The sequence below is a fragment of the Rhea pennata genome, chromosome 28 (genome assembly GCF_028389875.1).
Source record: "Rhea pennata isolate bPtePen1 chromosome 28, bPtePen1.pri, whole genome shotgun sequence".
Taxonomy (NCBI): Eukaryota; Metazoa; Chordata; class Aves; order Rheiformes; family Rheidae; genus Rhea; species Rhea pennata.
The window spans coordinates 5231993-5368228 of NC_084690.1; the positions used below are offsets into that span (position 1 = coordinate 5231993).

Below are 136236 nucleotides of genomic sequence, written 5' to 3' on the forward strand. Positions count from 1 at the left end.
GCCTAACCACCCGTGTGCATGTGCGTTTCCTTCCAGATAGCGTCATTAAGTCCTGCTCCTACAAGTCCTTCTGCGACCAGGCGCGGCGCAGCAGCTCCGGCGGGGCCACCCTGCAATGCTGCTTCAGCGACGACTGCAACGGGCCGCAGCGGGGCCCGCGGAGCGCCGGCGGCGACGCGCCGCTGCCCCTGCCCAGCCTCCTCGCCCTGGCGCTGGCCGGCAACCTGCTGCTGCGCTCGCTGTGACGGGCGGCCGGCCGCATCGTGGCCCGCTAGCTGCCAGCTGCCGCAGCGTAGGGACGAGCGCGGCAAAATCCCGCTGCAGACGGCAGCCCGCTGGCTTGCCCGCGAGCTTCGTGCACTAGAGTCAGGGCCACTCTCTGCTAAAGCTTGGGAGAGGCCAAGCCACCCACAAGCCGAACAAGTGCTGCTGTTGAAAATCACATTATTTGCCGCTACTGCTTTTCATTTACAGAACCATAGCCTAGCGAGAGAACAGGCCCTGGCCAAGCTGGTCTGGCTCCCCAGGCCACCCTGCGTGCCACCTCGCTTCTGCCACGGGCAGCTCAGCGTCCTTGCCAGCTTCGCTGAGCATCCCCGAGCAGCGGGGGCCTGGGCACGACTCAGGGTGGCCGGGCCACCGCCCTGTCCCCAGCTAACTAACAGACCATGACAGATGTGCTTCCGGGCTGATTTGTGCTGACTAGAGGTTCACGTGTCAGCTGCAGGGAGTAGTTTCTTTCTTCCTGTAGCTGCAAAGATATGAGGCCTGGATAGACTATAAATATATTGGGTGTGAAATACTGTCTGGGTCTGTGCTGTGCATTTCTTTGCGTTTTTTGACCAGAGATTTCCACTTGTCCGCCCTTGCCTCCAGCAGCCGCCGTTCCCGCCGGAGCCTGAGAACCCGCCGCGCGGCACGGCCGGCACACTATGTGCCCCAGACAGGCAGCCCTGCCCTGGCGGTAGTCGCTAGAGAGATTAAACTTTCTGGTGACTAATTCATCCTCCGGCTATCACAGCATCTCCGGGAGATCTTGCTTTTCCTCTTTCCGGGCGCTTTCCCTTTGAGCCCTTGACGAAGGGGCGGGTGCTGCAGGTGGCTGCTGTTACAAGCTGCTCTACTGTGATTATATGTAGAAGTCCTCCTGCCGCTGCCAGCCCTCTTGGGCAGCTCCAGTGCGAGTCTGGGGGCTGGGCCTGGTGGACCATGTGCTCTGAAGGGAAGAGCAGCACCTGGCTGAGGTAAGGAGTAGCTGGGGGGGCTGCAGGGTGCTGGGCTGCCACATGGGGAGCTTGGCTGTGTGCTAAAACAAGGACAAATCTCCCAAACCTTGCTGAGAGCAGATGGCACCTGATGGGCACCACAGGATCCAGTGCTAGGCAGCAATCAGACCACCTTTCTGGTTGTTTTTGGTATATGATGCTAATGAATGTGAAAGCATCTGCACTGAGGCTGGCACTCTGTTTGCAGCAGTGGCTGATGCTGCCTGTCCAAGGAACCATCAGTAGGACATGGAGAGGGTCTTCTCCTCCTGTGATCAGCCCTGGCCAGCCAGCAACACTTTTAGGCTCCTTGGACTAGCAAGTCCCTGGGGAAAGTGAGTGCTGGGTGGGTCCTGCGAGCCCTGTGGCTTGCCGGAGACCAGGCTACAAGGGAAGCACTGACGTGGGGCCTGTTTGGTGGTGTGAGGCTGCTGGCATTCAAGTGAGCTCTGGTGGAGCTACAGTACTCCAGAGTACTCAGTGCTGTTTTGTTTTGCAATGGAGAAGGGTAGAAGTGTGTGAACAAGAACAAGGAGGAAAGAAAAGGGAAGAGTAAGGCAGGAGGGAGAAGGAAGGCTGGGAGCATGGAGAGGAGAGCAGGGATTTGACTGCAAGAAATGTGCTTCAGGACAAGACAGCAAAGTGCTGCCTGAGAGCTCTGCCACTGTTCTGCCAGCACAGCAATCTGCCAGGAGTTTCCCTTAGTCATAACACAAGAAAAAAGGGAACAGGTACTGAAACCAAAAAGGGCAAGTTCAAACAGAGAAAAGAAATAATTCTGCATACTTTGATGCAGCTGTGGAACTCACTGCTGCAGGATATTACAAACAATTTACTGGGTTTTGAAAAGAGAGTCAAAAAGTCCTGGAGAACATGCATATTGGGTCTTGTGAGAGTTAATACTAACACGGGTTGAAGAGGGACACTTCTGCTCCAGGGACAGACCACTGCTTCTAGAGTGAGGCACCCTTGAAAGCAGATTATTCTATGTCTATTGTGGGGCCTGCGCTCCTTCTCATGGAGCACAGAAAGGACATTTCCTGAGATGGACTTTGGGTGCTAGTAGGACCTCCAAAGGCCCTGGGGACATACATGCCCTGCTGGCTCCTCCTGCCCAAAGCCTGGCACCCCCTCACAGCCCATTTCCTGCTAATTCAGGGGCTGTTCACACCCCCAGGCAGGGTATAGCAACAAAATCTACTGGAAAAATATGGGAAGAGAACTAAAATGCTTTCCAAATAAAATTTAAGGAAGAGCTCCAGTGTGACTAGTTGCCGTGTGACTGTGCCCATAGAAAACAGAGCTGCTTCAGATCCAGGCTCTGGTGTAAGTCACAAGGTCTGCAAAAGATGCCCCAGTACAAAAATACTCTATGGAACAATTTAGTCTTTGCAAAATAGGCAGGCAGGGAAAAAAAAAAAAAAAAAAAAAGACAGCCAGCAGTTGGCAGGGGAAGTCTTGAGAGAGCTCCATCAAGAAATGCCATTTCCGTCCTGTATGTAGAAATACCAGAAAGAGAAATCCATCTGAAAGTGCCAGCTGCTGTGAAAACGGTGGTGTGAGCCTGCTCCGCAGAGCACAGTGGCGTGCGCCTGCTCAGAGACCGTCCCACCGTGCGGAGCCGGCGGGCAGGGAGCAGCCTCCAGAGGCAGCGAGCGCAGCAAGCGGCAGGGGGATGTGCACGGCGCTGGCCAGGGGGTTACGGGTGGGCTGAAACCCCTGTGCTGAAGCTCTGCACCTTATCTCTGTTGCATTATACTTGCATCTCTGAGTGTGCATGTGCTTCTCTGTACTTATTGCAACACTGAGATTATTTAGCATGGATGTAGATATGGTTTTAAGTGAGTAAGTACTGGAACAGGCTGATGGACTATCCATCTTTGAAAAATCTCCAAAGCTTTCCTGGACAAGCCCCTGAACTTCATCTCATGTAGAGATCAGCCCTGCTTTGAGGCAAGAAGGTTGCCCTTCAAACTTTTTTTAATGATTCTAAGTATAACCCTGTACAGTGGCCTTCATTTCCATAACTGGTGGTTTTTCACGCTTCAGGTTTTGGTTCCCTTCTTATAACACCTTCTAAAGCTAAAACTCTTATTTCCAGACAGTGAGTGCTGGGCAATTTTAAGCTCTGCCACTTCAGTATCTCCAGCTGGGCAAAGATGAACCTTAGGGTCTGTGTCCATCTGCGTATGGAGCGTTGGCATTACAGAGGATAAAATACTAGCAATCTTCAGGGATGATCCTTCCCATAAAGGGCATCTGAGGGGTTGTGCCAAAATCCTGCTCTTCATTGCACACAGCCAAATGTGCACCCAGGATAGTCATCCTGGGTGCATCAGCTCGCAATTACACATGGCCCTGTCAGCAGCTTTCTGGGAGCACTGGCAGCAGCTGATGTGGAGGGAGATCATCAGTTCTTCTCTCCTGATGTAATAAATGATGCATTTTGGGCTGCGGCTTCCAGGAGGGTGTGTGGCTGGGCTGTCCCCCACCAGGGAAATGCAGGCAAGGCTGAAACTGTGGTGGGAGTGGATGGGAGCGGGGCAGAAGCCCCAACGTGCAGCCGTGCAGCTCTGGCAGTGGTGAGCGGCCACAACCAAGACTGCACCAGTGCCCGTTGCAGTGAGGCACACCAAAAGTGCCCCTTCGGTGGAGACCGAGGGGGAAACAGCCCTGTGCAAGTCCAGTGCAAAGCCTCTGGAGAAAATAGAAAAATAGTGGGAAAACGCCACTTGCGTGGTATCTGTGCAAGTGGGATGCCCAGCACCCAGGACTGGTTTCGCCTGTGTTGGGAGAAAGTGTTTCAGGGCCAGATGCAGCTACAGCACTGGCAGGAGAGCAAACGGGGACTTCCCAAGGGCGCAGCTTGTCTGTCACTCCGGGGAGCCCCGGCTGTCCTCAGCAGCGCTGGTGAGAGACCCCGCGTCTCCTGCTCCCCAAAGCCACTCTGCATCCCTGCAGCAGAGCGCTTCCTGAGCAGCACTCTTGTGGGAACTGTGGCCTGTGCTGGGCTGCTCATCTCCACTCAACAACACACATCAGCACATGCTTAAAGGTCTAGCTAAACCAGGCCCTCCCTCTGTGCTTTATTAGGCTCTTTGCAATGTGTTAGAGGCTGCTCTTTGCTGTGACAACCTGTGGTTTCATCTGCTCCTGCGGTGGTAACGTGGGCCCGGAACGCAGTCACACAGAAATGAACACACGTGGTTTCAGTAACAGCATTTGGGCAATCTTCTGTAACATGGAAGGGGGAAAAGCGTTGTTCTAAAAATGACTCAGGCCATAGGAAATGCTCAGGATTGAGGCAATGTGTTTACTGAACAATATTTCATATAGCAAGCTCTGAACAGTATATAATTCCTCTAGAAAAACTTTTCAAATACATAGCACAGAATCTTCGAAATTAATTTTCTCTTAAAATGAAGAAAGGCAAGAAATCTGCAGGCACATCAGCCATAAGGTGCACAGAGCTGGAGAAGGGGGTTATTATTTAAATTGCATAGAAACAGACAAAGAAACCTAACAAACATTTCCAGACAGGGACTCTGCAAAACTGATTCTCAAGTGGGTGACAGGAACACCACCGAGTTTCTGTGGCTAATTCAGCCTGATATGAGTTGTGGGACTCAACAGGCCCAGCCAAACAAATAACCAAAGACTAACCGATGCAACCGCGTGCAGGATCGGTTGCCTTCTGCCTTTAAATAAGGGCAGATTCTCTTTGGGCACAAAGCACGACATTCACGGAGGCAGCAGTAACCCTGATACCTTATCACAAAGGGCAATAGTGACTCAAACTACTTTCAATGGTCTATTCACTCAAAACATCAATTATTCACTCCAAGCTTTACTTTTGCAGCTTTCCTGCGTGAGGAGGAACCACAGGTTTGCACTGCGTGATGTTGCAGCACGCAAATGAATGTTAATGTATTTCACTTCTCTCTCACCAGAGAAGTGCTTTGGTGGAAGGGTGTCTGCAGCGTTTTCAGGAACGCTGCTGTCGTGTGCATCTACCCTCTCATTTGCAGCTACTATATTATAAAGCAGAGTTTGCTATTCTCAACTCAGGGAGATGTGCTGGGGGCTTGCTGAATCTATTCGGTGCCTGTTCTTTCTCAGCAGAGAGCCACTATCAGTGCTTTGGTATTTTTGAAGGGTCCTGACTTTAGATCTTCCTCTCCAATTTCTTTCTCTGCTTGCAGTGAAATCTGAAAGTCTGTCTGCATGTATGTAAGCAAGCATTTGTGCAAGCAGAAATCCAGCTGCACCCTCAGACCAATGGGAAAACATGTAGCACTCTCAAACTTTCATTCAGTGGAAAGCTCATGAGCATAACTGAGTTAGCAGGATCTAGATCTAAACTAGTATGCAAAAATAGTGGTGATCTGTCTGAATCAGATGTAGACGGTAGGGAAGCTCACATTGAGATAAATGCTACTCTTAAATCTGCTTTCTCATCTTTGCTAATGACAGCTGTGCCTTTCCTTACATGGCACAAGAGGCCCATAAAACTAGGGAAAGGTTTTATCAAGTCATAATGATGTCCCTCAGGGTTTGGAAGCCCCGAGATGCTGCGTTTTTGTTAATTTGAGGGCTGAGAGCAGAATCCCTGAAGTGTGCCTACCCTTCAAAACTTCTCCTGATAAGAATTAATTTGCTTTTCTGAGCATCTGAATGAGAAGTGCTGGCTGGAGTCTTGTCTCTGGCCTGCGGCAGGACTTGGTCGGGGTCTCTGGCGTCAGGGGAGAGTGTTTTATGGGGCAGGAAGGCAGCTGCTCGCCCCTGGGCTGTGGGGCTGCTAGCTGGCAGGGGCCTGGGAAACTCTTCGCTGAAACTTCCCGGTCAAAGAGCAAAACCTGTTCGGAGAGCGCCCAGTTACTAAACGGCTTTGTACCGACGCGGGTCGCTTTCGCCAGGAAAGGTCCGAGCCCAGGCTCAAGCTCCGCGGTCGGAGCTCTCGGAGGCGCCTGCCCAAGCCGCGGGCGGGATGCTCGGGGCCGGGGCCGCCGCAGGTGCGCGGGGGCCGGCGGCTCCGTCCCGGGGCGGCTCCGCGGGCACCGGCGGCTCCGCGGGCACCGGCTCCGTCCCGGGGCGGCTCCCGCCGCCCCGCACTCACATCCGGGGCCGGGTTTGCTAATGGGAGACGTAATTAACCCGGAAAAAAGCGCCGGCGGAGCCAGGGGCACACCCCCTCCGCCGCCCGGCCCTCCTCCGCGGCGCGGTGCAGCGCCAGCGCCCGCCGCCGCCCAGCCGCTCCGCCGGGCCATGCGCGGGGGGCGCAGCCCAGGGACGTCGCGGGGTGAGTGGCCGCGGCGGGGGGTCCGGGCCCCGCTCCGGCGGCGCCCACGCGGGTGCGCGACGCGGAGCGCCGGGCGCGCTGCGGGGCCGCGGCCCGGCGGGGAGCGGCGCTCGGCGCTGCGCTCCGCGGGGCTGCTCCACGCGGGTCCCGCGGGATCCGGGGCTTTTCCCCGGGCCGGGCCGAGCCGAGCAGGGCCTCTCCTTGCCGTGTTGGAAGGGACAGGGGCGAGAGGGCAGCCGGTGATAGCCCCGGGGGCTCGGCCCTGAACGGGGGAAGCCGTGGTGGGTCGGGGCCGCCGGTGCCGGGGTGCGGCAGACGCTCCCGCCTCGGCTGCCGGGGGCAGCGGTGCCTCGCCGCCGGCGGAGCCCTCGCCGCCGCTAAGCCCTCCCACCTTAGCGCTTGCGACGAGGGGCAGCGTGGGCACGGGAAAGCCGGGGGTAGCGAGGGCCGTTCCTGCCGCGACGGCCCCTGTTTTGGGGCGCCCAGCACAATCCCTGGGGGGAGGCTTGTGCGTGCTGAATGCATCGGCCTCTGCCTTGGATCTGTGCCATAAGGGGCTGGTAGCAAATGTGCACGGAGGATTTGGGATCCTCGGTTCATTAGAGCTTGTTCCTCCAAAATAGTGCTGTTTTTATATGATGAGATGAGGAAATTTAACCTTGTTGCTCCCAGCCTGCCTTTCAACAGGTTAATTACTTCATTAAGTCTAGAATTAGCAGGAGTTAGTAGCTGAGCTCTTCCTACACCATCTCTGTCTCATGTGTCAGTCACCAGATAGACGTTGGTAGGGTGAGTTTTGGAAATTCCTTTGCAAGGCCAGGTAAAAGGAAGTAGTGCTGGTTATTCTTGGAGCTTGCAGTAACACTCCACAGTGCCAGGGATTCCCGACAGCTGCGTGGTGGAAGCTGCTGCTGCAGCTCTGGAGGCCCCCCCCCTCCCCAAAGTAGGAGCAGTCATCCTGCATCCCAAGCAGCACCAGGCATTGCGGGCTGGCAGACCCGTGGGCTGGAGCAGGAGGAGGTGTCATGATCGTCTGCAGGAGCAGCGGGCTGTGTTGCACAGTGTGGTGCCAAGGGGATGCCTCCAGCCGGCGCTGCTATGATTTTTTCAATATCAGGTGGGCACATTGTTTAGTCTTTGTGCTGCCAGATTTTCATGGATAATGCTCCTGTTGCTGCAGTTTTTCAGTTTTTCAGTGAGTGCCAGGAGCAGGATAGGAAAGGACATGGGCAGCTGCAGTAGTGCAGTGCAGAACTGCCGTTCGGGGTGAACTTCCTGGAAAGTCTGGCTGTGTAACTGCACGTACGGCTTTGAGCCAGCTGTAAACACATAAAGGGGTCTGAATATTATTTGGATGATGTCCTGCTCCCTCGATGTCCTGCTACTTTCTGGGAAGCTGTCTCATTTTGGGTGAAAGACCTACCTGTGTCTTGGAAGACAGGAGAGAGGGCGTTTGTCATCCTGTTTTGCTATAAACCCTCTTCGGTAGCTTAATTGCTCATGTCATCTCATTAACTGAACTAGAAGAGGTTTGTCTGTTCTTTTTGGCGGGACATTATGACTGTTTTCAGATCTGAAAATGCTGAGAAGACAGTCACTTCGGAGGCTAGAAAAGGGAAGCATCCTGGCAGCCGTGAGAACATCAGCCTCTGATGCGCTTTACTGCGAGATGACATAAATTCATGAATTGGCTCTAGTAGTGAGGTCCTAGGGGCCTAGTTCAGGGCAATGCCTGGGAAATTCTTTAGATTATTGTTGGACGGCAGATTAGCTTCCATGAATCAGATGAAGGCATCCCCCATAAATCGTAGCTTCGTGTGCTCAGTTCCATTATGATGTCTGTAATGTTTCCCAAATGGATGTAATCTGAAGTTAAAGTGCCTTTCTTATTGCTAGGCCTTCAGGGATTCATTAGCACTTCTAAATGATGATGATCTTCTGTGAGGTCCTCATTCTCTTCCTCAGTTTTAATCTTGTGTCCTTCCGATAGCAAAGACAAGCCTCAGTCTTGCACAAAAACTGTTGTGATTTTGAACGTAGCAAACTGCTGTATAAATAGTAAGCATTAATGCAAAAGTGAGCTTTTTCTGGCCCTCCTGGAGCTCCTGAGCAGGAGAACCAAATACTCTCGTGCTGATGGAGCTGGAGATGCTATTTTTATCCTCTTCTTGTGGAAGAGTGAAATTTTCAGTGGCTGCAAGGAGATAGACATTCGTGTCCTGTAGGTGAGGGGCTTTGGTGAGGCAGGGAGCCTGTCTGGGAGGAGATGGAGCTCCAGAGGTGCAGCCCTAGGGAAGATTGCCGCTTTTGTGCTGCTGGAGGAGTGCGGACTGTGGAGGAGCGCAGACTGGGAGGCAGGGCGTGGAGTGATTGTTATCTCTGGTGCCCAAGGACTTTTGCATATCCAAGTGCAATCAGAGGTCTGCTTGCGCAGAAGAGTTGAGCTGGTTTGAATACTTTTTTCGGTTGAGCCTGTATTAATTGAGGAAGGCAAGGGGGAATTAAGAAGTCACAGTCTGTCCTGTGGCCTCTGGCACAGCAGTGCAAGAGGAGCTGGGAGAACCCATCCCTGACTATCCCATAAAAGCCAGCCAGATGTCATACCACACCTCAGTCCCTTTCATAAGCACAGATCTCCCGACTTTTATTAGGAGAAGAGAAGGAGACAATTTCTGAAGCTTAGTCTGAACTTACTGGTTCAACTGAAATCACTTGGGAATCTGCTTAATCTGCACTTTTCCCCTCACCCCAAACAGTGAATAAAGTAAGCACCTCTTGTGCAAAGTGCCTGCATAACCTTTGCATCAGGGCAAATGTGCTATTTTAAAACAATCCCTCTTTCTGAAGTGATGATTTCCCTCTTAGCAAGGCCTTGACGCCCCCGTCCAAAATGCTGATGCTAAAACTCAGAGATCCCAACAGCGTAAGAGTCAGCTCACTCTGCCATCTCTACCTTTTCAGCTGCACCGCAGCTCTTGCATAACACCTGCCTCTCAGGGCCCCACTCCACTGCAGCTCTTGAGCTCAAAAATAGCATTTCCTCCTTTTCTGCATGAGATCTTTTATTTGCGTTGCCTCCTCTTGTGGCACCTGCGCAATTTGCCTCCTATTCCACCAGAGAAACCAAAGAGAGTCCAGCCTGTGTCCTTTCAGCAATCGCTGCCTTTGCCTGCCATGAGCCGTGGGAACGGGAGCTCCCTGCCTGGGTGAGGGACGTGCTCTGCCAGCCATGCGCGCGCGGGACTCAGGTGCTTCGTGCCCTGTATGGGGCTGGAGGTGATGGCAAGGCTATGGAGACCCCCTGCCAGGGCCGTCTCCATTGCACGAGGTATTCAAGGGCTCCCTGTTGCTTGCTGCCTGCTCCTCCACTCACCCTGCACCAGGTAGGCATGAGCCGCTGCCAAATTAAAGCAGCGGCAAAGTGCACCCACTCCTGCTGACTCAGAGGCCACCGCTGCTGCGGGCTGGCCAAGGACAAGGCTCGGGCTCCCCCGTGCCCGGCACCCATGGGGCTGCTGCCTCGCGGCCGGGCTCTGTGGTCGGGCGCTGTCTTTCTGCCCGCTGCGGGCTGTCCCGCTCCCGCGTGCGAGCTGCAGCAGGCTCTGGCAGGGCGCTGCTCCGTGCGGCCCTTCCCCGTGGAAGGGCTCCCGGTTCTGCAGAGGGAGGATTCCTGCTGCCCAGAGCCGGGTGTTGCAGCCCGGGTCTGCTCCTTCGCAGCCTGCCGTGGCGCGGAGGTGAGCTCTGCGGCTCGCCACGGGGGCAGCGCTGGCGCGTGGTGTGCCTGGAGCGCTCGGTGACATGGCTTTACCCCGCGGAGATTGGTCACTGTTTTCCCTGCTGACTCTGCATCCTGGCTGCACATATTTTCTGCTGGAGTTGCAGATTGTTTTCCATTTCCTGGGAGTGTGCTCGGACTCTCTCTAGTGCACAGGCCGTTCCAGGATTATTTTTTGTTGCGGTTCCCGGGCGCCGGGGGCCTCGTTTCCCATGTCAAACCCTGTCGCTTCTTTGTTCCATCTCGCTGGGCTGCCCTTGGTCCTGGGGCCACACTAAGCTGCTGAGTCCCCTGCAGGGAGGCTCAGTGAAGGCAAGCACCACTGTGACGGGGGCTTCGGGACGGGGGGCTGTCACTTGGCATTGGTCTGCAGCTGACCCATGAGGTCCAGGTGGCCGTGGCATGGGGACAGTCCTGGCAGGAGAGGGTGGGAGAGCTGACCCTGAGCCACGCAGGCCGGCGGTGGCCGCTCAGTGCTGCGCTGTGATTGAGTCCATCTGCAGCTCCCCAGTGCCCAAACTCCTGCAGTTCCTCAGCTGAGCTATTTTAGTCCTGCTCACGTCCTTGCTGTATTTACCCTCCTGCCGACTGCACCCAGGGCGTCACGCTGACACCCCCGTCTTGTCACACGAGCGTGCAGGGTGGCTCCTGTGCTTGCCTGGCAGCTCTCCCGCCGCGCGAATGCGTGGTGGCAGCAGTTTCAGTTTGCTTTTAGTGTGTTAAGCTGGGTGCGTTGGAGGCCTGGGGGAGGCAGCAGAAAGGCTGGATGGGCGTTGTGCGGGGAGCTCCTCGGGCTGCCGCGAGCCGAGCCGCTCGCGGCCGGGAGCAATGGGCACCGCGGGCAGGTGGGACGCGTTTGTGCAAACGCCTCGCGGTGCTGTGGGGCAGCCAGCTAACGTGCCCGTCTGGGTGGCTCTGGCAGGTTCTCTCTGCCGCCTCCCTCCCGTAGGAGCTGAGCATCTGAGCTGTTGCCCTGTTCCTTTTGGTGCAAATGAGTTGAAATGAATGTAAATGCAGGAGCTCAGGGCTTGGTGCCACCTGCCCTGGTGTGCTCAGGGGAAGCTCTGCCCTCTGCACACCACTAACTTTGCATGGTGGTGTAAGCGATGTAGCTTGCTGGGGGAGCTGGGGTGGCTGCAGGAGCAGAGCACCCACCTCTCCCCTGCGGCGTCCGTCTCTCTAGGGTGATGCGAGAAGGAGCCCGGCATGCCTTATCTGGACCGGCAGAACCGTATCTGCGGGTTTCTGGACATTGAAGAAAATGAGACCTGCGGCAAGTTTCTGCGGAGGTATTTCATCCTGGACACCCAGGCCAACTGCCTCCTGTGGTACATGGACAACCCTCAGGTAGGAGTCCAGAGTCCGCATCCTCGTTAAGCACCACCCGCGTTAAATTGCGTTCCCGCCTGCCGCTTGGTCCCTGGAGCTGCTCCTTACGGCAGCCCGGTGCGGCTGCAGCCACTTCGCATGTAATGATCTTTCTCCTAAGTTAACTTACAGACTTTACTGTCCCTGTGCTGCTCAGGCATTAATGTTTTCTCTAAACAGATGTCTTTATTTTGATAGACTATTGCATGAGGCCCTGGGTCTGATGTTTGACTTTGGCCTCCTGCTTGTGTTTGGCTGTTTTGGAGCCTCAGTTAAGACAGACAACAGTGACTGCGGTCCTGGGAAAGCGGGTTTCCCCATGCCTGGAACCGTGTCTCTCCTCCACGGAGCTGCCATTTGCAGCTGCTGGCGTTGTGGGGCTGCGAACTGTCTGCCGGGACTGCGCGTGGGTCGCGTTGGCTGGAGCAGCCTCTGGCTGCCCTTGCAGGGGTCGGGACCAACGTGGCCGCAGGGATGTTGGTCTGTGTCCAAGGGCTGGGTGCCAGCTGCTCCGATATGCTCGGGGGAAGCTCTGCCCCTTCGTGCACCTCAAATTTTGCAGTGCTTTAAGCAAAGCAGAAAAGAGCCAGCTGCTCTTTTACTGTTTTTAGAGAGTGGCCTGGGAGGGAGTGTGCTGGTCCTTGGGGACAGAGCTGTCTGTCACCTTGGTGCATATGCCCGCACAGCTGAACCAGAGGGAAATGCTTCTTTCGCTCAGTGTGAAGCGCAAGAGCAGGACCTTTCCCCCCCAACCTCTATTGCTCAGTCTCATGTTGTTTTCCAACACTGGGGTTGGATTTTCTGCTCCTGCAGCCTCATCCGAAGCCTGATGAAGCCTGTGGGAAAGTTTTGGGTCTCGTCCTGCGTGGGGTGAAGCTGCTGGCCCGAGACGTAGCAGCGGTGTTGTGCGTGGCTGCGTCTGGAAGCAGTCTGTTGCTCCCGAGCAGCAGGAGCTGGTTTCTGTGCAGGACTTTCTCCCGGAGGAAATGGGAATACAATGGGATCGCATCTGTTATCAGCATGCATGGCGTGTGGCACAAGTACTCCTGAACTTCCCCTCCACGTCTCTCTGGACTTTGAATCCAAAGAAAATAAACCTAGAATTCTTCCTCGCATGCGTTTGGCTGCGTGACAGTGTGCACAGCCCGGAGCCTGCAGGCCTCTTGAGCTGTGCATCACGTCCAGCAGTAGTCCAGGACGGTACCGGGCAGCGAGACCTGCTCATCGCTGCACTCAGCAGCAGTGTCGTCCTCGGTCTGCAGAAAGCCCTGCCTCATCCAAGGCCGCTTGCAGGCCTCCCGCTCCAGCTGCAGGCTTTATGCTGGGCAAGTGCTGGGCGTCATGCAAGCTGGTGCGTCTCTAACACATCCCTCGGGCCAGCTCAGTAGAGACGTTTGGGATGAGTCTCTGGGAGCCGCAGAAGGACGCAGTGTGGGAGGCTTCCTGCCGCGTAGGATGTCCCTCTGCCTCTCCATGGCCAAATCTGGCTGCGAGGAGTTCCAGCAGTGCAATCTTCGAGGTTCCTAGGGCTCTCCCAGCAGGAGTTCACACCATGCAGCCTCGGGGGAGCTGGCACGAGCACTGTGCCGATGTACAGTGTGCATCTCCCGTGCAGTTTGTGACTTAGCACAAAGACAGTGGTAACAAGAAATAGGAAACGTCATTCTAGAAAATATTTGTCATCATGGAAGTGCTGTCAGGCAGCAAATGTTCTTCTTCAAGGGAGAGCCAGAGGAGCGGAGTAGCCTGAGTCTGTGCCTGTTGCCCCTGACATCCCTGGGAGCTGCCCTAGTGCTTGTTTTCAAGCTTAAAGTAGTGAGAAGCAAAGGTGAGCTCCAGCAAGACCCTCCTGGGAATCCCCCTGAGAGCTGCTGGCAGCGCTGCAGCCCCGGGGCTGGGGAGACGCCCGACTTCTCGAGGCGGCGCGGGGCTGGCGGTCGCGGCCGGGCAGCGCGGCAGCTGCACGCCGTGCCGTGCCGTGCCGTGCCATGCTGTGCCGCCGGCCAGTGCCGTAACCCTTCGCGGTGGCGCCTGGCTCCCGGGCGAGACCGAGCACTCGCGCACAGAAAGGAAAGGGCCGGGGCGGGAGCGCGGCTGCGGCTCTTGCCGCTCGTCCCCCGTGGCTCCGCGGCCTCGTCTGCCTGCTCCCTGCCCTTGACCCCCGCGGCTCGTTGCGTGTTTTGCAGAACCTGGCTATCGGTGCGGGTGCCGTCGGATCTCTGCAGCTGACCTACATCTCCAAGGTAACGTCAGGGCGGGCGAAGGGAAAACGCGCGCTCTGCCGCCTTGTCCCCGCGCGCCGGCAGCTTCCCGGGAGAGGCGGCGCCGCGCCGGGAGCGGGGCTGAGCGGCGCTCGCCGTGCCTGCCAAATCGCGGCTCGTAGCTTATGCTCAGATGAAGCAACGCTGGGAGGTTCGGCCTTCCCCGTCCCAGAAGGAGCCTCGCTTATGAATTATATGCTTTAGTCAAAGCGAAAATTGCTGTAGGACAGCATCTGGTCACAAACTGCAGGACTGGGTTATGCCATGGCTTTAACTACCGACTGTAAATATGCCAGAAAAGTGGAGGTTTGCTTGAGAAAACATATTTAAAGCATTATAGACTGGCTTAGAAATAGGAAGCCTGTCAGAATAAATACTGCATGAATGCTGTGCTTGGAGCCTCAGGGAATATTATTCTTATATAAATGATTCCTACTCTTTAGGGAGAAACCGCTGCTATTTTCCTTCAATTTTCTTACTCGCTGAGAAGAGCGGCTGTGTTTGTCTGGCAGAAACCCCTATTTCCGAGGCCTTCAACAGCTCTGCGCTCTCGGCTGTGCAAAGCAGCGAGCGCCCGGGGGGCCCCGGCGGGCGGTGACAGCCGGCTGCTGCGCCGGGCGCTGCCGCGCACCCACCCTGCTCCGTCGCGATGCGCTTCCCGCGGCGCGGCTCGCCGCCGGGGATGCGCCGGGACCCGCGCGCACCCGGCCCGTGTTCGGGGAGCTCCGTCTGCCCCGCGCGCCGCCGCACCGTCTTCTCGCTCACTTTTTCCTGCTCCTTTGCAGGTCAGCGTCGCCACCCCCAAGCAGAAGCCCAAAACGCCGTTCTGCTTCGGTGAGTGAGGGGGAGCGGGGGCCGTCCTGGGGGCGCGAGCGGCGGGGCACCGCGGGGCTCGCGGAGGGCAGGGGGTCTCGGCACGGGGCTCGCGCCGCCCCGGCCCTGCGCGCGGCAGCACTCGCGGTCGCGGTGCTCGTGAACTCTCCCCCCCCCCCCCCATCCCATTGCAGTGTGCTGCCTTGTACGATGCTGAGCTTTTTTCTCCTTTTTATTTCCCACATAAGCTCTTGGGGCTGTCGGGCCTGAAAGGGGTGTTTTGTCTCAGGTTTCCCCCATGCCCCGAGTGGCCCACGGCCTGACTCACACTGCACAGGCTCCTTGCACGCACGAGCCCTGAACTCTGGTTTAAAGCTGCAGAAACGGCAACACAAGCTCATACTTGTCCCAGAGGGATGGTGTCGCCTTTGCAACACTTTACTGCAAGGGATGTAACCCAAGACAAGGAGCAGAGCATGCAGCGCGTTCCCACGCGCTGACTGGGCTTGCTTCCGGAGCGGCTTGGGCTCGTCCCACGCTGCAAAACCCCACGTACCTGCAAATGTGGGGCGCGCAGCAGCAAAACGCTCTGGTACTCCAGAGCCAAATGCCTCGGCGACAGGAGGCAAAGGCACAAGATGTGCCTGGTTTTCAACAGGATCTTTTGCAATTAAAAATATCTCCAGCTTTTCAGTGCAAAAGTCCTCCGGGAGTTCCTCTGCCCCATCTGGCTGGCGGCAGCGAGGCAGCGGGGTCAGGGGGCTGTGTCTCAGGAGACTCCCAGACCCCGCTCGGGCTTGCACTGGAGTTTCAGATGAGGGTTAAAATCCAAGTAAAGAAAGCGGCAGCAGCCCGCCAAACACTCGTGCGAGTGTGCAGCCCCAGCGTGCCGGCTGCTCTCCGGTCAGCCTCCCGTGCCCGGGGTTGAAGTTCGCTGCGTGGCCGTGGCCGGACCTGGTGCTGGGCCCTGGCGTGCCCGAGCACTGCCGCGAGCCGGCGTGGAGGCGAACACGGCCGGGTCCCAGCTCTGGGGCGAGGAGCCGGGAGGTGCTGTCTCCTTGCGTTTGTTTTAATAACGCTAAGCACTGCCTCTCTTTTATTTGATAGTTATCAATGCTTTATCTCAGCGCTATTTCTTACAAGCCAGCGATCAAAAAGACCTGCAGGACTGGGTGGAGGCTCTGAACCGCGCCAGTAAGATTACGGTAGGTTGCACTATGTGTGTCTCCGATGTCTCTGCGTCCTCCCGTGATGGGCTGTCAGATAAGCGTCTGGAAGGGCTGTGGGTCTTGTTCTTTCTCCGCTCTCCTCCTCCATCACCTTCCCCACCTGAGAAGCCTGCCAAGAAGTAGCGGTGGTGGCAAGGCTGACCCTGGAAATGTTTGGGCTGCAAGAGGTTTAGTGCAGCGTTTGCCATGCTGGCCCTGCCTCAAACACCTAGTCAGGCTCCCGGGATGATGTTCTCTGTTAAACCTGGGATTTTGCTTCCCAGCTGCAGACCAGGGAAGAAGCTGAAACGGAGCTCTCGGCTGGCTGCTGCCCAGTCTCCTCGTCCTTCTGGAGCCCACGCTGCTTCCTTTGCCGCTGCGTAAAGCAGCGGCGAGGCTGGGCTGCAGCTCCTGAAACCCCTTCCTTCCCCCCGTGCCCCGGGGACGGCCCCCCTGAGCAGCGATCTTGAGCAGATACCTCGTGTGGTTATGTGCTGTTCTGCAAGTGTGCAGGGACCGGGTGATTTTAATTTAAGAAAGAAACTCTCTAAGCAGAAGAGGCAGCCTGCAGGCAGTGAAGCCTTTCAGACCGTGGGGCCGGAAAGCTTTTTTGGCCATTTCCGAGGACTCAGGGCCGGAGAGCTAGGATCCTCCTGGTTTGGGTTTTCTTTGCTGCTCTTGGTGCGTCTCTGCCCTCCTTGTCCCAGCCACCGCACGGGACGGCAGCGGCACCCCGGGACGGCTGTGCTGGTGCTGACCCTGTCTGCACGTGCGCCGGTGCTGCTTTTCCCGTGCTGCTCCTGGCCGGGATCCGCGCCTCACCGCTTCCCCGCTGCTGCCGTCAAACAGCTTCTTTCTTGTGCTGCAGCCCCTTACCCCACGGCGCGGTGGGACTCGGCTGGCAAGCTCCCCTTGTTCACTGCCGTATTCGTGCAACCAGAAATCAATGGTCGCTGACCCAGTAACTGCGGTGTCTTTGCTCCTCAGCTGCCCGCTCCTCCCGCGCCGAGGGCTGCTGCGTGCCCGGTCTGGCGCGGTGGCAATAAAAGCAGTGTCCGTGCACCGAGTATCGAGCGCTCAGCTTGAGGAGGCGGGGTGGCGGGACTTCCCATTTAGGTGTTTAAGGCGCAGCTCTCTTCGTGGGCGCGGGACGTAAGGGTCCCTTGGAGAGCGTCGGGGAGCTGCCGGGTTCTGCGTGCTGGGCGTTAGCGGCACGGCAGCTGCCTTCCGCAGGTCTTTCCCGTCGCGGGACGCGAAGGGGGCCGAGGGCCCCTTCGAAGCGACGGGCGCTGTCGTCAGGTCGTGCGCCCAGCTGCTGCGCTGGGTCGGGCTTCGGGGGAGCTGCCTTCGGCCCCGAGTTACCGCCTCCCCGCAGCGCGCGGGCCGCCGGCCGCGAGACCCTCGTCTGCGCGTGGGGCGCTGCAGCCGCCCCCTCCCGCTGCAGCTTCCCGGTGTTCCCCGCTTGCGCCCGGATTTCCGTGGGCCGCCCTGCGCTGCAGCCCGGCTCCTGGCAGGCACGGGGGCCCCCGCGAGAGCCCCCCAGCTCCGTCGGCAGCGCTCCGCAGGGCTGCCGTGCCGCCCGCACCGCGCTGCCGGCTCTGGCACGGCCGTGCCGCAGCCCCGCGCCGGCGGAGCCCCTCCCTGCGCGGGGCAGGAAGGATGGGGCAGCGGTTAGGGTGCTGCTCCCGCCGCCGAGACATCCAGGTTCGCCTTCCGGTTCTCACAGCAACTTCTTCTCTCGCCCTGGCAAACCGCTCGTTCCTGCGTTTCCTGCCCGCCGGCGGGGGCTGCCCGGGACCCCGGCTGCCCGTGCCCGTGCCGTGCTCGCGCCGGTCCGCGGGGCAGGCAGCGCGGAGGCGGCCGCACTCCCCGTCCCCCCTCCCGCAGGTGCCCAAGGGCGGCAGCGTGCCGCCCGCTGCCGAGGTTGCCAAGCCGCCGGCGGTGGCCCAGGCGCAGGAGAAGAAGCCGCCGGTGGCCTACAAGACGGAGATCATCGGCGGAGTGGTGGTGCACACGCCCATCTCCATCAGCCAGGTGAGCGGCCGCGCGCCGTCCCGCTGCTCCCGGCCCTGCAGAACCCCGAGGGCGGCGGAAAGCGCCTGAGCTTGGGAATTCCTCCGAGTCCGCGGGCCGGCGGCAGGTTTTGGGAGCGCCGAGCGGGCTGGGCGCTGGCGTCGACGCGGCGCGGAGCCCGGCGCAGGGCAGGCTCCCACCGGCGCGCTCGCTCTCGGTTGCAGAACGGAGGGGAAGGAGCGGAGGGCGGCGGCGACCTGGCCGCCCACCCGCTGCTGCGGCGCTCGCAGAGCTACATCCCCGCCTCGGCCGCCAAGCCGCCCGCCGGGCCCCCCGTCCTCAAGAGCGGCTACTGCGTGAAGCAGGGCAACGTGGTGAGTGCGCGGCCGAGCCCCGCGGGCACTGGCCTCCCCGCGTCGCCGGGGCTGAACGAGGCTCCTCCTGGGCGCGGGAGCTGCAGCGACGTCCAGCTGAACGGTGGCTTTGGACAGGCCCCTTCCCAGGGAACGGGGTGCCCGGTGGGGGGGAGATGCTGGGGGGGTGATGCTGGGAGGGTTGCTCACAGCGATGCTGGGGGGAACCGGGACGCTCAGAGATGCCGTGGGTGGGAGGGGAGGGAAGGATGCCCACAGGGATGCCATGGGGAGGGCGGGGGGGGGAAGGACGCCCACAGGGATGCCTTGAGGTGGGGGGGACGCTCTCGGGGATGCCATGGCAGGGGCCGGGATGCTGGCAGGGATGCTCAGGACATCAGGCCACGAGAGCTTGTCCCTAGCATGGGGAGAGCGTCGGAGGCCAGCGCTCAAGGGTTTCCTCCTCTGTCTTCCAGAGGAAGAGCTGGAAGCGTCGATACTTCGTTCTCGATGAATTTTCCATCAGCTACTTCAAGTGCGAGCAGGTGAGCAGCCCTCCCCAGCTCCATCCCTCCCGGGATGGCTGCGCCCGGCTCCGCTCCCCAGCCGCCGCTGCAGGAGGAGGGAGGTCGCCCTTGGGCGCTAGCCCGAGTGCTGTGGCTGCCTGCACGCCCGGGGTCCGGCAGGACGAGCCACCGTCTCCCCCTCGCCTCCGCAGGACAAGGAGCCCTTGCGGTCGATCCTCCTGAAGGACGTGTGCAAGACCCACGAGTGCTTGGTCAAGTCTGGGTAACGCTTCGTCCCGCGTTTCCGTCGTGCTGCTGCGGGTGCCCCGGCACCGGGGCTGCTCGTGGGCCCCTTCCCGGTGCCCGGCCGCGGGGAGCGCGCAGCACCGCGGCGCGGGAGCACCAGGACGGGGCAAAACGCGCCGCCCTGCCTTGTTTCGGCTGCGTCCGGAGCTCTTCTCCCCTCGCTCCCCTCCCGATCGCAGATTTCCCTCCTCTCCTGGAAGCCCTCTCTCTCGGCTGCCACGATGGTTAGAGGGTCTTGGAGCAGTCGGCCCTTCTCTTCCCCCTGCCCCTCCTGCAATTCCTTCTCTGCAGTTCTTATTTCTCCTCTCTCCAAGCAACCTGCAAATACCTGCGTCCCTTCCTCCCCGCGAGCGTCCTGGCTGCAGGACGTTCTCTCCTGCGTTCTCCCTCGTGCTCATAGCCCTCTTCGTGGGTAGACGTGCTAGCACAGCCCTCATCTCCTTAGATTAAGGAATAAGCAGAGGCGCACAGCAAATAGCATCGCAGTACACAAGAGCGAAACAGCTGAACGTCTTAGAGGCGTTTTCCTTAAACTGACACGGGCGACTACGCCTGTGGTCTGGGGAACAATTTATTGCACCTAATGCTGGTAAAATCAAAGTAATTTAAAGACTTGCAATGAAAAGCAAACTAAGAAATCAAACTTCTTTAGCTAATGTAAGAACATAATTTATTAGTAAATCCAGGAATTATTTATAAATTATACTAAGTTCAAATTTTAAACCACCTATAAATGTGGATCCGGATTGTGGATGTGGGAGGAGGTGGTTGGTGTGGCTGCGGACTACAGAAGCCGAAATGCCTTTGTAGATAGAGGTAATGCTCTCCGAGGAGCTGGAGCCTTGTTCTTGAATCTTGATGAGACCCACGGGTTGCCCTGAGCAGTTTTCCTCAGCACAGCCTAGATGTGAACGTAAATCAGGAATTTTGGTATCTGTGGTGACTTCTGCGTGATGGCTCTTTCTCGCTGTTCCTAGCGACCTCCTAATGCGGGACAACCTCTTCGAGATTATAACCAGCTCCAGGACGTTCTACATCCAGGTAAGCCGGCCGAAGCGAGGCGCTTCGGAAGCGTCCCGGAGCGCGTCCCGCCCTGGGAGCGCCGCGTTCCCGGCGGTCGATTCCTTCCCAGAGCTGCCGCCCGGGGCCCTGCGGAGAGGCGGAGGCAGGTCCCACCGTGGCTGCGTGTTTTGCAGGCAGACAGCCCCGAGGACATGCACAGCTGGATCCGAGCAATCGCAGGGGCAGTCCAGGCCCTGAAAACCCGCCCCAGGGTAGGTCACACCCCTTCTGCTTCATATTTAGTGTTTATTGAAGATTATGCCAACTTGTATTTTTGTAGTGGCTTGTGTAAACACTCGGAGCTAGCCTGTTTCCAGGATGAGATCCTTACCGTCTCTGGGTTTGTTTACCAGTCACTTGAAAAGTTTCCTTAAAAAAGAGAGATTCAGTCCCGAAACCGGCCCTGGTCTGCTCCGCTCTCCGCAGCTTGAGCGGGAGACTGACTAATGGCAAAGGACAGTTTAATTCCGGTTTTTGGTTTGCTTCGTTTCCCCCCATTCCTGCCGAGCGTGCAAAGGGCGTAGCCCCAGTCCCCAGAGCTTTGCACGTTACTCGCCGCAGTTGCATGCGCAGGGAAACGGCAGCCCGCGCTCGTTCTGTGCGTGTCTCTGCAGGAAATCTCCTTCATGAGGTCCACGTCCATGATCAAGCCTGGAGGCTCCAGCCTGTCCAGCTCCTCAACCCCTTCCTTGTCCCAGCTGAGGCAGCCGGCGGAGGAGCGCAGGGTGCTTTGCAAAGCCCCCTCGACCTCGGCCTGGCAGCCGTGGACGCCCGTGCCGCGGCCGGAGGGCAAGCAGCCCGCGGCGGAGGAGATGCCTGGGCGGCTGAGGGACTCGGTGTTCCTGCCGGCCTTCGCGGAGCGCGACGATGCCGCCGCCGCGGTGCAGGGCAAGCGCGTGCGGCACAGATCCGAGCCCCAGCATCCGAAGGAGAAGCCGTTCGCCTTCGACCTGGACGACGACAGCATCCGGACCTCGGACGTGTAACGCGGCGCAGAGCCGCGCCGAGGCTCCTCTCCGGGACGCGGGGACGCCCGCCGGGCTGCGGCCGTGGCTCTCCGCGTTGGCTGGGCTGGAAAAGCTGGTCCCCTCGGTACTTCTGCTGACGTGCGTCCGCTCAGCGCTTTGGGCCAAATTTATCCCGTTGCCTTTACGGGGATGAAATTGGCCTGTTTCCTCCACTGCAGCTCTTCCTGGTGACACAAGATTCAGCCAGACCCGCTTGCTCCATGTCCCCGCTCTCCCAGCGGGAAGCGAGGGCTCATTTTCCGGCAGCCCCTCCGGCGTCGCGGCAAGCCTGACAGAGGCCGGCCGCGGGAGCGATCTGCAGCCGCGGGAGCTGTTTGGGTGTTGTGGAAAGCTGCTGCAGCGCAGGGTGACCTTGCACGCGTTTTGCGCCTCCGTCGTCGTCTCTTTACGAAGTGGGAAACGTCGGGGCCTGGCGGAGGTGCGTCCTGTTCTGCAAACGCGTAATTTCCGTGAGGAGGCGAACCTGGAGGAAACGGCAGGAGATCTCAGACGCACGAAGGGAGACCGAGGTGACCTTCCCCGTGCTTAGCGGCGGAGCACGCATCTGCCCTTGGTGCTGCTCGCCCTTCCCCGAACAGCCCCGCTACGGAGCCAGGGAGACGCCCGCCACGCTGCTGCGCTCGCCAGAAGAAAAAGCACGGCAGCTTAAACGTTGACATCTTCATTTCTAGGAGACCAGCTCTTTACGCTGCCTGACTAGTGGTATATTAACAAATCTGTTTGCTTTTAATTAATTCTTTTTGTATCTGTGGCCATTGTATCATGTTAAACTCTGGCAGACTGTGTTCGAGAGCCTAGGAAAAGTTTATTGGTACTTTTTAAATGTGAGTCAAGGTTAGGACCACTTCTTGGCAGACTGCAAGCGTAACAGTGACTACAGGTAACAGGACAATTCTCAGGTAAATTTTCAGTTTTGCACTGCATACATTTAGGCATCAAAAATATTACGTGCCTGAGCGGTGAAGTGCTTCTAATGAAAGGCAGTGAAAGCAGAGTATTTAAATGAAACTCGGAAGACTTGTCCAACCAACTTGCCTGTTGCCTGACGTGAAATGAGAATGAGCAGAACTCTTTTTAAGCAATGTGAACGTGTAATTTCCGTAAGCAAATAAGCTCGTATGCGAGGTGTGACGAGCAGTGCGGAGAAAATGCGCGTGCTCCCTGGGCGGAGAGGTGGTCTGAAATCTTGGCCCGTGAAAGGCGCGTGTGACGCCGGGGCGCGGGGAGGGACGGCTCCTTCCCAGCCCTCGCTCCCGGAGCGCTCGCCGCCGGAGCGCCGCGTCGAGCCCCTGCCGTCGCGCCGGCTGCTTCGCCCGTGTTTTGAGGGCTCTCGCTCTGGATCCTCCCCGGAGGGAAGGGTTGCGCCAACGCTTTGCCCCGCCGGACGGGGCGCGGGCTCCCCCGGGCTCCCCCGAAATGGGGGGCGCGTGCGGGGCTGCTGCCCGCCCACGCGGGAGGCAGCGCGCGCTCGGGCACGGCAGAGCCTTCGCCCGGAGCCGCGGCGGGCGCGAGCGGGGGCGGCCGGAGCAGCGGCTCTCCTCCTCCGCGGCGAGGCCGGAGGGGACGCGCCGGGGCTCCGCGGAAGCTGCCGTCTCCCCGCTGGGGCGCGCGGATGCGCTCCGTGTCCCGGGCCGGACGCGGGCGCGCTGTTCGCCGTCTCGGCTCTGTCCGGCCGATAAATCGGGGCGGCAGGCGTTGCCATTGCGCTGCGGGCTTACCAGCACGTGGAGCGGTCTAGAGTTAACACGGCCTCGCTTCGTGGTGCACTGGTTGTCCTTTTTTGTTATTACATGTTCTGACTCTGCAAAATCTGCTTAACGTGCTCCCCAGAAGCAAAAAGTCTGATTTGCTCCTGTGCTTTTCAGGTTTCCAGCTGTTTAACAACCGCGCTTCAGCCGAGTTCGGTCTCGGTCTGGGATTGAGCGGAGCTTTATCGCGGTTGAGCATTGATGAGGCCTGATGGATCTCATAACGAGATTAAAATCTCATCTTCCCGCTTCAGTCTCTTTTAGTTTCTGAAGGCCTGCTTATCCAGCCAAGCTCTGCTGGAAGTCTAGATAAAAGGATGTTGAAACGTGGCTCAGAGCTGTTATTAAACGGGATGGAAAGCCTGAATGGAGAGCTGCAGGGTCTTGGGTGCCGCCGGCTTTCTGCAAGCTGCCCGTCTCTGCGATGGGTAAGGTTTGGGCCTTCTCCTGAAAGTCACGCTTGGAGACGAGAGTCCGGAGAGGAATGCTACACTTTGCCGTGCTCTGCAGGCTTTCTTTCTCCCACCTCTTTGTGCCAGTCCTGTGTCAAACATGCTGCTGTTACAGAAACCATGTTTACGGCCAAGGCGTGACCTTGCAATGGAACGGAGTTTTGGGGTTGTTTTACATCCCTTGCCCATGGTCGTGTTTTCAAAGCCAAGCTAAGGTCGGGCACGTGTTGCTCTAGGGGAGAGAGGACCCTTCTTGGATGCTGTAGTGATGCCTGGAGAAAGTCGACAGTGACACGACTAGATTCAGCCTGAGCGCAGCTGCATTTCTTCTGAGTTCGAAGAAGCAGTTGTTATGTTGTCTGATTGCATTATTTTGCTTCCCCATGTTTCTGTTCCAGTTCATGGAGAAGCATGAAAGGTACACTTTATATAGCCTGTGTAATATAGTGAATAAGGCCTCCCAGATTCTTAACATAGAAGTGGCTTTGCGTGGAGATGTTGGAAAACGTTGAAACTATGGAAATGAGAGGGAATCAATGCAAATGGTACAGGGAGAATATTAATACTTGTTATTTAATTGTATAAAACTAGTTTTTGCTGTTCTTCTTTCTTTCCTTTTTGCTTTATTTGCACTAGTATTTGAAATCTTCTTGTTTTGGCTGAACTGCTATTTGGCTAGTAAAATGTTCTATTTCAAAAAACTTTTGATAATTTGGTATGACTATAAATGGTAGAGTTACAGCATTTAGTGATATCAATGCTCTGACCTCATTTTTGGAAAACATTAAGTACACAGAGACTATGTTTAATTTGTGCAAGGCTTCAAAAACATGAAATACTGAGTATTTTTGTTGCTTTGTAATTGCAAAGTTTCCTCAGGCCTGGGATGGTAAAGTTGGAGCCTGTTGCACAACTATAGTTAGTTATCCAGGTGGAGAAACTGCAATGGCTCCAGTGCTATTGCAACATTATTGTTTCTCTTTCCACCCTTCCTGCATCTTCAGGACAGCAAAAAGGGCTGAATGATAGCACGTGAGCATGAGATTAAAACAAACCCATTCAAAGTCAATCCATATTCCAAAACAATCCATAACACCCTTTTTCAGGCATTACGTGCACCCCTGCTGTCTCTCTTATGGAAGAGGATTTCTCTTCCCTCCCTCCCCAACGCCCAAGGACCGGACTGTAATGCTAGCAGTGAACAGCCAGGGCGCGAGGGAGCTTTGCAGCATTCTTCTAAGGAAATGTTAGCACTTGCGCTGTGTGTTTGCATCGCAGCAGTCCTGCCTGTGGATGAATGCATCACCCTGCTAGACACCCCTGGGCCGTGCATGGGCCCTTCTGAGAGTGATTTACTGTGAGTGTTCCCTGCTTTTGCAGACAGGTGAGCGTAGATTTAGGGTAACTTGTATGGAAATAAAGATGTGAGAAATGAGTTTGCTCTTTTATACAAAAACTCCCAAAACGGTTTCAGCCATTTCTATAGGTACTGGCTGTGTATTTTAAGTGCTCTTATGGACCAGGGTACCTCGCGGTGGGTGATGCTCCACCTAACTCTTGTGGTGTTGATTACCTGCATCCCGCTCTCTCGCATGTAGATGCTGGCTGCCGGGAGATGAAACTCCTTTTCTTCCCCTGTATCTTTAAATAAAGAAGGAAATCCTAGTAACTTTTCCAGACTGTCTGTTGGCATTATGTGTTTTGGGTCATGATTCCTCGGGGGCTGAACATCACCTTTGCTGGGGAGAACAGGACAGCGGCCACAGCAGAGCCTCCATGCCCCTGATGCTGAGAAACAGTAACTGTGCTCTCAAGAAATGGTGAAAAAAACCATACTATTTTTCAGGTGGGATCCAGAGGGGCCTGCTTTCAGGGCTGGCTTACAAGCAGCCTGGGTTTGTACTGCAAAGCATCGTTTTCACTGTCAAGAGTAGCACTGAGTTGTTAATACAGCCCTGCATGACTTTGCCTAACTGTAGCGGGAGTTTCTCTTCAGAAACTCCCGCTAATGAGGATCAAATTGTTCTTTTCTTTCCTCTTGTGAAGTCCCTCCTGCTTCCCTCTCCTCCCTTTCCCACTTTGTGTGACAAAATGAACTCCATGGGCTGGGCAGTTTGTTGCTGGCATGTGGAAAAGCACGTGAAGTAAATACTGCTCTTCTGCACAAAGGTAAGTCTTAAACGCAGAGTGGGAATGAGAGTCACTTTCATTAAAAATAGAAACATGGAAGTGACTATTTTTGAACCTGGTTTTTGAAAGCCTGGCAAGTAATCCCTCCTCCCCTCCTCTCCAGCTGTCTTGTAAGACTGGCTTTCAAGCTAAATTCCCCATTAAAGTGAATCAGAATTCCACTTAAAATGAGTGGGTACTCATTAAAAATGTGTACTGGACTGAAAACGTTAGAGATGATTCAGACTGCACACTGATGTATAATCACACCTGTAAAGGCAGCATGGTAAAGATTCTTCCCCAGCTATAAAGGGAAAGAATGGATAATATTTCTGGCAGGTGTTTGAGAGTTCATAAATAATTCTTGGTGTGTGTGTGTTAAACAGCAGAGAAAAGATGAATGTCAGGTGCCATGAACTTTAGTCCTACTGCATGATCAGGCAAGCTGTATTGTGAACAGGAGTGCATTACTATCACCTGGAGAGCATGAAGGGGTTATCAAAAGCCCTCCCTTAAAAACAGGCGATGCTGCTCGTATGGAATAAGGTGAGACTAAACTTGCTGCATCACAACTTGAAAATGTTTTGTGTGGTCTGAGCTGCCTGCTAGTTTACCCTGCATGTTTGTACCCAAGTGTATCGGGTGAGGGCTCACTGGCACATTGTGTACATACACGTAACTGAGTTTACCTTTCTTTGATGTCCTGATGTTGCACCCCCACAGCACCTATTTGCTGCCTCCTGTAGCTGGATTGGTTAGCTTTCAGAGAGCTCATCCTCAAAGATTGAAAGAAAGTTGTGATCTGAAGGAGCCCTGCAGTGTAAAGACAGCTCCTTCTTTCAGAGGTCAGTAGCTAAACACTAACCCCCCCAGACCTCAGAGGGCTTAGGATTTTTTTTTTTTTCAGCCTTGATTGTGCCACTTAGTTCCTGCCCCTGGAGCCTGTTGGCACCAGCGGGAGGGGTTGGGGTTTAGTGCCTACCCAGTCAGCCTCGCTGCTCTGGCTTGTCCCCAGCCTGCTCTGCCTGTGCTGCTCGTGACGATGGGCATTGGGAGCAGCACGCAGAGAGCTCGGCCCGAAGGTCTCAGGTGTGGAGTACACTCAGACGTCATCATCAATGTAAGAACAAACTCCAGACTTCCCCTGGGAGCTCAGGAACTGCAGGCAGCATGGAATTCTTTGGTCAGATTTAAGTGAGTTTCCTTGCCGCCCAAAGAGCGATGCCCCAGCAATTCCCAGGTTTGGGCTGAGAGATCCACTCTGTAATTAGCAATTGCCTCACGGGCGCCTCTCCTCTGTGTGTTCACGTCCATGCAGCAATCGGAGCATACCACACAGGGAAGTTGCATCCAGGAAGTGTCGAGTCTTGGCTGCTCTTGCTGTAGTTAAGATTCTGGAATAGAGGAGAACCAGCTACGCTGACCTAACAACAAGGAGAAGGTCTATGGCTTAGTTTGGAACTGCTGTGACACAAGTGGCTCCGCAGTAAGCTCAGACTTGTCCCCGCCTGTCACTGAGGGGTGCCATGGCTCACAAGCAAAGGATGGGGATCTGCTTTGTGCCCTTCTGATGGAGGAGTGTCATGCTCACCTCTTGTCCCTTGCCTCCTGCAAACCTCTCAGCACTCACTGTTTGGGAGTTTGTTTCTGAAGTGATCCAAGGAACTGCTGCAGCAAGGTAGGAATCTAAAAATAATGGCTCTGATATCAATCTCTACATGGGTAGTGCAGAGGTTTCTTCAAAGTGTCTTTTGCACTGTTTGGAAGGAAATACTATACAAAGATTCGCATCTCTGAATGCAGGGTGAATGCGCCTTGCATAAAGGCCACTGCAGCAGCTGTTGGAGCATTTCCAGTTGATTCACATTACCCTCATACCTTTACCACAAAAAAGACGCAGAATACTGTCAAAGACCGAGTAACTTAAATATGCACTCGTGAAAGCCTCATTTTGCTTTCTGGAATTAGACAAATTTCCTTTCTGCTTTCAATGGGAGCATTAGCTGAGTATGATTTTGTGCTTTCTGTTAGGGCAAGATCTATCATTTTAACAGGCAGCCAAACTGTAGGTGCAAAGCAAGTATGTTTCAAGTGTAACCTGCACTGTGTTAACAGTGCTGAGGTCAGAGAAGATACAGGAGAAGCAGAAAAACATCAAGTGTCCAGGTATCAAGGTGGCTGAATTCTGATTATTTTAAGCCAGAACAGAGAATTCTTTTGAAGCTTCAGCTTAGTTTTGAATTAAAAAATTGGAACGGAAGTTCTGATTCTGGTCTTGACAGATACTATGCACAGTGGTGGTGGGGAAATGACGATTACTTTTGCCTTTCTGAACACAAGAGCAGGAGGAAAGATATTAGACCAATACCCGAGAGTCTTCTTTCTCAGTTTAGTCAATGACCATCTCATATACGAAAAGAATTTGAGATCCTGCTGTTAGCTGGCAGCTGCTAGGCTTAGAACATGGAGCGATGTTAATGAAGATGGGCTTATGCATACAGAATTATTTTTTCTTTCTGACTTGCACCATTTTTTTTCCACAATGGGCTTTTCAGCCCAGTTATTCAACTGGTCTAAAGAATGTGGTAGTTTTATGAAGTAGGCTCTCCACACGCACTGCCCTGAGACCAAAACAAAGCTGCCAAATTCAGTTCGCTTGTGACCTAAATGGGATATAAATCCCATTCCCCAGAGAGGAGGAGTTGTTGCAAGAAACCACAAACCAAAACTAGAATGGGCACAATTCCATGACTATTTGAACCTCTCTGTAGTTCCACTGAAGACAGAAGTAGAAGTAATCCAGGCAGAAATTAGCCAAATGCAGACTGGAGGGTCTGGAATTTGCAAAACTCTGAAAATGGAAAGTTTGTTTGCTTTATTTTACGTCAAATGCTACTGGACTTTTACATATGTGGATTTCATGTCTGCTTCTGGGTCTTTGTGATTTACTTTAGCTTTCTTTTCCCATTTTTATTCAACTCAGTTTTCAAACTGCAACTGGTAGGACTTCCTCTTTTGTGTATCTGGCTGCTTGAAACTTCTACTCATTTCTGTAGTACGTGCATTGTATATTGTACTCTGAAACAATGCTTTGTGCAGAGGACTGACTAGCATGTGGCTGTACGAGATGTGGGATTAACTCTTCTCCAATTCTCCCCCCTTCCCAGCAATTTGATGGCTCCTGACCATTCCCTGCAGCTCATGAGTGGAACTAAGCCTTCCATCGCTAATGAGGCAAAGCTTTTATTTGGCACTTTTGTGCATTTGCCATCAATTAACTGGGGCAGAAGCTTATGAATCAGGACTAATCTTGTCACTGACATAAATATGTGCAATATCCCTAACTCCTCAGGTGCTGAGTTGATTTGCTTCATCTAAGAACATTACCAGAATCTGCAAATAAAGCTCTGTGATAGAATAACTGTAAAACACAAATGCGTGTCACTGAATGCTTCTGAGTTTTAAAGAACACAAATACCTAAGAGCAGCAAAAAAATATGCAGCCTGCTGCACAGGCATTATGATGAAATACCTTTTGAAAAGCAAATGTTATTTAAGCGAAGATCATCAAAATAGATTTCAAATGTAGCTAAGGCTTGCATGGTCAGGAATCTTGCAGTTCCTGAGGATCAACTTACAGTTACCATAACCTAGTTTAGACGGTTCAATTACAATTGTACACAGTAGGCCACTGTGAAACTGCCACACTGTGGCTGTAGAAAGTATTGGTTTTAGCTATGTAGAAGTGAAATATTTTTCCTCATCTATTATAAAAACTCTAGTTTCATTACAGTTCTGGTATGAGAGATGGTGATGTAATTATTGCCATTAATAGGAAAATGGTCACTTCCACTGAGGATACAAGTGAAACCATTAAAAAAGTAATGTCCTTTCAGTTGTGGTTTGCCAAGAAATGAAGATGCCTGCTTGACTGTAATTACAGATGAAATCAATGAAGAACCTCCTTTCATTAGAACTATTTTCCCTCAGCTAAGTTGGACTTAAGTTTAAAACTGAATATTTAACTTTCTAAATTTTTCACTACTAGAACAACAACAAGTTAACAGACCCTAATTATTGGAAAGCAGCAAATACAAACCTCAGGTCATACTTCTTCATAACTATCCAAAGAATGAAGTAACATGAGAAATGATAATGACTTGGAAAAATATTTCACCTCAAGCACATAGGTAGGAGAATAGCTGGTGTACAACAGTATCTAGCATTAACAGTAGCTGTCTTCTGTAGAGATTATGAATTTTACAAGGTATATTAGAGAGTATTAATTCCCTTCTGTGCCATTGAACATGTCTATTTTGCCTTTCACACTTTTAATGGCTACCTCTCAAATGGTAACTATCAAATGTCTAATCTCTGCTGTGGTCTGTTTTTGTCCACCAGCTCATGCCCTGTGACCTATTCCGCAGAGCCCGCATGTAGCTATAATACTACGCAAAATGCCCTTGGCTACGAAGGGAGGAGGACAGGAAGAAGAACAGGTAATCTTAATACAGCCAAGGTACAACTTTGGAATAGTTGCAATGTCCGCAGATAATGCTGTTAGAACACTACCATGCTGGGGAAGATAATAAACGGAAATTAGTGCTTCTTTCATGAAGCCTGAATCGCAGCTTTATTTGCTGCACTGTGCCAGCCTGGAAAGAACAGAAATTTATATTCTCCAGAAGGATGAAGTTTATACTAAGCAACCTAATTCAGCTTCCCAGCTTTCAACAAATAGTGAATATAATCTTAAGCAAACAACTTGGAAGTAGAGCTTATCGTTTTGCCACAGGCTCTGTAATATCTTTAAGTTACAGAACTTTATTTATTTATTTATTTTAAGCCTAGTAACACAAAGCCACAGCTTCCACCTCTAACTGCATCCTCATTTGGTTGTATGTACTCTAATGTTAAGAATAAGTCCAGTCATATGCTCAAACAATTACAGAAATGAAGTTCAGTAACAGCTCTCTTTCCACACTTTATTTTAAGATTTATTTGTGTTTGTAAGGCCTAATTTTTAAAGTATTACCTGCTGGAGGAGAAAAATTCCAGATTATTTTAAACAAGCAAGATGCACAGCGATGTTCAACATTTAAATTAAATCCAAGATACGCACAGAAGAGCTATCAGGAATACCTGCTCTGCAAATTAACTTACAGCTTTGTAAATGCATGTCTGTATATGGCAGAAACCTCCAAGAGAAGCCTGTTCCGATGCTACAGAGCAGATGCAGAAGTCTATCTCCAAGCCCGCAGAGATGCGGCTGGCTTCTTTGGGGATCAGCTCTCGGGAACTGCCTTCGCGCCTGTCAATAAACCGTGCACCAGTTGCTGCCATCGCTGGGCATCAGCCCGCCGGTGATGAGAAGAATCAGATCAACAAACCACCAGATGCCAAGTCCTCCGAGCGTCAGCAGCTTCCCCACGGCTGTCCCCGTGTGGCCCAGGCAGAACCGGTCCACGCCGAAGCAGCCCAGGAAGAAGGAGTAGAGCAAGGTGGTAATGAAGTAGTGTCCGGTGTACCTGCAGGCGAGGCGGCGGGCAGCGCGTCAGGCGGGGAGCCCGGCCCGGGCCCGGGGGCCGCCGCAGCGCGGCGCCCGCCGCCGGGGGGGGCTGCGCGCCCGCGGAGGCGGCTCCTACTTGATGCAGGGCCTGCTGCCGCGCAGGAAGCTCCGCGGCTCGGCGCACTCGATGCCGTCCAGCGCCCGGCACTGCACCCGCGTGTGCTCCACGTCGCCGTAGGCCTGGCCGCCGAGCTGCGGAGGCGGCGGCGCCGTGAGCCGCGCCGCGCCGCGGGGAGGGCCCGGCCCGGCCCGGCCCGCCGCGCCGCCGCCGCCTCACCTTCACGCAGCCGTGGCCCAGCTCCTGCTGCGCCGTGGCGTTGCCGCCGTGGTCCACGGGCTCCTCGCACTCCACGAACTCCTCGGGCCTGCGGCGGGGAGCGTCGCGGTGAGGGGGCGGCGGCGGCGCGGCCCCCCGGGCCCCCCCGGCCCCGCCGCCGCCCGGCCCCGCCGCCGCCCCGCTCACAGGTAGGCGCAGAGCACGAGCGGCGCCCGCGCGTCGCCGTAGGCCCAGGCGGGCGCCGCCGCCGCCTCGGTGCCGTTGTGGCCGTGGCTCCGCGCGCCGCCGCGCAGCAGCAGCAGGTTGCCGAGCAGCAGCGCGGCCTGCCCGCACAGCAGCGCGTAGCTCAGCCGCGCCGCCATCGCGCCCGCCTCCCTCCCTGCCCCGCGGCCAGCCAATGGGCGCGCCCGGCCTGCCGCGGCGGGGCGGGACGCAGCCGCCCGCAGCCAATGGGAGAGGAGCGGGGCGGGGAGCGGAGAAGCCGCGATGAAGACGCCAGGCGGAAGTGTGCGCGAAGCGCGGAGGCGATTGGCTGCTAGTCTGGCCCGCTAGCCAATGGGCGGGGGCGGGGCCATGGGGGCGGGCCGCGGCGCGGGGAGCGGCCTGCGCGCTGCGCGTGGCCCGGCCCGGCCCGGCCCGGCGCGGCGCCCCTCGGAGCCCCAGCGCCGGGGGGGAGGACGCGGGAAGGCCCGGCCCGGCCCGGCCCGGCGCGGCGCCCCTCGGAGCCCCAGCGCCGGGGGGGTGCGGGCGCGGGGAAGGCCCGGCGCGGCCCGGCGCCCCTCCGAGCCCCAGCGCTGGGGGAGAGGGCGCGGGAAGGCCCGGCCCGGCCCGGCCCGGCCCGGCCCGGCCCGGCCCGGCCCGGCGCCCCTCCTATCCCCAGCGCCGGGGGGGCGCGGGCGCGGCCCGGCCCTGGCGCGTTGTGCTCGGCTCCCTCCGCTGTGGCGGCCGCGCGAGGCGCCCTGGCGCGGGCGGCGCCTCGGGGCCGGGCGGCCGGTGCCGCGGCCCCCGCGGGAGGTGCGTTCCCGGGCGGCCGAGGGCCGGGGCGGCGAAGCGCCCTCTGCTCCGGGGGGCTCGCCGAGGTGCGGCTCCGGCAGCGTTTTGCGAAGACGCGGGATGCGCCTTGTCCGCGGCTTCCCGTTAACAGGAAGACAGGGAAGGGTCTCCGAGGGTGGCCTAGTGCATCGCCCTTCCTGGAGGCAAAACTAGTCCTGCTGGGGTGTGGCAGGGCCGGTTTAACCTTCAGAGGCAAACGGTGCGTGTTTCTTGTGATCAGATAACACCTTTTCTGTCCTAACTCCCGCTGCCCCTTGTACAACTAGTTGACATTGGGAAACCGCTTTGCCTAATCTTGGCCCCTTTTTGTGCTCAAAGGGATGTAGAGGTCTAAGCGGGTGCTTTTTGGATGGCGCCCAGTGATCAAGTGAAGAGGGTAGTCGACTTGGCTATATAAAGATAGAGGATTGGCGACTTGGATCCTACTACTGACTCCCTGAATCTGGAGAAGCTGCTGTCTCTTTTCCACTTGCTTCCTTAAGAAGAAGAGAAAACCAAAACAGAAATCCACAACAACCCTGATTTAATGGCCCCATAGTGTCCTGAGGTCATCAGATTGAAAATGCTAAGCACAATTTGAGACAGGTATGTAGCATTCATTAACTCCTGCTGGAGGTCAGGCAAAACATGCAATTTGATAAGAATGCATTTGGGAAATGGTGATTAACAGTACTTGTACCTGCCAATCAGCCAATTGAAATCAATGATGATTTCGGTGAAGCCCTGACTGCATCCAAAGTCCTTAATCTGGCATATATATCGTGTTTGTAAACAGACAGTGTGAAAATGGAATGGGGAGAGGATGTGGAAGCAGCAGGGTTAAGGCTGGAAGAAGATAACATACCTGATGTTGCTATATTTTTTTTAGTATATATTTAATTGGCTTAGTTTTGAGTCCTTATAGTCCTTCAGTCTGGCAAAGAGGTGTGTTCAGCTCTCACTGGAGGAGGACTGTAATGCCTAGCCCAATCATGAGGATTTCTGAGAAATTTCTTCTTGCTGATTCTACAGCTTTGTTACAGAACTGTGAGAAAAAAACTGACAAACAGTAGATATCTGTTTGGGGAATTAATTCCTTATCCTCTCCCCTCCCTGTTAGTTTGAGCACAGTATGACTCACTAAACCGCAGTCTTGCAGCGTGTATCTTGCAACCTCACAAAGTTTCAGTGAACTTCATGAGTACATGATTTATTCCTGATATATTGGACCATACTGCCCTTGTGTTATTTCATTGACCTGACTTCCTTTAGAAACCAGTCAAAAATATAAAGAATATGGAGGAGACTGGCAGTGACAAAAAACAAAACAAAACAAAACAAAACAAACCTATTTTCTTAAACTTTGTTTACTATGTCAGAGTAGATGTAAAGGCTCCTATTATTTACCGTTCATTACATCTCTGGTCTCGCAGTGTCCTCTTCACTGCATCCCATAGGATATGGGGCTGGCATCTTATGGTCCTACCATTTACTGCAGGCAAGAAGACTGAGTACCTGTTCTGTCAAAGGATGCTGGAATGCTTGTTTTTGGAAAACACCAAATTCCCCCTGCATTCTCCAGATGGTGTGTGAGGTCCTGCCCAATATCTACTGTAAATCCTTTGGCGTAAGTAGTTGTTGCATCTTTTTGTCTCACCAGCCCCATCATCTTCAGGAAGCCTGGCTATGAAATCACATGGATTACTCTTCTATTGCCAATTTCCTGTGGAAATTAGATGTCCAGTATGCCTATTTGGTTTCTACGTGTGTATATTTCTTAATGAGTCCACTTTGAGATATTTCCTGTTTCTGATTTTCATAGCTATTTAAGAGAGTATCAAACATATTTAAGTCTTCAAAGAGATGAAACATCCTGATTTTAATATCCAGTAATCTCCAGTGCTCTTGTATGTATTTTCTTGCTTGGTCTTATTCTAGTCATAAAGCCGGTGCTGAACACAACTAATTGCATGAGCAGCCTGTGCTTGCCTTTGAGGTTTCATTTGTGATTTAAGACATCATGATAGTTCCAGGATTTTGTTGATTTGTTTCACCTGGTTCTTTTCTAAGAATGTCTTCTGCCATATCTGAATGATAGCAGCTTATATGGATACATTTATATGGTAATTTCGAGTGTATTTCACCTGATTAATCAGATAAGCAATGCTGCAGAGTGTTTGCTTCCAAAATTGGCAGGTTCACATTTTACCCAAAATGTGTAGTCATAAGCTGTATCAGGTTTGCTGGCTTGTTTACAGTTTATTTTTAGAGTTTGGGGCTTTGAGACGTATTATCTTAAATCCCTTTTATTCCAAGGCTGAAACAGTGGTGGTAAGTGGCAGGAGAGGTAAAAGGAGCTGGATATGGCTCTTGCTAAATGTGAATCTCATGCCCCTCGGGCAGGAACTACTTACTCCTTGGATGATTCATGTTTATGCATTGTTTGTACACTGCACGATGATATTTGTGTTTGATCCATGGCATTAGCCTAATCCATGGGAAGCCTTATCCATGTTGGTTAACATCTAGCTTCCGGGAAGCGCTAGTACTACCTGTCTCAGAAGTTACATACAACTTTCATATGGATTGAAGATAAAACCCTATCCTACATAAAGAAATGCTATCCCACATAAAAGCTTTTTCTAACATCAGACAGGAATACCATCCTATGTATCACCTACAGTATTATGTAATTTAGTGTGTCTGCTTCCTGTATAGCTTCATGGCTTGCTCCATTAGGGCATGTTAAAAATGGCTCATAAGATGGAACTGTGTTTCTTCCTTCCAACAGAAAATGGAGGTTACTCAGTTGCTGGAGCCTGGGGGGAAACCTGAGTAGCAGGTCATCTTCCTATAGCTCCTGGAAAAAATAGATGCAGAGTTTTGGAATGCTGTGGGGCAAATGCCTATTTCCTCTTCAATTATTCACCAAAGTGATAGCAATAAAAGATTCTTAAATTTCCTCAGAAAATTGATGGGCAAGGAGAAGACTTGTGCCATTTGCTTAACCTACTACATGCTTATAAATGGCCTTTTCTGTAAAATGTGCATTCAAGAGCAATTTGTAAAACAATGTAGCTGTCAGTTAGACCCCTGCGAGTGTAAGTGAGAACTTGGGTGTATTTGGATATTTATTGCTAATAGCCCTCAAAGGGAGCTAATATTAGAGTTGTCTGTGGTTTGCATTTGTGCTGATTAGATGTATGTGGCCTTTGGCATAAGTCTGGCTCTTTATCTGCAGTGAGGTACTTTCACTGAATTGTTCTTGTTCGACATTATCAACCTATTAGGAAAAAGAATGTGCAGACGAAAGAAACAAAAAAAAACCCATCATGTACCACAATCAAAACCCTGAAATGTTATCAGTATCTGAAAAGTTGTCAGTAAAATTTGATTTTCTTTATGAAGGATCTCGTAACCTGCCTATCACTCTACCATGAGAGTGCTTTTCTATAACCTATTAAGTAACATGACTAATATGTCACATGTTGTTTATTTTGCCTGCTCTCAGAGGAAGACATAGTGCTCCATATACTGTTTTGGAAAGGTGTTCAATATGCTGCTATATGTTATTAGAGGCAGGTCAAAGCCCATGTATGACACTTAGAGCGGAAGGCAGTAAAGTTTTGGATGATCTTTCATTCCGGAAGGAGTTTATTTCTCTATTACTTATCTATATCCCATGATATTACATAGTGGAGTGTTAAAGTGAAGTTTTATCTCCAGATGTTTCCAGTTTATAAAGCAGTTTCTGAAGAAAAGGCTAGGAGGATATTTTTTTCTGTGATGATACCAATTCTTTTCAGCTTTTTTCTTTAGGACATTTGAATGGCAGGAATGGTAAAGCATCCTTTAATTTACGGTTGATTCTTTTTTTCCTCTGAAGTAATAGTAGCAAATCTTAAAGATAGATTTTTGCCAGTGTTTCTCGAGTGAGGATGTATTGCTCAGATATTTCTCCTCAGGTAATGGGGCTCTTGCTGAAGTGTGGTGTTTCTCCGTGTGGTTGCAGGAAGCCCTAGCTTAGCAACCATCACACAGAACTCTATTAAACTTCTCAGATGTGGTTAGGGATGTTTGACTGAAGTTCCTGCAGTGTTGCCACTGCTGTGGGTGGCGTGCTGCCACTCTTGTTGAAGTCCTACCTCTTCCACTGAAAACTGGCTCTTGTAAGCATGTGTGAGCATCTTCTGCCCTGGGAATCGCACAGCTTCTCCTAGGGATGTCCTTCAGTAAGTGTTTGCTTAGAACCCAAAGTTACTGCAGTGGTTCTTGGCATATACGAGTGCCGCCCTCAGATACGTGAGGGTTTTCAAGTAGCCGGCTGAAGGCTTCGTCCAGCATGTCTTTGAGAATCAGCGTGAAATACTGGCATCTCCTCCTGCAGGCTCCACGTTTGCTACGAACTGCCAGCAAACCGGGGCCGCGTCTCGCGCGCCCTGGCGTTGCGTGGCATTGTCTTTTTCCCGAGCCCTCCTGTTTTTTCTCCTTGCGTGATTTGCGAGGTGGTGGACAGAGCTGTTCTCGCCTTCCGACGCCGCCGCCTCTGCGAGCGCGGGCTGGAGGCCCGGAGCCTTTCGGGAGCGCGCTTCGCCCGCGGCCCTGCGGGAGCCTCGGCCCGCGCCGCAGCGCGGTGCCGCCGCCGGGGGTGCGGGGGGAAGCCGCGGCGGCGGGAGCGACGTGCGGGGCGGCCCGGCCCGGCCCGGCCCGGCCGGGGCGGTTCGGCGGCGGCCCCGCCCCGCGGCGGCGCAGGCTCCGGCTGCGGCTCCATAAGGCCGCGGCCGCCGAGCGACGCGGAGCTGGACCCGGAGCGCCATGGCCTGGGCGCGGGCGGCGGGCAGCTGCCCCCGCCGCCGGCCGCTCCTGCCCCCGCCGCTGCTGCCGCTGCTGCTGCTGCTGCTGCTGCTCGCGGCGCCGAGCCGGCCGCAGCGCCGCCCGGGTGAGTGCGGCCGCGCCGGGCCCGCGCCGCCCGGAGCCCCGCGCCTCGCCCGCTGCGGGGGCCCCGCGCCGCCCGGGCCCCCGGCAGCCGCTGCCCTGGCGCTCGCCAAGCGGGAGGGGGCCGTGGGCGGCGGCGCGGCCCGGGTCCTGCCCGGGAGGTTCTCCGCGGAAACCTCCCCGCGGGAAGGCGCGCTGCGCGGGGACCCGGGGGACAGCAGGCCTTCTGCCGTACAGGCCTGACATCCGAGGAAGGCATCTCGGACCGGAGAACCTGACCGGCCCTGGCAGAGATCCAGCTCCACCTGCGCTTGTTTGTAGGCACCCGGTGGATGCCATCCCTCTGCTTTCCAGCAGTTGCGCGGCGGGCTGGGCAGTGCTCTTCGTGCCGGTGCTCTTTCAGGCGTTCTTCTGTGTTGATTGCAACCTGCATAGTAGAAGCTGGGCCGAGGTGGGCAGATAACTCTGTACCGATACCCCAAAGTTTGGGGTGAGCATACGCTGTATTTCTGTATTGAGGTGATACATCACCCCACATTAATATTTCCACTGCATTTCAGAAGAGCATGTTCTGTGAAGAGACCTGCCTCTTCCCCCTCTCTTTTCAGGTAGCCTTACTCTTCATTCAGGGTATGGCAGGATACCCTGGCAGAAGCAGCCTCTCATCTGCTCTGAAGCAGCCAGGCTGCCAGACTGCTCTTCCTACAGGAAAATGGAGGTTGGCAAGAACTCATTAGTGATCTTACTGAGTTGTGTTTGGCAATGAATTGACACCATATTTTATTTATAGGCTTTTATGATGCTGACTTTGATGTTATATGTACACGATAGGCTGAAAGGTCTCATTTGTCATTGTTTTCTTTCTACAAAGAGATGTTACATAACGTGTTAAACTTGTGTGTTTATCATTAATGGAGAGATTTATAGTTAGGACTTGTTAATAATTATCAAGGAGTATTTTCTAACCCTGATGTTGATGCCTCGTGCTGAGAAAAAGTACTCTCGTCGTGGTTACCTCACCCTGAGTGATTGTGTGCTGTGAATTTCTGCCTTTCACTTGACTTATTGTTACTGGCAGTAGTAAACTGTGCTAGACAAAGGCTGAGTTGGAAGGTTCACTGTTGGCTGGTTGTGGGGATAGAACAGCATGTTGGAAACTGCTTTGCCAGAGCTCTGAGAAGCAGAGTCTTGAGTGATGCATCTTCTGGGAATTGGATCTTGTGCTTCAGATAGAATGGTCAATATTCTGAGGACTGGGATTTTAGTTCCTACCTAAGTGTGGGAGGAAATACAGGTTGATGTAGATGATAATGGCTGATGGGCAATGTTTCTCTCTATCTGTTGAAGTCTGTCTCAGCTAATAATGCCAAATCACTGATGAAAGATGATAAACCTTCTTTGTCTCAGATGTGAGCATGAACAGGAGGGGAGAAGCAAGTCACCTGCTTTAATTGTTCCAGACTCATCCAGCTTCTTGGTTTTGGAATGTAACTATTTTGGACACTCCCCAATAAATAGGCATGTGAGACGGAAACTGAGGTGTTACCGGAAAGGTCTAATTGAAAATTACTGAAAGAACATATATAATGATGCATAGCCTTGAGAGATGTGTATATGTTGTGATGTTTTTTTCCCTTCTATTTATGTCCGTAGGAGGGCTCAGGCTTTGACTATATAAATTCATGGAGGAACAATCTGCATCAATCTGACAGGGACTAGTTTTTTTTACTAGTTGGTTTCTTCTCTGATACTTGGTGTGTTGTATTCAAATCTGATGTTGTGCTTTACTAGCTTATAAAGGATTTTTTAAAACGTTTGAACACTTTAGTTTGAATTTGCTGGGGAGATGCAATGTTTGGTTAAGATAATTCTTTGTGCAGTTTGTGAAAAACACAACCCTGCCTCACCCATATTCTAATTTATCTGGGACAATCGTTCAACAGTGTAAAGAGAGGTTTTGTTATTTCCTCTCTGTGAAGAATAAAAGGAGGAAAGAAATTTCAATGTACCTTCTCGTAGTGCTCTATTGGGGGGGGGGGGGGGGGAAGGGGGGAAGGAAATTTGAAATGTGACCTTGTAGTTTTTGCCTGTCTCAATCATTTCTGAACATCTAAAACTTAAAAAAACCCCAGTTCACTTGCTCGACTCTACAGAGTTTTGTGATTAAACTTGTATTGCATGATTTCCTTTGATAACCAGATTTAAAGATTGTGATGCTTCCAGGAAAGAAACTTTCCCATAAACCTCCACCATGTGAAGTGGGTTGACATCTACACAACTGACTAGATCTGGAGGAAGTGAGTGGGATCTGTATGCAAGGAACTCCTCTTTAAAACAACACAGTCCATCCAGACTGTGGCTGTTCACAGATGAAAAGGTAGAGTCTACCACTGACCCTGGAAGAATGGTGTCCAGGGTGAGATTAATAAGCTTGCAGCAGAGGAGGATGGTGTGGCTTTGGTCTGTTTCTCCTTGTAAAATTACATTCAAAGATGAAAAGGATGTTCGTGATAATACCAGAGAATAAGAGTGATGGACCTTTTTGTGGGTCAGTTAGTGTCTTCCAGGCAAATTAGGATATGGCTTTAGAAAGGGAAGAAGGAATGGCAAGAGTCTAGACAGAAAACACTTATAGTGTAGGTCAGGATTCTAGCAAGAGGGAGGTAAACATATTCTAGCAACCATTGCTGTAGAAGAGCTCAGTTTCCTGTTTCAACCTCCTTGCCCTGAGTAAAGTACTAAGAGGAATTAGATTAAGATTTCTTGCCAATTTTAACATTAAAGCAGTATTCCTGGTGAATAATCAATCAAGTATGAATTTGCTTATTTTGCCATGATAGTTGATCACTTTTTCCTACCTTTCAAAAAGACACTATGACACAAGGAGGCCCACATGGTCTGAAGATTTAGAGCAAGGGACAGAGGAGATGGAAAGAAAAGTGACAGGAAGGAGCGTACTCTAGAAGGAGAGCTTGGCTGATGTTCCCAGGTGCTTTGGAGCTGCAGAACCACCATGAAAGTGCAAGGTACTGTTTAGTCCTTGAGGTATCAGAGGAACTGAAACTGATGGCTTCACAGGAAATGTTCCTACCTTTTGCAATAGATTTGTTAGTATGATGTTTTGGGTAAATCCCTAAATATTTTTTAGAAGGATTTATCTAATATTTACATAGTGGAAGTGAAGGACTTTCTCACTTCCAGAGTCTGCAGAGTAAATCTTACTGCTGCTGTCATCTTGGAAGAAAAGTCAGCTGCACTTAAACATGCTTTCTCTAGTATACAGTTGGTGGCAATATCCTTCAAAATATTTCTTCAATGTCCTTTATGATTTTGATAATAGAGTGGACAGAACGCTTGTTGAATTTTCAGATGATGCTCATCTGGTCAGAAAGGATGCAAGCACCTTAAAATAAGGATTACCAGTCCAATTAATGTGAACATGTGAGAGAAATATCTGACATAAAGATGTAGTTTTGAAAGGACATATGCAAAGTGCTTATACTACTAAGATGGATATCATTGTCTGCACAAATATGAGAGGGTGAAAATGAGATGCAGGAGTGCGTTGGCAGAAAAGGAAATGAGCGTTAGGGTAGGTTAAGCTGCATGTCAGTCAACCGTGCTGTCTGTTACAACAAAAATAAATTTGTGGAGATGCATAAACACGTGAAGCAGTCTTTCATGTAGCACATGAAGCTTGCTACTGGAGAGGCATCACTGGTATATTGTGTCCAGTTTTGGATTCTTCTTCAGTATAGATGTGATCTAACTGGAGAGTCCAGTAGAGCCTGATGTGAACAGTCAGAAGTCTAGAAAATATGATCCACAAGAAAATATTGGGAGAATGGGCTTTACTTAATTGAAGGAAAGGAGATGGGATATGACAACATACTTTGAGGATCTTGCAGCCAGAGAGAAAAGGGGAGTAAACTGTTCACCTCCTTTGTGGATTGGATAAAATCACAATGAGAGAAATCTGCTGGACATCAGGGAAACTCTTTATACAGTGAGGATAGCAGAGCAGTGGAATAGATTGCTTGTGAAGGCTGTGAAACTCTTATCAGTGAATATTTCAGCGCAGGTTAGGCAAACATTTGTTGGAGAAGCTTCAGGTGCAGCTGATCCTACCTTGGGATGGGTGGATGGACTGGACCAGTTCATAATGTCCTTCTAGTGAACAACGTTCTGCATAACTGTAAAATGACTGGTGCAGTTGACCTCATCTATTAATTGTAATCAATTAAAAATATAGTTAATTTAATGAGTCAATGTATTTAATACCTTAACAATGTGCATCTTTTGTTTAAAACATGCATGTAGCTAATAGAAAATTAAAACTCATTGCAGCTCACTGATATTTGCACAGTTGATTTAGCCTGAGCCTTTACATTTACAGTAAAATGGCCAGAAGTTGTTAGATTGGATGCAGTCACAGAATAAATTTGAAGAGAACATTAGCATTGCCTTCAGTGTGATACTATTTTTTTTTCCTGGTTTGATAGTAAACTTTTCACTCTCACTTAAGCATTCAGCAGAGTAAACTGAAGTAAGCGCACACCAGTATATGGTCACAGTGGATATCCTGTGTGTGTTTACATTCACTAATAGAAAGCTGTAAGTAAATTTGGGTAGTATCAGATAAATTTGTTTTGTATATTGTACAGAATGGGAGGCCCTTGTGATCCTGAAAGCAGTATGGGATCCAACAGACTCCTGGAAGGGTGCAGAGCAGAAATCGCACCTTGCAGACATTGCTGAAATTCCCAGTGCCCCGCTGCACCCTGCACTGCGGCGGGAGAGGTGGGTTTTCTGATGTTTGCCCCGCAGAATCCATTGCTCCTGTGGAGACAGGGTGGAGACAGCCTCAACTGCTGCACTGGTCGTGTGCCAGATGAGCTTGTTTTTATGAAATGATTTTGTTTTGTGGTGGAATGGGCAACAATCTAAACTTTTTTCCCTACTTTTTTTGTTTTGTTTTTTTGCTTACACTGAAGAGTTTATCGGTGACCTCACAATTAGTGATAATTGGGATGAACTGTTCTGTGTAGGCGGATGTAGCCGTATGCTGCGTTTTGTAACCGAGCCAATGAGCTGCAGGCGTGTCAAGGTGCGTAAACCTAAGAGCCACAGCTTGACTTTTGTGTCAAATATAGGTCGTATCCATAGGGGAGTAGGTACCCTAGCAGCTTACCTCAGTGTCTGAAAAACAGTAACAGCTATGACTTATTCTGATAGTTTTCAAGCTCCCACATGCTGTGGAACATACACAAAATTCTTCCTGTCAGTTCGGGATGGGGAGGGGAAGATGATTCATGTCTTCCTGGTTGCCTCTGATGCTTGGTAATTAAAGCAGTCTTTAATGAGATAAGATAAATATAGTGGATGCAGTTGCTTTCTTCTCCTTGGAAATGCACTCTCAACTGACATTGCATCCAAGAATGAATGGTAAGAGGCATATTCTCGGATGCTGTGGTGGGGAATATAGTGAAACTCAGCCAGCAATCTTAGCCAACGGCAGGAAGCAGCTGCCTACAAGTCCTGTAGGCTACTGTAGAATTTATTGCAAACTACTGTGTTGGAGATCCATACTTATCATATTATGGTATATATTTTTTTAAAAACGGGTATGAGGAAAAAGCTTAAAAAAAGAGCTTATTTGGGGAAAGCAGAATGTAAATGTCTTAAAACATCTTATATGCAAGACAGCTGAATATTCAAGTTTGCTTTTTCCTATCATTTCTGCTTTTCTTTCAGAAATAGTTTACATAAATGAAACCATTTTTACCTTATGTTAAAATACGTGGATGAGTGTTCACGGTGACCATCTTGACTGGAAGGTAGCAACTTAATACAGATTTGCTTGCAGAATCACATCTAATAATGCCTTCATAACATGCTGGAACGTAGCATTGAGCTAGAGGCAGTTTGCAGCTATTGTAGCAGTCTACCTTGTCCTTGCTACAATCTTGTCTTGTGCTAATTAGGTCAGGCTGAATGCATTTTTGTTCCCTGGGTGAGATAAAGTCTAACTGTGTTAGTCACAGGAAGGGCAGCGTATGCTAGATGGGACTGAAGATGGCCGATGTGTTGTGGGATTAAGGTCACACCTTTCAAGCTTTGTGTTCATCTCTAGAAAAAGTGTCAGTCCCACACAGCCAGCCCTTGACAGTAGGAGGAGGATTGACGCAGGATTATCTTTTGCCTATCTTCTCATTTCTGCTTTGTTTCATGAGACTTCCATTCGATTTGCATATAACAGGAGTCTGCCCTTTTAGAGGGTTGCTTATGATGAACAAAATGTTGCATGGGGCAGTCAGCATGGAAATAGAATCTTTTAAAAGTGAGAGTAAATGCACTGGAGATACCTGCTAGAATGAACACTTTTATTCTGGGGAATGCCAGTGATGGTGTGCTGCATTTTCAGAGTGCAGAGTTGTTTTGTTTCCTGAGGACAGTTCCACAAAACTTTACAAAATAGACAAAATAAGTGAGTTTGTGGCAATTTTATCCCTTTTAGGGCATGGGGGGAGAATAGAGGTTTTTGCGAGAAGAGGAAGAAAACTGAAAATTGAAAGGAAACCTATTTACATTAATCTCAAACCTTTACTGCAAACCTTGCTATTCTCTTTTTAGTTCAACTAATAACTAGAAAGCAAGATGATGTCTTCTTACACTTTATTTTAACTTATTCCAGTAGGAAGCACTTTGTTAGTCAATACAAACTCTTCCTCCTCTTCTAACAAATTTTACACAAAATAAAGGGAAGAAAAGCACATTGTACCTGAAATCAACTTCCAAACTGACAGTAGTGAAGTGAGGAACGGAGAGCACAAAACGGAGGGAGAAGTGTCAGAATGGTCTGGGTAGAAAATTATATTCTTATTGCTGTTTTTCTAACATGCAACTTCTTAGAATTATGCTATTCCCAGAAAATCCTCCCAATTATGTTAGCTTTGTGTGATGATTCATTCCTTTTGTCTTCTGTTTCCAAGTGTGCTTTTGGAAAGGCGCGCAGCTTTTTGAGTGCTGCAAAGATTAATCATGCCCTAATGTTCTTGTAGCATATGTTGTAAGGGTTTCTCCAGAAGTCTCTTGAAGTATCCTGTCCTCCACTTAAATAAAGGCACTTCTGGAATGGATTGGAAAAGTAACAAATGTAGAGCAGAAATTTGCAAGAGCTTAGGAGCGGATACGAACTAAAATGTGTGATTGGAAATGACAGATGTAGAGAAGTGATTTGCTAGAGCATATACTTTTGGTGGCTCACACCAGGGAAGGAAACAGCCCTTCCCTCTCCTATTTTCTTGCCAAGGAGGATTGAAACTCTGTACTTTCTCTAGCCTTTGCGCAGCAAGGCCATTTAGATGAAGATTTTTCTACCTTTTATACAATAATTACAATAATTAATGAAAATTCTGCTGCTGTATGTGTGTTATCCGTTTTCTTGAGAAACAGCTTAGCTCTGACTGCACTTCAGTTTACAAAAATGCTCTATTACAAGTAGATGCACTTTAATATCTCTGTGTTCTCTATAAGCAGGTGCACATGGACACTGTAATGTAAGAAAAATTGAAACCAATCTAGTTACTTTTGGTTCTTCATTGAGAATGTAATTTTTGAAAAGAGTGCAAAATGGTTACAATCATCACTTGCTGCTGTGGCAGTGTCAGTCCAAGGCCCATGTGTTGCTGTAAAGTAACTCTGTACTGTTGGTGTAAGACAGCTAGAAGTATTTGCAGGAGGACATGAGACCCTTCCCCCAACCCCAGATGTTTTTGCTAACTGTAAAATAAATAAAACAAGTCTGTCTTGATGTAAATATTTTTTCACACACTTCTTTGCATGCTACTTTTTTTTGTCATGTTCCATAGAGGAGGGCTGTATCCTCTGCAGAACTAAACCCACTGTAATCTATGTCTCAGACTGCTAAAGTATACCTGTCCAGATACAGCATGAGAAGGAGGAGATGAGGAAAAGACAGCTGCAGCAGTATGAGGATGTGAGTCTTGGTTCAGATGCATGAGTGTTTTACTGGTTTTCCTTAAATATTCTGCTTATATAGTGAGCTTGAGATACAGCAGAGGATAGCAAATGAAATGGAGCAATGTGTTTCAAAACTCTCTTGATATCACCAGTGTCACTTGAATGGTGCTGAGCATCCAAGGGTGCCTCGGATGCTGCCCCGTAGGTATGGGATTTGCGGTCTGCAAAGGTCTGAGTCTGCTGCAGCTGTTCGCTGCTCCCTGATCTGAGCAAGGAGATGCACTCGGTGCTCTCCTGCCTGAAGGCAGATCTTTCTAAAGCACTTGGAGGAGGAGGAAGTTTGTTCTTTAATCTGCAGCAGCTCTCTGCAAACGGGAGAATTCTGTTACCCAAGAGCTCTGTTAGAAAGCATAAAGAAGCAGGAATAGTTCTGTGTGCTAGTCTAACTTTGATAAAGCCCCCTCCCTCATAATTTGGGTGAATCTGCCTCTGTGGTGATCTCTACACACATTTTGACTTGAGCAATTAGACCTGCATATTTAATGGTGCAAGTCTTCATAGGAAGACTTCACTAGGGATCCAGTTCCTGCACCTAATGCCTAAACTGTGCTGCACAGGTGCAGCTTGCATCAGGCTCCCTGATGTCCTGTCTGTGAAGCAGTCCGTGATGCGTGTTCAGTAAGCCAAACCCGGAAAGGCTGGACTCGGTGCAACAGGCACAAGAGCTCTGGTAAACTTGTGAGGCAGGACTTGAGTCTCTGTTGTATGTTTCTGCTGTGCTCAGTGAAGAACAGCAGCAGAAAGGATGCTGTTCTGGTGTCTGAGATGAAAGCAGTCGTGTTTTTGAAGCGTTAATCTGAGGTCATGTTCTTGGGATAGCTGTGAAGTAGCACAGTGCTTTGTACTTGCAGTGCTGCAAAATATCTCCCTCCTCAAGTTCAGTAATGAGCATTCATATTCAGGTGACTTGCTCTTAGGCTGATCGGAGAAGTTGAGCAAGCATCTACAGAAGTTCAATTTTCAATGTAGTTTGCTGGCCTGAGGGGGAGATTTTTTGAAGGAACCTGTGACATTGAAAGATTGGTTGGAGATTCCAGCCCATTTCTGAAATGCTGGAGCAGGCCTCCAGAGGAGGGTTTGAGTGCATAATAATGCCTTAGCGTAACTTGCAAGGCCACAGCAGTGTTCTGAATTTCATTTTGTCTTTCTGTATGTTCAAAGTTACTGTTTTTAAAATGAATGTGATATCTCTGTCCCATTCTGAAAACTTAACGCCTTCTAAGATGCGTTTTTTTTTAAGAGTTAAATTGTTACAAGGAGTAGAGCGATTCCCTTCCCCCTATTTCCAGGTCTGAGAGCTAGCGCTCTTCTGATGAGCTCATTGATTCCATTGCCATGAGCTAGTAAAACTGTTGCTCTTAATCCTGTATGCAATCCCAGGACAACCAACCTCCCGCTTTCCAGGGGGAATAGCACTTGAACTAAGCACAGAGAGTGTCTGTGCACTGGAAATTTGATTTACATGTGCAATTTATTATTATTTAGCCAATCAATGTAAAACTGTTGCTTGCAAAAACTGATGTCCTGATTCTCATTAAGGAATCTTGGAGAATAGAGTTTTGCTTGTTTTTTGTTTAGTCAGAGAATCTTTGTTGCATATGCAACATAATTTATAAAGTTTTCTACTGCAAAAGGCTACTTTGTGTTGCATGCATTTGTTTCACCTCATTAGTTTTCATAAGGTTTTCTAGTGCTCTCTGAGAACATAATTAGCAGTACTGGCCTTTTGTCAGAGATTCTTGACTGTCATGTGCGGGGGTGAGGGCATGATGCTGAGTTCTGCTCAACTGGCTTTGTGCTTGGGTACTGTTAGGAAGAACGGCACTGCTGGAGCCTATGGGAGCTGGTCTAGAGAGTCTGCATAGCCAAGTGGGTGCTGTTCTGCAGCTTTGCAGCTCAGGACACCTGGCTTTGACACTGTCTTTCTGTGTGTCCTTGAACAAGTTCTCTTTGTGCTGACCTCCTTTGTTAAGTGCTCTGGTTTCTGCTGATGAAAGATGGTGTTGTATGAGATAGATATTTCTAAGAGACTAATTGGATTGCAGACCTTTTGATTTAAACATTCTGTTGAACTTGATGCCTTCTCTGCGATTTGCAGTGGCACTTCGTGAGGCAGTCTGAGTGTGTTTTGCTCAGAGGTTTGCTTTGTGGTCTTCTGTGTGCATGGGAGCTTTTGGCTCTTTCTCTTCAGAAGCACACCTTAAAAGAGATACAGCTCTTGAAACATGTGTTGTGCCTGGGCAGCATGGTGGTATGTTGCTTCTCATAAATAGAGTTTATAAGTATACTGTCTCTTGTTGATACTTGGACATATAACATTGTAGAAAGTGTTTAAAATAGTGTCCACCTGCCCTGCAAGATAGTAATCTTCTCAGTGTTGTCCTTCGTAGAGGAAGGAAGTGTTAATGCCGTTTCACAGGTGGAGAGCTGAGACTGAGAAACAGTATCTGGGGATATGTGAGCTAGCTTGTGTAGTGTCAAAGGGCTGCAGTGAGCTAATTTCCTTGACAGAGCTGTAAGCTTGCTCAGGGATCTGCTTGGTGCCAGGCTGTAGACCTATACTAGATGGCCCAATCTCAACAAGGATCTAGAATAAGTTGGAGACTTGAATTGCAATTTCCAGAATCTCAGACTGCTTCCTTCCTACGGAAGTAGCTTTCTCTAAAATTGTTTCCTTCTTTGTGTCTTATCCTTCTGTTTGTTGTGTTCCTTAAGACACTCTAATCTGATAGCCTTTCTCTTTTCTTTCTCTTTTCTAGGTTTCCAGCAGATTTCTCTGTTGTCTTCCTATGAAGTTATAATTCCGCAAAGGTTAGGAAGAGAACGACGAGAGGCCTCCAGTGTCTCCTCTGTACAGGTACTGGGCGTTCTTAGAAACACTTTCATTTAGCCATCTACTTATTAACAAGGCCCATCCAAAACTGACCTTAAATTCTCACAAACCACTGTCTGATTTGCCTAGCAGCAAGCAAGTATTTATTCATACAACAACAAAGAAAAAAGTGTAACATGTAGCACTGATTTTAGTACCGGTCTGGTAAATGCTTCCCTGCTCCAGGGGTTACAAGTTGCAGCAAGGGAATTTTTATGGTGGTTAAGCATTGGAACAAGTTTCAGAGAGGTGGTGGAATTGTTATTCTGGGAGATGCTCAGAGTTTGCTTGGAGAAGGTCTTCAGCAGCCTGGACTAACTGCAGCTAGCCCTGTTTTGAGCAGGGAGTTGGACTAGAGACCAGAGGTGTTTCCCAGCCTGAATTATTTTGATGTAGCCATGTAATTAAAGACTGCATACTTAAGGGCATTTGGATTAAACCAACTGTTGCTTTGGTCACAAGTCTTAAAAGCATTGGCAGAATTTAATATTAACAAGAATGTCTTGTAGTTTATTGCAGTTAAGGGTAGTATTCCTGCTGTAATATTTAATATAGTGATCAGGTAATTTGGCTTATTTATGGACCTTAGTTACAGTGTGCATCACTTATACGAGGCTGTGGAAGTACTGGCTCACTGTGTTCAGTAACAAAACTCTACTCTCCTTTTCGGGCTGTAAGCATTTTCTTTTATTCCACTGGAAGCCTTAGAAATACAGAATAAGGAAACCACAAAGCTATTTTGAAATAGTTTTCTTCATGTGACTTTTTACTGGCGCTACAGGAAAAGATGCCACATTCTTGAGATAGGGACAATTATAGATTTCAGGCTCACCCATACTTTGGTCTGGGGCAATCAGCAAGATTAACGAGGAAAGTTTGTTAGCTCCATCTGTGTGGACATGGCAGAGCGAGGTATTCATTTTGTCTGCTGGATGTCTGGGAACCAGAGTAAATTCTGAAGGCTAAGGTCAGGTTCTCATTTAGAAGTCTTCTCAGCACAGTAAAACTGGCTAGGAGTGCAACAAAAACCTGATCCCCTAACCAACATTGTGATGCCAGCAAGAATCATGGGAGAGGCAGCTCAGATCAACAGAGGAGTTTTACATCCCTCAAGGAGATGGTTTAAATTTTGTCAATATCAGCTGGATTTCCAGCACTTTGCTGCTACGGCTATATCTGCAAAGGTTAACAGTACAGACTAGTCCTGAGTTAACAGAAGGTGATAGTAGTGATCTGAATGTCATATTCATAGCCATGGAGTTTGCAGGGACTGTCTCATGCAAAATTTTAGTTGATTTTGAAGAATGTTCTCTTCGCTAACGTGGGTAAATTATAACTTTTTTTTTTATATATTCAGGACAAGGTATCATATGCTATTGAGATAGAGGGAAAAGAATACACAATTCATCTAGAAAAGAACAAGTAAGTGATGAATATATTACTAAATTTCATTTACTGTGTCAAAATATTAGTTCTGAATCTTGAGATTGGTTAACAGAGGTAGAGTTACATGCAGACTCTGTGAAATATGTGGAAAAAGACAGTGAAAGTAGATTTAGTCACGCAGGCTTGGCTATTGGCCAGAAATGTTGCTGAATTCCTACAACCCTGGTGATCCCCTTTCAGTAAAGGAAGCAGTAGTTTGCTCAAAAGGGATCTTGGGAATCATTGAAATGACTCTTTCCTTTCACATCTAAAAATAAACAAACTGAGCTATATTTCAAGTAAACATTTTTGCTTTCTCTTGGGTTTTGTTTATTGTTTTAATTTTTTTCCTATCTCAGTAGTGTCAAATGAGGAAGCTGACTTTATATTCAAGTCTTTAATATACATAACAGAGAGAATGTAGAGGTCATATTTTAATGTATTTTTAATCTTTTAAAGGATTTCTGGTAGCAACAGTAAGTTATCTATCTGGCAGTTTCTCTCTTACAGATGCCCTCCAAATAAACCAAAGAGACATAATTATTTAAAGGTATAAGCCCCTGGGGATCACTTTCTGCCACTCGCCAAGTCCCTGACCATCAGGAACGTGGGAATTAAGCCTCAGTGCATCAATGGATTTACCAGTATGGATTGGCAGTCTTAATCATGGGAGAGTTTCCCAATGTATTTTCTTCCAGAACCGTGGAAGAGAAGTCATGTAACAGACTGCTGCAATTTTCCATCTTCTGCATGAAACTCAGCACAGTTTGTTTTCTGTCACTTGTTTTATTTACCCTAGATGAGGTGGTGATTCATTTTCATTAACTGGCCTGCCATTCTAGTATCTTTGATTTTGCTGTAGGGAGATTATTCCTAATGAGTGCACCATTCCTCAGTTGAGTTTTTGTGTTTTTTTTTTTCTTTTGAATCTGTTCCTTAATTGCAGCTTGTGTAATTATGACAATTTAGGTGAAGATCTGTCATCTTACTGCCCTTACATTGTGTCATAGACATTTCATGATATTTCTGTTGTATTCCTTCTCCTCTTCCCCTTTCCTCACAGAGGATTGCTGCCAAAAGACTTCACAGTGTATACCTATAATAAGGAGGGGAAGTTGCAATCTGAAAAACCAGATGTCCAGGTAGGATTTCTTTCTTTTTATACTTTTACTGAAGACAACTTGAACATTGAGCATCTGTAATTTGATGGAGTCATGTTAACAAATTGATAGTTTATTTTCTACTTGTTGCAGTATTCTGGAAAGAACCTCTGATTTTGGATGTGAATCTAGCTTGTAGCTTTTCTCAGTTATCAAATACCTCGTTATCTGTCAGTGATGCTGTCTTGTCATAAAGTGGAGTGTTTGTGTACTTTTCTGGACACAAGTCCTGTTTCTTATGGAGAACAGTACACACAGAGCAGAACAGCTGTCTGGAGGTTGTCTAATGACTGAATATAGCATTTACTTTTACATACAGTAGTCTTTCAGACTGGTCCACAAGTTGAAATGAATGGTTAGTTGGTTGGTCTGTCCTTTCAAATTTGCAATACTGTGTTTTAGTGACTAAGAATTGTGGAGGGTAACAGACATCCATTAGCTCAGAAATTTGGGAGCTGCTAAAAGTAGATGTTATCAAGTTTGTAGAACCTTTGAGAGGGGGGAAAAAGCATTTCTCAGGAAACATCTTACCTATGCATCTCAGTTCCTGAGATGCTTGTCATCTGTGTAGCACTGGAATTGTTCTATTAAAAAACATTTGCAGCCCTCTTTTCCTGTATAAGCAGGCTGCTTTCTAGGTTGCCTTTGAAAATCCAATTGCTTATGTAGAATAAGAATAGTGTGATATGAAAAGTATGAGTGTGTTCCTGATATCTTCACTCTTCCTATGTATCAGCGTTGTTCCTTTGAAAGGGGACTGTTAGTCATGTATGATTCATAAGGTCTTATTTTAGCAAATGGAGCACTGAAGTCGACTGAGTATTTACTACTTAAGAAAAAGCAGCTGACTGAGTAAGAGTAAAAAGACTTTTTCAGCAAGAAGTCATGAAAGTCACAATGGCCCTTAAGGATTATTGTATGCCCTAAGTGCTTTGTGAGTTCGCTGCTGGAACAACAGGTGATGTACCTGACCCCTGCAGTAATGTTCAAAAATGTACTTGCTGGAGATATTTGCCTTGTACTAGCCACCTTTTCTAATTTTCAAAGTTTATTTATACAGAGGACAGAATGAAAGTATTCTATCTTCTCAGGGCTAGTCAGGGATAATAGTGTCCAACTGAAAAGTTTGGGCAACTCGGTGTCTGTAGATGAGGGTAGCAGATGTTGGTCTTTTTCTTGACAGAGAGAGGTTACATACAAATCAAATACATTCTCCAGAAATGTTTTCTAGAGGCTGAATGATGTGTTGGCTCAAATCAATAAGGAGAGGCTAGTCTTAAAATATTTGAGGCAGGGTGGAGGAAAGAATTTCAAAGTAGGATGGCTTAATTTCAAGTTAAGAAATCCAGTCTCTAGATAATGCTTCTGAGCCCTGCTTGCCTAGTATTATAACATGTTAGCAGTGCAAGCTCCGACTCCAGCTTTAGGATAAATATGTGAGTAGCATTTTAGACTGAAATCAATAATCAACCACTGGCCCTGTCAGATGTGAAGAGCATCTGCCTGTACAGTATAGGAGGCAGGAATCCAGTTTGAGTGCTAGACAACTGGCATCTTGATTAGCTTCTTTATATATAAATTCTTGTGGCACTGTGTGAGGAAACTCTTAGATGCACACATTAGGAAAGGAAATGCCATTACATTATGGTGCTGCTAGAGGCAAGTTTCAAGCTATAGACTGCAGATTAAGGGCATGGTGTAGTTTTAACTCTAAACATGTTATTCCGAGTTTTGTATTGTATTGTTGAGCTCTAACTGCTGCTGATCAGTAGCAGGCTGGGCAGTTACCAGGGTGTGCATATGTGCATGCTGTACGGGTGTAACACATCCTTATTTTCCCCTGTAGGATCACTGTCATTATCAGGGATATGTGGAGGGGATTCCGGATTCTGTTGTTGCTGTCAGCGCTTGCTCAGGGCTCAGGTAGCAGAACTCTTCTTTTGTATCACAGCTGTCATGTGATTTTTAGCAGCTCATTGAACCTGAAACAAAAATCCTGCTCTGTTTTTAACTATTGCTTATCCAGGCTGAAACTCATTGACTAGAGCCAAACCGCTATAGTCTATATCTTTGTTCAGTCTTTATTCAGTATCTTTTATTAATAAAGAGTTAACAGATATTTGCAGAATGATTTAATAAGTTGATTAATGCAATCTGACATCAGAGTCAGTTCTTCGTCACAGTTTTGTGACATCTGCCAGTCAGTTGTTCTTTGGCATAATTTTTGACTTATTTTCTAATTTGGCTAGAGAGCCACTACAAATAACTCATAACTAATACAAAAACCCAAACTGGAGCATATGTTACAAAATTGGTCATAAAACTTATACACTTCAAGTATGATTGGGAAACTTTTCTACTTTGGGGTAATTTCTGTATCATTTGGATCATATTTTGTTGCGTTGCCATGTCAGACACCACAGTAGCGATATTAATTGCAGTGAAGCATTTTTGCTTAAGGCCTATGATTTAATTTCTCAGACATTGTGAAGACTCTTGTGAAAATGTTTAATATGCTGTATTTGTGAAGGTCCTTTGCAATGAAAGGCTGTTTTCAGGCTTAGTGAAGCGTATTGTTTTGTAAGGACTGAGGTATAGATATGCCTTTAGTTATTAAAGAATAACTTCCTCTGTTTTACCATAAAAAGCTGTGTAACTATCCTTTGTGTTTAATATAAGAATTTCTCATGCGCTACCATATTAGGGGGTTGGTGACAACAGAGAACATCAGCTATGGGATTGAGCCCATGGATTCTTCTTCTGATTCCAAACATATTATATACCGATTGGATAATGTGAAGAGAGAGCCTGTGATGTGTGGAGTAACCACTGAAGGCCATGAAAGGGAGCACACAGAGGAAAATCAGTATCCCAGTATGACTCAGTTGCTGCGTGTAAGTGCTCCACCGTTTTTTTCCACGCTGCCCCCTATAATGGGTTTTTTGAGTGTTCAGCTAATAATATAGAAGCAGCTTAACAGATTTCCTGGGGCTTAACACATACCTAAAGGTTTCTGATTCAGAGGGTTTTCTACTCTGCTAAAAAAAGCTCAGTAGGTATATCCTGCCTCAACAATATGGTTGCAATTTCTTTCGGCTTCCACACACAGCAATGCCAGTTCAGTGGCCGGTTAGGTTGTTCATTGGCAGAGCTTGGGCGGGGGGGGAGTTGCAAGGGCAGGAATGCTACTCTTTTTTGCACAGGCTTATTAATAAAGTATTGCAGCAGAAGCCAGCAGAATATTGTGCAGTGTATTCTGTTCTCTTAACCATCAGAATAACATTTTGCTTTGAAGATGTCCCTTGCTGTTGATGTTTGTCTGTTAGTACCTTTCTGCTCTTTATAGAAGTGTATGCTGTCTTTCTGAAGAAACTTGTGTAGAAATCAAAAAGATACTTTGCTTATAAAGCACTGAAAGTCCTTGTATAGCTCAATTTTAGCATAAAACACTTGCAGAGGAAATAGCTGTTGCTTTGTTTATGCTCCTTGGGTTTGGCTTGTTTTTGTCTTGGCACAGTGTGCTTGGATGTGCCTCTTTAACCACTAGTGGTATCAACTGAAATATGATGATGCAATGATGAATTTAGTTTGCACTTTAATAAACTTGAGATTGTCTAAAATTCTTTCTTCCTCAGAGAAAAAGAGCTGTCCTACATCAAACAAGATATGTGGAGCTGTTCATAGTTGTGGATAAAGAAAAGGTAGGGGCCATGTCTCTTTCCTTTCCCTTTTCCCCAGGAGATCACTTGAAAAGCCCTTCAGTCTTCATTACTACTGAATGGATTATTGAAAGACGGTGGCACTAACCTAGGATATGCAGATATGCTAAGCTATAACTGATAATACGTGTCCTGTATAAAGAGTGAACTGTCAGGCATTCAGAGTTTCTATCAGCAAAGATTCTAATAATGCAAAGGAAACACATGGCAAAAACTTTCTTTCCCATTTTCTCTTGAATACAGCTGAATGTCAGCAACAAAGGTGCTGTTTTCTTGATTAGCATCTTCTAGGCTGGGTTCAAGTTCTTGTCTTCTAAGACTGGCAAGAATGTTTTTTGTGCCATTTGTCTTAAAATATTCTTTTCTCTTTTTTAAGGCTTGTCTGTTGTCTCTTCATGATCAAGTTTCTTTTTCTTGCAGTTCGAAGATTTTGGGAAGAGTGAAACAGAAGTAAGAGAACACATGGTGCAACTGGCAAACTTCCTTGACAGTGTAAGTTAAAGCTACACTGAGCGGAAGTGGGAATGATGCTGTACGCAGTAGACCTTCAGCTCTGTTTCCTTTTGTAAACTTCCACCTTGGAGTCTGTTCTGTTAGCACTTTGATCAGAATGAAATAAAGCCTTTTATAAAGCTAGGAGCTAAACTTGTTCCTTTAGCAATGATTTCGAACTGAGACAGAACTGAGAGTTTCACTTGAGCCATATCTTATCATTGTGCTGAAGGCAGTGCCAGAACCGCAGGTACTTATAAAGTGATGGCAGTATTTATTGACTATAGATTATGGTGAATGCATCATTAGGAAAGCTTTTTCTACCCTTAAATTAATCCACAATTATCATACTTAAAGCAGGAATCAGTTTGGAGAATCCTTATAACCTGTGTTACATACAGTGTCAGGACAAATTATTGCAATAGTTGTGTATGCATAAAGGTTACAGGAAGAACTGTCCTTCAGGTTGACTGTTTCAGAAGATACCATTCGTCAGGACTGAGGCTCCCTTTTTAGGTATCTCCCCTTAAATAAGGTGGCCAGTGTGGCATTTAAGCATTGATCCCATAGCCAGTGAAAGTATAACTTGCAGGGAAAACACGTGCTGTTGATTGGAATTGTATACCAAACAGAAAAATTAGATCCTGTCAATGTGATACACAACATAAGACCATTTATTCTTATATCACAGTCTTCAGGAATATTTCTCTCTTTCCGCTCTCTCCCCTCCCCCCCAACAGATGTACATCATGCTGAATATCCGCATTGTACTCGTTGGTCTAGAGATCTGGAAGCATGAAAACATAATTAGCACAGATGGAGGTGCTGGTGATGTGCTGGCAAACTTTGTACAGTGGCGAGAGAAGAATCTAGTTATGCGTCGAAGACATGACAGTGCCCAGTTTGTTCTGTGAGTTGCAGTTCTTTCCTTTTGACTTCTAAGAAGTATATTTTATTCCTATTTGCTTAGCTGCATTCTAGTATCAAAAGCAACAGTTGTAATTCAGCAGAGAATCCAATGTAATCTGAGGTGTTTTATGTACTTGTGGAAAATGTTCCAAGTCGAACAATTTTTAAGAACATTCTTCTGATCCTTGAATTTGATGTCTGCCCCCTCTGATGGATACATCACTAAATAACAAATCTTTGTCTTGTCCTGTATGTCATGCAACTTTATATTTTGTATTGTATAAAGCTCACATCTGAGTAATTCAGATAAATTTTTGTCAGGTCGTATGTTGCTTTGTCTTGTAATCTAGGGCTTCTTCACTTGAAAATGAGCATAGATCTGGTGCTGAGCATTGCAGTTTAATGGAGCAGAAGTTGTTTCTGCAGTTGATGTCCAGAAGCTAGTTACAAGGTTTGAGATTTGACATGTGGCATTAATCTGTCTTTCCCTACTTCCTTAAACTAGCATAGAACTTCCCGAACTGTCATCTCTGCTCCACTTCCAGGATGCATGTCTCCTGTGCACTTCCTCCTCCTAAAGATAATGCTATACTTAGGAAGTCACTACCCGAAGTATGAGAAAAGCCAAAGGTGAGAGCGTTCTCTCACAGGGACAAAAGCCCAACCTGCCCTTGTGCGAAGCAGAAACTCACCTTCCTGCAGGAGTATAACAGGAGCTCTTCCTCCTCTGAGGCAGAACAGCAGCTGATGCCAGTGTCTGGTGTTTCAAGACAGTGGCTCCTTCTGAGGTCAAAACGTAATAGAAACTGCTGCCCTGTACAGGGAGAACAATCCAGGCTTCTTACTGAGTCCATAGGTCTTGCCCATGCAGAACCTCGTCGCTGTTGCTTTGAGCAACTCGGCAGGCAGCTTTCATAATGTCTAGGAAGTGTGCTCCAAGCATGTTTCAAGAATCTGAAAAAATGTTCATTATATTTCTACTCTTTTATACAATGTAAAATGTGATATGTTGTGCTGTTGCACTTAGGCTTTGATACAGGGGCTGTGTAGAAACAAAGTAGGAGTAATGTATAGAATGTCTACAAGGAAAGAAGTCTGTGGAGTTTGGTAATAGTAAAAAGGCAGCTAATCCCTAACTTAAAGTAAGTGGTTTCAAGGAAGAAGAATTTAGCTTTGTATATTTACGGGGAAGATGTGGAAAAAGGTTGACTTTTTCTCTATAAACACTTGTCTTAATTTAAAAGAAAAAGAAAAGCCATAAATAAAAAGATAAAGCTGAACTTATACAGAGAAACGTGCGGAATGAACAGTAGCACTCATAGCAGTGCTTCTCTTTTTTAGTGTTTAAAAACTGGAAACATTATTTTGTGCCACACAAGCACTAGCGATGCACTGAGTGGCTTTATGGATGTACCGTGCAGTTTAAAGTCTCGTGTATTGCTGTACAGTTAGGATGAATGATTTTTCCTCTCTTTCTCTCAATGTACTTTAGGAAGAAGGGGTTTGGTGGAACAGCTGGAATGGCCTACGTTGGAACAGTGTGCTCCAAGAGCCATGCAGGAGGGATTAATGTGGTAAGATATCATTACTGATCCTGTGACTGTAAACAAAATTAAAATATTGCACTCTGGAAGTCTTCCCAGAAAAGCAGAATCTCTAATAGCACAGCTCAGGTGGCTTAATGGTGGAATACATTGTGGTCTCCTGACAATTTTTGGCAACACCATGAAATAATCTGGTTCATGACTTTTTTTTTTAACATCTCCTGCATCCTCTCCTCAGCATGCAGCACTCGTGAGGAAATGGTAGGATTTCTCTTCTGAGATATTAAGCACTCCTGCCTTAGGGGTATGTGAGAGCTATGTACTCATCTGAAATCTGTCCTCAAGTGTCTGCTTGACCTACACATGTTAGGAACTCCTAGAAGAGTGTTGGCTGACTGCCCTCTTATGTGAAATTACAGGGCGTTAATGAACTGAATTGTTGATTTCAGATAACTGGCAGTCACAACAATCTTGTTTTCTTGAATGAGTGACAGAAGTATTAGGATTGGAATTTGCATGTTTAAGAAAGGAGGTTTGGGCTGGTGTGAAGAATTCTAGTTTTTGTGCTAATGTTGCAGCTGCTGCTACCTCCTCACACAGAACAGGGTCAGGTGTGTTTGCTGTCACCAGTGTAAACAGAAAGACTGTACAATAGTAACAGCTCCAGTAGATTGCTCTGAATCCAGTGGCAGTGATGGATGCTGTGTGTCTTTCTATATAGCACATGTTTCTAGGAGTCGCACAGTGACTTTGTAGCAGTGAGAGCATTCTTATTTCTTGAAGATATGCGAATGGAGAGATTGCTAGTAGTAAGTAATAAGTAGTAGACTCTTTCTCCATATTAGCTGCCCACTATTTTGTTTGTTTGTTTTAATCCTGTGTAGTTTGGAAGAATCAGTATACAAATGTTTGCATCAATTGTTGCTCATGAACTTGGACATAACCTCGGAATGAACCATGATGATGAAAGAGTCTGTCACTGTGGAGCAAGCAGTTGTATTATGAGCTCTGGAGCATCGTAAGTAACTTTGACAAAAGTGAAAGCGTATCCAGAAGGTCAAAATCCCCCACATATATACTTATTTTAAAAGTCACCTTCATCTTGAAAGTATCCTTGCAAACAGTTATGGAATGCTTACCATAGGCTCATGACGAAAGCAAATGTTAACCTTGCTTTACAAACTGAGGAAATGCTTGTGGCTTGACTTGGTGTAAAGATATGCTAATGTTCTCTCCAGAGGATCTAGAAACTTCAGCAGTTGCAGTGCAGAAGACTTTGAGAAGCTAACTCTCAACAAAGGTGGAAGCTGCCTGCTGAATGTTCCAAAGCCTGATGAAACCTATAGTGTCCCGTTCTGTGGGAACAAGCTGGTAGATGCTGGTGAGGAGTGTGACTGCGGTTCACCAAAGGTTAGTGGGTTGCTTTTTACAAATGGGGTTGGATAACCTTGTATGCTTCTCGCTGGAGAGAGAGAGAGAGAGAGACCTGTGCATTAATGAGGGAGTGATTTCTTGACACTCACAGCACTTTCCATTCACAGGAATGCGAGAGTGATCCTTGCTGTGAGCCTGGCACTTGCAGGCTCCGATCAGGTGCTGCATGTGCTTATGGTGACTGCTGTAGAAACTGCCAGGTAAGAGACTCCAAAAATATTACTTGAAAGTGTTATTTGGTGGTTGAAGGAAGGAGAGCATTGGCCTAGCAAGCACATCTGGGTGAGGAGCAGTACATGCCTGCTCTGGGAATTGCCATGCACATATACGGCACCCACAAAAGGCTTCAGCTCAATGCTCATTCTGTTGGGGTCTACTGTGGATTGGGTGCAGACTGTTCGCTGTTATAAGGTTTGTGTTTTCTGATGCATTTCCCTCCTCCTATCTCTCTTAGTTCCTTCCTGGAGGGACAGAGTGCCGGGCAAGTAACAATGAGTGTGACCTTCCCGAGTACTGCAACGGAACTTCCCAGTTCTGCCAGCCTGACTTCACCGTTCAGAACGGTCACCCGTGCCACAATGAGGAAGCCTATTGTTACAACGGTGTTTGCCAGTACTATGATGCACAATGTCAGGATATCTTTGGCTCAAGTAAGGAAGACCATGGTATTACAATGTTTCAAGGAGACATATCTAAAACACTGTGTTTATTTAATATTTATTTAGCTTTTCTCCTGTAACAAACATCAGCTGGCTTTGGCAAAAGATTTAAAATGGTGGAATTTATGGTTTTGCCTTCACACGGTCTTCCTTTGTTACATTTAGTGGTTGTGCTGATGATTTAAGTACTAACTTTCTTGCACTGAGCATTCCTATTAGAAAGGGACTTCCAAATTACAGAGCTGCAAGGAAGTCGTGAAGACTTGTCAAACAGTATAATTGACTTGTGTGTTAAGAGACTATTTTCTGTCTCTTCTTGCTTAGAACCTTCTAATATTGACATTTTCCCTCGTTTTATCTTTTTGGTCAAGCTCTACAGCTATCTGTGCTGCAAGGAAAAAAGCTGGAAGTGTGGCCAGGATAACTGGGCTTGGGAAGGGAGATGTGGTGATGATATGAGATGCTTCTATCTCTTCTAAATTCAGTTCCTCTCTGTCTGTGGGTTGGACTGTTGTTTTCAGAAGCAAAAGCTGCCCCCAACATTTGTTTTGCTGAAGTGAATTCCAAGGGTGACAGATTTGGCAATTGTGGTTTCCACGGCCATGACTACAAGAAGTGTTCCAGCTGGTAAGTTCAGCTTGATGCATCAAGAAGTTCCTAAATGTATCATTCAGAATTTTAAGAATCCTTACTCAAGTGCTACAGTATTCCTTGGAACATTATAGCAAGTGTACTGGGGAGAGACACATTATTTCATAATCTGTCCTCATTTACAACATATATGTCATTCAGATCCAAAGTGAGATGACTTAGAAAAAAATCTGTTATAACCTAAGAAATAGTTACTAGCAATTAACTCAAAACCCTCACACTTATGCATTTGTAAGCTTCATTTGCTTTATATAAAGTTAGATTTTATATATGTATATAATCTAACTTTATCTTGCAAGTAATAGTTGAAGTGGGTATAAATGTTCAGACAGTTTTTCTGTAGCTGGGTTTGAAGCTTTTGTGCTTGTGCTGCAGTTCCTATGCATGCAGTGTTCTGTTGTGTCAGGACGTCTATGCAGCATGTATTCAGGGAGGGTTTGTTCTTGATATCCCATCGTTGTTTCTTTTTATCCCAAGGTCTACAGAGTGTCAAATGGTTTTGTTTTCTTTAATGTGTAAAGATCACAGAAGCATTCAGAAAGAAGGGCTAAATCCATGTTCTTGCAGTACTGAAATGATGACCAGCTTTATTTTATTTGTCAAGTTACTTAGATTTTACTTTCAAGTAATGTCTATAATCTTCCAGTAGGAAGAAAAGATTGTATCAAGTGTGTAATAGCCTCTCTGAATAAATTCAAATGTTTTTATGCTGTTCACATGTTGGTGTTGCAGGAATGCCATGTGTGGGAAGCTACAATGTGAAAATGTGAAAACAATGCCTGTTTTTGGAATTAAACCTGCCATTATCCAAACTCCTATCAGAGGCACCACATGCTGGGGTGTGGATTTCCAGCTAGGCTCTGATGTCCCTGATCCAGGAATGGTGAATGAAGGCACGAAATGTGATGCTGGAAAGGTAATTACCAACTGATCAATAGTGACTTCTTCAAGTAATATTTTGCATGTGAATATGATTTTCAGCTATGTTGTTTCACGAACATGTATGACCATTAACTTTTTGATGTGTATAGTTAATGCAAAACTCAGCAGTTCTGTTGGTTCCACACACTGCATAGCACTGCAGTGTGTGTGCAAATAAAAGTCTGAAGCCTTTCATTTACAGAAGAACCAAAAGAAATAAGAATGTAAGAGTAAGATGTGTGTTTCTCTTAATTTCCCTAGATCTGTAGGCACTTCCAGTGTGTGAGCGCGTCTGTTTTGAACTATGACTGTGATGTAGAAAGAAAATGTCATGGACATGGGGTAAGCAATGCAGGAGCTTCCTTTCCTACTGATATTTCACTTAGAATGTTAATTCTGTAAATATGATACAATTTTGGCAATATTTCCACATGTTAAGCAATGTCCTTTTCTGTGAGATCTTTGTTGTAAGAACACTAGATTTCTAGAGCCTATGACTGTGAAATTTATAAATTAGCTTTTTTACATCAAAGGTCGGAGTATGAGCCAGTTGCACTTTAATTGTGCTCTATTGGTAGTGTTTAAATAATAATCTCTTTTGCAGCTATGAAGCCTGTTGCCCTTTTCTGCTTAAGGACTGTAACTAATGTGAAATAAAATAATTGTGACTAGGTATACCAGTGATAAAGAATCTGTAGGGTTATTGAGGATAGCTTTTGCTATAATAAGCTGCTTTTTAGTCCTGTTAATGAGAAAACTACGTTTAAGAATCGGTAAAGAGTAGACCAAAATTAGACAAATTGAGCAAGTTTTAAAATGATGAATAGTAACTTAGCTTTTCTGCCTTGTTTAACTTTGGTAAAACTATCTTTATAAAATGGCTCTGGACAAGACAGCCTATAACATTATTTTTAAAAAAAAATCAGTGAAAGCTCTAAAATAATATATTTTTCCAGAAAGGAGGAATTTCTGATTTTAGTGTAGCTAATGTAATTTGACACACTGCATCTTAAAATAATAATAATAATAAAAAAAATAAATAAAAAAAACATGCTTCTTTAGCAATAGGGATAAATAATCTTTGGAAGCTCATCCAGAACAATGCTGTAGTTACTCAATCACATGAATTCTTGTGGAGAGAGACAGTTTAGCCCACCCAAGGGCTACTTATTTAGATTTGACATGGGAGTTGGTGATTAAAGGTCACCAGTCTGACTGATACGGAAGGGAGAGAACAGTCATAGCTACTGTGGTCTGTTTTAAAAACTAAGAAAACTTAAGTTAATACATTTTCAGATATACACTTGCAAAATGAATGTGGATTTGACTATTCAAATGCATATTGCAGTGAGTTTTCACAACAGCATCTAAAATTCCAGCAACTTTGTCATTGCATGTGTAATGGTAATTCCAAGAAATGCTGTAGCCTTTGAAGAAGACACCTTATGATGTTTTTTTATTCTCGCTACTTCTAGTCAAAAGATGTTTTCTATGGAAATGTGCAGTAATGTGTGGTTTGTTCCCATATTTTTGTTGTTTAAATCTAGGTGTGCAATAACAACAGGAACTGTCACTGTGAAGCAGGCTGGGCCCCTCCTTACTGTGATACAAAAGGTTACGGAGGAAGTCTTGACAGTGGACCTCCTTATAATGGCAAGTAGCATTAAGGCAGCTCCAGAGCTGTGGGCCTCTCTTGCTAAACATGGTGCTGGACTGAGTGCAATTACCTTGAAGCAGCTAAATTCTGGTGGCAGAAGGTGGCAATTAGATTTTCACCAGGTTTCATTGGCAAACAATTCTAGTTAAGGTTTTGGGCTCAAAGTATTGCACACTCCTTCCTTCTGGGATGCTGGAGACCTGATCAAAATTAGCTGTTTCTGTTGCCTTCAGGTGACTTCTGCCACCTTGGACCAAAATCTTTTTGGAGTTCTTTGTGTCCAAGCTGGAAATTGGACCCCTTTCCAATTTTAGACCCAAACAGAACATGAAATTTGGCTGAGGATGTATGCTTATCTGCATATGGAGATGCTGCTTCGTGCAAAGGTGGCAGAAGTGAGAAGTTGTCCTATTTTAGTATCTGTAGTGCATGTGCACCTGCAGTACGGGCAAGACTAACATCTGGCTGAGGAGGGCTAGGGTAACACAGAGCATGTTGAGAACTCATTATTTTATTAACGTTTATTATTTGAGTGCAGTGTTCTTCGTTAGGTAGAAAATGCAAATATATTCCATTCTCCAAACATCTTAAGGTATAGGAGAGAGGCACGCAATAAGGAAATGGGGAGATACAGAGGTTCGTGACGCTATATTGCTGGTGGAGTCTTGGTTTGTTATTTTGTATGGAGGGAAGAGATGGACTGAGGATGGAATTCTGTGAGGTTTTTTTGTAATTTCTCCCTAGGAGTGGCACTTAGGTCAGTGTCTCACGTGGCAAGAAGACATATCTAAATCCAAATATGAAGAGTGGGGGAATGGTGCCAGGGCGATGGGAGCACAGCTCATGCACATGAGAGAGAGCAGACTGAAAGAGACTGTGAGGCCTGCTTTTCTCGCTGTCAGATTGAAGGAGGATGAAATAGGAAGCAATACCCAAGCTATAAACTAGAGCAAACTTATAAACATTGGAGCAAAATAAATAATGCCCTTTTGAAGGTGTATGAAGAAGAGAATGATTAGTCCCTTCTGTGACCTGGAAGAGTGATCCTGAAGACTCTTCTTGATAAGATAGTATGTGTTTAGGGGAGAAGGTAGATACTATGTTCATGCAGTAACCAGCTGGAGAATCATATTGGAGCATAGGCAAATGCTTCAAACCATCAGACAAACAAAGGGAAAAGCTTTTTTGTACTGCTTCTGGTGGAGAAAGCTGCTGTATCTGGAAAGTGCAGAGACATCCAAGTTCTTGGCCTACAGCAAACTGGTAGGAAATGATGGAGATTTAGGATCAGAAGGAAAGGGAGGGAGGAAGCTCTGTTTTCCTTTTGGTTGGGTTTATAAGATTTTCAGTGTTGCAGTGGAAGAAGTAAGGTATTGATCTAATAATGCAATATGCTGTCGTAGCCTGAGATACCATGGAATGTGGAGGCCTTTCATCTTTGACAAGACAATTCCTGTGAAAGGATCAACCCCAAAGAATGCATTTGGGCATGTATATTGCAGTCTGAATAGATTCTTTAGTTTTTCTGCTATGAAGAATGTAAAATAATTGTAGAATCAATCCTGCTGAAAATACCCACTGCTACCCTGAGTTGAGTGATGGTAACACCATTTAATACTATCTTTTTTTTCCTTCTCTCTCCTTCTGTCCCCATCTGACAAAGACACTTCACTGAGAAATGGGCTGCTGGTGTTCTTTTTCCTGATCCTCCCACTCCTTGTAGCTGCTGCTCTGGCATTTGCGAAGAGGGACAAGCTGAAGCGATGGTTTAGAAGATTGATGTCACGCTGTCATTCGTGAGTATATTCCTCTCTCTACCTTCTTTTCTGCCCTTTTGAGGTAGTCCACAGACAGTTCTTTACACAAGCCAGCTGCAAAGTGTGGAGGTGTATTTTAGTCCCAAGACAATAAGCAAATATCTCTGAATCAAGTGAAGCATGTAGCTTGTCTGGGTAATGACACACAAAAAAATGTTTTTTATATGCAGGGTTCAGAGAACTTTCTTTTTACCTTTATATTTGTTGCCATGCGTTGGTGATGGGTTTTATATTTTTTGGGTCCAATCTTCGGTATAAAGTGACAAAATAAAGCTGATACAGCCCTGAACAGAAAAAGGATTATGTTGTTCCTTTGATATGCAGCGTGTATTATCCTCCTGAGATATGGTGTTTGCTAAAATAGTCTTCTAAATCCATCTAGAAAATAAGTATTTGGATTCATAGCCTGCTTAGTCATGCTAAAAAGATAATGTGCTCACAGTCCGTTTTGATTTAATTTCAGGTCATTTCAGTCACCACCTACTAGAACAGAAGCTGAACCCAGAGATTACCAACCTAGGGGCTTTTCACATGGCATGCCTTATGGTTCAAGAAGTGTGCCCATGGTAGGAATGATCTGCTTTTCACTACTTCATTTGTTCTCAGTCTCTAAAGTAATAAATGAAGATGCGTAGTTTTTGCACTAATAAAAGTTTCAAAGCCACTTACTTTGCTTTCACTTCTGTGAATTTTTTTTTCCTTTGCTAAGAAGGAAAGAGCAAACTTATTTCCTAAGAGGAGAAAAAACCCTCAGTTCTCCACTATTAAGTACTGTACTCCCCTCTTTGGGCTGCAGTTGGTTTGGTGAGCAGTTCACCTGCTTTCTAACCCCTGTACCAGAACACTGGAAGTTCCTGTACCAGAACACTGGAAGTTCCTGTACTACCTGAGAAAATGGGCACTTAACTAGAGAAGCAGGCATTATTTCAATTCCTTAAGTGCAAATTTATGAATGTTCTCACTGTGTTTTTTTCTTAGGATATGGAACCAAACACATTTCCTGTGCCATCTTACCCACTTAACCAGCATCCTCAGCAGGCTTACCACCAGTCTTACTACCCATCTCCACATTACCAGGCACCACAGCCACAGATGCTGCCTTCAAGGTTTGTTGAGTTATTGCAGATAACTTACTTGTAATTGTTTTGATGTATATAGATTGCCATTGCCTTCATCTTTATAAGTAATAGAGTATTTCATCATACAATATATGCAAGCAGGGCTGATCTTGTGTCGAAAGGGTATTTTTTCCTTCATTTAATACTTCGGAACTAAAAATGCCATTTCCTGTCATGGCTACGTTTTGATTAAACAAGTTTCAGAATGCTGTTCGGGGGCCAGATTAGTGCTGCCTCTGCAGGTGAATGAGGTGCCTCTCAAAACGTGCAGCTTTAAAAGAAATCCCTGCCACCATACTCCAAAATAATTCTCTCATATCTCTGATTTTGAACATTATTGTCAATTCCAGGGTTATTTTGCATTAACTACTTGCCTTAAACAGCCAGTTTTCCTTTTTTTTATTTTATTTCTGAATTGTATTTCTAAAATCTTAATGCCTATGCCTTAAGATATACGTGCTTATCCAAGAAGTATAAGGTGTATCAACAGATACTATGTTACAATAGTTCATGTTGATGGGAAATTTGTGGGGATCTTTAAATTGCTTTGGGAAGAGTTATGTGTAACTGAAAAACAGTGGGATTCTCTGAGGACTTCAGGCAATGGAAAGCAGAGTCTGGATGCGGGATGTGAGAGATGAGTCTTCATTGTGGCAGCTGAAATCACTAGAAATGGTGTACATGGAAAGGGGGAAGTCTGAGTGGCTTTAGGGAGTGCTATGCAAAGAGGGAGCAGTTTCCAGACGTATTGGATGTAGTCATCTGGACTCATGATGGCTTCTCTGTCCCTCTTGTAGGCCTCCTCTTCCGCAACAGAAATGTGTACCTCAGAGACCTCCTCCACCAGAGCAAAAATGTTTACCTCAGGGACAGTATTTTCCTTCTCGACCTGCACCTTTGCCTCCCAAATAGCTTTGGCTTCTTTGGGGCCTTCACATGAGCTGACCTGTTCACTGAAACAAAGCTGAAATTGTATTTATCCGTCTTGCATTGAGTGGCCCATGGTAATCCCAGAAAGGCTTCCTTCTGCAGCCTTGGATAAGGCAAATGAGATATTGAAACAAGGAATGTAAAACTTTAAACTAAATACCTCTACCAAAGCTACAGGAACTGAACACATCCAACCCGTTGTTAGATCTGTCCGAGCATTGTGGCTTTGTAAACTGCAGTAGGGCTGTCCAGCTGGAAGTGGATCAGTCTGCATTTAAATAATCTTTAAAGTACAGCACTTGGGAGTTACTTTTGATTTCCCCATTTCTGCAATGAGCCCTAATAATGAAACTGTCCGATTTGTTGTCGTCTTTCTAAATGTACAGTGGAGAACTGAAGTAATACATGCCATTGTTGAAACAAGAAAATTTGGCCAATTTATTTAAACTTACTTTGTGTGGACTGGAAAGTTTTACCCATTTAAACATAAATGGCACAACTGAAATAAAGGTATCTGTACTTTTTCAGAGGAAGATAAATATATTGTAAACATGTTTATGCATGTGTATATGTTTGTTGATGTGTAATAACGCACTCAAATTCTTACTTTCATGCTGACTGACACTAAGTTGTACTATATGGATGTGAAGTTTAATGGTTTTAAATTAGTAATTATAAGTTGCTAAATGAGAAACCTGTACTAATTTCCACTAACATCACAAATGGGCAATAAAAATAAAGGTACGAAAAAATGTGGCCGTATTTTGGTTTAAAAAGTGGCATACCCTTTGATTTTAATTTGAGTTTAAAGACTATGAATAATGGTTCCTGCAAAGCAAAAAAATACATGTTTCCTTAGACCACCTGAGCTTCTATGAGCACTTTAATTAGAAACTTGTTGATTAATACAAACTTTTCACCTAATCTTTGAATCTTTTTAGTGTCAGTCAGGATGTTTACATAGGCTAACTTATATTAGATTGGACTGCCATCAGTTTCTGTACCACTGACTAAATCAGGTTTAAATGTTTTTTTTCGGAAAATGAGTGTTTTAGTATTTGGTGTGCTGGCTGAGGAGAGAGCTAGAACAATGTTCCCTGTACTGTAGATAGAAAGAGGATGACGGTGGTCAGGAGCAGAAGCCTGTTACACAAACTTGCTGAAAGTGAAAAAAGTATTGAAAGAAGGCTTAGCTTTTTCACGTTGTGCTAGCCACTGAATACAAACTCACTCTGTAAATTCCCTCATAGTGTTGCCAAAAAAGGTTCCTGTGTATATATACCTTATATGTGTGTGTGTGTGTATACATATATATATATATATGCACACATATACATATATAGTGTTTGCATTTGCAGTAATAAAATACTTGAACTTCTGTTATTTCCCATAAAGTTAGACTAAGATTTATAACACTTAAAATACCTGAAACTTCACCTGAAATATTACAAGATTTGTATGTGGGAGTCTCTTCCGTTTGTTCCAAGATAATCACTTAGTTTTTATTGTATTCTACTCAGTTTGAGCTGTCTGTAGCTACTTAGCTTTGCAATTTAATGAGGCAGATGTCTGTTCATGTCTCTCCAAGCAGTTCATGACATGAATGGCTGAGATCGGAGGGTGGGGAGGAGTGAAGGGAATCCAAGAGAAAGATGTACTTAACTGTATTTATGTGTGAATTAAAACTGTGCTGGAAATGGTGCCTTCTCATAGATAAGAATTTTTATACTTGGAGCATGCATGTTAGCAATATTTGCAGGGCAGCGGTCTAATGGTCTAAGGCAATGAACATGCAGTTTTTAGAACTGATTTTATGGAAAGGAAATAGCTCAAATTTTAAATGTGTTGATTATTGAAGATAACTACTGATTTTTTTTTTTTAAGTGTACGTTTATCCTTGCCACCTGACTAGATTTGAACAAATTGGAAGCTTTTTGTGTGTGTCTGATACTTGTTTAAAAACTTTGCACTCTAGCCAAATGTACGTCCGCCTGTTTTCTGTAAGCTTCCCCGGACTAAAAGCCCCGCGCCGCTTTTGTAACCTTGGCGTCGTGACGAAAGGGCTTTTCACCGAACCCGTTTGTAAGAAATAAACGAGCAATAAAGAGGCCGGTTTTGTACAAAGGCGCCCTGGTCGGCTGGTGCTTGGCGGGCGGGGCGCGGCGGGGCCGTTAGCGGCCGCGCGGGGCCGCGAACCGGCGGCGGCGGCGGCGATGGGGCCGCGCCGGGCGCTGCTGGCGGCGCTGCTGGCGGCGCTGCGTGAGTAGGAGCCGCGCTGCGAGCGGAGCCCGCGCCGCTGCCGCCGCGGCGCCGGGTCGCCCCGCAGCCTGCCGCGGGGGCCGCCCGCGTCCCGCGCCGGCGCTCCCGGCGCGCCGGGCGCCTGCAGGGCGCCGACCCAGCGGGTGACGGCGTTGCACGGTTCTCTTTCCTGTTCCCAGGTTCCCAGGTGCTTTCGCAGATCACAGTTCCGCAGAGGTTGCCCTCAAACACCACCGGAGATGCGGTACTTCAGTAATCAAATGATTTCACGCGTGTATTTGTCGATGGGAGTGGGGGTACACGTGCAGTTTTAGGAAGCCCTGTGCTGCCTAGCGCGGGAGGCGGGGGGAGGCGGGGGGCACATGCAGGCACCTTTGCAGGAGGTGTCAGACCTGCGCCGTCGGTACAGCCGACCCTCTGCCTTTCCCTTGCAGAGGCCCTAGTAGTTGCTTGCGGAGTTGTTGTAATTTTCCCGCGCGTGTGGTGCCTTGCCCGGCGAGCGTGCTTCTGTGACGATGGTGTTCCTAATTGTCCCTTTTTTGCTTCTCCGCGTGCACTAGGACACAGTGTCCTACGTCATCACGATAGAGGGGAGGCCGTATACCGTCCACCTGAAGCGGCAGTGAGTGCGGCCTTGTTTCTCCTGCTCTGCCCACCGTCGTGCTGTTGTCGACCGGCGCAGCCGCTGGGCGGTCTGGTCTTGCCGGCGGCCTCCGTGGCCGGGGCTGGTGTCTGGTTGCGGGGGGCGATTTCAGCCTGCAGGTGTTCGAGCTGGCCTGCTCCCCCGAGCTGTTTGCAGCCGCTGCAGCGGCCGGGAACGTGCGCTGCTGGCGGGCACCTCTGGCTTGTGTGTGTGTGTGCTTGGGGGGTGTTTGTGCCTGTGCCCTGATGTGCCCGTCAGCATTTTTCTGATCTGCTAGATGCCCGACTGCTGTCTGGGTGACAGGGCAGGTTGCTGGATGTGTAAGCTTGAAAAGCTTTGTGTAAGAAATGCTATTTTCAGTGTTTCACAGTCTATTTTATTTTTTAGTCTCTTTTTGTCTGATGACTTGAGGATTTACACATACAATGAGAAGGGATATTTGGACTCTGATTCCTCCCATGTGAAGGTAAGCTGGGATTACTTTGGGTGTTTTTGCATCCTAGGTGTTCCAGAGTAGTACTGCTGTTCAGTATAAGCAGTCGAGCCGTCTGGGCGACTGGTTGCAGAAGTGCACTTAAGGCTGAATAAGGGATTGCTTTTCCTTTGTTTTGATTTAGGATGATTGCTACTACCGTGGGTACATTGAAGGCTTCCCAAACTCAGCAGTGACTCTCAGTACCTGCTCCGGGCTCAGGTAACAGAGTCGCGCCGTCTCCCTTCCAGTGGTGCACGTTGGTGCGTGCGCAGCTGCGGCCTCCGTTGCGAAGCAGCCAGCGGTTGCCCGCCAGCAGCATTCAGCGTGCCGCAGCCTCTGCTCTGAACGTCCCCGGTGGTGGAGCGCAGCCTCCCGGAGAGCACCGCGCGCTGGTGGCAGTCGCCGTTCCTGCTCAGGGCGGCCACTGTCCTCGGGTCTCGCACAGGGAGGGACCCCGGGCAGGGTGTCTGTGCGCTGCGGCTGCGGCAGCAGGTGCCACCTGCATCATTTACCTTTGCAGAGGCCTGCTGCAGTTTGAGAACGTGAGCTATGGGATTGAGCCTCTAATTTATTCACCTGCGTTTGAGCACTTTGTTTATCAGATGAGTAATGAGAACACAGCGGGTTTCCTCTTTGCAAATGTCCACACTGACGGAGGGAAAGACAAGTTGACAGCAGAGGACATGATTTTAAAGATCAGAGATCATGAAGTGAGTACTTGCTTCCTTAAGTGGAGGCCTTGTGAGCATCTGCTGTGGGAGGCTGTAGTTCTGCAGGAAGCTTTGTCCGTTGTGAGCTCCAGGAGGACGGAGATGAGAGGTGGGCTTTTAAGAGCACAAGCAACTGTAATAAGTGTTGCAGGACTATTTTGTGTGTCCCAGTGCCCACTGAGAGGTGTTTCTGAGAGCTGCCTGCTTTGTTGTTTGAGTTGTAAACGTGGCAGTCCTCCTCCTCCTCCTAACTTTCAAAGAGTCGGGCAGCAGTGTTCGGTGTGCTTGGGGCAGTTGTTCTTGTGACTGTCGGAGGGCCCTATTTTTCCTCTTAGCAAGGAGTAAATGTTGTTACTGAAAGACTTGTGATGTGCCTTATGTTCTGATATAGGCCTTTCACATTCTGCTCTGAAAACAAAATGAGGAGATAATGATGCTTTGTGGAGATTTTGTGTCTTGTAATTATCAGAAAATCTAGCATGAGTTTTAAAATTATGCTAGTCTGAAGGCATCTTGTAGGCATCGTTTGAATGGGAATTTTTTGTTTAGCAGACCTCAGGAATAATATGACCAGAATGCAGAAATAAATAGGAACAAATACTATTTTTTTTCCAGCAAGTATCACCTGCAGCAAAGTCTCCCAGATATGTAGAAGTGTATGTCATTTTGGACAAGGCTTTGGTAAGTCACTGCCCATTATTTTCCTTATTTTTTCTTTACTTCTGAAAGCACTAAAAATGGTGCCTTTTTCTTGTTTTTATATATATGTGATTTCACATTTGAAAATGTGTTTGTATTGTGGATGTTAAAGGAAGGAGAGAATGAAAATGAGTAGCCCACATTTACATGAGTAGATTTTGGCAATCATTTCAATGTTGTCTTCATCATTATAAACAACTTCCCATTTTCATGTCATCTTGTGTTATTTTTCAGTACGACTATATGGGCTCAGACAGGAATGTTGTAACACAGAGGATAATCCAGGTTTTTGGTTTTGTCAACAGCGTAAGTTTTACTGTCTGCTTTGCTTTGTAGTAAAATGTGTTTTTTCATGTGAGTAATGGTCACTTGTTTCCTAGTGGCTTTCAATTTTAGGAGGAGGTTATTTGAACCAATCTTGGCTCTTGATGTTCTGGTTTATGTCTAGGCATCCTAGCTTCTCTGCAGCCTGGTCTAGCTAGACTTGATAAGATGGGCTAGGGATTTAATGCCAGTGGCCTAATATGAAGGTATCTCTTAACAATTGGCAATTGTACACTTTTTAAAGGCTGTAATGGAAATAGTAATATGGTCCATGCTAGTTATGCTTGGCCAGTTATGGTCAGTCTTGAACTACTCAAATGTCAGAGAAAGTACTGTTTAGTAGAATGGGATAGGAATTTGCAGGATGCAGGATGCTGGCAGCTGCCCACTGATGTCAGCTTTGAATGACTGTCTTTGCAGTGCGATTGTACCAGCACAGGGGAGTAAGCTGTCTGCCTTTATAGCTTGTAAAGTGTGTCCTGGGGAGTTTTTTTTGTAGAGCTGCAAATCTGCTATAAATTCACATCCATGCTTACTTGGTAGTAGTGCTTCATGTGGATATACTAAACCATTGACGAAAGTGAGCGTTTTGCCTTAGGATATCCCATGTCCAAGCTTTTTGAAGCTTTCTAGATTGTTTCCTTTTCAGTGCTACAGATCTTATCTCATGTAGCAGCTATATAAATAACTGCTTCCCATTCAGTGAGTTTTAATTAACTTCTCTTCCTGTTCCTCCCCTTCACACCCTCAGGCACACACCTTTAAAAACTATCCTGGTATTGTTATGATGCTTACTTAATCATATAGGTATTTGTGTATACACTGATAGTTTATTTATGAAAAAAACCAAAATCTTCTTATAAAGTTACTAGGCTTTGCTCCTTGTTCCTCTTGGAATATTTTATATAATTCTGGTTTTCTTCCTTCTGTTTTGTCATACAGTGACTGCCCATTGATATGTTCTTTTTTTTTTCCTCCTAACTTTGTTATGTTTTCAGATGTTTAATCCTCTTAATGTAACGATTGTGCTGTCCTCCCTGGAGTTCTGGATAGATGAAAATAAAATTCCAACAACAGGGGAAGCAGATGATATTCTACAGCAATTTTTACAGTGGAAGCAGTCGTACCTTGTTCTGCGGCCATATGACATAGCTTATTTATTTGTGTAAGATAAAAATTTCCTTGGTAATTAAAACTACTTGGTAGTTAAATGGACATAAGTTGAACAACAAAAATTCCAATGAAAAATCAATTCTGTGTTTTAGTTATAGGGCTCGACCAACATACGTAGGCGCCACGATCCCAGGGCAGGCATGTCAGCGAGAGACTGCTGGCGGAGTGGCCGTGGTACGGCGTCGTGCGGCCGTGTGCACGTGGGGAGGCGGAAGGGGAGCGAGCGGGGCCGCGGGACGCACCGTTCCTGGGGCGCTGGCAGCGGGAGCCTGGGGCAGGGGCAGCCCAGAGTGGCGTTCAGCGCCGCTGTCTGCGCGAGGAAGGCGATGGTGCGACAAGGCTCTGCTCTCTCTTCCCTCCAGTACCAGAAGGCTGTGACCCTGGAGTCATTTTCCATCATCCTGGCGCAGCTGCTGGGGCTGAGCCTGGGAATGACCTATGACAGGTCCAGAGACTGCTGGTGTCCCGGCTCCGTTTGTATAATGAACGCTAATGCACTGTAAGTTTTCCAAGTTCTCTATCTGTCTGCGACGTTGCCTTTTACTGTAGGAACTCTGGTTGCCAGGTGCAGATGAGACATCTTGGAAGGGACACACTAGTGGGGTTTGAGGTGTTATCATCCATGTCAGCAATGTTGATTCTGTATGCAACGGATAGAGCCCTGTTTGAACAGTTCTGTACCTTCCAGCAAAGAGCTGAAGTGTACGCAATGCCATATTCATGTTGCAGGGATCACAGTATTGTGTGCTTTGATCAGAGATGTGTTTGGCAGCATCTCTCGTACAAGCAGAGACTGGGAGAGCTGGGACTGTTCAGCCTGGAGAAGAGAAGGCTCCAGGGGATCTTATCCATGCATATAAGTATCTGAAGGAAGTGTGTAAGGAAGATAGGGCCAGACTCTTCTCAGCAGTGCCCAGTGACAGAATGAAGCAATGGGCACGAACTGAAACACAGGGAATTCCACTGGAAAGCGCAAAACACTTCTTTACTGTGAGGGTGTTTGAACACTGGCACAGGTTGCCCACAGAGGTTCTGAAGTCTCCATCCTTGGAGGTATTTAAAACCCAACCGAGCAACCTGCTCTAGGTGACCCTGCTTGAGCAGAAGGGTTGGACGGGGTGATTTCCAGAGATCCCTTCCCACCTCACCTATTTTGTGAAATGTCATTCCACTGCAAAAATTAAAATAACTCAAAATAATAGAATGTATTTATTAAGACTTCATATTTGAAATTCTGACAATTTCAGGTCTTTGTCCTTCCTGCTGTAGGAAGGAAGAAGAGTAATTAAATTAGTGATTCCTCTTGAAAAATGAAATCTATCTCTCTGGAAGCATGATATGTCTTTATTTTTTTCAATGTCTATTAATAATACATTTGTAAATCTAGTTTTACAAGTGAGCTGAAAGACACCCAGGAGAACATTTAACCTGCCTTGTGACATTTTAAAAAGTTCTTGAACTGTGTAGATGTTTTAAGAAAACAAACAGTGTATATGTGTTAGAATATAAGCAAGCATAGATAATTAATTTATTTTAGCCATTTCAGTGGGGTAAAAGCCTTTAGTAACTGCAGCATTGGAGACTTTGAAAACTTTCTGAAGCAAAACAGAGGAGACTGCCTTTTCAATAGACCCCATTTGAGTAGACCGTCGTACAGGAGAGCTGCAGTCTGTGGCAATGGTGTTGTGGAACATGGAGAGCAGTGTGACTGTGGGTCAGTAGAGGTTAGTACTACAATAATTATGGCTAAATATGTAAAATCATACTCTTCTGACATTTAGAATATTGAACTCTTGAGGACGCAACTGGAGTATGAGCCAGATCAAGAGGATTTTATGTCTGTTTTTAAATTGTTCCTATGCCAGCATCAATCTGATTGCAGCTTTGTCCTCTACCTTCTCATAGATGTTGCCTGAGTTTTATATTATGGGAATAAGAAAGGAAAGGAGAACCTTTGGAAGTGGATAGCTCTAGGGGCAGGAAAATCTAGAATAACGTGTTTCTATAATGTGTCCTCAGGATTGTCTGACAGATAAATGCTGTACTACAGATTGTCAGTTTAAGCCTGGAGTGAAATGTTCCTCTGGATTATGTTGTGATAGCTGTCAGGTAAGGCATGTTTTTATAATTATCATAAGATCATTATTAATTTTTGGAGAAATACTACATTCTCATATTTAAGGATAGAGACAACTTTTTGTTGGGGTATGCAAGCAGTCACTCTTAAAGGACTAGTAAAAGGGGTCTGGTGATCTCCATGTTAGGTAAGGGAAGCTGAAGCACAGGAAAACTCAGCATTATGTGCAGGTTCTTGGAAGTCTGTTGGAGGGCTGGATAGAATGAGAGTGGTTCTTGGGGTAGGGCTTTGCAGCTCAAGTCTCTAAAATCGCAGGAAGGAAAATTCCCAGGGAAAGACCGTGAATGTCACCCTGGTGTGCATGTGGTGACTGGAGAGCTGAGGACCTAAGAGATGGTCTGCAGGTATTGGGATGCATCTCCAACAGCATCAGGAGGACCTGTATGGGGCTTGAGAGGGGACCACGCTGGGGTGGTGTGTTTGACGGGTACGTAAGGGCCAAGAGAAGAGTACTGGCAGGCATGTGGATGTAAGGAGTGGTAAGCGGTGTGTGTGAGGTGCAGCAGCTCTGCCGTTCTGTAGCACTGGCACAGCTGGATGTTCCCTCTGTGTAATCACGCGAGGCTTTGAAAGTTGTGCTGTTAAAGCATTACGGGCCGTCCGTTGCCTTGACAGACCACAGATCTCTCATCTGTACCTCTTTCACCAGTTTAAACAGAAGAACACCAAGTGCCGGCCCCCTGCTGATGTGCAGTGTGATCTCGCAGAGTACTGCAACGGGACCTCTGCGTCCTGTCCTCCAGACTATTATATTCAGGACGGGTATAGATGTGAGCACGGCACTGGTTACTGCTACAAAGGACGCTGCCGGTCTCCTGACCTGCAGTGCCAGAGAATCTATGGGAAAGGTAACAGAGGCAATTCTGTTTTCATTGGTACTACAACCCAGTTTCAGGAGATGTTACAGTAAAACAATACTTAGCTTGTGTCCTAAATCTCTAGATCTCAAGAGTCAGGTTAGCTTCATTCTCTCTTTTTAATCCAGTTTCTGTGCTAATGAGGTTTTGTAGTTAGTCTGTTAACTAATTTCTGACGCTTCTCCAATAAGCCTGAACCCGATTTCAAGCACCTGTTGAATCAGGAGGGAGATTTTTAGGGATTGCACTTGAATGTTAGATGAATAACCAGGTGCAATGCGCCATACAAGGCGGAGGAAGACTTGTGCCTTGTATTCCTGCTTCTTGTTGCATGAGTTAGGGGGCAGGAAGGAAAGTGGAGGATATAGAGGTTTATTTGGGACAAGCTGTGTGGCAATGCCTCTAATCACAAGGAGAGAAGGAGGGGTGGAGTGGAGCATCAGGAAAATGCAGGACACAGTTTTAAAAAAGCATTTCAAGCTGAATTTTGAATCTACTTAATATGCTCTTGAGTGGCACGCAGCTTCCTCAATTTTTCAGAAATAACAAGAAAAACAAAAAAAACCCCACAAATGTAGTATTTGTGAGCTAACTTAACCAGTGAGCTAATATTTTATTTACTAGTCCTATATTTCTGGAGTTCAAGACTGTTGAGTCTTTGGGGTTGGCAATCCTGAGATGGGTGTTATGTTTCCTCTTATCATTGAACCGTATCTATGTTCTACTGTGAACAGGATGCAAATTTAGAAAAGTTACTAGATGCCATAATATATACTTTGCATTCCTTTAAATTATAATCAGTGTTACTGCTAAACTTGCAGGTTCAAAAAATGCTCCTGTGGTATGCTATGAGGAGGTCAATAGTCAACGGGATAGATTTGGACACTGTGGTTTGAATCCCCGGCAAACCTATAGAGTCTGTACTTGGAGGTATGTTTTAGGGAAATGACAGTCACTGTTCTGAAAATGCTTATTTAATTTTAATTTTACACAAAAGGAAAATATTTAGACTCTATATTTGGTAGCAATATTCATGAAGCAATAATTAGATAGTTACATATGTGCTCTCCTTGTTAGTTTTATAGCACCTCTCCTTATACCACAGATCATGTGTCTTACATTCCCAGACCTGCTTATTTTTTCTTATCATGCAGCACCCTGTGTTTTTATCGTGCTGTTTAATTTTTCTAGTGTTTTGTCATATACCACATAAATGTGTGTGTGTGTGTGTGTGTGTGTAGATAGATAAAACTTACATCCTTTGCAAATCAATTTTATAGGAATCTCAGATGTGGAAAGTTAGTCTGCACGTATCCGTATCGTGTTCCACTTGCAACTACTATTGCTGCTGTTATTTATGCTCAAGTACGAGAACATTTATGTGTATCTTTGGATTATGTGAATGTATCTGCAAGGCTGAGTCCTCTTCTAGCTGAACCAGGTACAAAGTGTGGTTCTGGAAAGGTAAGAATAACATTTTATAACCATCTAAAATGTCAGATACAAATTTTAAATTTTAACTAGGTTTTAGAAATATTTACTCCTTTGCAGTATAGTGTAAGAGTACTCAGTATTTATGAACACTTCTACAATAGATAGTATCATTACATAGAATTTTCGGCATGGTATAAGCATTACACCTAATGTAACCCCAGCACAATAAATGTATCTTTTTATAAGCACTGGGAGATTTTTCAAAAAAAATTGTATTTTCATTCCTTTTTAGGACATGTGGTTGATCTGCTGAGTATTCAGAAGGTACAGCAATGCTGAACTGGAGTTGTTCTGTTTTGTTGTTGTTGTTTATTTAGGTTTGTATAAACAACACTTGCCATCCACATTCGGTCCTGGGATATGATTGCAACAGTGAAGTAAAATGTCATGGACACGGAGTAAGTAACACTAACATATTGCTAATATTGCTGAAGAAGGCAGGTACTTTTGTCATAAAGACTTACTGTGAATTGCATACATTTTAGGCTGATGCTCGCTATGCAAAATCATGCCATTGTGAGCTACTACAGGGAATAAAACCATTTAAAGTATTGGTCCCAAAAACAATACCAGAATTAGAATACGAGATTTTTATTCCTAAGGCTGAGAAGTTGTTGATTGGTTTATTTGGACTAGGAAGGGGGGGAAAGAAAAGAAAAGAAATTGAAGGAAGGTAGGACTGCAGGCAACATAGTTAGTGTAGACAGAAAATGGTAAGTTGCTGTAAAGAGCAAGGGGAGACATTATAATGTAATGTATAGAAAAGAAGACAAGATCTACAGATTTCTACTTTGCTGTCTGGAGTATGTATAACCTTGTAAGTTTTTCCTGTTTTCTGTTTATCAAACAGAAATGCACACTGGTTTCACAGCAGGCTTATGCTTTATGCTTGCTCAGTATCTTAAGACTGTTAGAGGCTGTACTTTATAGTTTGTTTCTTCTCTGATCTGCTTTCTAAATTGCCAGACTGCTGATTAGTGCATGCAGCTTTGTCCTAACTTGTATCAGTGAATGACTGATGCCTGTCTGGACAGAAGAGGAGGGTCAGCAGGAAAGCTCTAATCCTAATGAAACCTTAATAATCCTTATATATTGCATAAAATGAATGGCAATGTGGAAACCTTTACCATTTACCCCTGGACTTTTTAGGTGTGTAATAATAAAAAAAATTGCCACTGTGATCCTGGCTGGAAACCTCCAGACTGCAGTGTTGAGGGATCTTCTTTAGGAGGCAGTGTTGACAGCGGGCTCCAGATGACGGATGTTGGTTAGTACCCAGAGCAGATGTGGTAAAGCAAACACCAGTGTCTCTCCGACACGCACACAGGGCTTTCTGTGACTGAGGAAGTGATGGTTGCAACTGCCTGAGGTAACTTCAGTGAAGGATACGCAGAAATTTGGGATGTGTGTGATCATGAACTATGACTATGAATTATATGACCAGATTTTGAAGTATTGTAATGTATGTGACAGTCATTATCTGTCATTGCGGGAGGGTGTTTAGGAGCTGCTAATGCCCAGGGCGTCACGCTGCGTGGTGGTGGAGCGGGATGAGGTTGCCGTCTGGCAGGCACAGCAGGCTTTGCTGGCGGTTTCAGGTGTAGCGTACAGGAGCAGTGGAGGCCACCAGCTTTGGGATCGCTGGTGCAGATGGGCGCGTGGGCAGACAAGTGGTCTCAGCTCTGCATTCCTCCTTGCCAGGCTTCTCCTTGCGACGAGCCCTGGAGGACACCGCGCAGACCTGGCTGCTGCTGGGCTTCTCCCTCCTCCTGCCCACCCTTGCCGGGGGCACCATCCTCGTCCTCAAGTGGAAGGAGCTCGGCCGACTCTGCAGGCTGGAGCGGCTGCCTGCGGATGGGTAAGTTGGCTGCGTCCTAGGAAATTCATCGAACCCTTCCTTGCTGGACCTGGCAGGCCACAGACCCCTTTCCATGGAGAGGTGAGGGGTGTCTGGGAGGATGGAGGAGCCTGGGGTGGGGCTGAGGTGATTCCCGAGACGAGGGCTGAAGCGATCCCTAGGGCTGAAGTGATCCCCAAGGTGGGGCTGAGGCGATCCCCGGGGCTGAGGGATCGCTGTGGTGATCCCCAGGGCTGAGATGATCCCCAAGGCTGTGGTGATCCGCGGGGCTGAAGGATCACTGTGGTGGTCCCTGGGGCTGAGGTGATCCCCGGGGCTGAGGGATCACTGTGGTGATCTCCAAGGTTGTGGTGATCCCCAGGGCTGAGGGATCGCTGAGGTGATCCCCAAGGCTGAAGTGATCCCCAGGGCTGAGGGATTGCTGTGGTGATCCCCGGGGCTGAGGGATTGCTGTGGTGATCTCCAAGGTTGTGGTGATCCCCAGGGCTGAGGGATCGCTGAGGTGATCCCTGGGACTGAGGTGATCCCCGGAGCTGAAGGATCAGTGTGGTGATCCCCGGGGCTGAGGGATCGCTGTGGTGATCTCCAAGGTTGTGGTGATCCTCGGGGCTGAGGGATCGCTGAGGTGATCCCCGGGGCTGAGGGATCGCTGTGGTGATTCCCGGGGCTGAGGGATCTCTGTGGTGATCTCCAAGGTTGTGGTGATCCCCAGGGCTGAGGGATCGCTGAGGTGATCCCCAAGGCTGAGGTGATTCCCGGGTCTGAGGGATCACTGAGGTGATTCCTGGGGCTGAGGGATCGCTGTGGTGATCCCCGGGGCTGAAGGATCGCTGTGGTGATCTCCAAGGTTGTGGTGATCCCCGGGGCTGAGGGATCGCTGAGGTGATCCCCGGGGCTGAGATGATCCCCAAGGCTGAGGTGATTCCCGGGGCTGAGAGATCGCTGAGGTGATCCCCAGGGCTGAGGGATTGCTGTGGTGATCCCCAAGGCTGAGGTGATTCCCGGGGCTGAGGGATCGCTGTGGTGATCCCCGGGGCTGAGGCCGTCTCTGAGGTGGGGGCTGAGGCGATGCCCTGGCCGGGCCGCCCGGCTCACGGCGCCGCCCTGTCCCTCCTGCCGCAGCTCCGCCGCCGAGGAGGGCAGCGCCGCTACCGAGGAGTCGGGGCCGGAGACGGAGCTGGAGATGGAGACGGGGCCGGGGCCGGAGCCGGAGCTGGAGCCGGGACCGGGGCCGGGGCCGGGCGGGCGCCGCGGGCAATAAAGGCGTTGGGCGGAGCCGCGCGTCCGCGCCTCTGCGGGCGGCGGGGCCGTTAGCGGCGGGCGGCGGGGGCCGCGCCATGGGGCCGCGCCTGGCGCTGCTGGCGGCGCTGCTGGCCGCGCCGCGTGAGTGACAGCGGGGGCGGCCGCGGGGCCCCCCCTGCCCCACGGCGACCCCACGGCCCGCGGACACCCCCCTGCCCAGCGAGATCCCCCTGCCCCACGGCGACCCCCTGCCCAGGGAGACCCCCCCCCGCCCCACGGCCCAGGGAAGACCCTCTGCCCAGTGGTGACCCCTGCCCGAGGAGAGCCCCTCCGTGCCCCACAGCTACCCCCGTCCTGGAGAGAGACCCCCCACCTCTGCCCCACAGCGAATCCCTTCCCCAGGGAGAGCTCCCTTCTTCACCCCATGGTGACCCCTTTCCTGGGGAGAGCCCGCCTGCTCCTCTGCCCCACAGCGACTCTCTTCCTGGGGAGACCCCCCTCCTGCCCCAGAGCGACCCCCTTCCCAGGGAGAGCCTGCCCTGAGCCCCACAGTGACCCCCTTCCCGGGGAGAGTCCCCTGTGCCCCACGCTGACCCCTGCCCGCAGGAGAGATGCCTCTGCCCCACACAGACCCCCAACAGGGAGATCCCCCACCCCACACCAACCCCCTTCCTGGGGAGAGCCCTCAGCACCCCACACTGATCCACCCTCAGGGAGAGTCCCCTGTGCCCCGCGCCAGCCCCCCACCCTGGGGGCATCCCTCTGCACCGCAGCCTGCCCTGCCCCCCGCCGATGCCCCATTGCTCCGCGACGCCGGCCGGGCGCCCCAGGCCGTCCGCGGGCGCGGGGGGCCGCTGCGCTGTCGGGGCGCTCGCTCGCCCGCTCCGGCCTGGCCCCTGCCCCGGAGAGGCGGCCGGGCGCTCGCGGCTGCGCACCCCAAGCGCGGCCCTCGCCCCGCTCGGCCGGCTGCGCGCCCCGCTGCCCCGGCCCCCGCGGCCGCCCCGGGCCTCCCGCGGACCGGGACCCGCCGGCGGCTTGCGCGCGTGCCAAGCGGGGCGGGCGGCCGGGTGCTGGGAGCGCTGGCTGCGCGTGTGTCCTCCAGCCTCGCGCCCCGATCCTGACCGTCTGCTTGCTCGCATCTCCTGCAGCCCAACTTGGCAGCACTTCCCCGCTTTTCTTTCTCCTTGAGATTTCTTCCCCAGCAGTGGGGACAGCTGCTACTGCTCCCAGCCTCTATTTTGCTGTGATATTTTTCGAGAGCAAAGTAGCTGATGATGACTCCAGTGAAGGCCAGCCGAGGCCTGAGATGAGATTTCCTAATTTGGGTACCTGTCTATTGCAAAACTAACTTTGGGCCAGGAGGGAGTTGTTCCTCTTGGTTCCTTGGCAGAGATACTTGATGACTATTTTGTTCTCCAGCTGTTGTACATAATTCATTAGGAGGAATCTGTTGGAAGGTTTTTTGCTTGTTAGTTTGTTCTATTTAACAAATACTCTGCTATTAGGGTTTCAGGGACTTTGGCCATTGCTAAAGCGCTTTATCTCTTCTGGCGCATTATGGTTGTTGGGTTTTGTTGGCTGCCTGCTAAAAGCGTGAAGTCACGTGACAACTATTTTGTGGATTGCAATGCATATGGGATGAAGCGGATATGCTGTGACTCCTTCTGAAGTAGACATTTATTGTATGGTTGCCAGTGAGTGTGGGTGACTGGCCTCTCTGAGTCCTACTTCTGTTCCTCGTGCAAATTGGGTTGCCTTAGCTGGATCTTGCTCTCATGCTGGCATCATACAGTATTTGTTTTCCTGGGTTGGTGGTGATACTGTTCTGTGATTTTAACTAAGAAGCAATCTCTTTCCCTAGGTTCACAAGTATTTTTGCACATCACAATTCCACAGAGGTTACTATCAAATAAAACTGGAGAGACGGTACTTAAGTAATTAAGTTTTTGCATGTATGTGTGTGTGCGTGAGTGGCTTTACCTGTACAGGAGTACAATCCGCAACAGTTAATGTATGACAGGTAGAGGAACAGTTTTAGGAAGCCCTGTGCTGCCTAGCGCGGGAGGCGGGGGGAGGCGGGGGGCACATGCAGGCACCTTTGCAGGAGGTGTCAGACCTGCGCCGTCGGTACAGCCGACCCTCTGCCTTTCCCTTGCAGAGGCCCTAGTAGTTGCTTGCGGAGTTGTTGTAATTTTCCCGCGCGTGTGGTGCCTTGCCCGGCGAGCGTGCTTCTGTGACGATGGTGTTCCTAATTGTCCCTTTTTTGCTTCTCCGCGTGCACTAGGACACAGTGTCCTACGTCATCACGATAGAGGGGAGGCCGTATACCGTCCACCTGAAGCGGCAGTGAGTGCGGCCTTGTTTCTCCTGCTCTGCCCACCGTCGTGCTGTTGTCGACCGGCGCAGCCGCTGGGCGGTCTGGTCTTGCCGGCGGCCTCCGTGGCCGGGGCTGGTGTCTGGTTGCGGGGGGCGATTTCAGCCTGCAGGTGTTCGAGCTGGCCTGCTCCCCCGAGCTGTTTGCAGCCGCTGCAGCGGCCGGGAACGTGCGCTGCTGGCGGGCACCTCTGGCTTGTGTGTGTGTGTGCTTGGGGGGTGTTTGTGCCTGTGCCCTGATGTGCCCGTCAGCATTTTTCTGATCTGCTAGATGCCTGACTGCCATCTGGGTGACAGGGCAGGTTGTAGGACCTCATTCAAGCTAGAGAAACTTAGGATAAGTGCATTTCAGAGTGTTCTCAGAGCATTTTACTACCTTTCATTTCTAGGCTCTTTTTATCTGATGATTTCAGGATTTACACATACAATGAGAAGGGAACTTTGCACTCTGATATGCCCCATATCAAGGTAATCTTGGCTTTGTTTGTTTTTATGTGCCTTAGTTGTTTCAGGTATACCTGTTATTCAGTATTTTGAGAGATGTCACTAGTTATTCCAGTGGGCCAGTTCTTCCTTTCTTTCTCCACATTTTTGCTTCCTAGACAAGGCAAGAGGTACTGCAGAAACATATACAGCTTGCCTTGAAAATGCACGGATAGAATCACCTTTCTGAAAGCTTTAATATTGTAGTGAATTGCTTAGTCACTCAGTTCAAAGACTAAGCCTGAGCATAGCTAGAGTTCTTCGCCTCCTGAGTGGCCATGAAAGGAGAAATCATCCCAGAGCAGTGCTGCTCAGGAGAAGACAGGGCGGGAGTTTTCTGTCGTAAGCACTCCATATCTTCACTAAAGGATTTATGCTTAATTACTAGAGTGAAAGACAGATTCTCAAGAAAATCTTCATTGTTCTGTCATCTGAGTGCACTTAAGGCTGAATAAGGGATTGCTTTTCCTTTGTTTTGATTTAGGATGATTGCTACTACCATGGGTACATTGAAGGCTTCCCAAACTCAGCAGTGACTCTCAGTACCTGCTCCGGGCTCAGGTAACAGTCGCCCCGTCTCCCTTCCAGTGGTGCACGTTGGTGCGTGCGCAGCTGCGGCCTCCGTTGCGAAGCAGCCAGCGGTTGCCCGCCAGCAGCATTCAGCGTGCCGCAGCCTCTGCTCTGAACGTCCCCGGTGGTGGAGCGCAGCCTCCCGGAGAGCACCGCGCGCTGGTGGCAGTCGCCGTTCCTGCTCTGGGCGGCCACTGTCCTCGGGTCTCGCACAGGGAGGGACCCCGGGCAGGGTGTCTGTGCGCTGCGGCTGCGGCAGCAGGTGCCACCTGCGTCATTTACCTTTGCAGAGGCCTGCTGCAGTTTGAGAACGTGAGCTATGGGATTGAGCCTCGGGTTTATTCACCTGCGTTTGAGCACTTTGTTTATCAGATGAGTAATGAGAACACAGCGGGTTTCCTCTTTGCAAATGTCCACGCTGACAGAGGGAAGGACAACATGACAGCAGAGGATATAGCTCATAATTTGCCCAGAAAACAAGTGAGTACTTGCTTCCTTTCAAAGTAGAAGTTGAGGCCTTGTGAGCATCTGCTGTGGGAGGCTGTAGTTCTGCAGGAAGCTTTGTCCGTTGTGAGCTCCAGGAGGACGGAGATGAGAGGTGGGCTTTTAAGAGCACAAGCAACTGTAATAAGTGTTGCAGGACTATTTTGTGTGTCCCAGTGCCCACTGAGAGGTGTTTCTGAGAGCTGCCTGCTTTGTTGTTTGAGTTGTAAACGTGGCAGTCCTCCTCCTCCTCCTAACTTTCAAAGAGTCGGGCAGCAGTGCGCAGTGTGCTTGGGGCAGTTGTTCTTGTGACTGTCAGAGGGCCCTATTTTTCCTCTTAGCAAGGAGTAAATGTTGTTACTGAAAGACTTGTGATGTGCCTTATGTTCTGATATAGGCCTTTCACATTCTGCTCTGAAAACAAAATGAGGAGATAATGATGCTTTGTGGAGATTTTGAGTCTCCTTGCTTGCCAGAAAAATTATCATTTCTTACATTCCATGACTGAAATGGGGAAAGGAATAATTAATAGTTAAGACCTTTTTTTTTGCAGTTGTTGTCAAGCCTCCCCAGACATATGGAACTGTATGTAGTTTTGGAAAAGACTTTGGTAAGTTTGTGTGAGACAATTTCTGTGTTGTATTGTTTTCTTTGGTTTTAAGAGTACTGGTATAAACCTTTGTCATGGTCTTCTAGCGATCTGTATCTTGTGGCCATGCATCATTTCATCAGAGCCAATTTTGAGAAGCAGTTATGTTAGGGATTCTGAAGGAACACACAAAGAGCTAGCCCTTGTAGAAATTCCTGCTATTTGAATATCATGCCATGAGCCTGGGCTGCTCCATTATAGCAAATAATTTAGATATAATCTCTTGTTACTTTTCAGTACAAGCACATGGGTTCTGACAACAATATTGTGACAAAGAAGGTAGTTCAAATCATCAGCTTTCTCAGCAATGTAAGTTCCTTCCACTTTTTTGTGTGTTGAAATGGAAAACTTGGATGTCTTACTGTAGCCTTCTAAAGGCTAGATATTGATAGGATTTGCCTGATTTTTAAGAACACTTTTTGAGAAGCATTAATTGTGCTTCCTGGAAATATTTGATCTTAGCTTTTTAGCTTTTGACCCTTTGGTTTAGTTTGCCTATAGCTCCGAGTGGCCCTAAGGGCTTATCTAGCCTGGTTTAGGAGGTGTGGAGAAATGAGGATTTCACTGTTTATTGTGCCACACAAATGCATGTTCACAATCAGTGTTTCTTTCAAAAAAGTTAGCACCTGTTTTTAAAATCTTTTCAATGATATATTGCCTTTTAATGTAATGCTCCACTCACTGGCCCATGTGCAGGATTCTATCAACACGTTTCGTCAATGTGTCTGTGTTAGGGGCAAGAATTTTTTTTGCCTGTGTACGTAGCATATTATATTTGCATAAGTATTTGATTTTAAATTACAGTAGATACAGTATCTCGTCCTGTCAACGCAAAAAACACAGACATGGACAATTTTGTGTGTTCTGTATGTTTAATTGTTTAATATCTTTATTCATGCAGAGCTTGATTTTTGATTTATAAGATCCTGCTTACTGAACTGCTGCATTTTGCTCTTTTAAAAACATCATTTCTTTTTCTTTCAGTTTTATTTTTTCTACACTTTTTTCATCCTACTCATATGTACAGATAGATCAATTGTCAACTGCTCCTATTTTTCTAAAATACATCAGCTGCTAACAAAACTAAAAATTTAAACATCGTTTCAAATGTAGCATATCTGAGCAGCCATTCCTTCTGTTAAATTTTCAGATGTTTAATTCCCTTAATCTAACAATTGTGCTGTCCTCAGTGGAGTTCTGGACAAATAAGAATAAAATTCTGACAACAGGGGAAGGAGAAGAAGTGCTACAGCGATTTTTAGAGTGGAAACAGGCAAACCTTTTTCTGCGGCCATATGATATGCCTTATTTATTTCTGTAAGATTAAAGGTTTTGTATTATTTAAGAGCAAATAGTAACAACCTGTAGAGTACATGTACTTTCAATTAATAGACTTTGCTATGACTAAAATGACTGTTGTAAAAATTAAGTTAAAAATGCAATGAGATAATTGCAAACACCACGCTAGAATTTTCTAAGCTTGGTAGTTACCTGTTCTGTCTGGCCTGTGGGCTGGCAATGAGGAAAGCAGGCTTCATGGCTTCGACGGCTGGTGAAACACTTGTGTTTTAGTTACAGGGCTCGACCAACATACGTAGGCGCCACAATCCCAGGGCAGGCATGCCAGCAAGAGACTGCTGGCGGAGTGGCCGTGGTACGGTGTCGTGCGGCCGCGTGCACGTGGGGAGGCAGAAGGGGAGCGAGCGGGGCCGCGGGACGCACCGTTTCTGGGGTGCTGGCACTCGCCCACAGTCGGGTTGGGAGGGGAGTGTGGACTGCAGGACCGGGTGCCACACCAGCCCTAGAAGTGATGCCCCGGCCGAGTGCTGTCCCTGCCTGCGCTGTCCTCGCGGCCACGCACCTCCAACGCGGCCGACCGCGGGCCAGCATGGGCGTCTAGAGGTGCAGGCAGCGGGAGCCTGGGGCAGGGGCAGCCCAGAGCGGCGTTCAGCGCCGCTGTCTGCGCGAGGAAGGCGATGGTGCGACAAGGCTCTGCTCTCTCTTCCCTCCAGTACCAGAAGGCTGTGACCCTGGAGTCATTTTCCATCATCCTGGCGCAGCTGCTGGGGCTGAGCCTGGGAATGACCTATGACAAGTCCAGAGACTGCCGGTGTCCCGGCTCCGTTTGTATAATGAATGCTAATGCACTGTAAGTTTTCCAAGTTCTCTATCTGTCTGTGATGTTGCCTTTTACTGTAGGAACTCTACTTGCCAGGTATAGATGTGTTAGAACATAAACAAGTACAATTTAATAATAATAATTCATTTTAGACGTTTCAGTGGGGTAAAAGCCTTTAGTACCTGCAGCATTCGAGACTTCGAAAAGTTTCTCAAGCGAAATAGAGACTGCCCTTTCAGTAGATCCCATGTGAGTGAACCATCCTACAGGAAAACTCCAGTCTGTGGCAATGGCGTTGTGGAACGAGGAGAGCAGTGTGACTGTGGGTCAGTAGAGGTTAGTACCATGCTTTGCTTAAATAATAAGAGATTGTGCTTTCTTCTGTTTCAAGGAATTGCCCTTTGAGAGTGAATAGAAGCTGGAAGTTGTGTTCACAACTGTTGGTCTGTTGGTTTTTACAGCGTTCCGGTAGTAACACAAAGATTTGCAGCTTTACTCATCTTCCTTTGAATCCTCCAGAGTATGCCATGTATTAGGAGGAGCAGGGATAGAGCAAATGGTGGTCCTATAAATGAGGAAATCTAAAGCAAATGATTTTTGTTCCATTTCCAGGCATGTGCAAAGGACAAATGCTGTACTCCCCAGTGTAAGTTCAAACCAGGAATGAAGTGTTCCTCCGGATTATGCTGCGAAAATTGTCAGGTGAGATGTGTTCATAATTGCGAGAAGTTACGGTTATTTTTAAATTTTGGAGAAATAGTAATCTTCTATAGTAAGACTAATAAATTAACTTTCTGCTTTTCTTTGTACGGTCAGCTCTGAAAAGCTTAGTAATATTTGTGCTGTCTATTGTCTTTAGACAAATGAGCACTTTCCCAAACATATAATAATTTGAACAGGGTAGCTTTCATGGTATATGCTTGTAATTTTTCCCCAGAATGCCTGACTTGGAGAGTCTTATTCAACTAGTGTTATGTATAGAATTTAATTGGGAAAGTTGAAAGATGAAAGACTATGGTTAAAATGATTTACTAATGTTTGAAGGGCAGGTCATATGAAATGGGTCAGAACCAGGAACAGAGCTAAATGCCAGCCTGGAGAGTTCAATTTCTGCCTCAAAGATATGAAACATTGATAAAGACCAGCAGAAGGGAGTCTGATAGTCATCATGTTATGGGTGAAAAGCTGAGGCATGGAAAGACTCAGTGTTGTGTGCAGATTCACACAGGAAGTCTGACTGAGGACTGGTCAGATCTCCTGATTGCCAGGGCAGCCCTGTCATCATGGAGCTACTGTTCCTCTTTGTAGCCTTGGTTCTGCTACTGCAGGAGAACCTCACACCAGCGCTTGGTGAGCCCTTCCTTTCTTCAGACCTTGCTGAAGACCTGATTGGTGTAAAGCTCAGCAGGCTGAGGCATTAGGGAAATGTACCATTCTACTCTTGCTACTCTTGCTACTGTTTGCAGTTTCACTGCTCTTTACCTACTGGTACAGAGAAAGTTCCTCAGCATTTGCTTGCTCAGCCTGCAGCTATTGGGAGGAGCTGTGGAGAGGAGAAAGAGGATACAATCAGAGCAGTTCCTGGGGTAGGGCTTTCCAGCTCAAGTCCCTGAAATCCCAGGGAGAAAAATCCCAGGGAAAGATTGTGAACGTCACCCCAATGTGCATACGGTAACCTGAGAGCTGAGGAGGGACAGTCTGCAGGTACTGGGGATGCGTCTCCAACAGCATCTGGAGAGACTGCACAGGGCTTGAAAGGGGACCACGCTGGGATGGTGTGTGTGTGTGTGTGACGGGTACATAAGGGGTGAGCAGTGGGCGCGAGGTGCAGTGGCTCTGCCGTTCTGTAGCACTGGCACAGCTGGATGTTCCCTCTGTGTAATCACGCGAGGCTTTGGAAAGTTGTGCTGTTAAAGCATCACAGGCCGTCCGTTCGCCTTGACAGACCACAGATCTCTCATCTGTACCTCTTTCACCAGTTTAAACAGAAGAACACCAAATGCCGGGCCCTCTCTGATGTGCAGTGTGATCTCGCAGAGTACTGCAATGGGACCTCTGCGTCCTGTCCTCCAGACTATTATATTCAGGATGGGCATGAATGTGAGCATGGCACTGGTTACTGCTACAAAGGACGCTGCCAGTCTCCTGACCTGCAGTGCCAGAGACTCTATGGGAAAGGTAACAGAAACAATTTTGTTTTTATTGATACTAATGTCTAGTTCCGGTACATTTTTTAATAATAGTATGCTTGGTGTCATTGCTATGTACTTCTCAGTCTCTATCACTCCATCCATGAAACTCCCCAAGAAATCTGTACTGAGTTTCAGCTGGCTTTGAAAGGAGTAGTGTCGGGGCAGAAGACGACATCTGAGTGTGGTGGACAGCCACCTGCTCTTTTGCATGAAATGCAGAGAAGGAGAATGTAGGAAGTAGGTAGTGTAGAGAAAGACAGAGGAGACTAAATGACAGATTTCCTGTACTTGGGGAGAGTGGAAAGGAATTGGCTGTCAGGAAGAGGAATTAGGCTTACATGAGGATTTCAGGCTGAATTTTGACACACAATCTGTCTTACATAACTTGCTGCCTTCTCAGAGCTGAGAATGAGCCAGAAAAATATCCAGATATTGTTGTAGAAGGTCTTTTGGACTTTTAAGGTAATTCCATTTGTCCATGAGGCCCATCTCACAATTTGAGTGTAAGCAACTAGAGATGGAGTAGGAATGCAGGCTAAGTATTACTCTGACAAAGATCAGAATTTATAAATGTTAAAGGCAACAGAAGTATGTCATTCTGTATTACCTTCTGGTATAATCAATATTGTTACTAAACTTCCAGGTGCAAAAAATGCTCCTTTGGCGTGTTATGAAGAAGTCAACAGTCAACAAGATAGATTTGGACACTGTGGAAATCACCCGAAAGATGGGTATCAGGCCTGTTCTTGGCTGTATGTTTCAAGGAATGGAAAGCATTTTACTGGGAATACATATTTAATGTGTGCTTACCTTTACTGAAGATGCAAATATTTAGAATTTGATGGGAGGTTTCCTTCTCTATAGGGTTTTCTTTTGCAGGACTGCATTTTCTTCCTGCATTAGCCTTAGCCATTCTTAGAGAAATTATTTTAATAAATTGGTCTTTCCCCCGAAGCAGATAATGCTGGTGTGATGAGGAATAGGTTCTATGTAAGGGACATTCAGTGTTTCCCACTGGGCATGACAAATACGAGAAGCCTCACACGCTTGCTCTTCTTCCTGATGAGCGCACACTTCTTACAGTCTGATGAATATGGAAGGTGCTGGAGGCTGTTGATAGAATACATGAGAAGCAATTTCATGAAACACCTGACAGTAATCATTTAATGTCCTTTTAGAACAGCTTCTTTCCTATCAAGGATCCAGCTCTCTGGAAACATAATTTGCTTGTGATTTTTTTTCTTATTCAAATCTCCCTTCCCAAGTTGTGTGTTTCAACTTCTCCAGCATTCTGATCAATCAGATGCTGTGCCCACACTTCTAATCTATTGTGCCAATCGATTCTTTTAGGAATCTAGGATGTGGAAAGTTAATATGTACATATCCGAATCGTATTCCATTCACGCAAATTAAAGGCGCCGTGATTTATGCTCAAGTGCAAGAACATTTGTGTGTGTCTTTTGATTATATGCGCGGACCCACAGTGCCAGATCCTCTTCTGGTTAAAGAAGGCACAAAATGTGATTCAGGAAAGGTAAGAAATATTTCCCAAGCACTTGAAAGCGGCATATATTTAAATATACCACAAGTGTAACAGTTCTAGAAATAGTTGTCATTTGGCAGTGTAGTTTAAAGGTATCCTGTACTTACGTTTTTGTTAATTATTACCTGTGCTTATTTACTTATTGAGCATTCTTTAGACCTAGGATTCTGTTTAAGAGTCATGGCTAGTGTGATAAAGAATGATGAAAAAGCACTCAGATGGATATTTTTCCTTTGGGATTTTTAGGTTTGTCTGAATGGCACTTGCCATCCACATTCAGTCTTGAAGTATGATTGCAATCCACAGAAAAAATGCTTCGGACACGGAGTAAGTAACAATAATGTCACTGATACAGTGCTACTGTTTTGACTAATATTGCTGAAGAAGATAGAGAGTGTTTTTTCCAGTTTCCACTGTGACTTGTCTGTGAATTGGTCAGAAAGTTGTTCTAGGCTGATACTTGATCTCCAAAATTGTCATGCAATAATGAGTTATGGTGGGAGAAATTAAGTAATACTACCTAATTTACTTTCAGTCCTAAGACCAAAAATAAATGAGATAAAGGAGTGTGGATTATTTGCTTGTCTAGATTAGCAGAAAGCTGAAAAAGGATATCTAAAAAGGATGGAACTGCATATAACTGAACTAATGTTGGAAATAATGAGCATAGTTGTGGAAGATGAGAGGCAGCATGGGGTATAGCAGACTGGGAACACAGAAAGTTCAATCAGTTGTCACAAACATCAGCGTTGAGTAGTGCTTGCAGCCTGGTTTTAACTGCAGCTGTGGGAGTCTGTATAAGAGGGAAGGGGGTGGGTAGGAAAACAATAATCCTAGTGATGACTTACTAGTAGTCCTCATGTTTTTATAAACTGTGAATGTTTTGTTTCCATCCTGATATTTGCAGGTGTGTAATAATAAGAAGGTTTGCCATTGTTTTCCGGGCTGGAAACCTCCAAACTGCAAGGTTCAAGGATCTCCTTCGGGCGGCAGCATCAGCAGTGGGCCACGGATGCTGGATGCTGGTGAGTACCCCAAGCTGGGGCTTTGGATCCCTGATGCTTTTACTGGGTACAACAGCAGCTCCCACCATCCTGGAAACAGCCTCACAGAAAAATCTCACAACTAAGAAGGCTGCCCTTGCCTTTGCCTTGAGCTGTGTATTTGTTTTTTTCCCTAGATCTTATCTCAAAAAGCTCCTCCAACGACACACTGAAAACCTGGCTACTGCTCAGCTTCTGTCTCTTCCTCCCTATTGTTGTTGGTGGGACTGTCCTGATCCTGAAGTGGAAGCAGCTGAACAGATTCTGTGAGAGGAAGGGATTGCAAACTAACGGGTAAATTAATTTTACTTCCTAGTGTAAATCCTTCTTTCTGAGTCTGGGAGATGGTCAGGGATTTCTGGGAGCAGTGAATTCCCGAACAAGCTCATGTGAATGGGATTTACATACTGGGAGCAGCAGGGAATGCAGCACTTTGGAAACAATGTGGTTTGTAAACAGTGGGAACTGTTGTGGCTCATCAAAGGAGGAGACTAACCAACAATAGACTTGCAGAATATACAAATGTAGCAGAAGCAAAACTAACAAAGTGGATTTCATGACAGCAAGCTTGATGTCTGTAAGAACAAGCTAGAGGAAGTTGGTTTTCCACTTGCTAATTTCTGGGAAAAGCAAACTTTAGAAGGGCAAAAGGAGGATACAGGAAAAGCCACAGGTCTCAGTAAAGATACAGAAAGCTGGAAGGCAATACAATCTGTCCAAACGTGGAGGAAAAGAGCATGTGGGAGACAGCGTGGGGTTGCTGAAAGAACGAAGGGAAAGCATGAGTTTAGCATACAGGTTTGGAAAGAATGCCTGCTGGGTAACGCCAGGACTCTTGAGGGTTCTTCTACCCTGCCAGAAATAGCATGTCTTTCTCTAAGCTGTGGGTGCAGAGATGTGCAGTACGATAGCCTGTGCACCATTTACTTGGAGAAGTGAAGTAATACAGAAACAGTACCACATGCTCCAAGAAGGGGACCTGCTGTTAGCTCTCCCCTGACTGTCCCCCGAAGTGCCTCCCTTGGCCAGATTCCTTGCTGTAAAAAAGCATGGTCAGGATGCATCACACTGCCCTCCTTCTGTCCCCATTTCCACACAACGCCGTGGGGCACAGGGTTTTGCTGTTGAGAAAGGAGAGTGTGTTTGCCTCTCCTCTGTGGTGCTTACTTGTGCACCATAGCATGGGGCATCCCTGATGGACCTTGCTCTTCCCAAAGAATTGGGCCTCTTGTCGGGCTTTCACATGTGTGCTGAGGAGCGTGTGCGCAGAGATGTCAGGGAAGCCGTGCAGCAGCTGGAAGAGAAGCGAGCGCTTTCTCTGGGACGGAGTCCATCCTCCACTGGGGGATATCTCACACCATGGGACTGGCCTGACTCTGGCACTAGCTATGAAATCATGCTCCTTCCACCTGCCTCTAACTCTCCTTCGTCCAACACTAGGTCAGAAGATGGCAGCCTGTCCAGCTACGAGAGGTGAGACCCCACGCTGAGACTCTCCCTGCCCTGGTAAAGGCAGGCTGGCTCAGAGCGGAGCTGTGCCGTGCGGTGCCGAGACGCGTTCGGTCGGGTTTTGCTGAGCCGTGCGGTCTGGCTGTGCTTACGCAGAGCCAAAGCCACGCTCGGTCAGGCTGCTCTGTGTTGAGCCAAGCCGTGCTGGGCTGGACCGAGCTGGGCTGTGCCGGCTCTGGCCGTGCCAGGCCAAGCTGCGATGTGCTGCCGTCCGGCCGTGCGGGCTGGGCAGAGTGGGGCCGGGCCGAGCCGGGCCGCCCGGCTCACGGCGCCGCCCTGTCCCTCCTGCCGCAGCTCCGCCGCCGAGGAGGGCAGCGCCGCTACCGAGGAGTCGGGGCCGGAGCCGGAGCCGGAGCCGGAGCCGGGGCCGGGGCCGGGGCCGGGGCCGGGGCCGGGCGGGCGCCGCGGGCAATAAAGGCGTTGGGCGGAGCCGCGCGTCCGCGCCTCTGCGGGCGGCGGGGCCGTTAGCGGCGGGCGGCGGGGGCCGCGCCGGCGGGGGCCGTCGCCGTTAGCGCGGGGACACCGGGGCACCCGGGGCACCGTTAACAGCGGGGACCCCCGTGGGCGGGGGACCGTCACCGTTAGTGCGGGGACCCCCGTGGGCACCGTCGCTGTTCGTGTGGGAGCCCCGTGGGCGGGGCACTGTGACCGTTCGCGCGGGGACCCCCCGGGGGCGCCGTCTGGCCGCAGGGACCGCCGGGGCGGGGGGCTGGCACCGTTGGCGCGGGGACACCGGGGCACCCGGGGCACCGTTGTCGTTAACAGCGGGGGCCCCCGTGGGTGAGGGACCATCGCCGTTCGTGTGGGGCTCCCCAGGGGCACCGTTGCCATTAGTGTGGGGACCCCCGTGGGCGGGGGACCGTCACCGTTAGTGCGGGGACACCCCTGGGGGACTGTCTAACATCGGGGACCCCCGTGGGCGGGGGACTGTCACCGTTAGTGCAGGGACACCTGTGGGCGGGGGACCATCGCCGTTGGTGTGGGGACCCCCCATGAGCACCATTGCCATTAGTGCGGGGACCCCCGTGGGCCGTTGGTGTGGGGACCCCCCACGGGCACCGTGACCGTTCGTGTGGGGCTCCCCGTGGGCACCGTCGCCGTTCGTGCGGGGACCCCCGTGGGCACCGTCGCCGTTCGTGCGGGGCTCCCCGTGGGCACCGTCGCTGTTCGTGCGGGCCCCGCGGGGCCGTCGGGCCATGCGGGCGGCGCTGCGGCCGCGGCTCTGGCTGTGGCTGCTGGCCGTGCAGGCGGCCGGGGCGGGGGCCGGGCTGCGCGGCCTGCCCCGCGGCGCGGCGGCGCGGCTCCCGGCGCACGTGGCGGTGCCGCGGCAGGTGGCGGCGCCCCGCGGCGCCCCGCAGGTAGGCCCGGCGCTCGGCGCTGCTCCCCGCTCCCCGCTGCGCCGGGCCGGCCGGGCCGCCGCTGACGCTGCTCTCCGTGCTCCCCGCGGCAGCGCGCCCGGGCCTACGTCGTCCCCATCGAGGGGACCCCCCGCACCATCCTCCTGCGGCAGCAGTAAGTGAGGCCTCGGTGGGGCAGGCCGGGAGGGGGCTGTGCGGCCCCTCACCTAATGGGGACGGGACGGGGACAGGGTCGAGCCCAGCTGCACGGGGCGCGGGGCGTGCGTAGCGTGAGGGCAGGCGCTGCCGTGCTTCGCAGTGCGTCGAAGGGTTCCTTCAGGCTCGCAGCTGCGTGACCCGGGGGCTGCCCTAGGGAAGGCTTCTGGGGGGCCGGGGAGGCAGGAGCTGCGGGGGACAGGGTGCGCATAGTGATCCCCGAGGGGCGCAGGAGGCTGGAGGAAGAGCGCAGAGTCATTGCTCTAGAAAAAAGAAGTGTAGCTGCCTCTTGCAGCATCCGCAACGTGCAGGGGTAACATCAGAATTCAAAGTTTGTCTCTTTTGTGGGTAGAGTGTTTTTGCCCAACGATCTCAGGATTTATACTGATGGCCGAGGGGGGATTGTGAAGTCCGAACTTGTGCGTATCAAGGTAATAACTGTTTACTGTCTGCTGTACCTTCATTAGTCAGAGAAAACAGGTGATTTAAGTAGTGCTTCTGAAAAACCGTACTTGTTAAAAACTAAGATTGGCTTCTGTTGGAATAGTCTACACACTTTGTATTCATCTCTGACACTTCACTAGCAGGAACTTTCTCAAGGGAACCAAAACTTGCCCTGAGAATTTCAGGTAACGAAAGCAGTAGTGTTCAAATGCAGAAGTGGTTGATACTGCTCTGCCTGGCTGACACTTGCAGCAGCGTGTCTGGGATGCTCTGCCTGTGAAAGCAGGCTTGTCTGCTCACTACCGGGCAGATGGGGCTCACGTTTCATGGATGCTTCCATCCAAGCAGTGATTCTCCCAATAGCAAGGCAAGTGTAGGAGGTGGTCATTTCTGGAGATGAGCTCGCCCAGGTCTGGAAATCGGCTGGGTTGGTATGCCAGCCTGTTCTGTGAGGGAAGACATTCAAACATGCCTAGTGCAGGGCCACACTGCCACAGCAACCAAGGCTGTTACCAGCCATTACACCATCGATCTTTGTCCTTTTCAGCGTGATTGCTTCTATGAAGGCTATGTGGAAGGTTTCCCGGGTTCCCTCGTGGCACTTAGCACCTGCTCTGGACTGAGGTAAATCTGTTGCTTGTGCGTGTGGGACAAGCATTAGCCGGAGTGCTGTGTGTTGACAGTGGTGGTTGTCCAAAGGCAGCGAAGGAGCTGTTGCTGCCGCTTTGTGCCTTTGTTTTGCAGTGGGATTCTGCAGCTAGCAAATGCCACCTATGGAATCGAGCCTCTGGACGCTGCACCAGGATATCAGCATCTCATTTATCCAATGAGGAATGAAAATATAGAGAATCAGCTTTTTGTAGAAAACAGCTCCCTTGCCCAGCCTCAGGAGATTTCACAGAAGCTGAATGCTGGAATGCGAGTGAGTTCAGCATGTAGCAGTTTTGCGTTTTGTTTTCTATGGAATCAGGCATCAGGTTTATGAGGAAGTGATGTGGACTTGGGAAATCCCTAGCCCAAGGATGCCTCACATTGTGAGGTTGCGTGTTGTTTCTGGACATTTGAATAAAGCTGCTAGTGTAGCACCTAGGGATATTCAGGACATCAGGTGTTTATGTGTTTAGGTGTTTAAGGGACTCTATGTGCTTTCTAATTATGTGGAAGAGACCTTCTTGAGAGAGGAGGGAAGGATATAGCCTTTGCTGGAACTTAGCAGGTGGTACAGAAACATCAGGATTGTAAAGTATTAGGAGAGCACTTGATGTGGCAGTCGGCTGGCGCACATTACTTCTGTGCAGCTAGTTTCCAGAGGTGGTGGTGGTAGAAAAGAGGGAATGCCTGTCTCTGTGGTCTGTTAGAAATTACCATCCTTTTTTGTGGGTCAGGGGCTTTGCCAGAATGTCAGTTGCTACAGATGTGGCCCGATTGCATGGTCAATTGTGTCACATTGTGATTATTGTATGGAAACATTTCTTATACGACCGTATGTCATATAGATGTAATTGGTTTTGAAGTGCGTAAATTGACAGTAGACCTAAGTGTCTCTTTTGCAGAGTTGCTATAAAGTGAAGAAGTTGTGCACTAATGTGTATGGAGGTTTTTTTGATTTATTGTTTTTTTTCCCCTGAAGAATAAGCACGCTGTCACTAGATCCCCTCGTTATCTGGAAGTGCATGCAATTTTGGACAAGGCTTTGGTGAGTCTTTTTGCACTCTCTATGGTAAATTGTTTTCTCTAGTAAAAATGTGTAACAGTGCAGTGGCTTCCGGCAACATTGATGCACAGGGCCTGACAGCCTCTGCGAAATGGCAACTAGCTCCCTTCCTCTTGGGTATGGGTAAGAATATGGCATAGCAGGGACCATAAACAGCACTCACAGAGAGTTCCCCTGCATGCTGAGCGATTCATCAGGACAGTGTTATGGGCCAAATGCTGTTGCCTCACAGTGATGTGCTCCTATGCTTGTTTCAGTATGACTACATGGGCGCAGACAAGGATGCTGTGACTGACAAGATAGTGCAGCTTTTCAGCTATGTGAACAGTGTAAGTTGCTTGTGGTTGTGTTCTGAATGTAGGTGCTGTGTTGTAGTGGTATGGATCAGGCCACCTAGGCAAAGCAAGCTGGAAGCTAAGGAGCAGCTGCATTCTCTGAACATTAATTCTGTCGTTGTGTTTCCAGATGTTCACTCACCTTAATCTCACAATAGTATTGACTTCCCTGGAGTTTTGGACGGAAAAGAATAAAATCCCTACCACAGGAGATGCTGAGGAGTTACTGCAGAGGTTTTTGCAGTGGAAGAATACGCATCGTGTCTTGCGGCTACAGGACATAACATACTTATTTGTGTAAGAGGAGCACAGCTCTATTAGACAGTGCGGGGATGAAAGGGACAGGAAGCTGTCGATGTAATGTACAGCAGCCTGTGTGTGACCCAGAGCTGGTTTTGTTCCGCAGTTACAGGGAGCAGCCCCGTTACGTGGGGGCATCTTCTGCGAGAAGGCTGTGCCTCAAGAACTATGCTGGAGGGGTTGCCTTGGTATGGTACCGTTGAACCTGTCTCTTTGAACCCATAACATACTCTGGGTTTAGGTGAAGTGTTGACTTTTGCCTAAAGAGGTAAGCCCCACACCTAACTTCACGACTAAGAACCCCCTGGCAGCAGAGGCAGTGCAGCCCTTCGTGGTAGTAACAGAGGGGGTGATTGCAAGATGGGCAGATGCAGAGTGACCTCTGCGCTGTACAACAGAGATAATGTGAGTGAGGAGTGCAGACGAGCCTGCCTCGTGTCATGTGCGGTCCCCTGCTCTGGGCCATGCCTGAGACTATTTGTGCAGGAACTCTGAAGTGTCGTGGCCTGCTGCGGTGTTTGCCCACAGCTCCCGCCGAGTGCCGTCACGGCTAGATCCTCTGCTCAGAGTTGTCCAAGCAGAGGTCGGGGTCAGAAGCAGTCACAGTTTCTCTAGTTTCTTCCCCCATGATGTGAAGAGCACAAATCCCGATATGGCAGGGCACGTGCTCTGTCCACCTGGCCTGTTTATTGCCAGCTAAGCTCCTGAGAGCCCTAAAGTAGAAAAGGAGAACTCTGTGTCTGGAGGTGACAGAAGTCTTAGGTCTGTCACTGTGCCATTGTAGTACCGAAGAGCTATGACGCTGGAGACATTTTCGGTGATCCTCGCACAGCTGCTAGGGCTGAGCCTGGGAATAGGCTATGACAATTCCAGGAGCTGCCACTGCGCGGGAGCCACCTGCCTAATGCAGAGCAATGCAGCGTAAGACTTTCTCCCCAACTCTTGCTGCCCATGTGGTTTGGTGAGGTGTAAGGCCCTGGGAGTGACATAGGGCCAGAAAGCATGTGCTTCTGCTGAGTGTTGTGTGTGGAAGTATAGAGTAACCATCACAGAAACGCTGCCTGCAAGTGGCAGAGCAGGTAAAAGTACAGAAGTGTGCAGAGACCAGCAGGTCCGGATAGTGGCCAGCTTCTGCTGGCGACCCCAGCAGAAAGCCTCTCCCTTTCTGGGGGCACAAGGGGACATGTAGTCCCCAAAATGCAGGTCGTTTTTACAGGAGTGGTTTTCTGTGACTTTCAGACGCTCGACTGGTACGAAAGCCTTCAGCAGCTGCAGCATAAGAGACTTTCAGCATTTTCTCACCACTGGAGAAGGGCAATGTCTTTGGAATAAGCCAATTATGGATATATCATATAAAGCTCCCGTGTGCGGCAATAAAGTGGTGGAGCCAGGAGAGGCTTGTGACTGTGGTTCAGCGGAGGTTAGTTGTCAAGCCTGGGCACAGAAAGAAATAATTAGGCTGTTGGTCTAAGGCGGTAGGAAATACTCAGGAGAGAGGTGTGAACTGCTCCAGTACTTACACAATGTGCGTGCAGGGCAGAGAGGGCCAGCCAGGGGCCTCGCGGCACCTTACTCAAGCGTGAGCGCTCTGCAGACGCTCAGCCGCAGGTGCAGTTGTGCGTGAGGTGGCCATCGAAGAGGACATCTATTTGCATTGCTCCTAATGGTGGATGGTGTGAGCTCGTAACAGTTTTAGCGGTAATGACCAGTTGCACCCTCCTTCCCACCTCAGGGAAACAAGCTGAAGGGAGCAGTCCACTTTGACACTGCTGATCTCATTTGGCAACGGGGTGCCTACATAAAATGGGTGAGCAGGTATGTGAGGAGGAACAGCGTGAGTACCCGCGATGGAAAAAGCAGGGGCACGCTTATGCAAAGCTTATGGTTTGCTGACAGTTCATAAGCCAATGCAGATTCCACAGAGAAAACAGGAGTTAGGAGCAGTACTCTGGGTGCCACAAGAGGGCTTCAGAGGAGTTTGCTGTGCATGGAGCTGGACGAGTGCTCTGTTGGTAGCTGCCTTTCTGTTCGTAGTGACAGCCTGGATGCAGCCTAGTGTGCACATCTGCAAGTGCTCTCTGCCTCCACGAGCCACTGCAGCCATCCAGGCGGTTCCCCTGTGGCCTTGTAACAAGGAGAACATCTTCCTCAAGTACTGTGCAGTTGTGAGGACTGACCAGGGTGCCTTGCCAGTGGAGCTGCTTTGTAGCTCCCTCACGTGCATGGGCAGTTGGTGGCAGCAGGAATGTCTTGGACATGGCTCCCCTCAGGAGGATGCTCATGATTTTGGTTGCTCCTGGGAAGAGTGGCAAAGCTGCCTCTGTTGTTATCTCCTCATCTGTGAAGGGATAGGTAGCTAATGTAAAGCTAAATCTGTTAGGTAATCTCTGCTGTTAACTTTAAGGAATGTCAGCATGATCAGTGCTGTACAGTTGGATGCAAAACTAAGAAAGGGGTCGAATGCCTGTCTGGACCATGCTGCTGGAGATGCCAGGTAAGCTGCAATTCGGGAACAGTCACCTTTCATTCCCTGAAAATGGTCCTCAGGCAGGCATCACTAGCGTGCAAACCTCTCTGGAAGAATGTACAAAATGGACTTGGTAGGTAAAATGGTGGCTGTCTTTCCACCCAAAAGTACCACTCTTATGAGAAGAGTCTGAGAGATTGTAGTAAACAAAGTTGCCTGAAGCACTATTGCCAACAAAGTACCTGTGTCTCAGGATGGTGTTTGTAGGGAGCAGAGATTTTGTGCTCTTTCCAAGTACTGTAAGTCAGATGGAGAGCAAGTAGACCCCTCCACAAACAAGGCTTGCAGCATTTTCCCCGTTTTGCCTTCCAACCTGGGTGACATGGGCTATACCAAGCCATTGGACTCCTTTCAGTGATGGTCTGCCATCTCACGAAAAAATGTGTGCCTGGCCCCGAAAGCGTCCAGAGCTGCCTGGAAAGGATCAAGCCACAGCTGAGGGCCGTGTGATGGCAGTGTGGTGGGAGGGGGACTTGTGGGCCTTTCAGACCGGAGGGCTGGGACGAAGGAGCAGAAAGCTGACCAAGAGCCTTGCGTCATGTCAGAGTATCTAGATACCAACTGGCCTCTGATGTGTAAGATTCCTGGGGGACTGCAACCGGAGGCATGGCTCCTAAGTGAGTGCACCTTTGGTCTTGCCAAGTAGCAGTAGTGTCAGAAGTGAGTGGAGACAATATTCTTCTCACTCAGGGAGATCCATTCTGCTTTTTGGAAGGTATCTACTCTAAACTGTGTATGGAAAGGCAGCCAGTGATAGCGTTTGTGAAGAGGTGGCAGATCTTTCTTCTGGTGGCTGATGTAATGCCTGAGAATATCAAACACCATGGTATATCTGAAATCTCTTTCCCCAAAGTTTGGATTTCAGCCAGCGGGGAATTCTATGGTGGAAACACCATAATTCAGCAGGTGTGAAGGTGAGACAGTTTGCTGAAGAGTATCAATGTCTTTGAGAAATTATTGACAAAAGAATCAAGGCTTTGTTAGGTGGTGCTCCTGATGCTGTGTAGCTGGTCGAAGGTAACAGGATGAGAGAAGTCACAGATCACATCCAAGTGTTATTCTTTTGGAGGGGTCAGTGTGGTTTGTGCTGAACTTGGAAACATTACTGGCGATTTTCCCTAAATCTAGGCTTATCTGGAAAGCCAGGACTTGCTTTTTGCCTAGTAACAAGTTTTAATCTTTTGCCTGTGCGTGTTGGTACTAAGCGTAGCTCCTCTTGTTCTCTCTTTCCCCTAGTTTCTGAAGAGAGGTACGTTATGCAGAACCAGCCCTGAGGATGAGTGCGAACTGAAAGAGTATTGCAACGGTACCTCTGGGCAGTGCACACCGAACTTCTGGGTCATGGACGGGCACCCCTGCAACAAGAGGAGCGCCTTTTGTTACAAAGGAGTTTGCCAGATGGCCGACAAGCAGTGTCAGAAGATCTTTGGGAAAGGTAGCAGTGACAAAGGGTCATGGGGGGATGAGCCTGGGGTGGGGAGGGTGCTTTTCGTGCACACTCAAGGTCTTGCATGAAATCACTGCCTTGGGATAGCCTGGTCGTGATGGAAGCCTGACCCATGCCTGTGCAAGAAGGAAAAGGAGGCGTGGAGGGAAGCAGGCGTTGTGAAGGCTGTCCGAAGAGGAGTGTGGATGGAAAGAGTGAGAGTGACAGAAAAGGGGAGGTGAAGAAGGCTGCCAGGGCCAAAAGAGTGACTGAGAGAGAGATAGTAGGGGGCATGTCGTGCAGCCTATAAGCAAGGTAGCATCTGCTGTGGCTTTGCAATCGGTGGCTCGTGGCAGTTCCTGTGCTGGTTTGCCAGGTCACAGTGGGGAAGGAGGGGGGCACGGCTCAGCGGTCGGTCCAAAGCGTCCTACAAAGACAGGTGAGGGTGACCAACAGCCGGCTCTCAGTACACGCGTTCTCACTTGGAACGCCTCCCAGAAACTGCTGGTCTGGGAGATGCACTGTGTCTGGGGCGAGATTTAGCACTTTTCAGTGGTGCCAACCCACAGCAACAGGACCACGCTGGTGGTCTGGTTTTGCTTAAGACCCTGTCACCAGGGTGCCAGGCACCTGGAATAATGTCTGATAAGGAGCGTACACCTCGCAAGCACAGGGTGAAATGTGCGTGCAATTGTTCATAGTGCAGGTGGTGTTGGGAGCACTGTGTAAAGGAAAGACCTGGATGTAGTACAAATGCCTGGCTTAGATGCACAGGTTGTGACTGCCTGGCAGTGCATGTCTCTCTGTCTGGCAAGGCAAAACCATGTCGAGGAGCATGGGGAGCAGATGGCCCTGTTTTCTCAGATGAGAATCCTAGCAATGTCCCAAAAAACCTCACAGTTGTGTTGGGGGAAGCCTGGATTTTTCTGAACTGCAGCGAAGCCTCTGTGCATGCTCCAGTGAGGTTGTGAAGGAAGCAGAATAATGTATAGGAGCAGTTTGTACTGAGCAGGGATGTGAAAGCTGTAATCTCCAGGTTCGCACACAGCCACGCTCCCAAAGGCTTGGGAGAGAACAGAGTGACTGGCTGAGGTGCCAGTGTCTCATGTGGCCCACGTCATTGCTCGCCATGCTTGCATGGAGAAACCTTGGACAGACCGTAAGTGACAACATGTGTTCACAGGTGCCAGAAATGGGCCCTTGGCCTGTTACGAAGAAATTAATGGTCAAAGGGACAGAATGGGACACTGTGGCTCCGATGGGAGTGGTTACCGGAGTTGCGCATGGAAGTAAGTCATGAAGGAGCAGTCTGCCACGGAGCAGGAAACTTTGTACAGAGTTTTGTAGCAGAGGTCTTTTCTGAACTGTGCTGCTTGGTTGAGGAGGAGCGAAGCGTGCTCTCCTGGTGGCAGAGGAGTGGGAACTGTTGATTCTCTGCTTGTGTGTGTTTGGCCCGGTGACGGCTGGGAGGGGAATGGAAGGTGACCATGCTGAGCTGTCCCAGGCAAGGGCTGTGAGGCAGACATGAGAGAGAGGCCTATAGGGGACCGAAGCATGAGCAGGAAATCCTCGTGTTGGGGAGCGTTTGTATGGCGGGCTGCTCTGAATGAGCTTGCTTGGTGTCAGCAAGTCATGAGGTGAGGCATGGGAAGGGCTCTGGGGAGGACCAGCGGCCTCAGGAATGGCCTCTTGATGCATTTCTAGGGATCTCCGATGTGGGAAGCTCATTTGTGAATATCCAGGTCATAAGCCATTTACTAAGGAGAAAGCAGCAGTCATTTATGCACGGGTGCAGAATTCGTTGTGTGTGACATTAGACTACATGAAGTCTCCCACGGAGAAGGACCCGATGCTGGTGAACGACGGCACTGTCTGCGATGACCACATGGTGAGCGCTCATCAGAAATGCCGGTGAGGGCTCTGCCATGGTTGTGGCGTGCGAGCCCTGAGGGCAGCCACATTTCCAATCGGCGCTCTTCTGAACGAGTGAGGATTGTCGTGTGGGTGGACTTGTCATCAGACAGGGACTGGATCAAAGCTTGCCACTCTGGGCTGGGCTCCCAGAAGCTCTGTGGCTCTCCAGAACAAGTTGGCGCTTATAACTATCTCACGCTGTCTGCTGATCAGGACTTGCCTGTGTTTGGGTTCCAGATCTGCATGAACCAGAAGTGTGTGCCTGCTACCGTCTTGAACTACAAGTGTGAAATAAAGACGAAATGCCACAATCGCGGCGTAAGTAATGATGCGTTGTGTTCCTGTTTGTGGACCATGGGAACTGCCCGAGCCCTCCCTCGCAAAAGCAGCATATCATGTCTGGAGAGAGAAGGTGGGGGAGGTGGGCACTTGGCAGGGGAAGTCCCGGTGTCTTTCCTGAGTCTGTGTTTGTAGTGGCTATAGAAAAAATCTCTTTATAAGTGTGGGAGAACTGGCAGGCCAGCAGGCTCAGCTTTCTGCCCCCGCAAATTAGAAAGCAGCTCGGTCTCTCTGGAGGCCAGGCCAAAATGCCAAAGACGGACAGAAGGCAATGCCCCCTCAGGGAGAGTATACCTGTCTGTGACTTTGACAGGGTGAAATCACCTTGGTCATAGCATCTCAGCATTTTCACTCACTCCCACTCTCCCATCATGGGAAGTGGCCGCGGGACTGGGTGGCCAAGGGCCCTGTCTACAAATAGGTCTTTGTGTCTGTGCATGCGAACCTCGGGCAAGTTGCATATCCAAAAGCTTTGCCTCACACTGCTTGCCATGATGTCTATGCCAAGCGATCAGAATATGTGCAAAGCTGGTGGTGACCTCTCATAGCTAACTGTTGTGCATTTCTCTGCCTGCCTGAAACTCAGGTATGCAATAACAAAGGGCACTGTCATTGCCATCCCGGTTGGAAGCCACCCACCTGCCAAGAGAAGGCAAGCACGATGGGAGGAAGCACCGAGAGCCTGTTCAGAGGTGGTAAGGAGCAAGGATGGCTACTGCTGTTGGTTCTTTTTCTATTGGGAAGAAGCTGCACTTTGCTTGGAGTGAAGGGAGGGAAAAGCAGTGTGTACTCTGGATTAGGTGTGGGTTAAAAATGCAAGTGCAAATCTTGGGGCCGTCAGTGTGACAGGATCCTGTAGCCAAGGAGTGGGCCTGCAGCAGCTGCAGGAGAGCCATGAGCACTCAAGTGTGTGTGTGTGTGTGTGTGTGTGTCTGTCTGTCTCAGGTGTCTGAAGAAGTAAGTAGAGGCTGTATCCTCGTGTGACACATAGCTACAGGTCTGCATGTTCCTGTGTGTGTATATACACACACATGTATATGTGTGTACATGTATATCTATATGTAAAAATATGTATATATACAATTATATTTATACACACACACAAAGAGAGAGAGGGAGGGAGACAGAGAGATGTACAGCTGTGCTACTTTGCCAGCCCATGTAGATGAGCATTGTTGTTCCAAGAACTCTGCTTTATGTGGTAAAGGAGGTAATTTCTATCCTGTATTTAGATGATGCAGTCATCCCAAGCAAGAATGTGCTGAGGAACTGGCTCCTTATAAGTTTCTGCCTCTTTCTGCCCATCCTCATCGGGGCTGCTGCACTGGTAATAAGGCGAAGCGAATGGTGCGACTGCCACACTCCAGAGGAGTTGCCACGAGACGAGTAAGTAAGTGTATCACACAGGGTTCGTAAATAGCCTGGCTCACGGAAGGGTGTGACACAGGTAGTGTGTCTGTGCGTAGGAGGCTCCGGCTGTCCAGTGTGGAGGAGGATGCTGTGTAGGTAGCTTTTTATGTTGGGGAGATTGAGGAGGGGAGAGCAGGGGAGAGCCAGTGTGGAAATCTGAGGCAGTGAGGGTGCTGTGAGAGGCATAGGCACTGTAGCTGGGGCATAGCAAAGGGGACTCCCAGAAGAGGGTGCTGACCAAGTGCATGCCCAGCACTAGGTGGCTAGAGCTGTAGGGAAGGCCAAGCAGTGCTCATAGAGTATGGATGGTGCTGAGAAGGGCGGTGGAACACGCCAAAGGGAGTATTTGGGGCTTTATGGCTGTGACACTTACAGGAATGCTTCTGCTCCTTGCACTATAGGTGTGTAGAGGTCGATTCTGCCAATGAGCAAAGGTATGTGTCCAATTTGTAATAGCATAGCCTCCTAAGAAGTCAGTGTTATATAGCTTTGCCCAGCTCATGGTGCGTCCCATCCTGAGCTGGTGCCTGCCCAAAGAGGGCCTTGTGGTTAGTTAGGTAGACTTAGATTTGGGGGGGGGGGGGGGTTGAGGGGGCAGTTTTCATGCTGTGATACTGCTTTGGGGGAGGTGTTTGTGGAATGTGTTGTGATGTGTGTATGAAGGTAGCCTAGGTAGCAGGATGGAGAAGGTCGTGGAGCCCTGGTGACGATAGTGGAGTGGTTCTCTGTTCTGAAAATGTTACAGCTCTTTGGGAGTAGTGGTGCTTGCAGAGGGATCTGGAACGGTGGGATGTCTGAGTGAGTAAGCAATTAAGTGGGGCTACGGGAGGGCCAGAGCGTTGTCTCAGCAGAGGGAAAGCAGACCAGCAGTACGTGCTGCCCGATCAGCATAGCGATGTGTGGCTGCACATTGCAGAGGAGCGGGAGTTTGCACTGGCACTTGGTATGGGAGAGGGCAGGGAAGTGGTGACGGGGCTGTGGCTGTGCATGGGGTGACTGAGAAGGAGTGTTGTGGCTCTGGGTGCCAGCACGCTGGGATTTTTTTGGTAGGCTGCATGCTAGCTGGATGTGGGAAAGGCAGTCCAGGACCTGAGGTATGGAGTAACGACCCTTGCAGAAGTGTCTGGCTGGAGTCTGCCCATAGCTAGAGTGGGTCTGGCACTGGAGCAGCTGTGTGTCTGGGGCCAGTAGCAGGACACTTACCTGGGTGAAGCAGACGGAGAGCTGGCAGTGCCAGCCCTTTCTGGGAATGAGGTGAGGTGTGTGCAGCTATAGGGTGGCCCTTTGTGTCTGGAGGGCAGCTGCTGAGTGCACAATGTGCAGTGGAGCCTTAGTGGGTCCTCAGGGTTGAAGGATCTGTTGGGGCTGTGCTGAAGGGGCCTGGCAGCTAACAGGAGTCTTGCCTTTGTATTTTTCTGCAGCGTGTAATGAAGAAGCAGGGCTGCACAAGGTGATTGGTCACGTGAAGCCTGGATGTTTTCTGCATTGCTCCCAAAAGGAAGAGAGTGAGTGGGACACACTGTGTTTGAGATGTGTCCTGCTGGGCCAGGTCTGAGGCATGGAAGCTAAGAGCCACGTGACCTCAGAGGACTGTGGCAGTCTGCTGAAGAGCTTGCTGTAAGTGCCCATAGCTTGTGTTTGGTTCAATAAAAGGTGTTAATGACATCTGAGTCCTGTGATCCTTCTGGAGTGTGCCATCAGAAGAGCCTGCGGGTACCAGCATGGACTACAGCCTCCTGGTGTCTGCTGCACATGGTCTAGGAGAGCTCAGTGCTTTCAGAGGGGATATGATGGGAAGAGCACTGGTCTTGTGCTCTGGTGGCCCTGAACAGGGGTGTCTGGGGCAGAGCTAGCCAGAAGGAGACAAGTGTGTGGCAGCATCACTCCAAGCTGAACAGGGGGTAAGTACTGGCAGGGACATGTGTGAGGCACTGTGCTTGGTGAGAAGGGGAGTGGGTCTGTCCCCGTAGGTGTGCTGTGATGGCAGCTGAGCCTATGTCTGCTCTGTCACAGTGGAGCAACACCTTAGATGGTGAAGCCTCTAATGGGCAGAGGAGGCTCCTAGTGAAGATATGCAGGACTTAGTCATCAGAGCCTGCCCCCAGGAGCTGTGATGGGCAGAGGCAGTTCGTGGGGCCAGGGCCCACCACTCTGCCCAAGCACCAGCAGCCCCTCTTCTCCTCCAGGTAAGGCTCCCTGGGCCAGGAGGCTGTCAGCCCCATCAGGGCTGGGGGCCTCCACTGCAAGCCCGAGGGCTCTGGCCTCAGCACCAAGGGGCTGTTGGGCCCAGCACTCTCCACAGCTAGGAGCCCTGCCTGGCTCTTCCCAGACCTCCACAACTGGGGGGGGGCCTGCAGAGACAGAGCAGCAGCCTGACTCCCTAGGAGGCATCACCACACATAGGCCTTGCTTGTGTGCTGATGTCTCCTAGTAGTGAGTCAGGCTGCTGCTCTGTCTCTGCAGGCCCCCCCCCAGTTGTGGAGGTCTGGGAAGAGCCAGGCAGGGCTCCTAGCTGTGGAGAGTGCTGGGCCCAACAGCCCCTTGGTGCTGAGGCCAGAGCCCTCGGGCTTGCAGTGGAGGCCCCCAGCCCTGATGGGGCTGACAGCCTCCTGGCCCAGGGAGCCTTACCTGGAGGAGAAGAGGGGCCCCTGGGGCCAGGGCAAGCCCAGGAGGGCTGCTGGTGCTTGGGCAGAGTGGTGGGCCCTGGCCCGCTCTCTGCTCCCGCGAACTGCCTCGCTAACTGCCGTGTTTGCTGGTCCCTTGGTCGCTGCGCTCCCTGCGGTCGCTTGAGCATGCCCTGTTTTGAACTTCCTGTCTCCGCCTCCCCCTGGAAGCCTCCAATCATGGCCATCGGCCCCCAGCCCCATCTAGCACTGGGCTCTCCTCCCCCCACACCTGGCCACCACCTCCAAGGCCCCATCTCCATCAGGGGAGACGGGGCCAAGAGGCCTATCGTTGGCCCCGTCTCCATTGATGGAGATGGGGCCAGGAGCCCCATTGGCCAGGATGCCCCCAGGCCTCCAGCACACCCCCCCACTAAGGTACCACTTACCCACTCTCCCTGTCTCCTCCCTGTCAAGGCTCCCCAGGACCTCTGAGCTGCTTCAGCCAGCATGCCGCCGCCGCCGCCGCCGCCGCCACCTCCTCTTCCTCTGCAGCACTCACCCACATAGACCTGTCCAAGGCACATAGCCTACAGACCCGGCCTGCACTGCCTATTCCTGCAGGCTGCCCCTCTTCCCATGCCAACACCACGCAGGACTTATATATAGCTAGCTAGCTAGTTATCCATCTACCAATCATCTCATCTCCAACTCCCTCTCCACAGGGCCTCTCTTCCAGGACAGGGAGAGCCAGGCTGCAGCCCACCTCCAGCAACAACAGACTGGCTGACTTGCTTGCTTGGTCACTCACTCCCTGACTGCCACCCACACATATTTCTGGCCCACCCACAGCAGCACCCAGAGACATTCTCTATCTCTCCCTAGTCCTCCAGCCACACAAGCCCATCCACCTACCTACCTACCTACCTACCTACCTACCTACCTACCTACCTACCTGACTCAAGTCCACTTCCCACCACTCCCCCCTTCTCTGCCTCAGTCCCTTTCACACTACACCACTGCCCTCCACTCTAATCTACTCTACCAGGCCAGACCTGGCCAGCACTGCCCATTCCTGCAGGCTGCCCCTCTTCCCATGCCAACACCATGCAGGACTTACTTACTTACTTATATATAGCTAGCTATCTAGTCATCTACCAGTCTGTCTTTCTTTCTTTCTTTCTTTCTATCCATCTACCAGTAGAGAACTGAACTGTACTGTACTCTACTCTACTTCACTCCTTTCACCTCCTCTCCTCTCCTCTCCTCTCCACCCCAGCCCCTGCACCCAGACACCACTCACCCTACCCCGTCCCTCTCATGCCACCTCCTGCTACTCTCAGCATCTCCACCCCACTCTAGACCACTCTCTTCTACACTCTGCTCCCTGCTGCACCCCACTCTATACACCACAGCAACCACCTCTGCACTCCACATACCTCCCCAGGCCTGCACTCTGCTCCTCCAAGGCCATGCAGGCCTTCACCCTGTCCTAGCAACCCCACCTTCCCTACTAACCTGCACAGCCTGCCTCTCCACGGTCCCCTCGAGCACAGCCTTGACACATGAGGCCCTCTGCTGACACCAACCTGTGCATCCTGGTTCGCCACCAGACCCTGACATCTCCAACACCTGCACAGGCACAACCATAGGTAACAGACTCACTTACCTGCACAGCCCAAGGGGAGCAAGGACACCTCCAGGACCTGTTACTGCACCAAACATAGAGCCCGAGAGGTGCCAAGGCAGACAGCACTGGCCACGTCCTGCAAAAGAGAGCCTGCCCAAACTCCATGGCACATCTCCGATTCCTCCTCTGGTCACCTTCTCCAGACCTTGTTCCTCTCAGCTCCTCAGAGAGGCTCTGTCCACACACACTTCCACCAGACAGAGCCCAGGAGGCATCCAGGCTGACAGAGAGCGCTGGCCATGGCCTGCAAGAGAGAGCAGATGCCACAGCACACCTCCAACTTCCTCCCTGGGCACCGTATCCACATCTTGCTCCTCTGAGAGGCTCCAGGCATGCACAACTTCTTCCCATCCTGAATCCAGTTTTCCTGCAGAAAGCACAGCATCATCACAGAGGGCTCCCACAACTCAAGACTGACTTCATAAACTCACTCCATCCTCCCCAAAACAGCAGGGATCCTGAGAAATGGGCACCCAGAAACCTGATCATTCCTGGGCAATAGCCCAGGAATATCAAGGCAGCTGCAGAACTAGCAACTGCAACCCACCCTCAGCAGACCTAACACATCTCCTGTGCAACACACACAAAAATACATGCAAACATACACACACACACATTTGCATACACACATATATACAAGGTATTGCTACAAATACATACACATATATACATACCTACATGCTTACCACCCACTGCAGGACCATCTCCAACATCATCTGTGCTTCAGGAGCACGAGAGCTGACTCACAGCACGCCACACTGCTCGAGAGGCTTTTGGGCGCTGCACTGCTTTACAAGGGCCAGGAGCTCCAGGGCTCTCGGCTGCACAACCGCTAAGACCCGCCTTGAGACCACCTAGGAAATTGCCTGCCCACACTCACACACTCAGCTTGCCAGGCAGAAGTTTTCTTGATCTTGCTGGCTGCTGCACACCTAGCTCTGACCTCTCCTGCATCTGCGGAGAGAAATTAAACCCTCCTTGGCAAAAGAGAAGGAAAGGAACCCACCTGCTTGCCTCTGGGCTGCCTTTCCTCCCACGGCTGCAGGGTGAGGGCTGCCACAGAGGGATTGCTGGCACCTGGCTGCTCTGCCATCGCACCACGCTCCTGCCCGGGGCTGCTCTCCAGGGCGCTGCCGCTCTGCGGCCCGGCAAGCACCGCCACAGCTTCCTCTCCTCCTGCATGTCACCCCCGGTCTGCACGTACGGGGCGGAACAAGCTTCTGCATCAGGTATCCGGGCGCTTCTCCCTCCAGGGTGCCCAGCAGTTGTGCATTGCAAGCCACCAGCACAGCAAACCGCACCCAGATCACCCCACGTGCAAAGCAACCTGCTCCCGTTGCACCTGCAGCCTGCCCCGAGCGCTGGCGGCACCTTCCTGCGCCCTCTCGGCGCTCCTGGGCCTGCTGCCCGTCCGTCCGTGCTGGCTGCAGGACGCAGGAGCCTCGCGGGGCGGCAGAGCGCGAGGCTTCGCCGCAAACCGGCCCGTCGAATCCCACCCGCTGGTCCAGCTCCTCCTCCGCTCAGAGTTTCTCAGTCCTGCGGAGCAACGGAGAACGATTTTAATGCTATGTTTTTCTTTCTGATGCTCTGCTCTGCTGGTGACTAAAGGCCCATGGACATAGAGTAAGTGCAACGGTACGGCGATGGGGGACCAGGACGGGCCAGGGTGCTCTGTCCCGCCCCGTCCCACGCCACGCAGGGCAAAGCGCCCTCAGACACCACACAACGCCTGCACTGTTGCACCCGCTGCCGGAGGCCTTGGTCCCCGCTCCCTCCCCCGGAGAAACGCAGGGAGCAAAACCCGCCATGCACGGCGGCACTCCAGCCCCGAGCTCTCCCGTTCGGCACGGCCACCGGCCGCGGCGGGGAGACCGACCGCCGGGAGCAGGCACCACCCTGCGATGTGCAGCAGCTCTCCCGGGCCGTGGCTCCCATTGCGCTACTCGGGCTGTGCCGGGCACCTTATCGGTGCACAAATCAGCAGCACCTAATGCAAGCACAGGGCTGAGGGCACGGTCTGACGGTGCGCGTCCCTGGCGGAGCACCGCGGGAGGAGCCCGGGGGAACCGCGCGGCTGCAGCACCCGGGGCGCTCGGTGCCGCGGCCCGGAGCTGCCCAGCCGCGCCGAGAGGGGTTTCTGCAGCGGGATGCAGCTCGCAGACCCCCGCCGGAGCGAGCCTCCCTCAGCCGCCTCCGTAGGTGGAGGCCGACGGAGACAGAGATTAATGTTTGCCCGGCGGATAACGACTTATCAGCAACCTTTACTCGTGTTTGCTCGACCCCCAGCCGCGGGGCAGCGCGGGCGGCGCTCCCCCAGGACAAGGTTCGGCCCTGCGCCGGCCCCGCTCGCTGGCTCAGCACATACCGGGCACTGCAGGGAGCGGGCAGCGCCGCGCTCCTCCGATCCCGATCCCGATCCTGCTCCACCACCGGCCCAGGGAGTCCCGACTCTGCAACCAGCCACCTGGGGGATGGCAGCGAGCGGCGAAGAGGAGGCGACGCCGCGGCCGCTCACGCTGGGCAGGTTCCAGCTCTCGGAGGAATACGGCTTCCTTCTCCCGAATCCCCTGGTAGGAACCGGCCGTCACTGCGACGTCGCACTAAACACTGAGCAGAGAACAAGCGGGGTTAGCGAGCAGCCTTCTCCTGGGGTAAAACTTAACGCAATTTTGCAGTGATTTATAAAAAATAGCAATAAGGAACGCGTCCGATACTTTGGCTTAGGCAGGCTAATACCGCGAGGTGGGGACTGGACACAGCCCTCGAGCCTCGGCGCGTGGGGCCGCGGCTCCTTCGCCTCCCCGCGGACGTCCCGCTGCTGGCAGCCAGGCTCTGCCGCCACCGCGGCTCCGCAGCCCCCCGCGCCTCCCGCTGCTCCCCGACCTCCCGCTTGCCCTGCGCGTCCTTCCCGCGCCTGCAGCGCGCGGCCAGCTCCGCGCCTCACCGCCTCTCTCCAACCTCTCTTAATGCCGCCCAAGACGGAGCTCCCGGCTCGCTACGGGCCGTGGATGGAGATTGCCGGCAGCCTGCCCCAGCTCGTCGCCAGCCGCCAGCTCCGCTCGCGCCTTCGCCAGGTACCCGCCGCCGCTGCTGCCTGCGCTCGCGAGGAGCGCGGAAAAGCACAGGAGCCCTCCAGCTGGCTGCTGCGCCTGGGGGCCTGCTGCGAGCCGTGCCCGCCCCGGGAAAGCGGGCCGCATGCACGGGCCAGCGAGGCCCGGCTGCGTTTGCGAGCGAGCGTGGTGCCCGAGCCAGGCAGGGGGTTCGCGCGGGTTGCACGGAGCGTGCATGGAGGGTGTAGAGCTTGAATGCAGGGCACGGAGCTCGCATGGAGCTTGCCTGGAGGGCGCAGAGCTTGCACGCGGGGCATGGAGCTCGCACGGAGCTTGCACGGAGCTTGCACGCAACGTGCAGACGGGCAGGAGGGGTGTCCCAGCCCAGACCCTCCACGCCACCTTGCCAGCATCTCTTTGGCAGATGCCCCAGCTGAGCACCCAGGAGCTCCACGGGCACGAAGAGCTGCACCTGGCTCATGTGGTGCTCAGCTTCCTCACCATGGGCTACCTCTGGCAGGAGGGCGAGGAGGGCGCTGTCAAGGTAAGAGCAGCGCGGAGCTCTGGGATCCCCAGGAAGCCTGCGGAAGCAGCGGAGGGGAGCGAAGCCCCTCCGCCCAGCCCCGCGCTGCCTCGGCCTCACCGTGTTCCTCCTCTCTCTGTGGTGCCTTCCAGGTCCTGCCCCGAAACCTGGCCATCCCCTTCTGGGAGGTCTCGCGGAGCCTCGGCCTCCCCCCCATCCTCTGCCACGCCGACTTCGTGCTCGCCAACTGGAAGAGGAAGACTCCAAGCGGGTAAACGCGCGACGCTCGGCCTCCGCACCCAACGCAGCCTTTCCGGTGGTCGGGTCAAAAGTGATAAGCCTGATCAAAACCAGCCTAGCCCCACAAACCAGCCTAGCCGTGTTTTGACTCATATGCTGATGAAAAACCACTGAAAAACAACCTAACGCGCTCTAGGTGACCCTGCTCGAGCAGCAGGTTGGACTAGACAATCTCCAGAGGCCAACCTCCCTGCCAACCTCAACCGCTCTGGGACTCTCATCATTACTTGCGGCCCGTCTGAAGGAGAAGGCTCCTTGGGAGGGTCTTGCCGGGACGGGGGGAGGCACCCTTTGGGGTCCCGCCGGCACAGACACGTGGCAAACGGGAGCTGCTAGGAGCCCCGGGCTGCGGGGCAGCTCTCGGGGACGCGTCTGTCCCCGCGTAACGCAACCGATTGCTAACGCGGTCGGTAACGCCTCTCTCTCCTTTTCTCTTGCACTTGCTGGCAATGCCCGGAACACCTTCAGGCCGCTGGAAATTGAGTAAGTATTTAGGATGCTTATTTATTTTTTAACAGCCTTAGCTTTGTTTGCTTTGGCTTTGTGGCTCCATTGCTGCAGGGTTCAGCTTAGGTTAGACCCATCTCTTGATACGCAAGTGCAACCCTGCAGCTCGGTCTTTGCCGAGAGAAGGCTGCTGCCGGGTCTGCAGCGCAGCGGGCGCGTGAGGAAGGTTAGGCTCCCACATAGGCAGAGCCCGGGGCAAAACGACCCAGACCACTGCTGGTCACAGCCCCTGCAAAGCTGCCGGAGATGGCAGGTCCCAACCCGCCCCTGCGAGCGCACCGCAGCCAGGCGAGCGAGCAGGAAACCGGCTGCGCGTGCCCCGCTCACCCCGCGCGCTTGGCCCTTTCGCCGGCCGCCTCTGCAGAAACCTGGACACCATCGTTGCGCTGCCCGGGGGAGAGAGCCTGAGAGGGTTCATCCTCGTCACCCTCCTGGTGGAGAAGGCGGCCGTGCCCGGGATCAAGGTACCGTGCAGCCGCGAGCCGGCCGGCGTGCGGGTACGCGCGCTCTCGCTCGCCGCCGGGCCCCTTTAGCCACGTGGCCAGAGACGCGAGGTGCCCGCTGCAGCCCGCCCGGCTCGCTGCCAGCTGGCCACGGAGGAGCACGGCACAGTCTCAGGATGCCCTGCTCTTTCCCAGCCTGGAAAGCACCCGAGAGGTGCCTCCGGAGGGGGGCACACCGGCTGCCCCCGTCCCGCGCACGCAGAGGAGATGGGGACCTGGCCAGCGCCGCTCGGTCGTGGCCCCAGAGCTCCGACACGAACTTCCCTTCCCTCTGCCTGCCCTCCATGGCGCAGATTTACATGTGCTTCTGGTGCCCAGCTGGGGTTTTCAGCTTGCTAACAGGCTCTGCACTATAACTGGTTCATAACCAGTGCACCGAGAGTAAACCAGTCGCAGCCCCTTCCCGGCTCTCCCTCCTCTTCTCCCGCAGGCAGTCGCTCAGGCCATTAACGCCCTCCTGCAGCTCGATGAAGACACCCTGCTAGAAGCCCTGCAGCAGCTGGCGGGGGCCATCGGGGACATGAACAAGGCCCTGAGGCGGATGCACGGTAATAACGCACTTCATGCACGCACACACAGCTCATCCAGATGCAGCAGTGTGCACGCGCCGGCACGGGGCCCGTAAAGCATCGCCGGAGGGACGGAGCGGAAGGGACCGCGGCAGGGGAGAGTCAGGTGGAAGCGAAGTGACGGATGGGGCTGGTGCACCCCAGCCCCTGGTAAAAAAGCTCGGGGTGTTTTTTGCACCACAGCCACACGCCGTGTGGCCACGGGGGCAGCGCCGGCCGCCCGCTCCTCCCGCAGCGGATTCGGGCCACTTCCCAGCTCCGGGGAGAGGAAGTGCCGCCGGATGGGAAAAGCTGATGCAGATGTAACTAATTGCCTTTCGCCTGCAGTAACATTTATGGTCTGATTTCTCTCCTAGATTATGTGGATCCAGCAGTATTTTACTCTGTGATCCGGATCTTTCTCTCCGGGTAAGTCAGCACATTTTCCGCTAAAGCCGTTTCCGAGGGCGGGGAGGAGCAGTGAAGGGGCGGACGGGGGCCCCGGCGGGAGAGCCAGGCTCCCTGGACGAGGCGCCGGGTGGAGAGGCTCGTTCTGCGCCCCCCCGTCTCTGCATCCCACACGTGAACCTCCCCCCCAAGCCTGGTCCCTGCACGGAAACAGCCCGAACGGCGCGGGGAGGAATCGTTACTTCTCTTGGCTCAACAAGACTAATTCCTCTTTGCTTTGTGCATGGCACACGCAGCTATGAGGCTGAATGCAATTCCATTAATTAAAAAAAACATATCCCCCAAATACTCAAACTGTCAGTTGGGCAAGGTAGAAATAGGGTAAGGAGAGGCCAAAGCTCTCATCCTTCCTGTGGAGCTGCAAGCATCCCAAACTCCTCTGCTCTTGGGCTTCTTGGAAGGTTTCTATTTTTATTTCTGTTCAGTGTATCTCAGCATTCCTAAGTCAAAAGGCTCCATGCATCCTGATTAGCTTGCTTTCATTTTTTATCCAAGCTGACCTTGTCTTGATGGTCATCAGCCTGGAAAAACATGCCTTTTAAATTCCCTTCTGCTTACAAGAATTTCCCACTAGTAGAGGTTACTATAAATACATCCCTGGGACAGCTAAAAATAATAAGGTATTCGATAATGAATCTATTTTCAATCTGTGCAAAATCTGCTCCTGCAGTTAAACAGCCTTAGCAGCCAGTACTCAAAGCTTCATGAAACAGTGCATTCTCTAGAAGGTCAAGAGATATTTTTGTGCCAGGCACATTATCTCTCTGAAATTACAACTTCTCTTTCCATTTGTAAGAGAGCATTTGTCCAGCTTTGCACGAGAGGCACATAAACCGGGACGACGCAGCCTGAGGACTGAGGTGCACAGAGGGGGGGAGGCACGAAACGCTGCCCAGGTCCTGGGCGCGCTGGACGCTGGCGCCTTTCGCAAGCGAGAGGAAACCGCCTTACAGCGTCGTCCTCCGTGCAGAGCCGGGGCGGCAGGCCGCCCCGCACCGCCGTCACAGGCGTTTCGCGGGGTAACAGCAACGGAGCCGAACCCGCCGTGCAAACGCCCGGGGCTCCGACGAGCAGGCAGCAGCAGCCTGGCTTCTAGCAGACCGTGGGCGTTTCAGGGGATTAATGCATCAGGCACCGCTACCCAACCGCTCCGCTGCCGCCCGCTCCACGGGCGGGAGGAGGCGCCGCCGCGGCAGGGCGCTTCCCGGGACCGGCCGGGCCCGCCGGCAGCCTGCGGCAAGCCGAGCGCCTCGTGCTCGCGGGCAAAAGGCGACGAGCAGGTGCTCGCGGTGCCCCTGAAACAGCTTCCGTGGAAGTTGGCAGCTTGGCTCCGGGGTGGCCGGGCCCCGCGGCGGCTGCCCGGCATGCCAGCACGGCACGCGGCACAGCATGCTGGCACGGCACGTGGCACAGCATGCCGGCACGGCACACGGCACGGCACGTGGCACGGCATGCCGGCACAGCACATGGCACGGCATGCCGGCACAGCACATGGCACGGCACGTGGCACGTCATGCTGGCACGGCACGCGGCACAGCACGTGGCACAGCATGCCGGCATAGCACGTGGCACGGCATGCCGGCACAGCACGTGGCACGTCATGCCGGCACGGCACGCGGCACAGCATGCCAGCACGGCACGTGGCACGTCATGCTGGCACGGCACGTGGCACGTCATGCCGGCACGGCACACGGCACGGCACGTGGCACCGCACACCATCATAGCACGCGGTGCAGCATGCAGCACGGCACAGGCTGGCTGCTGCCGCGGCCCTGCACCTTGCTCCTGAGCAGGCGGTGGGTTTTCCCGGGGGTCTCCGCTGCTTGGGCTTGTGCTGAGGCACTGTGCCAGGCAGCTGGCCGCCACCTCCCCTCCCGAAGCCCAGGCGCCCCGGGGATGGCCGCCAGGCTTGCCCAGGAGGCTTCCCGCGCCACGGCGGGGTCTGGCCTGGCAGCCGCCCTTCCCGGCCGCCCCTCCCGACCGCCGGCTCCTCTCACTCAGCTGGAAGGACAACCCGGCGATGCCGCACGGGCTGGTCTACGAAGGAGTGTCGGAGGAGCCCATGGCGTACTCCGGCGGCAGCGCCGCGCAGAGCACCGTCCTCCACGCCTTCGACGAGCTCCTGGGCATTCGCCACAGCGAGGAAAGCAGTAAGTCAAACACTTCCTTTTCTTTTCTCAAGCAATTAAGTGTGTGGGGGAGAGGAGAGGGGCAGGGGAAGGACCCGGCCAGCGTGTTTCCCACGGCTTTGCGGGCGGCAGATTTAGCAGTACATGAAGCCCGGGGTCCTTTGCCGGCCGCCAGCCCTGGCCACAGAGCACGGCCGGGGAGGAAGTCCGCAAACGGGATGCCGGCTGGCGCTTTCACGCCATTACCAATTCCTATCCTTATATATAAGGCCCTCAGCCAGCTCTCCTGCATGCAAAACCAGGCACATCCCCGCTGCCCCAGGCACAGAGCGGCTCCAGGCAGCTCATCTCCTGCCAGCGCCGCAGTTTCTGCAAGAGCGGAAAAGGCTGCTGGCGAGCGGGAAGAGCCACCGCAGCCCACGCACTGCGCCAGCACCGAGGCTTCAGCCTGGCTGCTCCCTGCCCGAGCATCCGACTGCTTTAACCCATTGGACACAGGCTCATTTCTCCCTTTGCTGGTGTTTTGCAGCTGCCTTCCTGCACAGGATGAGGGACTACATGCCCCCTCCCCACCGTGCCTTTGTGGAAGAAATCCAGCGTGCCCCGTCCCTGAAGCAGCACGTCCTCTGCTCCGGGAGCAGGAAGCTCTGCGCCGCCTTCAACCAGTGCGTCTCTGCCCTGACCGACTTCAGAACCTGCCACATCGCCATCGTCACTAAGTACATCAGCTCCGCGGCTGCCAAGGCCAGGGCCCGGCAGGGCGAGCCCGCCGCCGGCGCCGGCCCCCCGCCGGGGAAGCCACCTTCCCTGCTGGAAGCCAAAGGGACTGGCGGCTCGCACATCTTCAGGTTCCTCAAGAGCGTCAGGGACACGACGAGGGAAGGGATGATAAGTGCCTGACGCGTCCTCGCGGTCCCTAAGGCACGGCCGAAAGCAGGTCTCGGAGACCAGCTGACTCCGTTCAGCGTCCGTAGAGCTCGAGCCCAAACCTGACTACAGCGACCGTCACTGAAAGCTTCATCTTAGGTAGCCCAGTCCCACTTGTGCCACTCAGAGACACCGGGACCAAGGCGAACTGCTCTTCATCAGAGGGAAATCATCTGGCCCTCAGCATCCATCCCTGCCCGCGCCAAGCCCGGGCACTGCCGGGCCCTGGCCGCCCCTGCCCCGGACTCTCGCCCGCGACCGCACGCTGCCCCTTGGGGGTCTCCGTCCATCGCTGCTGGCCAGCCTAACCCTAACCCTTTCCCCGTTTCCACGAACGTGCGTATTCCTCACAATCGTTTTCCCACAGTTTTACGGTTATCCTTTGGAGGTTGCCGGTGTGATCGCGAGCCTGCTCCAGGGAGGGCAGCACTCCGGCTCCCCAGCCCCGGAAAGCGCCTAGGGAGCACAGCACCCCTTTGCAGGCACCAGGCAGAGCCGCGCTCCTCGCAGCACCTCCTCCCGGGCCGCTGCTGCACTGGCCCCGTTTTCCAATCCCCACCCTGCAGACTCGACCCCTGAGAAACCACCGGGAGCTGGAGCACAAGCAATTCGAGATCACATGAAGTAAATTGACCAATAAAGTTGGAATCCCTAAAAACGAGCATCTAGCCTCAGATTTCCATTGCAAAGAAAGATCTTCAGGTACTGCGCCCTAGCATAACTAGTTGCCCACACCAAGAAATCAAAACCCCTGCAGACAGTTGAGGGCACTTCTCCCATCACGAGGTGGCAGCAGAAACCTGCTTTTCTCACTGCTGCTGAGAGCTACCTGGGTCAAGGCTGGATAAGTCAGTGGCTGGGAACAGTCAGCACTTGCAGCAGAACATCAAAGTGCGGGGGCAGGACAGAATTAGCAAAATATTAGTTTCTATTTGGGGAGCAGCATTGGGAGGAGTGCAGCAGGTCTGCCAGCTGCCAGCACCCTGCAAGATGGGGTCTGCAGAGGCTTTCTGCGAGACCCCAGAGCCGTCAGCATCTCAGACGCTTCCGTAGCTGTTAGGTATGATTCCTCTTGCCCCCAAACAAACCAAACCATGTCATTTTAACACCTGGAACAAAACATGTTTCTTAAGTGCCCAGGGCTGCCAGATATGTGTCGGTCCAAAGAATCAGGGCAATCTCAGGTCACCAAGTCTCATCAGATCTCTCAGCCTGAACCTCATCCCTGGGCTGGTAACAACAAGCAGTCCAGTCCAGAAGTAGGACTCCTTATTGCATTTTATTACTATGTGCCTCTGTATGAGACAGTTTTGTCTACTGAATTGCTTATTATCAGTTGGAATAACAGGCAGAGGCCTTAACCAGACAGTGCATCTGGAACATAATTACTCACAGGCTAAGTCTAACAAACATTAATTATCCAGTCACTAGAATTGCACCGACGCTGCTCAAACCCAGCTGGAGAGGCGAGCGGATGCGGCGGAGGGGAGAAGGGAGCGGCCCATGGGGGAAGCAGCATGCGGTGCCGAGGAGGCTCGTGCTACTTTGGAGATGATATATTAAGCAATGAGGATGCACTGCTGCTCTCTGCTGCGCCTCCTGACGCCTTAAGGGTTACAGACGACCCAAGGGTAAAGCTGCCGCTTCTGGGCATGCACAAGCTCCTCCATCTTCATGTTCCAACGAGGAGGCCGAGGACCTCGGTCCTACTGCCACCAACCTGGCCCTTGCCCAGTTTGTGCAGGGCATCGCCGGCACCCCGGGCCCCCTGCCCTCCCTCTGCACCGCTGCCACCTCCGTGCTGTGGGACAGACGGGTAGACCTTTGCACTGAGAGCAGTGACGGAGTTTCTCCACAATGCCAGACACCCAAGTGGCTTGATTTTTACAGCCAGAGAGCACCCACAGCTCCCTGCAATCAGCCGGTGCTAGAGGAGGTCGGGATCCTTAGGGAGATCTGGCCACAAGCAGCCACGTCTCCCTGGCCCGGTTTGCTGGCACAGCCACCCACAGCTTCACACCCGGTCCGTGGCCTGGTGCAAAAATAGCTCCATCAGAGCCACTTCTCTGGCACCATAAGAAGAAAGTCAAGGTCCTTTGAAATGAGGCTTCATTCCCCGAAGGGCAACAAAAAGCTCAGCACACAGCAGCATGAATTATTAAAGCTCCTTGCTAAATTTTATTTGGTGCCCTCTTTTGAAAGGCAGCCTTAAAACCGGGGCTTAGGAGAAGGTATCTACAGTAAACAACCCATAGGAGCACGTCAGCACCTTTAAATCTTTGCCAGGCAGCCCTCATTCCACTAGATCCTCGCTTCCGAATAGCTGCTGCATATTTTGTGTTGGAAATATTTCATACCAGTGATTGTTTTGCTCTACTACATTTCAGACCATTTCAGGAAAACTGCGTGAACTACAGAAAACCCAAACCCCACGACTCCGGCTAAGTGACAGATACAACACGGGCCCTCGGGGAGCGCATGCTGAGCGGCTCTGCGAGGGAGGCGCACGGGCCGCCCCTGCCCGCACGCGCCGGGACGACTGGAGCAGCCAGGACGGTGATGCAACCCGGGCAGGAGGAAGGAGGAGCGGGGAAACGGGGAGGATGAGCGGCACGGGAAGGCTTTCGGGCCCCGCCGGGCTCTTCGGGGCACGGCGGAGGATGCCTCAACCTGCCCAGCTCCCCTGGCATCGCTGCTTAGTCCACGGCTTTTCCAGCCTGGCAAACTATGTAAGAAGGACTTATCGAGATTGACTGCAGTTCACCAAATACTCTGCAAGAGAAGCATCCAGCTACAGCACGTGCATTAATCGGGTGCAGCCCGGAGGATCCTACCGCGTCTCAGCACCGAGCAGGCGACGCGCAGACGCCCTGTCCCACTTCCCAGCGTGCTGGGGCGGCTGCTTCACGGGAGCTTTGATTCGTCCCTGTTTCCCAACCACGATGTCTAATACTGATCACAAGACGCAGGCGTCTCCGGTCTCGGGTGCACTGTGACTGGAGACACGTTAGATTTAAATTATTTAGCAGACCCTACACCTAAAAATGCCGCAATACATTTAAAAACAACTCGGCGCCTGGCACGCTGCAGCTGCCGCGGAAGCCTGCACCGCGGCGGGCTGCCCGCGGCCGCCCGGCGCCGACTCCCGGCCGGCTTCTTCCAGCTGTGATGGATGGGCCCTTTCCCGCGACACAGGCTATCTGAATGGCCCACGCCAAGGACTCGGAGTCGGGGGGTCGCCCGCGCCGCGGCAGCAGCAGCGACCCTGGGTTTGCCCAGCGCGGGCTGCGGCGCTGCGAAGGCTGCGCTCGGCCGCGGCCGGCCCTGGAGCCGTGCGCAGGGCCACGAGCGCGGCCGGCACGCCGCAGCCCCGGCCGCAGCCCGAACGCCTGCGAGGACGCAAATCCCTGCACCCGCAGCCTGGCGCGGCCTCCCCCCTCGAAGCCCCACAACCCCTTCCCCTAGGTTTTCGGTGGAGAACCCGGGGCTCCGCACAGCTCGCCGCTGCCTGCAGACCGCCGGCCCCCGGCGGCCTCTGCGGACCCCGTCCGTGGCTCCGCGCCTGCTGCCCTCCTCCCGCCGCCCCCCTGCCGCCCCGCACTCCTCCGCACGCCTGTCCAAAAGGTTTCTGCACGCTTGCAGCCGCCTCCCGGCCGCGCCCCTTCCCCAAAGCTGCAACTTCTGCCACCGCTTTTGTCCTCGTGGACGTTTGAAATCGAACAACAATATAAACATTTGGATTCTAGGCACTGCTCAACCTCCATCTGATTTATCATACTTGGCTCCGTTCCTGAAACCGGGGCCAGAGGAGTCTCCGAACGATTTAGGTTATTTAACGTGCTGCGTATAGATCAGCCTTGCTCTCCCCCTCCAGCCACAGGTTCCCCTTTGTGGTTTTTTGCACAGTTATTACGGCCATCAATATCCAAGTAATTAAAATCCCCCATTATCCAGGTCCTGGCTGCCTTACAAGCTCCTCATAAGCTATAAAACATTTCATGATCAACTTTCCTTAAGTACCAGGGAGGTCTGCAGCAGCACGCGGGATCCCTCGGCTACTTCTGTAGTCCTAAAGGCCCCATCTAGACTGTCTTCTCCTCCCGCCCAAAGCATCTCTGCCATTCATCTCCACACGTTCCCAGTCTGTGCCAGGATTGCTATTTTTCATCCCAATTTCTCTCTATCCACTAGCAAGCGTATCTCGGAGCAACCCCCCTAAGCCGTGCTGGTCGTGCGAGGCGGGAGGCTCGGACCTGGACCTGCCACCTCGGTGCCCCGCAGGCTGCAGGTCTCTGCCCGTTCGCACCCCAGATTTTACCCCGCTGCACAACCGCTCTGCTGTTTCTATCCTGGAAAAGCGGCGTCTCCAAAACCTGCTCCCGCATCGCTGCACCCTGCCCGGCAGCTCCACTCCGGCGAGGCGCCGCAGCCCAGGGGCTCTTCGGGGAGGGATGCCCCCAGCTCGCCGGGACGGCCGCGCGCGCTGCCCCGCTCCCCGCCGAGCCTGGAAGCCTCCGCGGGCCGCCAGCCCGCCCCCGGACCGAGCCTCTCCGCGAGGCAGCTGCTAAAGCGGCTTCTTCCTCGCTCGGCAAGTCGCTCCGGGCGTAAACGTTGCGCCCGGCACCCGGCAAACAACTGCCGTAGCCATGTTTCTGGTGCTGCTGCCTGCCCCAAACCCAAAACCCGACCTTGCACCTGGCGCTGCTGCATCCCCCCGAACCCTCGACGTGGCGAGGGCTCAGGAAACCTGCAGGGCTTCACTTCTGCCTGGGGAATTATTCACCTCGGCAGGAGCGCCTGCAGCCCAGACACGACTCAGGGACAGGGCTCACGCCAACGGCTGCTCGTTACAGCCCTGACGGGGCAGAGGAGGAGAGCGGAGCTGCTGCTAAATCACTCTGAATACGGAAGGGCAGCTAGGGACAGACTGAAAAGCCATTTCCGCAGAGGTGACGGACACGGCGCTGTCTCAGCCCAGGCCACCGGCACCGTGGGGCCGGGGATGCCTGGACGCGGTGGATCCCGCTGCCGAGGGCTCACAGCCGACCCGCCGCCCGGCACCGCCAGGTCCCCGCACGCAGGCGGCAGCTGCCTCCCCCTCGCCGAGTCCTAACGCTTCCCCCGTGTTTTTCCAGCTTCTGCTGCAGCGAGCAAGCTGTAGCGAAGCGCCGTCAGAGCTGCAGCATTGCTGGGGCGCAGGACGGCGGAGGTGCCGTCATCTGCTCAGCTGCAGCTCTTAGCACCTTCTGCTTCTGAATACTGGGAAGTTAAAATGACAGAACAGCCTGTGTCAGAAAAATATTGCTCACGGTTTCCCGTGGACGGCCTGTGCTGGGAAACGGCAGCAGCTCTAAAGCGAGTCACCAGATGGAAAGTCACCCGGAGGGACCTCTGGGAAAGGGCTCTGCTTCAGTCTGGTGAGTCCCTGATGCACGGACAGCGTTCGCAAAACGCTGCACTCCTAAAGCTGTTGGAAACAGAAGGAACCAAGGGCTGACAGGCAGCAGAGCATTAGAATAAAAACAGTTTTGCACGGGGACAAACACAGTTTGGAAACGAGCTGGGCCAGAGACATGTCTTGGCCAAGGTCCTCGGCCTCCTTTTGGGATTACGGGCACAACTGTCACCGCGCAGCGCATTGCCCGTGGTCCAGCCAGAGCACTGACAACCTGAATGACTTAGTTGGCAGCTACTGTTTTATGGGTTTCTGGGACACAGCAAAAATCTTTCTTGTACAAAAAGTGTACACCAAAAATTTAGTACATGACAGGAAAGAGGATTGGGTTTGCAGCTTTGCTTTCAGGAAACATTCCCCTGATGAAAGATGTTTTATACTTTCCCCATCTCGAAAGACTGAGAGCATTAAGTATATATAAAGATTGCATCCTAGAAACATCCTTGTGGGTACCAGGGGCAAGAAACCAGCTGCGACTGTTCTGTTTAATTCCCTTTCCCGCGCCCCCTTGCTGCTGCCGGGGAGGAGGCCGGTCCCGCCGAGATCGCTGCGGGTCGCCCGGGGGAGGCCGAGACGGGCGGAGGGGCAGCGATGCTCCAGCGCCGCGGCACGCCGCGCAGAGCGCGGAGCGGGGGCGACGAGGCCCGCGCACGCCGGTGGCAAGCTCTCGGAGGCTGGAGCTGCCGCTTTCTGCGTTTACTCACAGCCAAGCACAGCAGGATCCTGGTTTATGATGAGGCGCTGGGGTAATTTAAATAATATATACCATAAAGGAAGTGCATCATTATGAAATACGTATTTTTACAGTAAATATGTCACAGCCACTATTTGCATGTATAATACCAGAAGAATATATTCAGGGCAGCGGAGCATCGGGTGCTGCTTGGAGTACCTGTCTGACGCTAAGGTTTGCAATAAATCGACATCCCTCACCTTTAGCTCACTTGTTATTCCCGCTCCATTTCGGAATTAAAACGAGCGACCGCTGCCGGGCCGCGAGGGCCCCGGGGCGACGAGCCGGCTCGTGGCGAGCTCTGCGGGGAAGGCGCCGGGGCGAGCATCCGCGGTGCAGACGTCAAGTCTGGCAAAGCGAAAGTGGGTGGCTGGCTGGAAATGGTTTCTCTAAACAGTTGGAATGGCCTTGCATGCCGGGAGCCAGGGGTTTAATCATTGTCTGCATTGGTGGCATTTCGTTGCTGCCATTTGGAGGAAGTGCCGTGTACGCGCTGACTTCTATTTGCAAGTTAGTCACTCAAAACCCACAGTTGCTAGACCAGGGTAAACAAGAGCAAACAGACATGATTGCATTTCAAACAGACGTGGTGATTCTGTGAGGCAACGCGCACCGAGCTTCCCAGGAGCTCTGTCAAACTCATTTCTTAAGAAGACAAAAAAAAAAAAAAAAAAAAAAGAAAGGCTCAGCGATCATTGCAGTAAGAGGCTGTCTCACGCTGGGCTCTGCTTCTAAATATACTCTGTGTTTACTGCATGCAAGACAAGAACGGTAGGAAGCCTTCTGAAAAGGCACTGGGGTTGCTCCAATTTATTTTCCTTTTTTTTTTTTTAGCAATCATGCAATCATGCCTGACTCGAGCCATTTTTAGCCTGACAGAAATGGAAAATATTTTCCTGGTTTAATTTCTACCGATCAAAGAAGTTTCCTCAACAGAGAGGAGCCGGGTGGCCCCACGGGGAGAAGGAGCTGCCGAGGAGACGATTTCACTAGCGAGAGCCCGGAGCAGCTCCGGGTGCAGCTCCGGGGCGATCAGCGGGGCCGTTAATCCTCTCGGTCCCGAGTAACTCACGGAACGTCACCTGCGTTGTGGGAAGCCGCAGCCCAGCGCATCCCGCGGGACGCGTGGTCCCCGCTCCGCGGGCGCCGGCGCCTCCCCGGCTCTGCCCAGCTGCGGACGGCAGAGGCTCGCGGAGCGGCAGCGGCGCCTTCGGGTCCGACACCTGACGGATGCCGGTGCTTTCCCCATGCGGCCTCGCTAACCAGCCCCCGCGCGCGCTCTTGCCGAACCTCCGCGCGCCGGAGCGCCGCCGCTTGCAGCCGCCCGCCCGCCCGAGCTCCAGCAGCTCTGCAGCACGCACCGCGCGTCCCGCATCCTGGGTTTTGCACGGCAGCAGCACCCCCGGCAGACCGCAAAGCCGAACTTCGCTCTCTCCTTGAGGGTTTCCTTTCCCCATCCCTGCAGCCCCCGCACGGGCACGGGGCTGGCGCAAAGCAGGCAGCGCCTGTGGGATGCACCCGGCACCGTCGTCAGGACCCGCAGCCTGCCCCGGCGCCGCGCCCGCAAAGCAGGGGACGGGGAGCTGCTCCGCTTTCCCCTCTTGCCGCGAAGGCGGAGCGTGAGCGATCGGATCGAAGGGGCCACGCGCGCAGGCACGCTCAGACCCACCCGCCCCAGAGCCATTTTCCTCGGGACAGCCCTCCCGCGCCGCGCGGCTCCCCTCCCCAGGGAGCCAGCGCGACGGGAAACGCTTCTTTTGACATTGCTCTTGCAGGGTTTCTCATGTAAGAGACAAAAGAAAGGGAGCAGGGATAAGATCGGAAGCAGCAAGAGGTTTTTTCCACCGCCTTTGAAAGACTTCACGTGCTGACCAAGCTGTTCAGCACTTGGCCCATGCCTAGGCCACAAAGTGAGGAATTTGCGCTTGCAGGAAAGCTACAGGCACAGTCTACACCCGAATCCTGCGCTGCTGCGTGAGCGGCCACGGGCGCTTCAGCCCCAGCAAGAAAGAGTCAGCATTTTGCCTATATGATCTGGACCTGGCTTTGCAGCTGCATGACCTGCTGGAAGGTCTCTGCAGCGTACGCACAGCAGTTAACCTCTTAAACATGAAGCATCACCTACATGAAGGTTTGTAGTTAGGTAGTGAAAAATCACAGTCTCAGGCAGATGCTTGGGGTGGGTGAATTCCTATTTCCAAGGCAAATGCTAATCTGATTGACTGCTCTTAGGCAGATGAAGGTAATTTTAGAGCACAATTACAAAACAGGTTGCTTTTTAGTTTGATGCTGAAGCTTTAACAAACAAGAATGAAAGCAGGAGCAGTTATGTCGCATGCATTCAATTAGCAGTTTGCTGTACAGTCACGTTTTCATCAGGAAGATTGCAAAGCACTTTATCATATACTTCTATATATATGCACACACATAATCTCTCTCCTCTTTCCTCCCCTCCAACACAGTGCTGAAATAAACTCGCAATTCTAAGAGTGTTCTTTTTTGTTGGAACTGTGAGCATAAATAAACCAAGGTAGAGAGACCAAAATACCCATAAAACAGAACTGACACTTGACAAGGATTCAAGGGCAGATCCCTGGAACAAAGACAAGACTTCCTCATAAACAAGGCATCAGCCTTTTCGGTTACAATATTTAGGCAAAACAATTGTTGGGAAACTTCTCGAAAGCACCACTGCAAAGCCTGAATGTGTCTGGGTGCAGCTACTTCTAGCAAGCGCCGTTTGGAAAGCCTCAGGGGCTCTTCCGCTCTGCCGGGCAATGCCAAGCAGCCGGACTGCCGCCCCGCCGAGCTCCTGCTGCCTCGAGGGCTGCAAGCAGCCTGCGCGGCCCGTGCCCCTCCACGGGACGCCGGACGCCAGCCGCCACAGCCTCGCCTCACCTCGCCTCCCCTCCAGCGATGTTTTATAGCCCTGTTACTGCTCCTCTGAGTGGGAGCTGACGTGCATTGCAGATTACAGTTTACTGGGGAAAACAGCAACTGGCGGAAGTTCAATAACCTGCCATAATCCCAGAAATGATCGTGCCGGCAACAGCCGACCGGCTCCGGCCGCGCTCAGGCTGCACCCAGCCCGTCCCCGTCCTGCTGCGGCGGGGCGTCCTGGCGTGGTGCAGGGCCGCTGCCGGTGGGGGACGTGGGGGTCCTGCACCGCGCCGGGCACTGCCAGCCCTCGGCAGTGTGCCTGGGGCAGCCTCTGCTGATGCTGAGCCCCGTGCGGAGCATGCAAAAGAAAACCCCCCAAACCCCACACACTATGGGCACTGTGCCCAGGTCTCGGTGCACCAGCAGCCCCAGCCAGCCCCCGCAACTCGAACACCAGCTCTCACCCCAGCACTCCCAGGGGCTCCCCGCCAGCGCGGGTGGGCAGCAGGGACGACGGCACCGGCTCAGGCGGCAGTGGTTAGTGCATGTGCATGCCACCGTGCGTGCAGCCGTGCATGCAGCCGTGCACGCCGCCATGCACACTGCTGTGCATGCAGCTGTGCGTGCCACCATGCATACCGCTGTGCAAGCTGCCATGCATGCCGCCATGCACACTGCTGTGCACGCAGCCGTGCACGCATTTCGGCATGCCAGTGGCTGCTCCAGGTTGGTGCCCCACTGTGCCTAGGGTCGCAGGCAGGGAGAGGGGATGCTGCGGAGCTTAGTGCAGGACGGAGCCAGCTGAAAGACCTGCTGGCATCCCAGTGCCAGCGAGGGGAGCGCGGTGCCCAGCAGGAGACCCACCGAGGGGAGCTGCGAAGGTCCCCTGCGACGAGCGCGGCGGCGGCAGGAGGAACGCGGTGACCGCTTTCCTAGCGGCCAGGGAGCCAGACACCATCTGTTTTCTCCGAGGGGCTCTTGTTACTACAGGAATGAAATACAAGGTTGATAACACCATAATTTCAGCCTAATTTCCCGCGTGATTCACGTATCAGTTGATTCCCTGATAAATATCTGCACAGTATGCCGGGGTGTTTTCCACCGCTCTGATTAGTTTTCTCTGCTCAGCTCTTCTGAGCGCAGCGTTTCCCAAGCCTGGTGCGTACTGCTACCATACACACACTGCACCGCTCTTGCACAAATCACACCCCGACAGCAGCCACCGCGCTCCTCGCGGCCTGCTTTGCTTTGCCCCAAGATTAAGAAACAGAAAACACGAATTCCTGGTTTCCTGCTACGGCTTCTCTCTGCGGCCATCGCGTTTCACCAGTGCACGGCCCAGCTCCCGCTCCCCGCGGCGAGGTGACACAGCTTTCCTCCTCCCAGGGGAACTGCTGCTCGGATCTGTTTCTGAACAGATCACAAACCCACACCATGTTTTGCAAGCCAGAATTGGGAAGAACCTCAAAAATGGCAACGGCACTGCTCACGCTTCAAAGCTGGGAAACGGCCTTACGCCGCACGTTGCAGCACGCAGCCCGGGCGAACAAGCAGCATGTTGCAGATCAAAACTGATTTCAGGCTGAATGTAGTGGAATGAGGGATCCTTGCCATTTTAATCAACTGCCTGCCTTCGCCACCTGGCTGAGGAGTCCTGGGGTCCGGTGTGGACCATCGCGGGCCCTTAGCAGGTCCCTGCGATGAGCCGGCAGGCCCGGGCGCCGCCGCCGCCACGCCGCGGGGTGCACCGCGGCGCTCGGAGGCTGATCCCGGCTCCGGCCCCGCGAGGCGGCGGCGCGGGGGCTGTCCGGCGGCGGCGGGGACGCCGAGGCTCCGCCGCTGCCCCGCGAGCCGCCTGGCGGCTCCCAGGCGCCCGGCGCGGGGAGCACAAAGGCGCGCGCATCCTGTCTGCCGCGGAGGAAGCGGCTCCGCGGAGATTAGAGACCTCAGCGAGCGGCGCTGGAGACGCGGCCCGCGCGTCCGGCGCGCTGCACGGGGCGGCGCAGCCCGCGCCCCGGCCCGGCCCCGGCCCCGGCAGGATTTCCCGCGAGCCGTCCCCGCGGCGCAGACAATGCGCCGTCTGGCAGCGGAGACGGTCCTGCCCTCGCCCCCTCCGGCGAGGAGCACCGGGGACCTTCAGGGAGAGCCGACAGGAAATTCGGCATAGAAAGAAAAAGTTTATTCTCGACGGAAAGTCTAAACTTTCATCACCAGGCTCAGACTTGCTGACGGGGGAGGAGGGTGCCGACGGCAGCGCATGCAGTAGATCACATCCCGCTCCCGCGGGAAGAGCAGCGCCCTGCCAGCACGGCGGGGAGGGGGCGGCGCGGGACGCGCGCCCCGGCCCGCGGCCCCGCTGCTCTCCGCGGCCCCGCGGGAGGCTGAGCCGGGCCCCGGCCGCCCGGCGGGCGATCCCCTCCGCTCCCCGGCAGTTCGCTGCCCCTGCGAGCGGGCGCGCGGCAGCTCGAGCTTCGCCTCGCGCGGCAGCCGGGGGGCAGCGGGAAGCCTCCTGCAGCGGGCGAACCCCCCGCGGCCTCCTCCCGGCCCCGCTCCGCTGCGGACCAGCGTTTCGCTACAGAGTCGTGCCGGCCTCAGCGCGGCTCTGCCGCCCGCAGGGTTTCTGTTACAGGGTTCTGGCTTTAAAAAGCGCCAGAAGTTTCTGTTTCTGATCTGCTCCTCTACTTGGAAAGCCGGCGTGATTTACTTACTGTAACTGACTATTCGTTATGTCCCGCGCTGCGTTATTAACTCAGTGACTCTACATTTAGCAGAGAATTTATGGGAAGCGAGGAGACATTAATTATCAGTGATACCACAAACTTTACTCTTATATGGTCTCTGCGCACAGCGCGATGATGAGTTAATGCTCAGCCGCAGCGGCGCTAACCGGGGCGGCCAGCGCACGGCGGCCCCGGGCTGTCACCGCGCCGTCGTCCGCGGGGGCACGACCGGGCCGGCGCCTCCGGGGCAGCGGGGGCCGAGGGGTCCGTACGCGGTGCTGGGGCACCGCGCGTCCCAGCGCCCCGCCGCCGGCACCCAGCTTGGCTTTCACAGGAGCGTGTGGAGAAACGCACTGAGCAGGCATGGCGGCACGTTTTTTCCCCATTAAAAACTTTCCAGCTGCAAATTAACCAGCTTAATCATGTCTTCTAGGGGCTGAAGACTGATAGGTTTTTTTCTTATTTTTTATGCAGGCAGCTGCGTGAGCAGATTTTTCTGTGGAACTGATTTTCTTTTTTAACTTTCCAGTAACTGAGTCGGAGATGAACTACCATGAAAATCCATCACATTCTCCCACCCATCTCAACTTGAGACCTCGAGACATGTCACAGGAACACGCGCAGCCAAGTTAATTTTTCATGTTTTGTAAGCAGAGAGCACCACGCACCATTTGGAGCTCTGGGGACGAACACTCCCAGGTGCTCTATTAAAGAAACAACAACCACCCCCCCCCCCAAAAAAAAACAAAAAAAGGCAAAAAAAGAAAATTGTGAAAAACCAGGTGGAGCCTGTGCTGTAAAGAAAGAGCCAAAACCGCAAGGCGGCCGGCAGCAGGCGCCAGCAGCAGCAGGAGGGAGCTGGAAAGCTGGCCAGGCACGGCCGCTCGCGTGCCCTGGGGGTCCGACACCTTCCCCGGAGCCGGGGAACGCGATGCCCCCCCGGAAATCTCACAGCTGCTTCTGCACGGCCGAGCGCTAGATCTCCAGGTACGTTTCCCAGGCGCGAGCGTGCCTGTCAGGAGCTGTATTTATCATCCCTCGGAAGGGAAGGCTTCTCCGACCAGCAAGGGCAGGGGGAGAGCGAAGGCTGCCAGTGACTCGGCTCTGGACCGGAGACGTGGTCCCGCCCCAGCCCTGCCCTGCAGCCACTGCTTGCTCTGGCCGCCAGGCCTGGAGGATGCTCCAGCCTGCCCTAAATCACGAGAGCTTCAGCTTCGAAAGCTCCAAGGCTGCGATCCAGGACAAGATGAACGTAGCTGGCAGGCAGCACGAGCAATCGCTATCAAATGAGCTCTCTGCACCTCCAAGCCGGGAACGAACCTGCCCGTTCCTCAGCCGGAGGAGTTGCACTAGCCGCACGTGCCCCGCAAGTCCTGTCTGCAAAGCAGGCTGCGCACAGGGATGCGGCTAGCCCCGGGCGCGGCGGCGGCGAGGACGGGCACCGGGAGCCTTCTGCTAGTGCGTGAAACAGAGCGTTTGCGCTGCAAGAGGTAATTACACACTAACAGGAGGAGCACTATGATAGAAATCACATCTCGTCTAAAGACTCACCCCAACGCAAAACATGAATAATTCTTAGGCGTCACTGGGAAAGCATTATATAACAAATGATATAAACAAAAATTACTGGAAAAAACACAGATGAGGCATGCTTTGTCTCTCAATCAGAACTGAACTCGACTAAATATATACTGCGTGGGAAGAGACACTTATACTAAGGGGCAAAGACATTTGTTACCGTTCCGTGTGAGATGAGCTCACAAATAAATGCAAGCTTCGTCTTGGCAGCTTTCTGATGTCTTACTTCTAAAGCATCAGCTTTATTCTTGGTTTCCATGGCACATGCTTTTCTGAGCTTGTACCTTCCACAAATACTGCTAATTTATTCTATCAGCCAGGTCTCTGTAAATACCTGCAGAATAATTCCACGTGCAATAAGAGCTGTAAGAGAACAGGCATGTTAACATGCTTCAGCTCCAGTTTCTGACCAGGAGAAATCACGCCTTGCAAAAGAAAAGCTCATTTTCTATGGCTAAGAGATCATTGCTGATCTCCTGGTGCTATTTTTGGTTCAAAGTTGTTGGAAAGCATACTTATCTGCCCAGCGAAGCAAAGTACTTTCAGCATTTCAGCCAGACAGGTTTAACACATAGGTTTTCCCCTTACACAGGGCTTCGGGCAGCCCTTTGCCTCTGAGCAGGAGAGGAATAGCTCTGGGGTTAGTCCTTCCTCCTCCTGCTCCCCCCTCGTATTTCATTATGATGAGGAGTCTCTGAAATACGAGGTTCTTTCACGGGCAGAAACCCAGAAGCCAGCCACACCAAAAGATCCTATTTTCAGGATGGATTTACCAGCCCTGCAAATGCTGAGCAGACACTGGTTGCAGCGAGACGATAGTAAAGTAAGAGATGGGCTTGTCTGGCAGCAGGAAAAACCCACGCCTTTTCAAAAGTACTTGTTTATACACTAAATCATGTACTAGCTAACACACACAAAAGAAATGTGGACCAAAATGCAATCAGCAACCTATACAATGAGAAGAATGCAGAACCAGTGGAAAAAGTTCACGGGCCCGTGCGAGGAGCGCTCCCGCAGCTGCAGTGGCCCTAAACAAATCCCGGCAGCGCGGCCGCAGGAAAGCCCGGCTGCTTAGCAGGATGTTGGCTGAATAAAGGCCATAAGGCTGAGAGCAGGGTGTGTCTCACCCTGGCTCATGATTTCTGAAGTCACAGATAGGAAAGTGGTCAAACGGTTAAGCGTAACCCACTCCCTCCCCTAGAGATAAAGCCCGGCCAGCGGGAGAACAGGCTCCCGGCGATGCCTCCGTGCCTTGGCGGGTGCAGCAGCAGCCCGGCTTGCCGCTGCACTGGCTGATCGCTGGGCCACCGCTCACATCTCAGCCTAGGCTTCAGTCTGTGCTCACACAAACACCGAGCACGCGGGTGCTCCTACCTTGGCCACGGAAGCGGGCGCCTGAGGTTGCTCCGCTCACACCTCTGCTCTCTGTCCCAGGGGACAGGAGGGGCAACCAGCGACAAGGTGATGCTACATCGGATCTGTTTGTTGCTCTAGTCCTGTATCACCTCCACGGATCTCCTGTAAATACAGGGAAACCCCTGAGGAGTCTGCGGAGCTCTTCAGAGAGAAGAGGTAAATAGGGGGGTCATGAGCACAACGAACAAGCAGCCAGTTTTCCAGAGTGCCTCTGCAGCATCAGCTGCACGGAGGCTGGAACAGCAACTCAGATATCCTAGCTCTGGCTCTCCGGCCTCCAGCAGCTGTTGAATCCACCAGCCTTTCTGGGCCATATTTAACAGGGCTCAGCTCTCAGGCACACTTTTGCAAGAGTCTGCTTTTTGGAAGGATGCTGCCTAAATCCTTTGCCAAGGAAAGGCTGAAGCACAACCCTACCTATTACGAGAGGTCAGGGATGTCACGTGCAATATCAGCACCAGGGCAGAGGTATAAAATATTAGCTTAATTAGCTCTATTTATACATGCTTTGGGGTTGGTAGCTCAGCCCGCGCGGCCGCCTCTGCCCAGGCCAGTGGGAAGGGGAGGCTCCGGCGGTCGGAGGCATTGCTCGGTGCCGTTGCAGCAGCACGGTGCAGAGCACAGCGGTGCAGAGTGCTTGGCGCTGGTTGGGGCGGAGGGGTTTTACCTTTCCGCTCTCCGGAGAGCCCGGCACGGTGACGGGGCAGCAGTGGGGTGCAACCCCCAGGGTGCTCCCCTCCGAGGATGCTCTGGATCAGCTGCCCTTTGCAAACCCCTTTCCACTTAGGAAATGCACTGTGCTTGAGCTGTGCCGTCTGGGAGGCAGCAAAGGCATCCCACACCTAGACCCGAGCAGCTTTGGCAGCATCATCATGCTCCTCTTGGACCGAGATACAGCCAGGCGCACATCTGCCCACACTGGCTACCGGCTGACACCCCTGGTGAGCACTGCAATACACTGGAGAAGGTCTCACCTGAACTTTCAACTTTTTATTACATGCAGGTGTCTGCTGTAGTTGGCCAGGTCTCCGAACGCAGTGCTTTCGGGAGCCGGGCGAAGGCGGCGTGCACAGTTCGAACAACACCAGCTCAAAGCAGTGCAACGGTGTTTGCAGCTGCGTGAAGCCTGTTCTGCACTGAGGCAAAGAAAAGCATCCTTCTCACCCCAGAAGCACAACAAGCTTCTGCTCTCGGTCGTATAACAGAGGAAAGTTGGCAACTTAACTGTTAAACACGCCTATGACTACTCAGTTGACATCAGCGTGATCTCATCGCTGTAACTTGAGCCCTCAGGCTTTCTCTCCAGACTGCCTTTAAATAGCAGCCCTGGGGCGAGCGCTGCACCGGTCCCTCTGATCAGCCCCACAGCAAACCCCGGAGCAGCGACATAGATGAGAGCGAAGAGGGGCACTAAAACCTCAGCCATGTCCACGTCCTTGCGAGTGAGCCCCTCGGTCCACGGCTACCGCTTCGACACAGCCCTGCGCAAGAAAGCCGTGGCCAATATCTTCGAAAGCATCAACCAAGAGTCGCTCCAGAAACTCTTCAAGAACTCTGGAGACAAGAAGGCAGAGGAAAGAGCCAAGATAATCCTCGCCACCGACCAGGACTTGGAGGAGAAAACGAGAGCGCTGATGGCGCTGAAGCAAAGGAAGAAAGACAAACTTCTCCAGTTCCTGAAATTGCGGAAATATTCCATCAAAGTTCACTGAACTGCCAAAAGGAACGGCAACGGAAGGGAATATTTCGGAACCAGACCGGTCGCGACATCCTAACCGTGGCATTTCCCTCTGCCTCGCAAGCCGCTGGCGGGACGAGCGGACCTGACGGACCGGCCGAGAGACTTCCGCCCCGGAGCACAGCCGGCGCCGGCAGCGCGCACGCAGCGACCGGCCCGGCCCGGCCCGGCCCGCCCCGGCGGCGCCGCGGGCACGGCGGCTCCGCTCCTGCGGCACCAGGACTCCTTAAGAACTTGTTTACTGACTTCATCTGTTCGCTCTGTCTTTTTAAACTGGTTTCCTTAGAGTTTAAAACCTTTCTAAGCCTCGCTGTTTTTTGCTAGGATGGAGGATTCTGGAGATTGATCAGCTACTGATCATTTATAATTCTGCATTTGTTAAAATGCATTTAAATGCACTGTATGGGTGCAGTAAGCTCAGCCTTCAGGGAATGCATTTGCTCTAGAGGCACACTACATAAAACTGTACTTTTCCTTTCTCAAGCAGTATGTGTACATTATAAATCATTTGCACAAGAGCAATAATAATGACATTTTTCTCTGAATTAACTGTGAAGTTCCTTAATATTTTGTTCACTTCCCATTAAAACTAAATATCATAATTCCAGTTCTTATTTGTATAGGTTACAATAGATATTAGAAAATTATTTCATGATAATATTTTATGATAATGCTATTATTATACCAGCTATAATTTATTGCATATGGCAAGCTGAAAGTTTAATAAATTATAAATGTAATATAAATTTTCTTGTCTGAAATGCTCAATTCCCCTGGAGGAGTGGGCTCACGCGTTCCCGGTCATTTTACATGGATTCTGTCTGAAGAACAGACCTAGCACGTCCCCTTAATCACCAAGAATGCCACCATGGAAGTATATC

The 136236-nt window shown here is 50.9% G+C and overlaps 8 protein-coding genes and 1 long non-coding RNA gene across 11 annotated transcripts; 8 read left to right on the top strand and 1 right to left on the bottom strand.

The window, feature by feature from the left end:
• Positions 1-6480: 6480 nt before the first annotated feature.
• On the top strand, positions 6481-25126 carry PLEKHA2 (pleckstrin homology domain containing A2). Of its 2 annotated transcripts, none has more exons than XM_062596880.1 (12): positions 6481-6564; positions 11523-11686; positions 13894-13950; positions 14754-14802; positions 15889-15986; positions 17877-18023; positions 18227-18376; positions 18832-18900; positions 19074-19133; positions 20145-20208; positions 20364-20441; positions 20844-25126. In XM_062596880.1, exons 2-12 carry the CDS (start codon positions 11546-11548, stop codon positions 21332-21334), a joined length of 1404 nt encoding a protein of 467 aa, XP_062452864.1. In that variant the 5' UTR covers positions 6481-6564; positions 11523-11545; the 3' UTR covers positions 21335-25126. The 2 variants fall into 2 exon arrangements, with proteins under 2 accessions (XP_062452864.1, XP_062452865.1); XM_062596881.1 differs by having other exon boundaries at positions 19074-19144; positions 20844-21313.
• Positions 25127-30597: 5471 nt separating this feature from the next.
• On the bottom strand, positions 30598-31846 carry TM2D2 (TM2 domain containing 2). 2 transcript variants are annotated; one of them, XM_062596808.1, is made up of 5 exons: positions 31659-31846; positions 31473-31560; positions 31272-31387; positions 31017-31154; positions 30598-30937 (listed from the first exon to the last, which is right to left on the bottom strand). In XM_062596808.1, the coding sequence occupies exons 1-5, from the start codon at positions 31832-31834 to the stop codon at positions 30781-30783; spliced, it is 675 nt and encodes a 224-aa protein (XP_062452792.1). In that variant the 5' UTR covers positions 31835-31846; the 3' UTR covers positions 30598-30780. The 2 variants fall into 2 exon arrangements, with proteins under 2 accessions (XP_062452792.1, XP_062452793.1); XM_062596809.1 differs by having other exon boundaries at positions 30848-31154.
• Positions 31847-32530: 684 nt separating this feature from the next.
• Positions 32531-34451, top strand: LOC134151949 (uncharacterized). The gene is made up of 3 exons (XR_009960929.1): positions 32531-32724; positions 32844-33110; positions 34003-34451. It is a non-coding gene; the product is annotated as an uncharacterized LOC134151949 (long non-coding RNA).
• A 2275-nt stretch (positions 34452-36726) lies between these two features.
• ADAM9 (ADAM metallopeptidase domain 9) lies at positions 36727-68914 on the top strand. The gene is made up of 23 exons (XM_062596677.1): positions 36727-36806; positions 37382-37443; positions 48242-48339; positions 49712-49776; positions 50843-50921; positions 52786-52862; positions 53644-53833; positions 54575-54640; positions 55079-55150; positions 55891-56060; positions 57552-57633; positions 58488-58621; positions 58842-59013; positions 59145-59237; positions 59492-59687; positions 60218-60323; positions 61080-61263; positions 61530-61610; positions 62816-62921; positions 64589-64721; positions 65206-65308; positions 65721-65848; positions 66658-68914. The coding sequence occupies exons 1-23, from the start codon at positions 36727-36729 to the stop codon at positions 66770-66772; spliced, it is 2592 nt and encodes an 863-aa protein (XP_062452661.1). The 3' UTR covers positions 66773-68914.
• An 89-nt stretch (positions 68915-69003) lies between these two features.
• On the top strand, positions 69004-79726 carry LOC134151833 (disintegrin and metalloproteinase domain-containing protein 32-like). Its single transcript, XM_062596678.1, has 20 exons — positions 69004-69049; positions 69229-69293; positions 69610-69671; positions 70080-70158; positions 70310-70386; positions 70688-70877; positions 71493-71558; positions 71811-71882; positions 72899-73065; positions 73166-73247; positions 73436-73572; positions 74611-74797; positions 75093-75182; positions 75860-76058; positions 76889-76997; positions 77348-77531; positions 77879-77959; positions 78711-78828; positions 79263-79419; positions 79651-79726. The coding sequence occupies exons 1-20, from the start codon at positions 69004-69006 to the stop codon at positions 79724-79726; spliced, it is 2244 nt and encodes a 747-aa protein (XP_062452662.1).
• Positions 79727-80756: 1030 nt separating this feature from the next.
• On the top strand, positions 80757-94689 carry LOC134151834 (disintegrin and metalloproteinase domain-containing protein 18-like). The gene is made up of 22 exons (XM_062596679.1): positions 80757-80802; positions 82523-82587; positions 82946-83007; positions 83424-83502; positions 84002-84078; positions 84378-84498; positions 85103-85180; positions 85457-85528; positions 86370-86536; positions 86792-86873; positions 87232-87368; positions 87491-87674; positions 87951-88040; positions 89318-89516; positions 90174-90282; positions 90881-91064; positions 91320-91400; positions 91981-92098; positions 92254-92410; positions 93557-93589; positions 93920-93990; positions 94571-94689. Exons 1-22 carry the CDS (start codon positions 80757-80759, stop codon positions 94687-94689), a joined length of 2331 nt encoding a protein of 776 aa, XP_062452663.1.
• Positions 94690-94821: 132 nt separating this feature from the next.
• LOC134151835 (disintegrin and metalloproteinase domain-containing protein 32-like) lies at positions 94822-107234 on the top strand. The gene is made up of 19 exons (XM_062596680.1): positions 94822-94881; positions 95076-95137; positions 95531-95609; positions 96170-96246; positions 96367-96544; positions 97253-97318; positions 97594-97665; positions 97802-97968; positions 98078-98159; positions 98756-98892; positions 99211-99391; positions 100376-100465; positions 101735-101933; positions 103108-103213; positions 103629-103812; positions 104076-104156; positions 104764-104872; positions 105410-105563; positions 107009-107234. Exons 1-19 carry the CDS (start codon positions 94822-94824, stop codon positions 107013-107015), a joined length of 2091 nt encoding a protein of 696 aa, XP_062452664.1. The 3' UTR covers positions 107016-107234.
• Positions 107235-112321: 5087 nt separating this feature from the next.
• On the top strand, positions 112322-119482 carry LOC134151937 (indoleamine 2,3-dioxygenase 2-like). Its single transcript, XM_062596892.1, has 10 exons — positions 112322-112450; positions 112859-112954; positions 113355-113474; positions 113606-113724; positions 114222-114236; positions 114625-114724; positions 115194-115311; positions 115689-115740; positions 117781-117929; positions 118438-119482. The coding sequence occupies exons 1-10, from the start codon at positions 112352-112354 to the stop codon at positions 118806-118808; spliced, it is 1239 nt and encodes a 412-aa protein (XP_062452876.1). The 5' UTR covers positions 112322-112351; the 3' UTR covers positions 118809-119482.
• Positions 119483-134945: 15463 nt separating this feature from the next.
• On the top strand, positions 134946-136101 carry TCIM (transcriptional and immune response regulator). The gene has a single exon (XM_062596807.1). The coding sequence runs from the start codon at positions 135009-135011 to the stop codon at positions 135327-135329; it is 321 nt and encodes a 106-aa protein (XP_062452791.1). The 5' UTR covers positions 134946-135008; the 3' UTR covers positions 135330-136101.
• Positions 136102-136236: the final 135 nt, after the last annotated feature.

What these genes read in the sequence shown, in the direction of transcription:
- PLEKHA2 (XM_062596880.1), top strand. Translation starts at nt 11,546, where the DNA reads ATGCCTTATCTGGACCGGCAGAACCGTATCTGCGGGTTTCTGGACATT. An exon ending in GCAAGACCCACGAGTGCTTG is followed by an intron (nt 19,134 to 20,144) that starts GTCAAGTCTGGG and finishes CGCTGTTCCTAG; the next exon opens with CGACCTCCTAATGCGGGACA. An exon ending in CCCTGAAAACCCGCCCCAGG is followed by an intron (nt 20,442 to 20,843) that starts GTAGGTCACACC and finishes GTGTCTCTGCAG; the next exon opens with GAAATCTCCTTCATGAGGTC.
- TM2D2 (XM_062596808.1), bottom strand. Translation starts at nt 31,834, where the DNA reads ATGGCGGCGCGGCTGAGCTACGCGCTGCTGTGCGGGCAGGCCGCGCTG. An exon ending in TGGGCCACGGCTGCGTGAAG is followed by an intron (nt 31,388 to 31,472) that starts GTGAGGCGGCGG and finishes CCGCCTCCGCAG; the next exon opens with CTCGGCGGCCAGGCCTACGG. An exon ending in GGCAGCAGGCCCTGCATCAA is followed by an intron (nt 31,155 to 31,271) that starts GTAGGAGCCGCC and finishes CCTCGCCTGCAG; the next exon opens with GTACACCGGACACTACTTCA.
- ADAM9 (XM_062596677.1), top strand. Translation starts at nt 36,727, where the DNA reads ATGTCCTTCAGTAAGTGTTTGCTTAGAACCCAAAGTTACTGCAGTGGT. An exon ending in ATGCAGGAGGGATTAATGTG is followed by an intron (nt 57,634 to 58,487) that starts GTAAGATATCAT and finishes AATCCTGTGTAG; the next exon opens with TTTGGAAGAATCAGTATACA. An exon ending in TTGATGTCACGCTGTCATTC is followed by an intron (nt 64,722 to 65,205) that starts GTGAGTATATTC and finishes ATTTAATTTCAG; the next exon opens with GTCATTTCAGTCACCACCTA.
- LOC134151833 (XM_062596678.1), top strand. Translation starts at nt 69,004, where the DNA reads ATGGGGCCGCGCCGGGCGCTGCTGGCGGCGCTGCTGGCGGCGCTGC. An exon ending in GGCGCTGCTGGCGGCGCTGC is followed by an intron (nt 69,050 to 69,228) that starts GTGAGTAGGAGC and finishes TCCTGTTCCCAG; the next exon opens with GTTCCCAGGTGCTTTCGCAG. An exon ending in GTGACTGTGGGTCAGTAGAG is followed by an intron (nt 74,798 to 75,092) that starts GTTAGTACTACA and finishes ATGTGTCCTCAG; the next exon opens with GATTGTCTGACAGATAAATG.
- LOC134151834 (XM_062596679.1), top strand. Translation starts at nt 80,757, where the DNA reads ATGGGGCCGCGCCTGGCGCTGCTGGCGGCGCTGCTGGCCGCGCCGC. An exon ending in GGCGCTGCTGGCCGCGCCGC is followed by an intron (nt 80,803 to 82,522) that starts GTGAGTGACAGC and finishes CTCTTTCCCTAG; the next exon opens with GTTCACAAGTATTTTTGCAC. An exon ending in TATCAGGCCTGTTCTTGGCT is followed by an intron (nt 90,283 to 90,880) that starts GTATGTTTCAAG and finishes CGATTCTTTTAG; the next exon opens with GAATCTAGGATGTGGAAAGT.
- LOC134151835 (XM_062596680.1), top strand. Translation starts at nt 94,822, where the DNA reads ATGCGGGCGGCGCTGCGGCCGCGGCTCTGGCTGTGGCTGCTGGCCGTG. An exon ending in CCGAACTTGTGCGTATCAAG is followed by an intron (nt 95,610 to 96,169) that starts GTAATAACTGTT and finishes TGTCCTTTTCAG; the next exon opens with CGTGATTGCTTCTATGAAGG. An exon ending in TCAGAAGATCTTTGGGAAAG is followed by an intron (nt 101,934 to 103,107) that starts GTAGCAGTGACA and finishes ATGTGTTCACAG; the next exon opens with GTGCCAGAAATGGGCCCTTG.
- LOC134151937 (XM_062596892.1), top strand. Translation starts at nt 112,352, where the DNA reads ATGGCAGCGAGCGGCGAAGAGGAGGCGACGCCGCGGCCGCTCACGCTG. An exon ending in TCCTTCTCCCGAATCCCCTG is followed by an intron (nt 112,451 to 112,858) that starts GTAGGAACCGGC and finishes ATGCCGCCCAAG; the next exon opens with ACGGAGCTCCCGGCTCGCTA. An exon ending in CGGCCGTGCCCGGGATCAAG is followed by an intron (nt 114,725 to 115,193) that starts GTACCGTGCAGC and finishes CTTCTCCCGCAG; the next exon opens with GCAGTCGCTCAGGCCATTAA.
- TCIM (XM_062596807.1), top strand. Translation starts at nt 135,009, where the DNA reads ATGAGAGCGAAGAGGGGCACTAAAACCTCAGCCATGTCCACGTCCTTG.